At 31.7% G+C, this 144,179-nt stretch overlaps 5 protein-coding genes and 1 long non-coding RNA gene across 12 annotated transcripts in view; 4 read left to right on the top strand and 2 right to left on the bottom strand.

Annotated features, from left to right (window-relative positions):
• LOC139499502 (alpha-tocopherol transfer protein-like) overlaps window positions 1-21,146 on the top strand; it is a 24,047-nt gene extending 2,901 nt beyond the window's left edge. For 4 of the 6 annotated variants that reach the window (XM_071288204.1, XM_071288206.1, XM_071288205.1 and 1 more), the window contains exons 2-8: window positions 2,401-2,595; window positions 3,934-4,167; window positions 9,084-9,160; window positions 10,190-10,306; window positions 11,963-12,073; window positions 17,856-17,957; window positions 18,489-21,146. In XM_071288204.1, coding sequence (XP_071144305.1) covers window positions 2,454-2,595; window positions 3,934-4,167; window positions 9,084-9,160; window positions 10,190-10,306; window positions 11,963-12,073; window positions 17,856-17,957; window positions 18,489-18,635 — 930 coding nt within the window. In that variant the 5' untranslated portion in view covers window positions 2,401-2,453 and the 3' untranslated portion in view covers window positions 18,636-21,146. Of the gene's footprint in view, window positions 27-2,170; window positions 2,238-2,400; window positions 2,596-3,933; window positions 4,168-9,083; window positions 9,161-10,189; window positions 10,307-11,962; window positions 12,074-17,855; window positions 17,958-18,488 lie in introns of those variants that run through there. The other 2 variants (XM_071288209.1, XM_071288210.1) reach the window with 2 other exon arrangements.
• Window positions 21,147-24,173: 3,027 nt separating this feature from the next.
• On the bottom strand, window positions 24,174-41,945 carry LOC139499501 (uncharacterized). Of its 2 annotated transcripts, none has more exons than XM_071288202.1 (14): window positions 41,850-41,945; window positions 40,173-40,235; window positions 39,316-39,398; window positions 39,035-39,106; window positions 38,556-38,688; window positions 36,293-36,375; window positions 35,725-35,796; window positions 34,892-35,018; window positions 33,621-33,743; window positions 33,100-33,225; window positions 30,788-30,907; window positions 29,372-29,491; window positions 27,845-27,958; window positions 24,174-25,996 (listed from the first exon to the last, which is right to left on the bottom strand). In XM_071288202.1, the coding sequence occupies exons 1-14, from the start codon at window positions 41,875-41,877 to the stop codon at window positions 24,711-24,713; spliced, it is 2,550 nt and encodes an 849-aa protein (XP_071144303.1). In that variant the 5' UTR covers window positions 41,878-41,945; the 3' UTR covers window positions 24,174-24,710. The 2 variants fall into 2 exon arrangements, with proteins under 2 accessions (XP_071144303.1, XP_071144304.1); XM_071288203.1 differs by having other exon boundaries at window positions 27,923-27,958.
• A 2,659-nt stretch (window positions 41,946-44,604) lies between these two features.
• On the bottom strand, window positions 44,605-46,296 carry LOC139499499 (uncharacterized). The gene is made up of 3 exons (XR_011658205.1): window positions 46,195-46,296; window positions 45,711-45,942; window positions 44,605-44,785 (listed from the first exon to the last, which is right to left on the bottom strand). It is a non-coding gene; the product is annotated as an uncharacterized lncRNA (long non-coding RNA).
• A 29,229-nt stretch (window positions 46,297-75,525) lies between these two features.
• On the top strand, window positions 75,526-87,472 carry LOC139499496 (fibrinogen-like protein 1). The gene is made up of 5 exons (XM_071288197.1): window positions 75,526-81,051; window positions 82,022-82,173; window positions 83,530-83,626; window positions 86,429-86,593; window positions 87,229-87,472. Exons 1-5 carry the CDS (start codon window positions 80,385-80,387, stop codon window positions 87,432-87,434), a joined length of 1,287 nt encoding a protein of 428 aa, XP_071144298.1. The 5' UTR covers window positions 75,526-80,384; the 3' UTR covers window positions 87,435-87,472.
• A 16,877-nt stretch (window positions 87,473-104,349) lies between these two features.
• LOC139499497 (fibrinogen-like protein A) lies at window positions 104,350-138,791 on the top strand. The gene is made up of 5 exons (XM_071288198.1): window positions 104,350-104,834; window positions 112,522-112,739; window positions 113,414-113,510; window positions 114,337-114,501; window positions 138,552-138,791. The coding sequence occupies exons 1-5, from the start codon at window positions 104,402-104,404 to the stop codon at window positions 138,755-138,757; spliced, it is 1,119 nt and encodes a 372-aa protein (XP_071144299.1). The 5' UTR covers window positions 104,350-104,401; the 3' UTR covers window positions 138,758-138,791.
• Window positions 131,444-136,149, top strand: LOC139499498 (fibrinogen-like protein A). Its single transcript, XM_071288200.1, has 4 exons — window positions 131,444-131,577; window positions 134,253-134,470; window positions 135,123-135,219; window positions 135,849-136,149. The coding sequence occupies exons 1-4, from the start codon at window positions 131,472-131,474 to the stop codon at window positions 136,103-136,105; spliced, it is 678 nt and encodes a 225-aa protein (XP_071144301.1). The 5' UTR covers window positions 131,444-131,471; the 3' UTR covers window positions 136,106-136,149.
• Window positions 138,792-144,179: the final 5,388 nt, after the last annotated feature.

Raw genomic sequence — 144,179 nt, 5'->3', positions numbered from 1 at the left:
TAGCGAGGTTAATACCTGGATGTAAGGTAAATTGTACCTACACTTTATATGTACTATTGTTTGTCTGTTTGTCTTTTTCATTTTTACACAAATGTTTAGCCATGGTGTTGTCCGAGTTTATTTTCGATTTATGAGTTTGACTGTTCCTTTGGTATCTTTCGTCCCTCTTTTATAATGATACATACATGTTCATGTATTTATGTAGCTACTTTGATATTATAATAATCTCAGTATTTAATATGTTTTCAATTCATTGTTGTAATATTATATATGGTAGAATATTGGTGTTGCTTGAAATTACATATATATCATGTACAGGTACATGTATGTCACTTTATTTTGATGAGATTATTAGAGAGGGTTAATACCTGGATTTAAGGTAAATTGTACCTGCACTTTATTGAGTCATTTGTAAAATAAACAACAACCTGGAGGACAGATAGTTCTCGTATTAATCTTAACCATGTTGCTGTAGTAATTTTGCCTTTTATGTGACAATAAATAACTTTCTCATAATGATCGCTTAATAAAGATATATACATGTACATGTATTTATAAAGCTACTTTGATGTTACATGACATTGTACTTAGTAGCAGTAGAAACCTTTTTTGTTAAGGACATTTATCTACTTGAAGGAATATAATTATTATAAGGTAGGAAATAGATAATAATGTATTATACATGTACATGATGTATGTGAAAACAAAATATGAAAACTTTTTAAAACCAATCATGCCAATTATCAGTACTTAAAAGGCATGTTGCATGTATAACGATTGCAAATAGGCATATATGTTAAAAAATAATAATAATGATAATTGCTTATGAAAATATGGATTTAACTATCCTAGCTGTAGCAGATGTTTTCTTATTACAGTTGTAACATTTATTTAAGAATTGAATGCTTCTTTTTGTAAATTAATTGGGGTGCATAATAAAGCGTTTATTAAATCGAAGTACATTTTGTATGCAGCACAGAAGTGCTTCTTAGCCTGGTATCCCGGCCCGATATCTAGCTGCGCGTCGTATACAGGACCCCAGGGTAAAGTGCTTCTCTGCGCTGCAGCTCTAGAAATGTGCGGACTGGCAATGCTTAAACAACCCTATAGAATTACTAAAAGATTGAAGCATTCAATTCATATACTTACTTTTTTTGCTAAAATCATGAATCAAGTTTTTCTTTTATTTACCTGTGCACTTTACTGTGGAAGCTCATATGACATCATGAATGTTACATTTCATTTTGAAATGAAGGTAAATTTCATAATGGCGGAAGATTGCTGGTAGCCAATCAAAATAACATATTATAATGAAGCATACATGTAATGTGATTATAATACTTATAAAAAAAGAAGATGTGGTATGATTTTCAATGAGACAAATCTCTCCAAGAGACCAAAATGACACAGAAATTAACAACTATAGGTTACCGTACAGCCTTCAACAATGAGTAAAGCCAATACCACATAGTCATGATAGTTAAAGCTATAAAAGGCCCTGAAATAACAATGTAAAACAATTCAAAAAGAAAAAAGCAATTAATGTATAAAAAAATGAATGAAAAATAAAAATGTTACACATAAACAAACCACAACCACTGACTTACAGGCTCCTAACTTGGGACAGGCATATACATACAGAATGGGGCAGGGTTAAACATGTAAGCAGAATCCTAACCCTCCCCAAGCTGGGACAGTGGTATAACAGTACAACATAAGAATGATCTATTAAAATCAGTTCAAAAAGGCTTAACGTTAACTCATCAGATGGATAAAAGTACAAGTGGACGGGTACTTAATGTTTAAGGAAATAATTTTGCTTTGTAACAAGTCAGTATGCATGGTTTGTAGGTTTGTCAGGAATCTGATGTTAAGTATTTGTTGTTTGTTGATGTGGTTCATTAGTGTTTCTTGTTTTGTTGTTTTTTATATAGATTAGACTTAAGTCTAGTAATTTTTAGGGGCTCTTTATAGCTTTTTGTTCGGTGTGAGTCATAATAAATAGGCTCCATGTTGAAGACCATACCTGGACTTATAATTGTTTACTTTTATAAATTGTGACTTAGATGAAGAGTTGTTTCATTGGCACTCATACCACATCTTCCTATATCAATTGTTGTGTAAATTTCAATTCTAAAATTAAAAAAAACAGATTTAAATAATATGACAGTAGACGGTGCTTTGCAGTCTTCACCCTCAACAACAGATCCACAAGCCCAGGCTAGTAAAAACCTCAGGCCAGTAAATATCATTTCTTTAAAGGAATAGAATCTTTCTAAAATTTTCGTTAAATTCTGTGGTATACGTGTATGTAGATTTAAAAGTTTATCGAGAAGACTGGCTTTGTGTAACATGCTCAAACAATAATAATGATTAAATTTCTGTTTATTTTTTTTTCAGAACTATGAGACATTAAATTGAATACACAAATAATCAAATTCGACAAAATCAAAATGGCAGAGAATGGAAGTCCTGAATATGTGTGTACACTGAGTCCTGAACTTGTGAAGAAAGCTCAAGAAGAACTAAATGAGAAACCAGAATGGCGAAGTCGTGATATACAAGCTCTGAGGGAAATGGTTCAGAAGGAAAAAGGTATAACATCTTATAGAAAGGAGATTAAAAAGTAAAATCACAAAAATACTGAACTCAGAGGAAAATCAATTTGGAAAGTACGTAATCACATGGCAAAATCAAATAACAAAACAATTTTTATGACCCTGCCTAGCGGAGGGTGCATTTAGCTTTACCCTTGTTTGTCTGTAAGTATGCTGTCCCTACACAAAAAAATAGTTTGCCTCTACCGAATGTTATGAAACTTATACACAATACCTATTACCACAAAACACAGATCAAGTTGGAATTTGGGTGGCTTCTTTATTACCATTCTAAATTATATTAATACCCCTTAACATCTGGAAAATTTGCTGTTTTTTTGGGTTTCCGTTTTTAACTTGAGTTTGCATCAACCAAATGTTATGAAACTTACACACACTGCTTACTGTGGATTTATTAATATTCGTGGGATACCACTTATCATGGATTTCATGGTTTTAAACCTGTAAACCACGAATTTAAATGTAATACGAGGTACAAAACTTATATAGGCTTGTATGCAGACTTTGGAAAAACAAAGAAATCAAATATCAACAAAAATACAATTTTTCCTCAAACCACAAAATTTGATACCAACGAAAAAAGAAATGAATCCACAGTATAAACTCTAAACACAGATAAATAAGTTTTAGTTGTGTCACTTTTACCATTCTCGAGTTATTTCATTACCCCAGGTGCGGATCCAGAGGGGGGGTTCCGGGGGTTGGAACCCCCCCTTTTTTTTAGACGATCAATGCATTTGAATGGGGGCATGTAGTTGGAACCCACCCCTTTGTCCTGGGTTAGGAACCCCCCCCCCCTTTTTAAAATGGCTGGATCCGCCCCTGTTCCCCTTTATAAACACAGGCACTTGTCTCAGAAAATATTTCTTATATATCTTAATATTAACACAAGGTACTTAACTTGCATTTTAGAAATCAATTTAGATTTACGATATAACAATTTTTAGTGGGGTTGACAGCATAGAAAGCGGCATATAATTGAATTTCGTCACCGCCTGACATTTTTCTAAAATGCAAGTTAAGTACCTTGTGTTATATATTAAGGTATATAAGGAAAAAAAAATCTGAGACAAGTGTCTGTGTTTATAAATAGAAAAAATGCTGAACTTTTAATTTCCGTTCTTTAACTTTAGTTTGCTCAACCATGTGTTATGAAACCTTTACGCAATGCTAATCGCCACAAAACACAGATCAAGTTTGACTTTTTGTTGTGTCACTTTTTATATGTTTAGTCAAACCTTAAAAGTGTGGAATTAATTACAAGAGGTATATATGATTAACTATGATATCAATATTTTTATTTTTTATATTTCAGCTTTAAGAATTCGCACAGATGATGCTTTTCTGTTACGTTTCTTACGTGCCAAAAAATTTGACTATGAGAGAGCATTTAATCTGATTATGACACATTTCAAAATGAGAGTAGACAATGCAGAACTATTTGAGGGTCTGCGTCCTGCTGCTGTTAAGCACGTGTTGGAGGCTGGTATAACAGGAGTCCTTCCTCAGAGAGACAAGCTGGGACGAAAAGTCATTATATTTAGGCCAGGTTAGTATTTAATTACAATAATATACAAAAGGGTAGCATAAACAAAATTATAGGGTCAAAAGACAATATCAACCACTAACTCTGGACCCTCACAATTATCATTTTAATTTAAAAATTGCATTGTACTGTCAATATTACATATAGAGGCAAGACATTTCTCTGTGTCAACATTTTAGCCTCAGAAAAAAAACTAAAATATGGTGTCCTTAGGCTGTTGTCTGCTCTATGGTCGGGTTGTTGTCTCTTTGACACATTCCCAATTTCCATTCTCAATTTTATTTTATCAACACATTTTAATTTGAACATTTCTATCATATTATTGAAAGGAGTAGGTCTGGTAAGGACCGATTTTGGCCTCAAATTTCAGGTTCATCTGACGAAAGATTTTGACCACTTTTTAAACACTTATGGCAGATTCCAAAAAAGAAAGTTGAAAAGTTCCCAAAATTATGTTTAACAAAATCAACACCAATGAAGTTCTGTTTTGGAATACATGTTATACTTATATAAGTAAACACTTTTTGACAAAAAATAGATCTATTCACATTATATTTTTTAAATAAAGACCACCTTAAAAAAATGTTGCTATCATAACAAAATTGACAGACATTTTGACGGAAAATTCTTATGTTAGCAACACAAAAAATCTTGATATTTTCAGTATTTTCAAGGTTTGGATGTATATCTTGATTTAATATGAAAGGCAAATTGGAATAAAACATTTCTGAACATCTGCACCAATAAAAAAGGAATTGGAATAACTTTTATAAAGGATTATCTTGGAGTTGCTAACATAAAATTTGACAGACATGAACAATGCTGCTAACATAAGATTTGACAGAAATTAAGTTGTTGCTAACATAAAACTTGACGGACTTTATTGTTGCTAACATAATATTTGACGGACTTTTTTGTTGCTAACATAACATTTGACAGACTTTTTTGTTGCTAACATAATATTTGACGGACTTTTTTGTTGCTAACATAAAATTTGACGGACATTATTGTTGCTAACATAAAATTTGACGGACTAAATAGTGTTGCTAACATAAGATGTTGACGGACTTGTTGCTAACATAAGATTGTGCTAACATAAATAAATTTGACGGACAATATATATTTGAGATTTTTAACCAACATTGGAGATCTTATCCTAGTTGAAAGTCATATTAAGAATTCCTGCAAAATACCGCTGCCTGAAATTTAAAAAGATTTTAACCCAGGACAGATAACTCTAATTTGTAGCAGATCCAAATGTTGCTAACATAAAATGACAAGTTTGACAGAAATTATGTTAGCAACACATTTGATAAAACTATTGATTGAATAAAGTAAATTGAAAGATCCAAAATGTGTATGTATAATGTACATTATGAAATACAATTTTAACAGGCTTATATAAGTACCTACAATGATGTGGCAAGATTTTATGAACCTGTTGCTATCATAAAATTTATTGACAGACGAGCATCTAATAAGTAAGGTATTTGAAATTGAAAAAAATACATATCACAGATGTTTTTAACAAAAGAAAAGCAAAGATTTGGAAACAGAGATGTTTGAATAATCAGACTACACTAATAAAAACCATTATACCAGTGTCAACTTAAAGCCTCATAAAACATGAACCTTGTGTCAAAAAATGGGAAGTAATTTCCGTCAAACATTTCACATTTTTCAACTTGTTGTGATTATTTCTACTTTTAATGGAAACAATAATATCCAATAATTGGTTTGCTTGCTTTATATAACATTACTATTTAATAAAACATTCACATATTATCATTCAAATAACAGTTAGTATTGTTTTTCTTAATTTGTTCTTTTTGACGGAAATTTTCTTTTCTTTTTGGAATCTGCCTTAAGTGTCTATTTCATTTGAATCAATTAGTTTCTGTAAAAGATTTTAATTGATTTAGTCATTAAAAACGATACGATTCAAGCTCAAATATGAAAAATCTACCAAATATGCCAAAAAATGTCACTTTTCAGATGGTTTTTGTCAAAAATAAAAGTGGCCGCATCCGTGTTCATCCTCAACCTTTATATATGTTATGTATTACAGTGAGTTGCTTATAGGTGTTACTGTAAAACTTTACCTACAGCTCAACCTGTTTTTAAAATTGACAACACAATAGGGACATTTAAATTGACCAGTTGGTATTGTTAGATTTAAATCTACCTTGATGCTACCTGTAAAGATTTTTATTCACCTAACCCAAAGTTTCAGCATGCTTTTTTCCTGAACTTTTTCTTACCTAGGATTATTCTATTAAAAAATTGATAGGGAAGAAAATAGTTTTGGTTTTCATTTTTTTAAATCCCTGATATATATAATTTATCTATTTTTTACCTAAAATTCTAAATCAGTAAAAGATTAAATTAAATATGTATTACTATGTTTGAAAATTAAACTGTTTTTACACACTAAATGCTTCTTTAAAATTCTAACCCTTATATATAGTATTGACCAGCTGCCAGTGAAACAAGAAATAGCTGTTCAGGTGTTTACAGTTTAAATTTTCAGATGGATATGTTGTTCATTTCTTCACATGTCCCTTCAAGATTCTCATTTTGGATTATTATTTGCAATGTTTGAAATCTTTTGGTGTCATTGTGCATACAAAATTGGATTTATTTTATTAGATTTTTTATAGCAATTTTGCTTCTTAAAATGTGATGTGTTTTTTTCAAGATTTTATTGTCATGAAGGACATCAAGGAGGAAATAATTCATTCAAACTGTTTTGTGGGGCTTACATGTGATGTTGTACATGTAAATTTCGAAGAATAAGTTTGGAGTATACCTTGCTGTGTTTTTTCTTTGAAATCTATTATAATATTAGTGGGACTTTTGTGCATAAAATGCTGTGTTTGCTCAAGGAAATTCAAATTTTCATACGATGGGATTTAGTTATGTTAAAGATTAAAAAATTTCAAAACTGGAATTCAAGTAGGAGATATAGTGTGAGTTCATCCAACATGTTTCTGTGGCTTTAAATGTGATTTTAAAAACATTCATTATTAATTTGGGATCTATTACAAACTTAAGATGATTTACCATTTAAATTGGATCTTGGAAATGAAATAAAATGTTGAATTAATGCAGTGGATATAGTCTAATCTAGTGATAAAGTGAAAAATGAAAGTAAAATATTCTAAAATATTCCTAACGTGGGGAAATGTTTTAAGTGAATGTGAAATTGGAAATAGTCATTATAAAATTCTGGATCAAATATTGTTTGATTTGGAAATTTATAATAGGAAATGAAATAAAATGTTTACTGTGGATATAGAAAAATCAAGTGATATATAGTAAAAATATAAATAAAATATTACAAAATATTTGTAAAGTGAGGATAACTATTTGGAATATAGTAATGGAAATGATAATTTTTTTTTACAAGATTCTGATTTATGTATAGATTCTGCACCTGTTAAATTAGGATGTATATCATTGGAAGTTAATCAGAATTTATACTATGGATTTAGATAAAAATCTAGTGAAGAAGGGAAAAATGAATAAAATTGGGAATTATTTAAGGTGGCTCGGGACTATTCGACTGCGCATAACTTTACGCATGAATTACAAAAGTATTTGTCGTAAATTCGATATTATTTTTTTTAATATTTTGATTGATTAGAAATGTTAAATCATTGTAGTTATGTGACTTATAGGATATTTTCGTTATTATCCGTATTTTTTAAAGGGTCAAAATGACATTTCACCCATTTTCACCATTTTCCCGCCAAAATTTGGGTTTAAAGGCAAAATATTTTTTTTTCCTTATCGGTGACCTGTGTTTTTTATTGGCTCATTCTTTGAAGCTATATTCCAACTTTTCATATTACAGTTTTGGAGAAATTGTCATAGAACGTTTTTTTGATATTCCGAAAAAAATATGTCAACACCTGTATTTTCCCTATCATTTCATTGAAAAATGGTCCCTTTTACATACCTGTTTAAAAGCAAAATTTTGAGCTTAAATGGTCCGTGACCCCCTATTTTTTTTCGACCAATTTGATTCATTTTCTTTAAAGAATAAAATAACCAAAAATACGGCACTTCTGATAGAAACTTCGAAAAGGCCCGAGCCACCTTAAATACTTTGGAATTCTGGATGAGATGTCAAATATCAGTGTAAAAAAATAAATGAAATTGTTTATTCAAATATGATTTTGATGTTTCATAAAGTGAGTGAAATATTACGACTGGATTATTTAGGGTATTAAACACTGCTAGTAGTGGCTATGCAAACATTAAGATGAAATGTAGTGCATTTTAGGCCATGCAATTTTAAATACATTGCAAGAAAATAACATATATGATATAGTCATTCTTGTTTGGCTTGATAACTCCTAATATTTTGAATGACAGTAAAATAAAAATCTCTCAATAGAATAATCCTAGGTAAGAAAAAGTTCAGGAAAAAAGCATGCTGAAACTTTGGGTTAGGTGAATAAAAAATTTTACAGGTAGCATCAAGGTAGATTTAAATCTAACAATACCAACTGGTCAATTTAAATGTCCCTATTGTATTGTCAATTTTAAAAACAGGTTGAGCTATAGATAAAGTTTTACAGTAACACCTATAAGCAACTCACTGTATCATAAAATACAATTTACATTTCAATATTAAGGATGAACACGAATGCGGCCACTTTCGTTTTACACGAAAACCGTCTAAAATTTACCCTAAATGCTAGAATTGTGAAGATTTCAGTAATTGAGCATGACTTAATGGTGCCAGTACCTGACATATGTGCATTGTATTGTCAAAAAGAGCCCATATTTATGTAGCAGAAGCATTCTACTGTCAAATAAATAATTAAAAGTGGATCAGCCCTATGATTTGATAGAAGAACATTTTTGTGTGAATTTAAATGGTTGATCATTATTTGTGACTTTTTTTTCAGGTAAATGGAATCCTGCAAAGTTTGGTATCAATGATATATTTAGAACCAATTTTCTGACTATGTCCAGATTGATAGAGGTACATTTGTTGCTTAATTGCTACAATAGTTCTTATATATGATTTGCATATATCTGCAAATACTTAAATATGTTTGGTCGGTAAAAATTTAATTCCTTACTTACACTTGGATAACCCATATTGCCCTTAATTCTATTACCTATGTAAGCACAGTGGTATACTTATGCACGAATGGAATCCTGGGGTTCTTAGAAGTGTGAAAATTTGAATTTAAGAATTAACAAATGTTTTGTTTTAGAAATACAAGGATTGAAATCATTATTCTTAAGATTATTGATGCATAACTTTGTTTGATCCTGTCAAAAACTCATTATAAAAGTCCAAAGACTTCCGCCTTTACAACAATAACCTTTAATATATATATATGTTTACATGTTTCAGAGTCAAGTGTAGTGTCCATTTTGAAAACTAGTATACATTATTTTTCAAGGAGGGGTGGCAATAGGGTCCGTTAACATGTTAACAACACCTCGATTTGGGCAAAAACAGTTAACAAAAAATGCAAAAATGCAAAAATGCTGATAACAGTTAACAACACCTTGAAAAGGGCCAAAATAGGTTAACACAAAAAGGTATTGCCCCCCTTTTTAAGGGCCTGCTCAGCTGAAGCCGAATTTCCTTGCTGCATGAAAGACTTAATGTGAAATAACGTGGTCCCATCAAAACAAAGTGTGAATGCTTAAAATAATGATATAGATATATAAAGTTCCTTATGCTTTCTACTGAAAGTTCATAAAAAAGCGATTTGTCAATTTAATAAACAGATCAAACTAATCAAAGAATTCATACATTGAAAAATATTCAACTTGTGACCGAACAACACTAATAATTAATTCATGTGCTACATGCATTACTGAATTAATGTGATGTTCAGTCACTCATTGAATATTTTTTTTCTATTTGAATTCTTTGATTAGTGATTCTATAAATGTTATATTGATGTCAATTAAAAAGTTATGACTGTTTCAGATACTATCAAGTGTTTTATGCCAGTCTATTTTTCTGAGACAAATTATTTTGTTTTTGTAGGATGAAGAAACCCAGATAAACGGTATTATAATGGTTATGGATTTAGACGGATTTGGATGGAATCATGGAAAAAATATTTCACCACTGTATGCTCGTAGAGTCATGGGTTTAATTCAGGTACCATTATCTAGATCCCAAATATTTGGGCGTAATTCATGAAAAATTTATAGCAGTAAAATCTGGATCCAATTCCAACTAAATAATTATGTTCCTTTGAATCTGATCCAGGTTTTTAAAAGTACCCAATGGCAATGTTACAAACTTTTCATAAATTCCTCCATGGATTTCAGGTCGAGATACCTAATGTGAGGTAGAAATATAGAGTTTGACGAGTACATAAACAGTTCTTCTCCTTATTTACTAATTATATCAGGTTAAAAATGAAGGTGTAATGAGATAATTTATTAATTGTAGAATGTTCAACTTCCAACACTAAAAATATATAAAAAAACAGAAGGTGTGGTACGATTGCAAATGAGACAACTAGCCACAAGAGACCAAATGACACAGTAATTAACAACTATAGGTCACTGTATGGCTTTTAACAATGAACAAAGTCCATACCCCATAGTCAGCTATAAAAAGGCCTGAAATGACAAATTCAAAACAATTTAAACAGTGAAAATAACATGTTAAATGAGATATGAATATACCTTACTATATGCTAGACCAACAAGTTAAGTCAGATTTTGATAGATTAATTAATGAATGAGCAGCTATTCTTATATCAATCAATCAATAGAATTGGAACACATGGAATAAGACAATTTTATAAAGTTTAGATAAGGGGTACTGATTTAAATTATTAGATATTGGAAGATGTGGCACAAGTGCCAATGAGACCACTCTCAAACCAAGTCACAATTTGTAAAAGTAAAAAGTAAAATCACAAAATTACTGAACTCAGAGGAAAAATCCAATTGGAAATTCAATAATCAGTTGGCAAAATCAAATGACAAAACACATCAAAAACGAATGGACAAGAACTGTCATATTCCTGATATTGGTACAGGCATTTTCAAATGAGGAAAATGGTGGATTAAACCTTGTTGTATAGCGCTAAACATCTCACTTTGTTGACAATCTCATCAAATTCCATTATATTTCCAATGATCCGTGAACTAAACAGACATAATAAATATTCTAATGTAATTATTTTGTATCAATGGTTCTGTTTGGATGACAGTTAGCGTAAAATTCTCTATCTCCTTGTCTGTAACTAAGGTAGCCGACATTTTGAATTGCTGAATGTATTGACATGTAATTTCTACAATAATAAGCCAAAGAACTAACATGTCGCACCTACAAATCTTCTTTTTATCAAATTTCATTACATTCTGAAGCGGCACAGAAGCCAGAAAACACCCAGTGTTTATGTTTGACGCCGGAAGCATACCTATGACGTCACCTATAGTGTAGGGACAAAAGAAGATAACATCTTTTCGCAGAATTTTCTTTAATGAAGATTTTACACTGAAATAATGATTGAAATTTAATTACGAACTTGTTTTGCATTAGAATAAAGATAACTGTATTGTAGTTGAAGCTTTGCGGACGTCCATCGGTAGTTTTACTGTCGCAAATACCCGTTTACCTGTCTCCGCTACGCGTCGCCAGGTAAACTAATATTTGCGACAGTAAAACTACCGATGGACGTCCGCAAAGATTCAAATACAATACAGTTATCTCTTAAATATAGTCAAAATATGGTAATAAATTAAACCATTGCATGTACATTTAATTGAAATGATAGATAAGTTATTGTCCTTGTAGGATGCCTTTCCAGCCAGATTTAAAGGGATACATTACTTCAATGAACCAGCAATCTTTGACTATGTGTTTGCTATAGTTAAACAGTTCATGAAAGAGAAAACAGTTTCTAGGGTAAGATACGTTATTATTTTTATATATCATTTTCTAGAATTATAATTTTCTTACTATTAGTTGTCAAATAAACAGCCAACTTGACATTTAGAGAGTGGACATCACTAATGTTGTTATAACTTGTATCCAATCCCTTTTGCTACTTTTGCAAATAAAATATGTTTTAAACTAAACTTTCACTTACTTTACAACTTTAGAGTAAATCTGTCCTCCTATTATGAAGTTATTGTCCCTGAAACTTTAACTTGTAATTGTTTGTAAAACTTTTGGAGTTAGATTTGAGTGAAGTGAAGTGTAAATTGTTAAAAGATCAGCAAAACAAAAGGTACCCACCCTGAAAATTGGAGAAATTCTAACTAACATGTTTTGAGTTATTGCCCCTTTTTAGCTCACCTGGCCTGAGTTTTTCTCATCACTTGGCTTCCGGCGTCGTCGTCCGTCATTGTTAACTTTTACAAAAATCTTCTCCTCTGAAACTACTGGGCCAAATCAAACCAAACTTGGCCACAATCATCATTTGGGTATCTAGTTTAAAATATGTGTCCGGTGACCCGGCCAACCAACCAAGATGGCCGCCATGGCTAAAAATAGAACATGGGGTAAAATGCAGTTTTTGGCTTATAACTCAAAAACCAAAGCATTTAGAGCAAATCTGACGGGGTAAAATTGTTTATCAGGTCAAGATTTATCTGCCCTGAAATTTTCAGATGAATCGGACAACCCGTTGTTGGGTTGCTGCCCCTAAATTGGCAATTTTAAGGAAATTTTACTGTTTTTGGTTATTATCTTGAATATTATTATAGATAGAGAAAAACTGTAAACAGCAATAATGTTCAGCAAAGTAAGATTTACAAATAAGTCAACATGACTGAAATGGTCAGTTGACCCCTTTAGGAGTTATTGCCCTTTATAGTCAATTTTTAACCATTTTTCGTAAATCTTAGTTACATGTATCTTTTACAAAAATCTTCTCCTCTGAAACTATTAGGCCAAGTTCATTATAGATATAGATAACTGTAGCAAGAAGAATGTCCAGTAAAGTAAGATCTACAAACACATCATGATCACCAAACCACAATTTTGTCATGAATTTATCTGTGTCCATTGTTTAATATGCACATAGACCAAGGTGAGCGACACAGGCTCTTGAGAGCCTTTAGTTTCAAATTTTTAGCGATTGTGGCAGGGGTTGAATATAGCGCAGGTCCTGTGGTTCAGCAGTCAGGGGACTTACTTAAATGAGTGATTTTCTAAATCACTGGTTAAAGTAACATTATTGCCATAAAAGTAAGAGTTGTCTTTCTTTAATAATCACCTATTTAAGTAGTACAAATTAATCACTAGAAGAAGTGATTTAATCTTATTGTAGCTTTAAATATAGAATACAAATGATCCAGGGACTAATTATGTTTCTAAACTTTTCAGAACCAACATCTGTGTTGTCTAGGATGACCAGGTCATTTCAGGTGATGACCTTGTACTGAATCTAGGATAATGACATTAAAATCACTTGTTTAAGTATCATACCTGAATTTCCTTCCCAAAAATCACTTATTTAAGTATCATTATTTTAATAACCCCACTAATTTCAACACCCCCAAACAGTGAAATTTTTATCGCGAACAGTAGAATTTTATTACATAATCTGAAAGATGAAACCTTGAACTTTACAGGAAAAATACTCCCACTGCTGGGAAAAATCTGTTAAGAAAGTATCAGTTCATTATGTAAAGCCATTATTATAGCATTTTTTCAACTAAAATAGAATTTTCAGCTAAATGATAGCACCAAAGGCATAAACCTTGCTACTTAAGGTGGCTCGTGGGTACAAAAAATTCAGCAAAAAATTGAACCTTATTTTTTCATTACAAAGTTTACTTATTACACTATTTCTTGTTACTTTATGATATGGTAAAAAAATCACCCCCAAAAATCGATTCGGTTTGGCCCCAGATGACTTTTAAAATGTTTATATCATTGAAAAAGCTTCAAATTATCTCCCTTTGGTGCAAAAAATGCCATTTTTTGGCATTAAATTTGAAATATCTTTTTTAACTCATCGGTGACCTATATTTTTTATTATTGTTTTCATATAAGCTGTACATAAACTAAATAATTGTAAAATTTAAGCGATTTCTGTAATTAGGTAATTTTTTTATTCGATATTACCTCTATTTCTCCTATTAGTTCAACAGAAAAAAAGGACATTAACAAAAATGTATGCTTCTTCCAGAGGCAGATTGTGAGCTTAAATGAACGGTGACCCCATTTTTAGCTCACCTGACCTGAAAGGTCAAGTGAGCTTTTCTCATCACTTGGCGTCCGGCGTCCGTCGTCCGTCGTCCGTAAACTTTTACAAAAATCTTCTCCTCTGAAACTACTGGGCCAAATTCTACCAAACTTGGCCACAATCATCCTTGGGGTATCTAGTTTAAAAAATGTGTGGCGTGACCCGTCAAACCAACCAAGATGGCCGCCATGGCTAAAAATAGAACATAGGGGTAAAATGCAGTTTTTGGCTAATAACTCAAAAACCAAAGCATTTAGAGCAAATCTAAATAGGGTAAAATGGTTGATCAGGTCAAGATCTATCTGCCTTGAAATTTTCAGACGAATAGGACAACCTGTTGTTGGGTTGCTGCCTGTGAAATGGTTATTTTAAGGAAATTTTGCAGTTTTTGGTTATTATCTTGAATACTATTATAGATAGAGATAAACTGTAAACAGCAATAATGTTCAGCAAAGTAAGACCTACAAATAAGTCAACATGACCAAAATTGTCAGTTGACCCCTAAAGGAGTTATTGCCCTTTATAGTCAATTTTTAACAACTTTTCGTCATTTTTTGTAACTTTTCTAAAAATCTTCTTCTCCAAAACTACTTTGCCAAATTTAACCAAACTTGGCCACAATTATCATTGTGGTTTATTGTTTAAAAAATGTGTCCGATGACCCAGCCTGCCAAACAAAATGGCCGACATGGCTAAAATTAGAACATAGTGGTAAAATGCAGTTTTTGCTTTATATCTTTGAAACTAAGACATTTAGGGCAAATCTTTTAAGATTTAAATGTCCATCAGAATAAGATATATCCCCTCACAAATTTTGAGTTGAATCAGACAACCTGTTGTTGGGTTGCTGCCCTAAAATTGGTGATTTTAAGGAAATTTTGCAGTTTTTAACCGGATTTTTGTGACAAAAATGTCGGTTATTGATTTGGGGATGTACGGCGGCGGACGGGCGGGCGGACGGGCGGCCGGGCAGTCGGGCGGGCGGCAATCAAATGTTGTCCGTGCATTAACTCATGAACCGTTCAGCCAAAGCTTTTAAAATTTTAATATGTTGTTACTGACAACTAAATGAAGGTCAAGTTCAATAATGGCGATTTTGACTTTTACCGTTCAGGAGTTATGGTTCTTGAAAGATTGAAAAATGGAGTTTTCAGTCGTGTCCGTGCATTTACGCATGAACTGTTCTACCAAAGCTTCCCAAATTTTAATATGTTGTTACTGATGACAAAATGGAGGTCAAGTTCAATAATGATGATTTTGACCTTTTACCGTTCAGGAGTTATGGTTCTTGAAAGATTGAAAAATGGAGTTTCCAGTTGTGTCCGTGCATTTACGCATGAACTGTTCTACCAAAGCTTCCCAAATTTTAATATGTTGTAACTGTTGACAAAATAGAGGTCAAGTTAAATAATGACGATTTTGACTTTTACCGTTCAGGAGTTATGGTTCTTGAAAGATTGAAAAATGGTGTTTCCAGTTGTGTCCGTGCATTTTCTCATGAACCATTCAACCAAAGCTTTTGAAATTTTTATATGTTGTTACTGATGACAAAATAGAGGTCAAGTTCAATAATGACGATTTTGACTTTTACCGTTCAGGCGTTATGGTTCTTGAAAGATTGTAAAATGGCGTTTCCATTCACGTTGTTGCATTTACTCATGAACCATTCAATCTAAGCTTTTCAAATTTTAATATGTTGATACTGATGACAAAATGGAGGTCAAATTTGATATTGACGATTTTCACTTTCACCATTCATCAGTAATGGTTCTTGTGATATTGCCAGGACACAAATAAATATTAATAAATCCGGTTTGCTGTCGTTGTGACAGCCTCTTGTTGGTTATTATCTTGAATACTATTATAGATAGAGATAAACTGTAAACAGCAATAATGTTCAGCAAAGTAAGATCTACAAATAAGTCAGCATGATCAAAATTGTTAGAGGACCCCTTAAGGAGTTATTGCCCTTTATAGTCAATATTGAACAACTTTTCGTCATTTTTGTAACTTGTATAAAAATCTTTTCTAAAACGACTTGGCCAAATTTAACCAAACTTGGCCACAATCATAATACTAGGGTATCTATTTTAAAAAAAAGTGTCTAATGACCCCGCCTACCAACGAAGATGGCCGACATCAGTAAACACATTAACAGGTGAGCGACACAGGCTCTTGAGAGCCTCTAGTTTTATTTCATTTTTCTTTTAAGTATATGATAAAGTTCATTTATTAAAAAAAATAGCAAAATCCTATATTAGAAAAAAAATTTGATTTATACCCAGGAGCCCCCTTAAAAGAAGTAAAAAGTTCATTTTTTTCAGTTTTACTAATAAAAAGATATTATTTAAACCTATGTATCTAAAATTTTGAAAAAAACTACAAAATCCCAATTTGTGACAAAACTTTGAATTTGCTACTCAAATAAGTGATTTAAAAATCACTTATCTCAGTAAGTCCCCTGACTGTTCAGGACCAGTAGAATTTGAGTTGGACCAGTATATTTTGTTACCTGGTGGTCCAGTGGACCAGTAGAAATTTGTCGATAAAATCCCTGATTGAATCGCAATTTCATTTTTTTTACAAAACAATTTACCTGCAAAATCAATTACACAGTATTGGAGGTACTAAGTATTACAATTGATTGAGTTTTTATGAATATCGAGGTTGAGCGTCCTTCACAACAACACAAAATGTGGAAATTTTTGGAATGAGTCAAATCGACGGACCAAAAAATAAAAAAATAAGTGACCTTCAAATGGAAGATCTGAATAAAGTTTATGAAATTGACACAAAGAAACGTTAATATCAAAAATCATGGGTAAAAAAATGTGAATGGTTAAATTATATAGTTGATTGCATTGTAATGGATTGTATTATGTATATCATTTGAACAATTAGCAGTGACAAACCTAGATAAGAAATGTATTTTTGTAACGAGATCTTCAAATTTTAAGTTAGATTCTGTACTTGCTAAAGAACAATCAGAACAGCACTAAAAAACTACAAGAATAAAGGAGAGGAAACAAAGGAAGGGAAAATCGTGAAAATAAATGTAAACATTTCTCATTTATATTAGAGTTTGTCAAATAAATTTCATTTGTGCAGGACCAGTAGCTTTGGAGCCGGACCAGTAGATGTTCAGTCTACTTGTTCAGCTGGCCAGTACACAACAAAAGCTTAAATTTTTCCCCTGGGTTGTGGGCTATTATCCTAAAAGATATAGGAATATGGCAAATAGTGCAAGTTATATTAAAAAATAATTCATAACAGCTAACAGGTGTAGCCTTAGAAAGTAATCTCCATAGAAATCATGAAGTTTACAGTTTTGAGCACTAGTAAACTGTGGAATCATATATTTTTCATGAATTTCAATGTTCTTGGATTGTAAGAAAATTGTAAATAATTTATATCATGGTTTTTCATACAACACCGTACAAAATTTATTTTTTGTTGAATATTCAAATATAAACTTATATTTTTGTATTTTAGCTACATTTTCATGGGAAAAAATTTGAGGAACTGAAAGAATTTATTGATGAAGAGTATATTCCTGAAGACTTTGGAGGAAAAGGTCCAAAATATACCAATAAGGTACATAATGAATATTCAAATATAATTATGTTGCAGACACGAAATAAATCTAGATATTATAGGGTAAAAAAATTGTTGTGTTTTCATTTCGCTTGCCTATTCTAAATAGTCATGTCTACCTCAATACATTTTTATGTATGGATATTTTTGGTTATGCATTGTTTAAATAGACATTTTTGGTTGATCTCTATTAAAGGCCAGAACATTTCCTGATATAGTCATAGCAAAACATCAAAGAGACTGTCAATGCAGTAATATTGTTAAGTATTCCAAAAAGCAACAAATTACTAAAATGCAGAATATTGGTTAATAATGCTATTCTAACACTGCTATTAATTCAATTAAATTTTATGTAAATGTATTGGTTCCTGTAATGAAGGTGTAAACATGCATGTTGATTACTTATTTATTTCATAGATATCATAAGGGGATATGACAAAAATCTGTATTTCTTAAAATAGTAATTCATCAGATTTGCCTAAATAATTTGTTTTAATAATAAATAGATATTGTTGTTGAATTTATTTGAAGGAATGGCTGGATGAATTACTCAAGCTGGATGTACATTTTGATAGTGAAGCCAAATACGGACTTGTGGATGGCACATTGAAGAAACCCACGATGAAGGAAGACGCTATTGACTGTATGGTAGGATCCTACAGGAAGCTTGAAGTTTAATACTGACGATTTTGTAATAAGATATAGTTTGTTTTCTGATATAGAAGTTATCTCCCTTAGAGGATTTTCTTACTACATTGAGTGTGTTAAAAGAAAAACAGTGAAAGGCCTATTGACATATAATTGTTAATTTCTGTGTCATTTGGTCTCCTGTGGAGAGTTGTATCATTAGCAATCATACCCCATCTTCTTTCTTATAATGACGACCATGACGTTCTATAGATCTCATTGTTCAGTTTTTTAAGATCACTTCCCGATTTTTAATTAGAATTGCTTGTGTGTTTTTGGAACTATCTTTTCATTTCTATAATTTTATTAATTAAGCAAAACAAAGTGATGCGTAAAATATGGTTTCCTATATATTAAGGTAAGACTCCAGATAGAATCATAGGATAAGTTAAAAGATAAAGAAATCATCTAGAGAGAAACCAAAATAGTTTTAAAATGAGAAGGGACAATTATAATGGCCCTTGTTTGCCCCAGAAATTGTAAAGTTACCAATATGTCTTCCCAAATGTGTTTTGACTGCAATAAATTACAAATTGAATGTATTTAAAAAAATAGAAATTAAACTAATTTAACATTTGATGAGTTGCCTGGCAACAAACTAATGAAAAGTTTATATTTTGTGTGAAGTTTCTAAATTTTCCTTGAAGTACATCAACTTTTAAGTATATATTAAATTGAAAAATTATGGGGCACCCAAGAAACTACTTTTTATTTGATTAGAATATTTTAATAGTTATCATAAAGTTTCTATTATATTATTTTGTTGTTCCTTGTCTGCACATGTTTCCACAATGAAAATAAAGATGAAAAAATGCTGAGTTTATCCATTTCTTTGTTATAACATCAAAAATCTCATTTAAATAATTTTCATTCCTTGATTTTATGCAATTCAAAACAATATGTGTAATTTTAAAATAATTCTCAAAAACTTAAATTTTTGGGTCACATTTAGTTACAACTACTCCTTTATACATAGACACACAGTATTATGGTATAACAATTGTGCCTTATATAATTTAATATCATCAAATTCAACTCTTTTGTAAACTTTATTATAACATTTTGAGTTAAAAACATGTAAAACATTTTTTTTCTTCTGAACCTTGTAAGGGAGGTAACTTTAAAATGGGAGACAACTTATGTAAATCAATAGATGGGCTGTTCCAAATTGTTAGGTATTTATACATTTTGAATTTGTCAAAATACAATATTGATTGTTTTAAGTTATAAAGACATTTATTTGTATATTTCTTACAACACTGTGAAAGTTTTTGTTAATTAATATATATTGCATGATTTTAATATAATTAAAAACGGTATGTTAATGCAGTGTTTTCATGCATAAATCAGATTCTCTCAAATTATTAAATGTTGTTACTCAGGTCTCTGTAATAACGAAACATACAAGGTATGCATCCAGATGATAGTAATCAGTTATTTAACTGCTTTCTGTTGTTTTTTTAATTTGTTTGAAACATTACTAGCTAGATTTAGTAAGAACTGTCACAAAATGACGCTTTTGAAGATGGTAGAGATTTTTTCAGATAAGTAAAGTGAAATTTATTTGTTGTTATTGTTTTGATATGTTAAGGCCTATTTTTTCTGTATAACAACTAGTTGAAGTTTACATATTTCTGATTTTTTTTTTTTTATATTTGTTAAAATATGTGACATTAAATAAAACATGACATTGTAGCTATATTTTGTCTTTAAGGTTACCAGAAAGCAGCCAGCCTTTTTGGAACTGTACATGTGTATGATCATAGATGTTAGGGGAAACATTTTGTATAAATGATAAGTTACACTATTTTGTGATTTTTTTTTATTTTATTGTAATAATTTTTCATATCAGGCTTTGATTTTTAGTAATTTTTTGCACATTTTTGCAGCTGTTCAATGAATTTAGTATATACCTTATTGAAATGATGTTGTTTGGAATTAACTGAAGCCAAATGTATGTACTAATATATGGAAGCGAGGACATAAATCTTGTTTCATACTAGTAAAATAACTTGTTATTTGAAATATTTGTTTTACGTTTGGATCTGTTTACCGAAAAAGGAAATGATAGAATCTCTTTTTAGTTTTTAACCCTTCAATATTTTTTTTTGTATTCAACTATTTCACTTGAGTTATGTGACTTTGATATATATATCCATCACATTTGCATATTATTTTATCACAGGTGAATCAAAGTTATCTTCATTTTTTTGCTCTTATACATGATCATGATACTAATTTAATTGTGTTTGATAGCTATTTGTATTTAGCAAATTAGCTTGTAAAAATGATAATATAACCAACCAAGCACAGAGGAAAATTTGAATATGGTAGTATTTTTTGTATGTATAGTCATAACATAGGAAATGATTATAAGTGAATGATTGTAAAATATGTAAGACATTAGCTTTTTGGTATGTTATTGAAAGCTAAGCTGATGCAAATGTTTTTGTTAATTTGTTAAATATTTTCATACAAAATAAAAGTTTTTTTTTACTTTAATTTTTGTATTGCTTATTTTAGTTTTTTAATTCCATGATGGCATTTTTGTAATAAGATACCAGCTCAACTTGACTTAATTTTTTGTACACAATTTCTAAAATGAAAAATTTCATACGAAAACAGTTGATGCTATTTGAAGGAGAAGGTATGGTACGGCCATTGTTTGAATCTTTGAATTGAAAACTACTTACGAATTGAATGAAATAGTTGCCACTTGACGTTTAGCTGCAAAAAAAATCAATCAACCAACCTGATATTCTAACAGTATACTATTCATATACTTTTCATTTTAAAGTACAAATGAAATCAGACATCTCAATGTTGGATGATGGGATCTAATAGTTTTGTTATACACACCATCCTAAACTACTAACTTTAGTAAAGGTTCAATATTATGAATATAGAGATGAAATGCTGACAATCTCAATTAATGTGGAAATGATTTTGCATTCTTTGTTTTCCAATATTGCTTTCATCTGCATGATTTGAATTATACAATCAATCAAACAAATCTTCTGATTTTTAAAGCAGCCATATAGATTCACATACTAAAGTGTAAATATGGTCAGTTTTGGTTGATAGGGTCAAATAATGTTGTTATACCAGTCAGCCTGAGGTATTGAAACTACCGAAATTTTGTAACGTATCAATATATCATATACATTGAACAAAAGAAGACATGCTAGCACTCTAAATTTATGTGGACCAAATATTGTAGTTATTGTGTTGCAATATTGCTTTCATTTGTAACATACATTCTATCCTGACATAAAATTATTGCTGATTTACTAAGTTAGAAATGCATATCACTTATATCAAATGCAAAAGAGGGAATAACTCTTATACGCAGTCTCCCTATAGACTCAGTCCAAATGATCATCCTTATCCTGAGGATGTAACGAGCAATTTGGTAAAACGAATTTGTCGTAATCTTTATGGCGAAGGACTAGTGAACGAAAGAAAATTGGAGGTCGGGATGATAGCTCTCACCAGAAAAAGTATTTGGTCAAAAATGTCAGTTTTAAAAGCGTATAAACTGTTCGATGTCATATACCAAAATTCTAATCAACATCTTGTGAATAAAAGAGAAGATGTGGTATGATTGCCAATGAGACAACTGTCCACAAGAGACCAAAATGACACAGACATTAACAACTATAGGTCACTGTACGGTCTTCAACAATGAGCAAAGCCCATACCTCATAGTCAGCTATAAAAGGCCCCGATAAGACAATGTAAAACAATTCAAACGAGAAAACTAACGGCCTTATTTATTTAAAAAAAAAATGAACGAAAAACAAATATGTAAAACAATAATACTTTGGAAGAAAAAATATTAAGTGGAAGAAAAAAAAATACTCAAATCAGAACAAAATCAAAAGGTCTTTCCACTTTTCCGGAATTATTATGCTGCTATATACTTTTACAGGATAAATTGCAAATATGGTAGGTATTTGCTTTTCTACATTGGCTAGAGGTATAGGGGGAGGGTTGAAATCTCATAAACATGTTTATCCCCGCCGCATTTTTGCGCCTGTCCCAAGTCAGGAGCCTCTGGCCTTTGTTTGTCTTGTATAATTTTTCAATTTTAGTTTCTTGTGTACAATTTGGAGTTTAGTATGGTCTTCATTATCACTGAACTAATATATATTTGTTTAGGGCCAGCTGAAGGACGCCTCCGGGTGCGGGAATTTCTCGCTACATTGAAGACCTGTTGGTGACCTTCTGCTGTTGTCTTTTCTATGGTCGGGTTGTTGTCTCTTTGATACATTCCCCATTTCCATTCTCATTTTTATTTGGTTGATGCAGTCAAATAATTTTGCTTCACAAATCAGCCTGGGGTATCAAAACTACTGTTTTTATACGTATCAATATATTGAACAAAAGAAGGGCATGCTGGCACTCTAAATTTAGTAGTCATTGTGTTCCATTATTGCTGGCATTTGTGTGATATATTCTATCCTGACATAAAAATATTGTTGATATTATATGCAGCTATATATATTTAATAACATAAGTAACACGACGGATGCCACATATGGTGCAGGATCTGCTTAACTGCCCGGAGCACCTGAGATCACCCCCAGTTTTAGTCGGGTTCTTGTTGCCCCATCTTTAGTTTCAATGTTGTGTTTTGTGTACTATTATTTGATTGTTTTTTTCTTCTTTTTTTAGTCATGGCGTTGTCAGTTTATTTTCGATCTATGAGTTTGACTGTCCCTTTGTTATCTCTCGCCCCTCTTTTCACTTTTATCTACATAGACATAATCGGAAAAACTCGAATTAAAAAGAACATTTAAAAAAGCTAAATAAGTAAATTTAGCCAAGCACTTGTATTTGTAGCATTTGTATTTGATGAGTCTTTTTCAACAGATTTTTCATATTTTGTTCTTATATTGTACTGTTATACCACTGTCACAGGTTATGGAAGTGTTGGGATCCCACTAACATATTTAAACCCGTCTCATTCTGTATATATGTGCCTGTCCAAAGTCAGCAGTATTTAATTCAGTGGTTGTCGATTGCTTATGTGTAACATTAATTGTTTCTCGTTTATTTTTTGTAAATAATTTATGCCGTTAGTTTTCTCTTTTGAATTGTTTATATTGTCATTTTGGGGCCTTTTATAGCTAACTATGCGGTATGGGCTTTGTTCACTGTTGAAGGCCATACGGTAACCTATAGTTGTTAATATCTGTCTCATTTGGTCTCTTGTGGAGAGTTGTCTTATTGGCAATTATACCACAGCTTTTACTATTAAGATCGGAAAGCACAAGATCATTCATATAAGACTACTGACTGACAGTAATAACATTTAACATACAATATTACTATGTTTGATACTTATACGAAATTGTTATTTTCAGTAATTCCAGATTTTGTCGTTCTGACGTAGTTGATAAACTACAAAGTTATTATTTTCATTTCTGTTCTCACATTTCATTGCTACTCGATTCTGTAAACATTGTAATTCAACTGTATTAACCATCAGGAAATGGAAAGCCTTCCAAAATTATCAAACCCATACTAAATTAAAGTTTTATTATCAAAGAAAATTAAACATGAGACAATTAATTGAACAAACATGCGTACGGTGACCTATAGTTGTTATTGTCTGTGTCATTTTGGTCTTTTGTGGATAGTTGTCTCATTGGCAATCATACCACATCTTCTTTTTTATATACTATCCATTTTATTTGAACTTTGGTTGACAGCTATCTCAATGTCAATCAATCTAAATCTTCTTGTTTTATAATAAAAGTTGATATCTATGTTTTTAACGTTGTTATGGTTTCTTGTTTTTAACGTGTTCAAAATGTAACATTTTTTTTTTATTGTAAATAATATAAAATCTTTGGTTTCACTTGTAAACTAGGAACTGTCATTAGTAAATCATTAACAATATGTTTATTTATATTACATTCCAGCCATGATTATAAGAACGAAAATGTGGTATGATTGTCATTGCGACAACTCTTCACGAGACATCAAATGACACAGAAATTATAGGTCATCGTACGACCTTGACAATGAGCAAAGCCCATACCACATAGTCAGCCCACATTATGTTTTAAAAGCCATTCCGCCTTGGTAACCGTAATTATCACCATATACCCATAGACCGAATCTGGCCTTAGTGGCATGCACTATATAATGTTCACCTTGAGAAATGGGAAGGCTGAAACTGCTGAAGAGGTCTGAATTGTGAGTAATATTAAAAACATCATGAACATTCAGTAGCTGGTCATCGAGAATAAATCCATTAATTTCATCCGAATTCACAGTAATGCTTATGAAGTTTTCATATCTTACATACGGAACGATGAAATCGTATTCATACAAATATTGGTGTATTCCTGTAACAGTCATCATGAATGAACCGATACGTGTATTTTGATCTTCAGGGTAAATTATAACCATTATGTCACTCATGGAACAAACAGAAGAAATATTATCATATTGAAAGTCAATGAAGGCGCTAGACATAATTGTACTTGTTGATATGATAGAGTCGTCCTGTTGTATTGTGACTTCTGTATGATTGACAGCAAGTATTCGTACAGTACTGTTTACACGTAAGGCTAATTTTGGAATCACATATGCATTGTCTAACTGATTCACTGGAAGTATCATTTCCATAAAAGGTTGACAGTAGAAATTTGAATCAGGTTCAAGAGTTGCTACGGTATTACATCGATTGCCGCTGACAATTGCAATAGGCTTAGATGCTGATATTGTAGTTCCGGTAAGGTCAGTGTCATGTGACAGTTGAAAAATTGTGTTCTCGTTTAACACGATAGAAATAGTTTGATTTGTCGTGTAATTTGCTCCGTCATAGGTGATTGATCCGTCGTCAATTTGTAGTGTAATATTTGCAGTTGTATTTGAATACGGAGCTCCTATAGCAAATAAACTATCTTTATGCCTATAAAAAAATGGTTCAGGTTGAACAAAAAACGATGGTATAACGTAGTTCGTTGATAGGAACTGTAATGGAATGACAAGAAAACCTTCCATAAAATTTATATCCTTAAGAAAGGCGTATATTCGGACAGGATCATTCGATCTAATTATCGCACATTGTTTGCTTATGCCCTCCGATGATACAACGCCGGTTAAAGCAACAGTCTGCCCAATCAGAAAATCTGTTTTGTTATCGTGACCGTAAAGATTTATATGTCTGATGTTAAACCATTGATCTATCGACATTTGACTTTTACCAGGCGAATCACACATGGTCAGGTTAGTATCCATAGAATTGTTAGATTTTATTAATACTAATGTAACTGTATGTTTGTCATGCCAGAAGTCATCAGTGACGAAAAATATATAATCTTTTCCTCTGCCATCTTTCAAATAAAAACAAATGTTGTGTACAAAGTTCTTTAAATGCACATAATGACATAACATGCATGTTTCATTATAAAACTTTGTTTTGATTGGCTAACAAATATCAATTCCAAATCAATTGTAATTTTTTTGATGACACGAGCTTCAACAATAAAGTGCACAAGTAAATAAGACAAAAACTTGATATCAATCGTATTTAAACAATCCTAGCAAAAAAGGTTATTAGTAGTATAAGAAATGAATGTTTTTTATAGTAATTTTATATATATATATAAGGTTGCAAAAGCGTTGACCGTGAACAAATTTGTATAATGAAGCGCTTTGACGTTTCATACAAAATGCAATTCCATCAACGCATTCAGACCACAAGATGTTAACAAAATAAAACGATTTCAATTCTTAAATATTAACACTTCAACGACCGTGCATAATGATTATGTCAGTTAAATTGACTACCAAGTGGAGTTTTTGCGTTCCTAATTTAACTATTATATGACGATTATCTTTGTAATTGTGTTGTCCAACGATTGAACATGATTGATGTAAAATTTAGAACTTGAAATTCAGTTGTATTAAAACAATGCATGGACTCGCATAATAATGTGACAGTATGTTTAGTGTTATCAAAGGAATATCTAAATAAACATTTGTGTGTGTGTTGGATCATTCTAAAAGATAAGCTTCATTCTAGTACACTAAGAGCTTGTTTTATTCAGCGCTTTCAGACAATTGCTAAAACTAACAAAAACAGTATTTTTTATCCATGCTGCCATTATTGAATTCAGGAATAATAAAAATTAGGTCCCTGTCTAATATAAATAAATGAAAATGGGAAGTAACTCTACAACTTACTATCATTAAAACTTACTTAAAATTACTGCAACTAAAATCGACAAACGATTTTCTGGGTGCTGACAATATTATATAAAAAGACGTGACATGAGTGCCAAGGAGCAAACACTTCATTCTATTTCCCATGTGTAAAAAAGTTAACAATTATAGGTCAAAGTACAGCCTTATTACACGGAGCCTTGGTTCACACCGAACAGCAATCCATAAAATGAACTTACATGACAAAACAGTTCAAACATGGTAGTTGTCTGATTCATATATATATATATCAATGACAAACGAGAAACACTTATGAACCATATTAACAAACGATAACAATTGAAAAACCTTTTCCTGACAGATATCATATACACTAATGGACGATCCAGTTCGTCACTTGTTTTGAAATTTCAAAGGAACAAATCTCGGATAATCAACAATTTTCTCCTAGATAAATGTTAGAGGTATTTGTTGAGTTACGAAATGAATTATCAATAATATTCATTTAGCCATTTATGTATTGTGATTTACACAAAATAAAATGTTTTTTAGGAGTTTATTCGAGGGGACAAAAACACTCTGTTACTGGCAATATTTGCGGTGATAAATGAAAGTTTGTTTTGGGTTATATGGGATTTGTAACAATGGGTTTCAAAATAAGGTTGTAAAGAGAACACCAGGGGTAATTTATTCGCCTATCAGAAATTGAGTGGCCCCGACCTGTGTTATTTAAATGAAAACTATTTTTGACTCCTTATGACATGCAACGTCAGTGGCTTTTAGGAATTTTGGATCTCAATGCTCTTCAACTTCGTACTTTATTTGGCTTTTTTAAAAACTTTTTTCGAGCGTCACAGATGAGTCTTTTGTAGACGAAACGCGCGTCTGGCGTATATATAAAATTTAGTCCTGGTATCTATGATGAGTTTATTTTGAACCTGTTTGAAGAGTAGAAGCGGAAAACAATTCGCAAATCATTCATTTGTTTTATATTAAAAACAAATTTACATATTTACCTGATAATTGACATTGCCTCCCAAGGTACCCGGGCTTACATATACACGAGTGTGTATTATTAAATAGCTTACACCTACCACCATTTCTGCACATTTGTTTGCTTACACATAAACCTACAATAACATGAAAAGAATACAATTATGGGACGGACTATACAACATCATACATCATGGGTGTTTACATCAACCGTACGTCATACAGAGAAGACAAAAAAGACCGACCAATGGTACCCTTACCAAAAGCCAGGGATAGCGTCAAGTGCTCTAAAATCGTAAATAGATCAAGCTCTACGTAATACACCTGTCATGTTTCTAATGGTAATTTAAAATCGAGGTTAATATAACATCATTAATGCCACATTTGAGACCGAATTGTGGTCACTTTAATGAAATAATATCCATCGTCAGCTGTTAAACAGACAATCAACAACGGCTAACCGACAAATGATGGCACCCATAAAATCTCTTAGCGGACATATTCCTGTAAAGCGGAACCTTATAAAGTAATAACAATCCAAATCCGCACCCCAACGGATTTGTTTCATTCAACTGTAAAATTAGCACCCGTTCAAAAAATAACTTTAAGATGCTCGCGTGTAAATGTAAAAAATGTCAATAAATAATAGCCACGTGCTGATTCTTGAACAAATTTTTACCAACCAAACCTGGAAATATTTATTGAAAAAGTAAAAGTTCTTAATAAGCTAATTGGAGGTTCCTTGGTATATTTCTAGTGCAAATGTGGGAATGTCAAAGCACAGTTTTCGGTTTATTCTTCCTGAAATGGTATATTTACTAAGGACAATCATTTGTACACCTCCAGGCTGCAGTGAGTTGAAAGTGGTGTCATTGTTCAATGATGATGTAGTCAGAATTTATTCGGCCTTCATATTCTGATAGATGGCACAGCATTGTAATCGCAAATATTGGCTTTCTCCGCAAAGGAAGGAGAGGAATGGATTAGATCGGAACACTTTAATGGCGAAGATGACATGTGGACGACTTTTATATAGCTGACTTTATGGTTTTAATAACCGTATAACGTCCTATAAATCATTTGAACTCTAGTGGATAGTTGTCGTATTGGCTTCAAACCATATCTTCATATTTTTTTAAAGACCAAGCATTTCAATCTATTTTTCTGTTTTATTTAGGGAATAAATGTATTCGTAGAAACATCAAATATCATTATATGTTACAAAAGTAAAACCTATGAGATTTAATATATCTTACAAATATTCCCACGACTCCTAGATTATGTAGTTGCACAATAACTATCAACCATGGCTTATGTTACTCATGCCATTGATGTGAAACGTCTAGAAAAAGGTTACATTAAGCACTTTAAAGATCCTGCAGGTCAATCAACATAGAAATCTTCATAAACTTGTCTGCTCAATATGTTCTTGCTACGAGATTCGTGTCCATCTCCCTGATTGAATATATATTACATTGATATTACCTTAAGCAATGTAAAGTATGTATATCTGTATATTTGCCACTTCTTTCTTATACAAAATAACTTACTTTCCTTACAGGTGTTTCCATCCCAATACAAGTTACTTGCACAGCCACAATGGTGTCCATCACATATTAAGTTACTATTACACTCGTCATTTGACGAACATTTTGCGTAAACAGATTTCTCTGAATGAAACAAAGAGGATGTATTCATAGAGTGGAAAGTCAGTATTACTTATTCATAAAACAGTTATCATATTTATCAGCGGGAAATAGTTTACAAGACATCATGTTCAGTGTTACTGTTGTTACGTTGTTTTCCTCTGAAAGTTAAGTTTTTCCCTCTGTTTCATTTTTAACCCGAATTTGATTTCTTTTAAACGATTTATTACCAATGAACAGTGGTAAACTACGGTATCTTTATCTTATACATGTCTATCTATTAATGATTACTTAAACGGCATTTTTTCCATAAACTATTTCGTTTTGTTTAAAACGTGGTTACTGTTTTTTTAAAGCATTGTTAACTTGTAGGTTAATATTTATTTCATATATCTACACAGTTCTAGTTAATTCATGTACATACTTCATACAAAAAAAACCTGCTTCATTATAAAAGCTTCTTTAGACCCCTGATAAGAAGCCTATAAATAGCATGTTAAAAACCTACCACAAGTCATTGGAAGATATAATCAACCATTTGAATAAATATCATATTTACACCTTATATAACAATGTCAGATTTTGATTGGTTGGTAGCCAGTGTATTTTTCGCATATGCTAACCCTTTTTCCTCATTTCAAACAAATTTGCATTTTTTCACAATTTACGGTGAGTCTGTCTGAAAGTCATCTGGTTCCCGTGGTATTTGCCATTTCGAATATTCCTTTTAACCTTCTCGACCCTTTTCTTGAAACATTTTTTTCGGATACTACGTTACATAAAGACAATCTTTATCAAGTGTAATTACAAATTCCCGCGGTACTTTGATAGTCTTTACATATCCTTAAAATTATACATATTGATTACACATGTTAATGGATTTCAGTTTACTGTAAAAAAAACAATTCTTTCGTTATACAGAATTTCAAACAAAATCTATTCGGTGTAATTAAACAGATATATAATGTAATGGTGGGGTGTTTGCAAAAATACCAGTGTTTTACCAAATTTCCTTCGCTTAGCGGCTCGAGAAATTGCACATTCTTTTGACTTGTACTGTTTTCAAGTACACCTCGATAACCTGATATAACTGTTCAATATCATGCGTCTGAATTTTTACTCGACTTTGGTATTTGAAGACATCTTTGTTTATGTAGCTATTTGTTACTTATACAATGTTATATTCATACAAGGCTTTCAAGGATTACAGTTTGTGTAGTTGAATAAATCCAGCATTTTTTTCTATGAAAAACATATATATGAAAACTTCCTAGCCATTATAAAATGATACCAATACAAGTTGATACATGAAATACATACTTATAACGCATAGAGAACCGGTCCAGTAATCATCACGATCGCATTTACACTGATTGTGAGTGCAAAACAGAGACTCAACACATTCTACGGAAGTTATGCATACATCATGGAAACCCTTTTCTTTGGAAAAGACAAAGTATATTTGAAATGAGAAGTTGATGCGACATTTATAGATACATGTCCAATGGTCATTACCTATTTCAGAGACATACTCATACAAAAATGGCATTGCCCTTAAAAACAAAATCAGATAATAACCATATAAAGTCTTATTTATGGTCACTCTTTTTTTGAATTTTGATTTGTACGTACTCTAAATCTGACAGCTAAATACATATTCCACTTATCACCAGTCAGACTAGTAGCACTTTATGTTTGGTATCAATTTTCTAATTTTTATTCTGTTCAAAAAATTGAATACATTTATGAAAAGTGTTTTTGGATTGATTAACACCGAACTCTAAGGAAACCACCGTAATTTTGTGACGTGGTACATACAATCCCTTATGCAGAAAATGATGGATTAAACCTTGTGTTATAACTAATTTAACTTCTCATGTGTATGACAGTTGCATATAATTTCAACGATAGATACCACGAAAATATGTTTCTCTTTCGTTTATATAGTATCAAAAAGTGACGTATAAGTCGTGATAATACTGTTGTCTTGTTTTTACCTTGATTTGTTGTTAAAGATTCAACATTGAACTTTACAATTGTCTTCTGTAGCATAAGTGCTTAATAGGCTTTCTTATTTATGCACCTTTTTTGGTGAATTTTTAAAACCACTCGGTCAATAGGGGGGTGTTATGGTCCTGATGAAATACGACTTATGTCGCTCTAAACACTAAATTATGTCGCGATAAACTATTGTATTATGTATATATATGTAACACTAAAAACGTGTATTTCCCCCCAAACGTGTACACATCGACGTCTCTGATCTGCAAAACATGTCTAGTTGTATAAGGGCGCCAAAGCGTGTCAATTGTATAAAGACCAAAACATGTTCATATTCTATCAACACCCAATTATACCAAACCCCCAAAACACGTCCATGTAAAGCTTAATTGTTTTCTTTAAATGAACGATCATTTGTTTCCATTTTATGAATACGTACGTTATTTGGTAATTGCTATTTACTTAAAAAATAGAAATAAATTACTTTAGGTATTTTTGTAAATAGGCAGAATAACCCGGGTAAACGTGGGGGCGTCTGTTCGGCGATGTTGTATGTAAATGTAAGGAAACATGCTCAGTTAAATTGTAGATGTTCAATCATATCACCCGTGTAGGGAAAATGTCACTTTCTCTGAGCATTAAAACTTTTGTAGCAATTCACTCTATCATGGGGCCATCAATTGTATTTTGGAAGGTAACATTTCTTTTTAATTTCCACAACTTTTATTTAAAACGGCATCTGATACATAATGAGGATTGAAGTTTTTTACTAAACATGCTAAAGTCATAAAAAAGTCGGTCTTTACTGGCTCTTAAACTCTTTAAATTATTATCCTACCTAGTGTTACCCCTAAATAACCTTAAATAATTTAGGCCCAATAAAAAATTCCCGGTATGATAATAAAACCTTTTTATTGTTAACATGATGTTGTACAAATATTGCATGAAATATTTGGCACTGGACGTTCTGTCTTTGGTTTGTGTGTCTTTATTAATGCTCGAAACCTTAAATTGCTAAAACAACCCTGCTAAACACTTTTAAGTTTGAAGAGCTTTTAGAATATCACTACTGTTGAAAAAGAGAAGTCAATTCCTCTGAATGCCCACCGTCGGATTTATATTAAAAGCATAATCGGAGTTTATTACTAATAAACCCCGATTACTAATATAAGTAACAAATTTAAATAGTAAACGATTTATTTAACTGCACTAGACTTTTTTTGTATGTTCGCTCTAAATGAGCACGAAAATATAACTGTACAATACGAAATTTTAATCAAAATTTAATGCATATGTTACAGATTAAATTTGCAATGATGATAATCATTAACAACTGTCATTCAAAACAAACTCATGATAATTAATGACTACCTCATCATAATATTGATTTCATTTAGGACAAACACGTATTAGCGCTAAAAGACATTAGACGTTCTGGCGTTTACTAGTGGGCAGGTTTGACGAATAACAATCATAGGACACGTTTGGGCGTTATAAAATCAGACACGTATGGGGAATATTGGATATTACGGACAACTTTGTGGAGAATGGACACGTATGGGGGAATCGGACACGTTTTGGGGAAAGGACACGTTACGAGTGTTACATATTTACTGATAATAATGTCTTACTTGATACACACGCTGAACGGTTCCAATATGTATGTGACGAGTTCAAGCATTGACATATCTCATTTACACATCCTAACATTGTCTCACATTCGTATGAAGACTTACAGTTTTCTCCTTCTGCTTTCCCTTTAATAAAAAAAAAACATAGAGCGCAATGTTCCTTTATAACTTTTATTTCCAATTTAAATTCTGGTATTTTGTTTTTATTTTAGTGCATCAATTTTTTAAGCAAAATGTTAAGCATTTACAAAGACTTGCTCTCTACAGTGAGATATGGTTAGAAGTAAAAACTAAAATACGAAACTTTGAATCTAATATCATACGAATTTCATAGGAATCGACCATGTGAATATGGCTGTTTAATATATTAGCAACGACCATCTCCACCAAATAAACACTAATTGCAAAAAAAGTAAAAATGTAGTTCAGTACACAGGGTAGCTTTGATATTATCTATCTTTTGCTTTGATACATAAATTACAGGTTGTAATGATGGTCTTTAGCATGTGAGCATTATTTACTCTGACGGCATCTGTTATGTGACCAATACAATTGTTTTGTTGAACACTGACACTGGTTTCCAATGCACATTAGGTTACTCTGACATTCATAAGACGATGAGCAGGAAGAACTGACAGCTTTCTCTTGAAAATATAAAATAATGAACATACAGTTATAATTGAAATTGAGGAAGCAAGTCTTAACCATGTATATAACAAGTCGTGGTTCAGGGTGTGAAATGTGTTATCGAAGTTAAATTACTTAATAATGCTTCTTACGAAGATAACATTTTGTTGAATTGGGAGGACATTTGTACGCCTGTGTAAGTATTACCAATAAAAGTGCAGGTTTTCGGCTTGGGAAAAAAATAAAAAACAATCGTTATCTGCGAAAGATTTTACCCTAAGAAATATAGCGTTTGAATTTTGTCCATCTTGTTTCTTATTTTCGGAGTTTTTCCGTACATTTCTGCTTATTAGAAAATACTGAGAATTCACACTTTGATATTATAATTTGGATGGAAAATTATTAATCAGCTGATTGCATTTGTTAGCTATCTTACAACAATGGTATAATTAATAAATACGTTGATTTTATTGTGTAATGACATGTTGAGGTTACATGGCGGCACATATTACATAAACTATTTATCTACACGTTTGATATAATTAAATCTTTAATGCGTATACTTCACAATCTATTTAACGAAGCATGTGTTTGAAGTAAATTGACTGTTAATCTTATGGATGGTCCTGAAAAAGAAAACTGTTATTATGAAGAAATTTATTCTACAGAAAAAAAGGTCTGCTTCATACTCGCAACTTCGTTTCAAAATAAAAAGCTATTAAAAAAAAGACTTTTATAAATTGATAGTATGGAAATAAAGGAACTAAAAAAGCAGAAAAAAATACAGGAGTCGTGTGCTTGTTTTAAAGATATAAGTCATTGGAAATTTGGGGGGAAATAATTCCCTCTTCACTTTTTATACTCTTAACATTGGTGCCTTTTTTTCAAAAACAATGTATATAAAAAGAACAAGGACTTTATTTTTTCAAAGATGACATCTTAAACTATATGTTATCAAATTATTTAAAGAAAAGTAGGGATTCATGGGCAAAAAGTTTCAATGAAGTTACATGGATAAAACAAGAGGATTTCTAATATCTGGCAAAAAAACCAAAAAAAAACCAAGAGGTTCAAAATGAAATATGTAATGAAGAAACCTACTCAAAAGATAGAAACTTCTCTGCAAATGAATGTTTTTTTTAAACGAAATGATTTATATACATACGACTATGATGCGCACATGTCAAATCCCCGTTGCATAGAGATCGATTGTTGCAACAACTCCCACAAATAATTGCATGTCCATCATACTGTCGTCTTCCAAATATAACTTTATTTAAATTCAAACAAAGCTGTAAAAGATAGGTTTCCAATTTACAGTATGCTGAATCTGTTTTGCATTTGAATGCGCTTAACTTTTGCAGTTAAGAATTTAGTTTATTTACAAAACATCAGTTACAAATATAGAATGTATTACACCATTCAAAAATGAGCAAAATTCATACCGCATAGGCAGCAAGTCTCGCCAGATAGAGTAATTTACCTGCAAATCCATTGTAGTTTGCGATTAAACACAGTTTTGTTTTATTTTATTTGTTGGCGTTGCTATGTATGTCAAGGCTTTCGCATACAGGATATGTTCCTGATTGATATTTAGCGTGTTCATAGCTTAACTATTTGCTTGTTTGCGTGTCGCAGGTTTTGTAGCATATCATATTCATTTCGTTCCTAGTCTGTCGTAGAATCATTTCTATTGAAACGACGAGCTACGTGCTTTTTGACCTCACTATTGCAATCTTATCTCCGCCTATCAATTAAATGTCTAGTTTGCGGTACTATTTTCAATGCTTATATCATTTTACTCATCCTTTACTTTCAAATAATCTTCTTTGAGATTTCCTGATGAAGTTAAATATATATGCGCTTTGGACGCATGAAATCTATAACGTGTTGTTTTTATTTTTAGCCAACAATTTCATCAGCCACCAGATGTAGTGCATTAAATAAAAGGAACGACTTTGTTTCAGCTTCTCTCAACTATATGTCGTAACTACTTACATTAGCATGTTTACATCCTAAGTCGAAGTATTCGTGATGTGTGTGCGTACTGTATTTGTGCAAGTAACACACCTATTCATAAAAGAATGTAAACAAATAATTTTGAAGTTTTCCCTGAAGATATTTCTAAAAATTGCAGTGTGATAAGTCATGTATTTTGATAGTTTTTTTTAAAGGCAATAAGTTTTGTCAATACTTTGGACTCTATTCAAATCAACAGTAAAATAGTACATTTATTAGATGGATTATTGTTGTGTGTTTTAATTCGTGTTTATTGTATTGCTCCAGAACTGTCCCAAGTTCTTCGAGACATAAACAAATGTCTTCCCGGCTGGTTTTTCTGATTTTTAAGCATTGAGTGTATACATGTAAGTAATGTAAAATTTATTCATTCTGTTTATAAGTTACATATTACTATGACTGTGTAGATAACTCTATTGGCTTCTATTACAAACATACCGCGCCTCGCCAATATTACTGAAAGTGACATTAAAACACCAATTGCGTTCAATAAATTAAACAATCATTGTTGCTTTATGATATAAATTATTATTTTATGCAAAGTTACCTCGTTTTTATCACACAATATTTCTTTGTTGCATGTCGCTGGATCGGTTACACCACTACACGACAGACATTGCTGAATGGGGACTGAAATGAAATAATACGTTTTCTCTGAGGCTAAAGATTGAATGTTCACATACCATTATAGCTAGTTAATACAATTAATAAACTAATTACTAACTCAATTCTATATTTTTGAAATTTTAATTGTTATATCATACATCAAATACCATAACTACAAAGCAGATTTTGAATAATATCAAAATTTTGGAAATTACCTGTGACGACACTTGTGTAGCAATATCATCGTGTGACACTGAAGGTTTTTGTTTGTGCTGTTTTATATGTTGTCCTAGGTTTTTATTACGTTTTCATTTTAATTCTGTGGTTAGTCCGTACTTCGGTGTTGACATGAACATCAATTATATAGTCTTTTTTTTATATAAATTTACTCTTTGCAAGGGTAAGAATTATTCGAATACTATGGATTTTCTTGTCCCAAGTATATATAAATTCAGTAATGTTCTTGCATCTATTTGTACTGTAGTCCTCTACCTTTTTAGTGTTATATTTAATAATGCCATAAAAGCGGGAGGATTGGCTAGCCAAAAAAAAAACCCAGGTTCAACCAACTATTTGTTATCAGAATGTCCTGTACCAAATCAGAAAATGGCAGTTGTTATCTAATAGTTAGTTTCTTTGTGTGTGGTGCATTCTTGTTTTATTTTTGTGTTGCCCTTCGGTGTTTCTGTTGTTCCGTTGTTTATCTCTTATAGTTGATGTCTTTACTTCAGTTTTAGTTTGTAACCCGGATGTGTTTTCTCTCAATCGATTAATGACTTTGAACAGCGGTATACTACTGTTCTTTACTTACATAAATTCCACAAAAATCTACATACATAGTGAAAAATTAGTGAAAAGACTATGCGTGATTGGAATACATCATAATACCTATAAACTGTATAAGTATTGATGTCCCATGTCTATCGCTTTATATATATATATATAAGCTTCATTTTTATGAAGGCCAGGTGGTGGTGTGGTCTAGCGGGACGGCTACAGTGCAGGCGATTTGGTGTCACGATATCTCAGTAGCATGGGTTTGAATCCCGCCGAGGGAAGAACAACAAATTTGCGAAAGCAAATTTACAGATCTAACACTGTTGGGTTGATGTTTAGACGAGTTGTATATATATATATATATTTCTGTGACTGTATCTTGCATTAGTTTGTAAGATCCTTTACTAAAGATAATTGAGCTGATCTGTAACAATAACATCTCCATGTCTTATATATCATGTACTGTATTACGACGCTAGATTAAAACTGACGAGGAAAGGTAACACCCGGCCACTGAAAGCTTTATTATTGTGAAGCCAAGGCGGTCGTGTGGTCTAGCACACTGGATACAGTGCAGGCGTATTGGTGTCACGATATCTCAGTAGCATGGGTTCGAATCCCGGCAAGGGAAGAACAAATAATTTGCGAAAGCAAATTTACAGATCTTATATTGTTGGGTTGATGTTTAGACGAGTTGTATATACGTAATGTACACAGCCATGTATCACCATCATTGCTGGTGATCCGATGGATAAATCTGTTATATATATATATATATATACAACTCGTCTAAACATCAACCCAACAATGTTAGATCTGTAAATTTGCTTTCGCAAATTTTTGGTTCTTCCCTCGCCGGGATTCGAACCCATGCTACTGTGATATCGTGACACCAAATCGCCTGCACTGCAGCCGTCCCGCTAGACCACACGACCACCTGGGCTCTATGTATGTATATATATATATATATATATTTAGTACGTCTGAGACAGTGGCAACTCTATATTAAGTACGTCTGAGACAGTGGCAACTCTACAACAAATTTATCCATCGGATCACCAGCAGTGATGGTGATACATGGCTATGTACATTATGTATATACAATTCGTCTAAGCATTAACCCAACAATGTTAGACCTGTAAATTTGCTTAGCAAATTTTTTGTATATATTTTAGAAGATGTGGTATGAGTGCCAATGAGTCAACTCTCTACCCAAATGTTAATTTGTAAAAGAATACCAATATAGTTCAAAGCACGGCCTTCAACACAGAGACAGGCTCTTATACATATCATTATAATTGACTGATATCATAACCGGTGACAATTGAATACACTAAATACAGTTGTATTTTGACACAGCGCATAGGCGCCTACAAATAAGAATAAGTAGTACACTTGTTAGGGTGAAAACAAAACAATACCCTTACCTGCAGAAGCATCACAAAGTGTATCACCATTACAAAGACGGGTATCATTACAGCACCTTTGACATACAATATGGCTTCTTCCTATGTCTCTTTTACCAAAAATGACACCAGTTGAGGTTGTTTTACTACAAAACTTGAATGAAAACATACAACAATCAATAAAGTTATAGACAAATTAGATAATTATGTAAGTCTATGTTAACAATTAAAGCGGGAAATACAAAACTGTTGCAAAATGTTAGTAGCTCGAATTACTTACACTTAAAAGGAGATACAGATTGGACTTTTATTAGGCATACGATAAAACAAAACAAAACCGGAAAGACAAAGGTGAAAATACTACTGACGTATATCTGCCTTCAATTCAAATGAGTAAAAACAAAGTAACACCTGATGTTTAACATCTTAAAAGAAAATTGAGTTAACAGATTTCCGTAATGAATAATATTATGACCTTTTCAAAACTAGAATATGATTACCTCAGGGAATGTGCAACCTGCATCGTATTTTGTTTGACCATCGTCTGTTCTGAATCTGTGCAAGTAACAAACCTTTGAGAGAAAAAAAATCATTAAAAGGCAAAGAGGTAGAACAAGAATATTTAGTTGTTATCAATAATTGCACTAAGTGGATATATTCTAATTGTTTTAATTTACCTTCGATTACCGCGTTATATAAACATTTATCGTCAATGTCGATTCTTCAAAATATAGATTTTTCGGTCTGAAACAAATTTACTCCATATAGGTTTATAAGTTACCTTATCGTTGTCACATTTTTCAAAGTTACCACAATTGTTTATATCGTTTATACCACTACAGGAAAGACAACTCTGACCACAATCTGAAAACATGGATAATAACTTTCACATTTGAAAATGACATTTATCGTTTGAAACTTGACAATAAGATTCCTTTCTTAATCATCTCATCCCCTGCTGCAGGTCATAAATATGCAATACGATTGACGAAAGGGATCTTTTGGTTTTGTTTTTGCTTAGGAACTTTTCTGATAGATGTTTCTTCGGAGTTTGGTATGTTTTTTATGTTAATTTTTTCATACCATATTTTCTGAATATTGACCTTTTCTTTAAACAACAAAGGACAAGAAATATATAGAAAATTTTGCATGTAGAAGTTTAAAACATCCCTCATTACTTTGATGTTCCTGATAAAGATAAATGTAGAAAACTCTTCGGATGCATCGATTTATAAATTGTAACATTTATGTCTTACTGTTGCTGTTTCACAAAGTACATGTATGTTGTATTAAATTTATCAACAGTTGGTGTAATTTAATATTTATTGTATCTCGTTATTTTGTAAAACTGTATGATAATGTCAGATCTTTGTTTGTTATATCTATTAGTCAGGACGACGGAGAGTTCGGCATGTTGTATAGAAACCTATATATTGTTAAATCCAGTAAAATCTACATGTGTTATATATTTACGCAGTTGATACACGAGTTGCTGGTAATTTGCCGTGTTACCATTATTACGTTTTATCCACATGTGAAAAAAAGTTTTATATATGTGAACTTGTGGATTCTTATATATAAGAAATTCCTAGCCTTCTGAGTTTTATATCGATGCATGAGTTCATCAGTCATACTTACAGACAACTGTTACTGCTGTTGTTAATATCAGAAGATAAAAAAGGAAAGGCTCGAATACAGCATCTGAAACACAAATTCCATATGTATAAACATTTTGTTTGAAGAAGCGTAAAAATCAAACAGAACATCATAGCAAAGACTGTATGTGCATCTGTTATTATTTTTACACTACTGTGCACGTTTACAATAGAAATGGATTTCAATTTAACGTACGGTATGTTTACGGGGTCTTTTTCTCGATACTTTCATGGTTATATTTTCTAATGGCAAAATTATACACTATTGATTTGCACTATCGTAGAAGGTTATCGATATATCCGAGATTTGTACGTTTTTGATACTCGTACATCATTTTCTTTACATGAGTCGATGAGTTAAAACTAGGATACGCTGATTGAAGAAACATATGATACGTTCGGCAGTATGAAAGTTTGGGCAGGACTATTGAGTCTCAACTAGGATGGTTTCGTATAATGGGTTGTAAATGTCACCTTGGCACAGTATGCCTTGTTTTAATCTATATTATGTGTTTTCGTCTTGTTTATATTGAAAGTAAATTAGCACGGAAAACATGTTCAATGCATCTCCTGTAAATTGAAACCAGGTTCAATCCACCATTTTCTACATTTGAAAATGCCAGTACGAAGTTATTGGTGACTTTCCGATTTAACTTTCCTCGATGTTCAGTATTTTTGTGATTTTACTTCACACTCCATCAAAACAACGGCGGTCACATATATGTTATGATTGCCAATGAGACAAATCTCCACAGCAGACGGAATTAAAAAGGGACGAAAAATACCAGAGGGACAGTAAAACCCAAATACTGAAAACAAACTGACAACGCCATGGCTACAAATGAAAAAGACAAACAGACACACAATAGTACATATGACATGACATAGAACAAACCAAAGAAAAAGCAACACGAACCCCACCAAAATATAGGGGTGATTTCAGGTGCTCCAGAATGGTAAGCAGATCCTGCTCCACGTGTGTCACCCGTCATGTTGCTTATGTGATAACAAATCCAGTCAATACTCTTACTCGGTAGGTCACATTCATGAAAGGGAAGGGTATTGTAGTTACGGGAATATCGTATCAATTGGGAGATATATACCCCGTATGATGTAGACGTAAGCAGCTATTTGTCACAGCATTTCTTTATTTATCTGTACGCTATGTCTTTAACACATCGTAATATGTCATTGATAATCATATCACACCATTCTATACTTTGTCAAAACTATTTGGAAACTGTACATTTGTCAAGAAACATCCGCTGTACTTACCGTTTAGTTTTTCTCTAATTCCATAGAACAAAATGAAAACAACATATTCTAATTTCGTACGTTTAAACGCCTTTCTTGATAATTGTCACCAGAAATGCTCCAAAACAAATACAGGACGGCGAGGATGATTGAGAACGAACAAAGTTGACAAGAGATATAACCAAAAAGGGACTCATAATTATTGCCAGGTTATATAGTAAAAAGCATGCAGCACTCGGTGTATCTGTATGGTTTCGTATTATGGGTTGTTAATGTCACCTTGACACAGTATGCCTTGTTTGAATCCGTATTACGTGTTTTCGTCTTGTTTATATGAAAGTAAATTAGCAGGGGAAAACATGTTCAAAGCATCTCCTATATGTAGTTAAAAGTAAAGAAGTCTTACGAAATCTGCGACGTGCAACACAATTCATTTTCTGCTGTCCAGCTGCGGTAAATCCTACCTGTTAAATGTTTGTAAGGTATACCTAATAACCTTAACCTCTCCACATGCATGTAACCTTTGAAAGATAATAACACAAGTTTAACATGGTCGGGATACACTGGCCTACTAATTCAATTGTAAGAATAGATTAACAATCAAGTGTAATTAATGATTTTTTAAAAGTTACTTAGACTAAGTAATATCAAATAAATTAAAATAGAAACAAATCATTTTCATTTTTTCAATTCACCACATATTAAGCATATATTTTCATATCTTGCCATTATATTGATAGTTAAGATATCTTATTTTAAAAATGTGGATCAAAGTAAAGGATATCTATCATCTTTACAGTAAAAGAGTAGCAAAAAAGGTTCAATTTATGATGGCGCGTCAACAAAAAATAAACCAGACAAAGACAACAAGAAGACAGAAGAGAAAAAAAAAAAAAAAACATTAGTCGATAAAACACTACGAGGACAATAACAAAATGGACAAATCAAATCTAGCCAAAAACACACACGACGAGTTCTACATCAATGTAACTTTTAGTGTATATGCTTACTAGTCTATTTGGAAATCGATTATTGAGTTGTTTGTAATAAAATTAATAGAGAAAACAAACTAGTCGTGGATATCATAATTAAAAACAAGTGAAATAATATAAAGAATATCAACAAAAAAAAACCGGACGGTCTGATATATGTACACATCAATAAACGAAAAACAAAAATCATTTACGGCACCAAACGACAGACACAGAATTTCACGTATTTTATATAACTCAGTGGGCTCAAATCGTTAAAAAATGTTATAAGCCTATGCTTGTCCTATCTGAATGTATTATACCCAGTCACCTTTATATGAAACGACACATATTAACTCTTTTTTTTTGTTTCTTTTTACTTGTGATTTGATCTCTTGATCTCAAATTTTATGTTGATAAGATAGTTCTATTAATGTCTTTGAGAGTATTGGTCGTGATGCATTTGGAGTGTCATTAAATCAAATGAGGAGTACTTATTTGATAGTTTTATACATTAGTACTGAATGTTACATTCGTACATGTAAAAGGCAACAGTATTTTTTAGAGTTTGGTTGTACAACCTGTTGCTTTATAAACTTATTATTATTGTATTGGCTTCTGGTAAGTTTTTGGTCAATTATATGAATTTCTGATGTATTGAGAGTTGGATCAAATGATAATAAGGTAATTGTCTCCGCGATACTTTTATATAATTTAGGAAATTTATCATATACCAGAGGGACAGTCAAACTCATAAACCGAAAACAAACTGATAACGCCATGGCTACAAATGAAAAAGACAAACATATAAACAATAGTACAAATGATACAACATAGAAAACTAAAGAATAAGCAACACGAACCCCACCAAAAGTTAGGGGTGATTTCAGATGCTCTCGAAGGGTAAGCAGATTCTGCTCCACATGTGGCACCCGTCATGTTGCTTAGGTGATAACAAATCCGGTAAACAGTCTAACTCGGTAGGTTACATTCATGAAAAGGAAGGGGATTGTAGTTAATACGTAAGGAACATATCCGATATTATTTGTGAAACGGTTATTCCATAACGGTCAACCAACTCGTGTTGACGTCCGTAAAATTTACAAAGGGATGATTTCAACTTCACGATTTGGAACTCGGCGTTTAATGGCGTCCTTGTGAGCAGCAACTCTCTCAAGAAAATCATGATACGAAATACAAGCACGGGAATATCGTATGGGTAGACTTTACATAGATAAATTCAGCCGTATTTGACGTGAAACTGTACTTATGTGTCCCGTCATACTTTGAACCACACCATTATTTTATTTATTATTTTTACTGTAAGTCTGTTTTTTGTTATATCTACTTTACGTGAGTCTGCATTTATGTATGCTGTCATACGACAAAATTATTTTTATGTCTACCTGTGCGAATTTCAAACGCGCAATTTTACACCAATAATGAAAACCTTCTTTCATTTATGGATAGACTTTACATAGATAAATTCAGCCGTATAAGAAAAGCAAAATGAGAATGTTAAATTTGATGTATGCCTTTTTGTGCTACTTTGTTACAGTTGTTGTTTATGTAGTGATATTAAGATGATAACAAAATATTGACTGTTGTACCCCTATTTTTGACATTTTTACTCTTTGAGTATGTTTGTTTTGTTCATGCATCGTTTACAATGTAATGGAATTTGATGCGACTGTCATACAAGTGAGAGGTTTAGCTAGCTATAAAACCAGGTTCAATCCACAATTTTCTACATTAGAAAATGCCTGTACCAAGTCAGGAATATGACAGTTGTTATCCATTCGTTTGATGTGTTTGGACTTTTGATTTTGCCTTTTGATTTTTGATTTTACTTTTTGAATTTTCCTCGGAGTTCAGTATTTTTGTGTTTTTACTTTTAACTTATCGTTAAGTGTCATTTGAAATCATATCACATCATCCTGTACTTAGTGAAAACTATTTGGAAACTGTACGTTTGTCAAGAAACATCCGCTATACTTACCGTTTAGTTTTTCTCTAATTCCATAGAACAAAATGAAAACAACATTTTATAATTCGTTCTTTGAAGCGCATTTATTGATAATTGTCATCAAGACGGAGAGGATGGTTGAGAACCAAAAAAGTTGAGAAGAGATATGACCGAAAAAGGACTCATAATTATAGTCAAATCATATAGTAAAAAGCATGCAGCACTCGGTGTATCTGTATAGTTTTATTATAAACACAATTCAACAAATATCACTTTTTTATTACACGAGTTACATTAGGTATCATTATTACATTCAAATAAAATATTCTGCTTTCAACATTAATATCAAAACATTGAAATCATATTCATTTATGTTGTTGCATGGCTTAGTAACACATCTATCCACTGCAAGAAAAAAAAAGGACAGTTTCAAAGTTATTCTACTCACAATTATAATATTCTATTTAATACAACTAATTACATTGATAATGGATCCACTAATCTAAAAATAAACATGTATAATATTTCTACTTATAACATCAGTCTTATTCTGTGTTATCAAAACGAATTAAAATATTTGACAGCAGTAACGTCACTCAATATTTGTTGTTCTACCGGCGACGAAAAGTTGTGAAAATCCTATCGATGTTTGGTTGTTTAAAATATATCTGATGATTAACTTTTCAAGTTTGGTAAAACTTTTAATCATACAGGATTAGTATCTATGTGGCTGCAATGTTATCAAGATTTGTTTTTATAAATGCCTATTATTGATACATGTGATATTCGTTTCTAAAATTTTGCATGTGAGGAACATGTCCTGTCCGGCTTACTCAACCTGTTTTTATAAATGCCTATTATTGATACATGTGATATTCGTTTCTAAAATTCTGCATGTGAGGAACATGTCTTGTCCGGCTAACTCAACCTGAACTAATTTAGTGTGTGTACATAATAAAAAAAAAGCAGTCTGAGAGTATTGCATGGACGATTAAATATTCTATGTACAGGAACAAAATGATAACTGTATTGATAAGATGTCAAAGTGTCATGGAGAACGTGTCAATGAATTAGAATGTAAACAACAGCCGTGTCCAAAATGATATGCTAATTGAAACGGTATTTTACAAAGTGTATGAGTAAAGTTGCCCTTCGTTCGTCAAATTTTATATCATTGACAATACTATGATAGTAACATGACCTAATACAAACATTCATTAAATAGCCATACAATTATTATGAACCATACGATTTCAGATATAGAATGATTTTTAAAAATTTGATAATTGATATTTCATACTGCAGAGACATAAAATGATTATTATCATACTTTCTACTTCCTAATTCATCTTACAAACAACAATCCGGGTAACAGCACGAGGGTTCAGTTGAAGATGGATCACAGCAACAGTAGCATTGTTCACCACGGCCGTCACCTCCACCAGCACCGGGAGCACCGGGACCACCAGGCGGGGCACCAGGATTCCCGCCTTGTCCGTGAACAGTCAGTAAATAAGTAGTCGCAATTATCAACGACAGAAACAGCAGACGTTTCATACTTTCTGAAAATAGTGGACGTTTCATGACTTATAATCATTTTGACAAACATTTAAAAATAAATGTTGGGTATCGAAATGTAAAGCAACCAAAAAAAAAACACAACTCCAGGGGAAATTAAAAACGGGAAGTCCCTTATCAAATTACAAAATCGATAGCTGAGGAATGTAAAACAACAGTCATATTCAAACGTATAAACAAATAACAAAAACAAAAAAATGTAATGATTATTATTAGTTTGAAATAACAAAACATACCTCTTCAATTTTAAAATTACAAACAATCCCTATGTAAATTATGATGAAAGTTCTTACATTTCCTGAATTAAATACTTTACAAAACAGAAAGAAATGTACTTGTCAACAAGATTATTAATTATTGTCGTGAATTGTACCGTAGTCAACATTCATCTTCACAGTGTAAATTGAAATAATTCAAGTCATAAAACATGTAAGAGGAAAAACATAGTTGTAAAACAACGTAATGCATCACATTTATTTATTGTTTAATTGTTTTTCTACATACATATGTACATGAGGGTCCTAATAGGGCATACATTAATGGTAACAATATTCAAAAAGAGCAGAATAATTGACATAAAGTGATCCGCATAGGGAACATTGGGGTATTTTATAAATAATAGAGAGTGTGGAGGAACATTAATAATCACTAATGGTTAACCTAATTTGTCTACAGATAAAATTGTATCCGGAAATTTGTCAAATTATGTAAAACAGTGTGTATAATCAACATAAAAAATGTTATATTACAAAACTAAATGTATCTAATGCAAATTTACTTACAAAAGTAATGAAAATTAAAACATATGAATTTGTTTTGCTGAAATTATATATTTATTCGAAATAAATATCGTTCGTCTAGCTATTATCATGTTATGAATCATTTCGAACAAATAGTGTCTTTGGCTGGTTTTGGAAAGTTTTATAAACTTTGCAGCTGATTATTGTTTATAGATTAAATTCGATTATTTTATTCTTATTCCAGCAATCAGACAGGTCTTGTTCAATTGTCAATATAAGCAGTCTAACTGGTCTTCGAGTCTGAGAAAAAAGGTTAAGAAGACAAATCAAAGTTAATAAAAACCTCAAAATTAAATTTGAAGTCTGTATAGTATAGAAGACCTTCAACACTTAAAAGTCAGAAACATATAAAGTATTCTACATTATTGAAATATTTGTAGAAAAAAATATATCAACATTGCAATAGAAAATCAAAAGGGATCGAACAGAACACATCTGCATGCAATATCAATGCTATGCATATCTTTGGGAATTATTTGGAAACAAATCATTGCTATTCATCTCCGGATTTTTTGTTAGAAAAACAAAAGGAGGTAAACATGCATGTAGTTGTAGACATTTAAGTTGATCCATGTCTCTACGAAGAAACGGAGAAAGACGAATATTCCTCATAAAATACAGTGTTAAAGTAACAAATCATTGTGCCGATGTAGAATACAAATTATTTATAAAGCTTTGTCACAGTATGGAAAACAATAAGCATTTCATCTGCTATTTTTGGCTTTAAGTTGACCTTGTGTACACAATGCAGGTAAAGGTTGTAAACATTGGAAACCTGTAATTCGATATAAGGGTACAATACATTTTTATCAAATATTTATAAATAACTGCAGTGTGTATATCACATCTAACAACTTTGTCTATGTTCATTTTTTGAAAGTGGTAAGTTTCGACAATGTATGTATTGTCGCATGTCGAGCAAAACATACTACTGTGTTGTTCAAAGAACGTTAACGATCCAACAGCCGGATCATAATTTCGTATTCGCAAAAAAAATTGTTGCATTTAAAATTTTTGAAAGTCTTGACTCGTTTGATAAAAGTAATTAATACAAAAAAGTCTTCATGGAGGATTATTGTCTATCAAGTAACAGCTGAATCATGACCGTCCCGATATTTTTTAGGATATATTGCATTAAGATGGTGGGAGTCTTGGCTGGTTTGGTTTGGTTTAATTGAAAATTGTCATTGAACTTACAGCCGAATCTTAATCGTGCATATCTTTTTTTGGAAAACGGTTATATTTACATTATGAAAATATTTCAAGGCTTTTCATCGATAATTAGCGGCCCAATACGATCATTTCAATACACAAAACATGAACATCAGGTTTTTTTTTGTACACAGTACGTTGAATGTACCAAAGAAAAAACGCTGTGTATAAGTGTTAACAGATAGTTGATAACACCAAATCATTAACCAAGTCTTATTCCAAAAAGCTATTTCACTCACATAAACATCTTATGAAACATTAGAACATCGTGTTCTTTAAATATGCCAAAGTCTTAATTTGTATCACAGTATAAAAGACAAATTTTAAAATTAAGGCTAGTTAAGTAGTTTCTGTTATTTTTCTTTAAAACAAAACAGTTTGGAGACCAAGTGCGTAAAATATCGATTTGCCGAGACGGACTGATAGTTTGCCGATCTAAAGTAAAGAATTATACGTTAATTTTATAAATTGTGCATTGGCATTTATACCACATCTTCCTAATCTATTTGGTCTGTGGTGGAAAGTTGTCTTATTGGAATCCTACAACATCTTCATTTTATATACATATGTTTCTGTATGCGTAAACAATATACGTTCTTAGACGGACTGACTTTGCCGAGTTATAATTAGGAAGTATGTGTAAAATATTGAGGTGTCGAGATGGACTGACAGCTTGCCGATCTAGTGGAAGGAAAGATACGTAAACTATCGATGTTTCCAGACACATAGACATGTTGCTATTCCAATTTTATTTATCAACTATATGGATTGAATAACAGAAGACAACTACAATTTTACAGCAATCCGAACTGACACGAAACAAGAAAGATATGTAAGCAGCTTTCTTTAACTTTACACACATATATTATATATATTTTTGAGTTAGAAATGACACGGTTTTTACTGTAAAGATAAATATTAAAAAATCAATAACGCGTGGACAGAATACAGGATAAGCGACCTCGAATGATAACTCTGAGTATAAATTGTTACGAATATATCAATCTTCTCCGGGATATCATTGTGGAAAAGGATATACTTTTACTTCTTTGACACTTGAGATCCTGCCAATTTTTTATTTGTCTAGGTTACGTTAGTGTGCTATGTCTTTTCGTCTTTATTTGTTCTATTGCTATTGCATTTTCAATTCGAGATCCGCTTATATGTTAGAGTTTAAATATAAGTGTAAATACATTTTCAAGTTGAATAACTATTTAAATTGTTTAACCTTATATTGATAGGTTATATCAGAGTTTCTTCGCTTCATTCATATAAATCACTTGATATATATTGTAGACCTAAGGAATGATCGTGAGTCTTCGGAAGATGATATAAAAATTGAGAACATAATGACTACTCTACTAGGTATGTTAATTTATATTTAATTATTAAAGTATACGTATAATCATGACTCTCTACTAGGTTCGTAGTTTTATGTTTGCATGTAACGGTATATCAAAATATGAAGCCTCAATCAAGAACATTAAGAATCTTTATGTTGAAAACTATCTATGCATCCAGGTAAATTTCAATTTGTTGACTTGATTTTGACAGATAATTTACACTGAAACAAAAGTTTGCTACACACACCAGAATAAGCACCACTCATCGAAGAATAACTTTATCGTAGTACACTATAGAACAAATCTTTCAGCACAAAACTTAAATTAATTTCAAATATTTGCAAATGAAAAAATAAAACAACTTTAAAAGAAAGTAATCTCAATCTATTCATCAGATAAGATAACTCAGTATGTTGTTGATATATAACTTGTTGGGTGGTTTTTAATAGTGTTGTAAGAACGCAAATAGTCAGTAACAAAAGGGTGAATTTTTTAATGAAAACATGAAACAATTCCTTGAAAAGATACTTTGTTGAACTCGTAATCCGACTTGACAGTCCTAAACATGAACATAAATATAGAAAAAAACTCACAGCGGAAAGTCCTTAATCAAAGAGAAACACCAAATGATCAACCAAATCGAATGGACAGCATAAATATAAGACATCGTGCTAATCGATTTTTCTATGTCTGTTTGATTTCAATTTTAAGGTTAGAATAATTCACTCATCATCCATATTTCTTTATAGCTTATTTTGAAAAAAATGAACAATACTGGCTGCTAATCGTAAATTGTATTTCACTATTTCACTTTCATTAATAATCAAACAAAAAAACATCATATTTTTATTTTTTATACATCTCGTAGCTAGTGCCCATTTAGCGAAGGACATATATATGACAAATGCCGTAATTCTGTGTTGCTAAATTACTTATTCCTTTCGATTTTTTCCCCTTTTTACGAAGTTGCTAACTATTTTTCTGATTACATAATCGTGTCATCCTAAGAACGCTAAAGGTACTTGAAAATCAGAAGAACTGTTTTTGTAAGGTACAGAACATCATTTGTTTTAATAACAATTGTGTTTGATTCTGATAAAACACAAATAATATTTAAAAAACAACCGGACCAAACATTTGTCCGATAACATGAAACTAACTGTAAACAGGTAAAGAGTATGAAACATCTAGTGTGACACAGCCTTCAGTTTGTTTAGGCATTTTAAAAATCTGACAATTAAAAAAAATAGAATAAAGCCTTTGCAATGGTATGACTCTTTGTGTTGTTTCCACATCGTTGTCAATGAAATGTAATTTGATGCGACTGATATACAGGTGAGAGGTTTTGCTAGTGTTAAAACCAGGTTTAATTCACCACGTTCTACAAATATTGATACAATATTCAATATTCAAAAGTAAACAACAAAATTCCAAACTCTAAATAAATTTCAAAACGGCTAATTCCTTATAATAAGACAAAATAAAAAAATCAAACGACTGGAAAACGACTAGAAAAGAACTGACATGGTACAGAGATGTAGACTGAAATGGTTGGTTAAATCTTGTTTCTAGATACATGCACTTCTCACTTGTACTTGTTCGACAGTATAAATGAGAAATAGTTAGAGATGTATTTTATTGATATCAGCGGCCATTTTTTATTTAGTTTTAATCAAGTCGGAGGCCTTAATTTGTCAACGTAACGAATCATTCAAATATCAATCCTTATATTTATAAGGAATTGTAAGGCATCTGTTTAGATGATATATCATGGTTTTTTTTTTATTAAAATAAACAGTGATATTTTTTTTCGTTTTTTGTTTTGCGTGTTGTAATTATATTTTTTTTAATTGTCGTACAATTTTATTGTTTTAAGGCATCTGTATTCATGACAATCCTGATAAAACAATTAAACAACTGCGAAAAGACACACAGACAATTCTGAAAAGTAAGGTTTTTTTGGGTTTTTTTCATGAATGAAATGAGATATTGGCAACCCGTCGATGACAAATGAACACATTAGGACAAGCACCAATACAATGTTATATCTAAGACAAACGTATGATAAATTCATAGACGCATGTTGATTTGAAATCGTAATCGTATAGATAGTTTTCACATAGATGGTTACTTTTTCAAGACGATTTTATTTTACCGTTTTAAAATCACATTATTTAAGTGGTGCAACAATATATTTTTCATATCGCCGATTAAGGAAACACATTTTTAGATACGACAACAATAAGTAAATGAACTCCAATTATTTTCATTTGTGCGAAACTGAATGCATGCCATAATGTGTACAATTCCTTTATTTAATAATTTTGTTAAATATTCGTATCTACAAGGAGGTAGTTAAATTGAATAAACAGCTAAGAAATGAAGTAGCATGGATAATTGACGATACGTATCTATTTTAAAAAACACACATTAACACTTTTATTTAAACAACGAATGATAAATTATAACCAAGTCTCTTTTAAGAGAAGTTTAAATCTATGCTTTATTTGAAAGTTGACACAGTCATTTATAAAAAGGGAATCTAGGAATAGGAACAATAACAAAAAATACAAAACTCTAATGGAAATTTTAAACGGAAAGTCCTTTATAAGCTCATGTGCTAAAACGCTTTTACCTCTATCAAACTGGTGAACGATCTGAAAATACCACCTAAAATATCCTGAATGCATTAATATGATTACTAAAACCGCATTTGAATGGCGGTAATTCTTCCATTAAAACTACAAATTGATATTTCATATCATTTTATTTTACGTTAAAATGTTGTTTTTTTTGTTGTTGTTTTATACAAGGGTAATATTTAAACAGAAATTTTGTTCACATTGATACATTTTAAAACGGATTTGAATGTAAATCAATAAAAACTAACAAAGAGAGTTCCACTATTACAAGACAGTAACAAGAGAACATTATCTTGAACTAAAATCAAAAGAACCCCAAAGAAACTTGCATGGAATTAGTAACAAAGAACACAATCAAACCAAAAATAGAAAACAGGTTTTTTAAATTATTTCTTACAGGTATATCCTCCTTGGATTTTTCATTTCAAGGCCTGCTAAAATCTGAACTAATGTACGAAAATTAATATTATTTCAGAAAATGACAGGACTTTAATAATCATTTTAATTTTCAGAATCTAAAGGACATAGAGAAAGGAAACGAATAATTGATCTCCTAAACCAAGATGTAAAAGGTTTATCATGATGAAGTAGTAAAATTAAACAGAATGTGAATGGTAAAGTTTTCATTTGAAATACTTATACATATTAGGGCATGTATTAGGTAAGTAGTCAGTGTTTGGGTGCCCATATTTAACTCCTGTAAAGTAACTGTACTAAGAAGAGCTCGCTTTGAGTTAATTCTTGTATCTTAAGGGTGTCAAAATATAAAGAAGAGAAATTGGATTTAATGTTTCTGTAAGTTTTACTTAAATATTGTTCAAAGAACAATTTAAACCTAAATACTTGTTTGCTTGTTATGACATATTGTTATCACATCAAATGAATTCTGTATATACAGGCACATGTGCTGCAGAAAAGTATAAAGACTGAACGGAGATGAAAATAAAAAGTTTCGCAAGAAAAAAAGTGGTGTGTACAAAATATATCAAGACGGCAGAAATTCCGTTCAGTCCTATTGTGATATGACTACAGACGGCGGAGGATTGACAGTAGTTTCATTTGTTCCCGCACGTATTGTAGGAAACTGGGCATCTTGAAAAATAATTCTCAGTTCATGATCTCGCATGTTAGATTTCAAATAGAATTTCATATCAAAACAATACATTGTGGAAATTTTGAGAATGTGTTCCTTGACGTTTTTACTATTTTAACTGCAGAAGACATAAACCGCTACGTCCTTGGTTTTATACACACCTTCTAATGTGTGTTTTTCAATTCTTCGAGAATGAGGTTAAAACGTCGTACAGTTAGTTATATATATATTAAAATCCTTATTGCGGTTTTCATTTCGAGCAACTTCTTTAATGAAGACACCGGTGTAGCGAGTAATCATTCATGCCCAGTACACAACATTTATTCAATATTGTCAACATTGCGATACCAACAACGTTAACACGATATCGTCTCAACTTCGTTTATATTGTCTGAACCGTTATATGTGTTTACATCGTTCACATCGTTAACGCGCTGTATATATTGTTGAAAACATATCGTGTTAGCATCGTTCACATCGCGATGATAACAATTTTAACTCGATGTCGTGTGAACATCTTTTATATCGTTTAAACTATATATTGTTTACATCGTTGGCATCGTTAACATTGCGATGAATACAATGTTGAAAAGATATCGTGTTAACATCGTTCACATAACGATGTTTACAATGTTAAAACAATGTTGTGCCAATATCGTTTACATTGTTTGAACTTTTTTATATTATTTACATCGTTGATATCGCGATGTTTACAATGTTGAGAAGATATCGTGCTTACATTGGTTATATTGCCATATTTACAATGTTTAAAACACTATTAGTGTCAAGTTAGTGTTATAACATCACATGTTTGTTTGTTTTGTTAAAAATAATAAGGAAAGATTATTACTCAAAAACAAAAACACAATGTAGACACGATATTTTCAACATTACGATGCATACGATGTGAACGATGTTAACCCAAAGGAAAAGGCTTGGTTCACAACATTTATGCGATGTTGGAAATGTCAATGATGTAAACACGATATTGTCAACATCACTATTTCTACGATGTTTACGATGTAAACAGATAGGTGGAGAGTCGATATACATTTTAAACACGACGTTGACACGATATTGTTAACATTGCGATGTATACAATGTGAACGATGTAAACAGAAAGGTAAAGACTCTAAATTAAACATAAAAACGATGTTGACACGATTTATTCGACATTATGATATATACGATGTGAACGGTGTCAACACAAAGGTATAGAACATATCGATAGGATACAATGTAAACACAATAACGACATTATAAAGTTGACATTGCGATGTTGACACTATCAACAATGTAGCTTTAAGAGAACTGATATTTGATATAAAGTACTGAAAATTTCAAAACGGACGTTCTTTAATTAAATGGCAAAATCAAAAGCTCAAACAAATCAAACGAATGGAAAACAACTGTTATAGTCCTGCCTTTGTACAGGCGTTTTCTTATGTAGAAAAGACATCGCTCCAAAACGTTCAGTCTATTAGAAAAGTCCACAAAATAAACAAATAAATGTACATTGTCAAAGCATGTGTTTTATCTCTATCGCAGACTGTATGTGGTATCCTTATATATTAACATAAACTATTACTTTGAATTAAAGGTCAGATTTACACACACTTTGTGTTATTTGGGTCAATAATAAAATGTTTTTGCATTAACTTTAATTGTTTCATTTCGTTACAGATGATAGGTTAAAACATCATAATGGATCTAAGTTTAGTTCTAAAGATCAGGACAATGACTCAAGAGGTAGTCAACATTGTGCCTCGGTTCACCAAGGACCATGGTGGTATCATAGTGGGTGTAATCACGCGAATCTTAACATATCGTTTGGAAAGATGTATTGGTATGGTACACTATTAAGAACTGTCATGATGATCATGTTCGACGACGACGATTAAACACGGAGACGTCGACGCTATTTGTTGAGAAAAACTTACTTCGCCCTTTGAGCCAGGATATCTAAAAAGTAAATGTCAGCTCCTCAATTGAAATGATTCAGTTTCTTTGGAGTAACATTCCACAAGCATCTGCAAATAGAATATATTCCCTGAATTACTAAGATATTCTACAGTTTGTATTTCTTTTTATGATTTATTTGATGTTTATGTATAGTTTCTTATTTCAAAGAAGCAATTTAAACCAAAGGTTTCAAATGATAAAATTGACGTCATGGATTTCGAAAATACTACGGATTTTTTCACGAGTTGGTTGACCTTCATGGGTATATCATTTAAGGGATTCATTCTAATTGTCAATACCACATTCCCTTCATCTTTTCTTCGATTGTAGCATCACTAAATATGACTTTTTACTGGCATTGTAATAACCAAGAACATGACAAATGTCCGTGACATTATACGAAGTTTTTTTTATAAGGAGTTTATGGTCTTTTCGCAAATTTCACTGTTCACTGTTGTTGTTTCTACTTTTCAATATCCGTGTTGTCAATCTTAATCAACCATGCCTTTAAAAATATATGTAATTGAAAACTTCACATTTGGTCAAGTTTGTGGAGTAAAAATATTAATTAACCGGTGGTTTATAATTTTGTTAATGTCTTATGAGTTACTAAACAATAGAATTAAACTGCTATTGCGTTTATGCTATACACTGTCTTTTTTTAGTTGAACAACAAAAATCACATACCGGTGCATCTTAATCTCAAAATCATTCCAATACATCCGAAAACAACCTGTAGTTTTACTTTTATTTTTTATTTTTTTTCTTGATGTTTTTTTATGTACATTTGCGTTGCGAATGGATTAATTTGATTTTGTTGGCAATAAATACGTCAATTCTTTAACTGCGAGTGGAAAGTACGAACTGAGAATAGATATGTTTGACAAAAGCAACAACAAGACATAAATGCTGTTTACACAAATTTCAGTGAGATGCTGCTTCAAAGTACAGGTTAACAGTTGGTAATCATTCAGGTAGTTAATCAAGTTAAAGCATTCTCCAGCAGGAGGAAAACTTATCAAAATGACCCGCTACATAAAGACTATAATAAAATATATGTCTTAATAAGTTATATATTACCATGATTATATAATATTTATATAAAACTAAGACGAATGTGAAAGAATTACTAGCTAGACAACTGACTGTCAATGCCTATGAGATAGGATTGGTTTAATTGAACATATCACATCGCTATTATTGATTGATATATTGATTGATTGATATATTGATTGGTTGATTGTGTTTGTTAGCCAGTGTAAACTTTTAAAAAAAAAATATGACTTTTCGCGAAAAAATAATAAAAGTTCACTTTTTGATATTGACAGAAAAACTGCTGTTTAATAAGTCGATAAGGCCGTGTTCACACCAAACGTCATGTACAGTAAACATGTTTACAATTAGGTTAGTGTAATGTACACTGGTTCCACATTAAATTTGTTCACATCTATACACCTTGTTTAATTACCTGTACATCAGATTTGATCACACTTGTAAACTATATGTCATGTAAATGTTCATTACGTAGAACCGAATGCAATCTTTTCTGACAACTTTTCTTTAAGTAAGAGAACGACAATTTGACTCCTTGAAAATAATCTGATCCACAATTTCATAAAAAAAATCTGGTCATACAGATGTTCAAAAAAATATTCTGAATCCAGTTTTCCCATACATTATAGTGTTTTATATTGAAAAAAAAATTACGTGATTGCTAGCATCGAATAAAAGCGGAATAAAACGTTCTCGCTAAAAAATCTGACTCAGAAAAAAACCACCATACCATACACCTTTTTGAAGGGGGTACATAACACCTAAGATAAGATAACTCTTACTCATAGTCCGATTCTTTGCTACGTTTTAAAATCATGTGCAATATGCAAGCTTTTAAAAGATCATGATCAGAATGTTTACATTATTGCTAAGATCAGCTGTACACCTATTGTTATTCATTTAATCTTTTAATCCATTCAAAGTTACTCATTTTCAATAAATGAATCTTCAAAGAGACATAAAAGGGAAATTTCAGAGTGAAAAAAATTACTAAAAGAAAACCAGGATGTTGGAAAAAGGGGGAATTGCACCAGGATATTTTTTTTAAGCTCGGGATTTCGGGATAAGGGATAAGGGAATTCTTTTTTCAAACTTCGGAATAGCGGGATTTAAATTTATTTAAACTTAGGATTTCGTGTTTTTAGCCCGGAATTTCGGGACCCCTTCTACCTACCCGGCTCCCCCATCTGACATCATTTCTTGAATTTTAATTTTTCATTCTTTAGGGACCTGCAATTTTCATTAGTTTATCCTGAAATTGTTTACATAGATTGTAATCGGATTGCTATGCCAAATTACTGTTGCTGTTTTTGTTTGCTCAAATCCGTGTCTTGCCTTTTCTCAAATTTCATCCAACCTCCGACAATAAAATGTTAACTAAATAAATAAATAAACCATGGACAATTATACAATGCTTCTGTTCGTAAGTCTTCGTACAAAATTGATTAAAATCAAAACTAAATGGACTCCACAATACTTTTTTTTAAACCATACATGTAGTTTTTAATGAAATATGAGCTTAGTTATTAATATACGTAGTAATGTTAAATAGGTTATGAATACTTTAAAATAATTTCTGGCATATATTTTTGAAGTGCAATTGAATATTTTATTACATGATTTATATTCATGTAAAAAGTAAGAAAATACCGAGGGGGATAATCAACCGTCTACCAGTGCATCATTAACATGTCATGGAACAAAGACAACAAGAAGAAAAAAACATCCTATTCAGTTCACAAGACAATACACACATGTATGTGCTTAAATATTCATATGAATAAAAAAATATTACATCTTTCTAGTATCTTTTTTCAATCTTTATCCTGAAAATAAACGCGTGTCTTCTATTCCGTCTGCAATTTTAGGGAAATAAAAATCTATATTTAGAATCGTGGTTGAAACTGAAACTACACATGTATGATATAAATAGAACATGGTTTTTTTGCATTATCAATGCATTTCGAAGGGACAGCAAAATTTGTTATTTTCCTTTTATTGTGCTTTTGTCATGTTTGTGTATCTTTCCGATTTTTTTTTTATCAAATGCAATTTTGAAATAAATATAAAAAAGAAAGTGTGGTGTTATACTGCAAGTGACATGTGATTTTTTTTCTTCTCTAGTCTCAATTCAAGATTATTACTGAATGGAGTAATCGTTCTCTATAATAACCAGGGGCCCAAAAAATAATGTGAAACTTTTAACTGCCGTGCTTTTAACTACAAACCAGTTGTATCTTATTTTCATAACCTCTGCAGAAATACTAAAAAAGTTCTATGTTTAACGAGCTTGATTTCACAGTATAAGGATTTTGCAGAGTCAGCTCTATTTCATCTCTCATGAGCCGTCATTCTTTGCACGAATAGTTTTGTTCTTAAGTTTTGAATTGGATATTTTTGTATTTTTGAATCTGTAGACCAATAAATTGAAAATCTTGCTCATGTAAAGCATCTGCCAACTTTAAAACTTTTCCCTATGTATCATAGGTTTTTTGACGTGTCAAATCAAAAATCAGTTACATCCTTTTTTTACCCCTGCAACTGAATGTCAAGGAGGGTGGTATTGTTTTACCCCTGTCCGTCTGTCCTTCCGTCCGTCCCATTATTGGTATATATTTGGCATATATATAACTCCTCCTACTGTTTGATTACTAGGAAATTTTCACCTTGCTGTCTGTTGAGTAGTTAAGTACGTACAGTGAGCGCTTCAATAGAAACTATTCCTTTTTCAAACAATTTTATGAGACTACATGTTCATTATGTATTCCGTGTTCGTGGAATTGATTGACATGTCATAAAATGTGTCTATATTGTTGTATGGTCGATTAAAGCTTGTGTAATATGATTTTTCTTAAATAAATATGAATTCATAACTACATAAATGTCATGGCCCGTACAAGTGTTTCTTACAAAAAAACAATTATCATCATCGTGATCAATCTTCAAGGTCACATGAAGGTCACAATTTTAAGAAGGCACACTACCTCATGATGATACATCCACATGCCAAAGATGTAAGACCTAGGTCAATAGCGAAGAAGTTATGGCCTACATGGTTGTGTTTTTCATGAAAAAAACAATATAAAGTTGACCTTGAGGTCACATTTGAAGGTCACAATAAGGTCATCATAATGCAAGACACTTAACCCCGTTATGATATATCCACATGCCAAATATCTAAGGCCTAGTTCAAAAGACGAAAAAAAATATGGCCATTATGTACTTTTTGAATAGATTTTGCCCTTATTTAATGAACCAATTTGAGGGTTGGGGATACTTTAACTTAAATACCAAAAAATCTAACGATTAAGTTTTTAAAAAAATTTGCAAGAACAACCGACTAGTATAGCACTCCAAATGCTTAGTTTTTTGAAAAAATTAAACGACACAATTTCTTTCCAAAACAAAATTCTTCTTCAAATACTAGAAGCACAGCATTCACTTTTCGGGGCTGATTTTGACACCCCCTATTAAATTGCAGGCAAAAGTTTAAATCTAGAATAAAAGACTTACAAGAAAAGGGTATCAGTGAACTAATATTTACCTCAGCTATCATTAATAGCTATGCTATTGTCAATTTAGGATTAAGTTTTAAAATTTTTAACTTATTTAACCCCATACCCATATTTCAGAAACTTCCAATTTTGGCTGATTCAAGTATGTAAAAGATGCTATATTTGAGTTGCCAAATTTTTTAAACCTATGGTTCAAATCTTTTTTACAAGATGTTTAGGTTGGCCTAGTTTATCAATGAAAAAAAATTAAGAAAAATTAAACGACAGGAATTTTTTGGGGTATAGTGTTGGGTACCCCCTTAAGTGTTTGCTCCTTTATTAAAAACCAATTTGATGATTTGCAGTAGTTTTAAGATACTAAACATGTCTCCGTTACGCATAAGATCACGCTGGCTGCAACAGAGTGCTTAAATACGAAACAAAAGGATTGAGATGTCAAGGACAACTACATTTCTATCTTTTCAGTTTCATTCAAATGTTATTTCTTCTCAAATAAATATTTGGCAAATGGAGGGAGTAATGTTGTTGTTTTTTGGTTTTTTTTTCAAAGTGTATTTTAACGGACCTGAGATACAATTTACCTCACACATTTTTTTAGTTATGCATTTATGAGTGAATCGTTGTTTGAGTAAAGACCAGTGGCAAATATTTCTGTGTACGTCCAGTCGATTCGGGAAGACCTTTTCAAATGAATTATGTGTTCAGCAATGATGATGCTTTGAGTCTTAATAAGAGGTAAATATGGCTACGTACAGTTTTTTTATAACAAATAAATATATCAAGTTAGGACAAATATTTATGTAAAGAACGTTATTAATAATTGTTATGAATATCAATTTTATTCAAAAATCGTTTCTTTCTTAAATATACATGGCAAAATAAATATTCTAAATGCCTAGTTTTCCGTATACTTAACCTACACAAGGCCTACATTGACTATCGACTGCATGTACACGGCCGACACTCGGCTAACCGAGAGATTGGTCGGTTAATCTATATTGAGTATGTGGCTATATCGGCGGTGGGTCTGTTAATCGGGTTGGCTAAAGTCTGTTAATCAGGTGTTATCGAGGAAATCATTGGAAATTCTGCATGTTTCATTGTATAACTTTTTAAATATATGTTTATCATAAAAATTATTCATGTCTAACAAAACATTTCAAGGTACTGAATCCAGTGGTGTAATTATTATTTTTCTAGCTTCGATGTACGATCTATAAAATGAAAAGGCGTGTTACTCATCAATAAATTTATACACATTTTTTACACACAAAATGTACACAAAAAGACACGTTGGTTGAATTTACTTGCATGCGATATTTTGAACATCAAAGAAAGACAGGCAATATGTTTGTCAACCAAATTGATATCATTGTGTGAAAAATCTACACAAAAATCTGTATTTTGGTGACATAAATCAATCTTTATTTAAAACCTGGTCTGTTAATGGGTCGGATGTATAAAACCCGGTCTGTTCATTTGTCTGTTAAGAGTTATGAATGGCAATAAAAGTATAATTTTATTGCTGTATGGGGTGTTATCGGATCAAATGGGTAGGCTCAAGACGAGTGGCTAAAATATACGGAAACAACACATGAGCAATGAAACATAATATATACGGAAACACTGACATGAACAATGAATTTAGGCCATGAATATTGAAAACTGATATAAAAAAGTGTAATATTAAAGTATTATTATACATCATGTTAAAATGCCATATTTTGATTGCCTAATACGAAGGTGTTAATTTACTCTATCACATGGCTGAGCGGGTGACAATTTTTTGGAATGTCACCCGCTCGGCTAGACCAATCAAAAATCGGCAGTTTTAAACGACAATGAATTGAATCTACATCAAGTTATTTTATAGACAATGCTTAAAGCTCTGATTTACTATACAACGAAGCGTGGAACGACTCAAACTTATTTCTTTTACAATTGTTGGAAAAACGTATTTCACTTGTTAATATTTTTAGTTTAAAACCTATAAATCATTGTGTGTTATGCTTATTGTTGATATTAAACGCATTCGTTCACCATCGATGGGTTTCAACTGGTGATGTACATTTCATCATGTTCATTGTGATGTATATTTCTCAGCCAGATATGAGGCCTTTTGAAAGGGGTATTTACCCAAAATTTAAATAAAATAAATAACAATAACAAAATAACAACAATTGAAAATCTTTTTTTTCTTGATAGCAGAGCTTTTTTTCCGTTTCGGGCCTAATCCTTGTATCGTTTATATGTCAAGTCAATGCACTACTATTGTCTATTTACTTCACTTCTGATGATTTTTCAAATACCCGTTACGCTGTCAAGTACGTGACTACATAGAAAATCCTTTATAACAAAACTCATCTGTTAAAGAAAATGATGATAGGACATTCATTATAATAAATCAAATATCACATAGCTGAGAGGGTGATAGAGCAGATCGGTATCCCTCGAAAAAACATTGTCAACCTTGGCTTCGCCGCGGTTGAAAATGTTTTCTCGGGACCCAATCTGCTCTATCACCCTCTCAGCTATGTGTTATTTATATCTTATCACATATTTGTTACGGATACGGATAATGTTTTAAGATTTACCTGTTATGTTTCATTAAATTGTTATAATTGAACTTTTTTTCCCTCTTTTCTGCGTCACTTAAATATGTGATAAATAGCTTATAGATTATAACATGTTTTTCCATATTTGCCCTGGTATCATCCCTCGACCCATATCGGCCCTCGGCTAAAGCCTCGAAGCCGATATGGGAGTCTCGGGATGATACCAGGGCTAATATAGAAAAGGGCATGTTATAATCTATACATACTGATTTCATCCAAGAATGGTCGCATATATCATGTGGATTCTGTTTAGGTTGTCATGAATGACACTAATTTGTATCTAAATTGGTATTAACCAGTATATAAATCAGAGATAAACGTCGTAATGTAACTAAACATCAGTAAGTAAAATATATTGGGATGCTAGAATATATAAAGAATAAAGAAATAATAATGAGTAAGATAAAATAAACTGTAGAGAAAAGTAACAGACAATTTAAAGAATATAGAAATAAACAACACCCCCAATCCGGACCCTCATTGTATACACGAGAATCTGGATGGAAACACAGAATATATAGAATAATAGATAAGGACAGTAGGAAGTGATGCATTAATAAAAAAAAGATAGAAAAAAATAATAACTGTTTGAGAATAAAGACATGAAACACCCCTGGGTGTTGAAACAGTAACGGATTGCTAGGTACTCATATTGGTAATAAATGCTAAAAGTTTACATGCGGACAACTGCAGTTCTCCTCTGCACTTATGTAGAAAGGAACTAAACGGAATAAAATGAATTAAAACTTAAGATAACCAAATGTAGCTGCATTCGCTCCTTTCCATTTACTTCTTTAGACTGATTTGTAAACAACAGATGATTCAGTAATAGAAGAAAAGAACCAATCGGATGATGTTGACGATTTAGAGTTTAACGTCCAGTGACAAATATCATGTGAATATGAGAACGACAACACGTTATATGTACCCTGTGTTGTATTAGAAAGACACTTTCGGACGGATTTGAGAACGTGCTACTTTGAACAGACACAAAAATTAAGGCTGAAGAAAACGTTAATAATAGATTCATGCATATTCCAGCAGGCAATCCATATCCATATATTGAAGTGACACACCCCTTAATAAAATGCAAAGGAAGTCAAAATAAAAATGTTCTTACTAGAAAGATACTGTTGCAGCGTATTGTCATTTTTTTTTACTCAAGAGCATCTCATTCTTAACTTTTTCAAAGGGAAAATATAAAGGTGCCATAACTATTGTCGTGGCTAAATAACTCTTAACTGACACAATTTCAATTGTCCAACCCATTAACAGACTTTATTCCCATAATGTTCACTAAAACGTGGTATTACTCACGTTATATTACAATTATGAAATATTTACTAATTTCAATTTATATTTTAGAACCAAAGTACGATTGTGTGTCCTTTAAATGATATCTAAAATTGTTTTTTTCGCCTTTCATTACAAAAATTGCTATGCGTATAAGCATAAATACTACATACTTGCGCGACGCCTTTTAGTTTTACTGAAAACTGCGCAGACTATGAAATGTTTTTACAGTTGGAAAATGTTCTATGATATATATCATTTTGTCAGACACTTTTCTTTTTTTGATTTGATTCTTATAATGTACCTAAAATCTGTATATTTAATAGATTTTAATATTAAAATTGTGCGTTTTACTCTAAACAGACGTATAACCAACCCGATTAACAGACCAACTGCCGATATAGCCGCATACTCAATATAGATTAACCGACCTATCTCTCGGTTAGCCGAGTGTCGACCGTGATGTAGACAAAACATGTTTTAAACTACATGTAAACATTCAGTTTTATCAATGGGAACGTAAATGTGTTAAGTTTACGTGTGAGTTACACTTACACAACACCGAGTTTAAGTCAATGTGAACACGGCCTGAGTGTTCTATATTGATCTAGTATATGTGTCACCTATATTGTATACACGCACAAATGTCCACGTACAGACTTTAACAGTATCACAAAGCGTCGGAGTCGTATATGGAAGTTGACCAATATGAGGAATGATTTCTTGAGATCTTACGTTTAAATTTTTAGTAAGAAATGAAAAAATGTTAAAGAAAAAAAAACTAACGGCCTAATTCATGTACAAAAAATGAACAAAAAACAACTATGCAACACAATAACAAACGACAACCACCTAATTACAGGCTCCTGACTCAGATTTGCAATATGACATTACGACAGAGAGGATAAAACCATGTATTGACCATTTAAGCAAACTTATAGCATTTAAGAGACTCGTTTGACAAATTACAAACAATAACCGTTACTGATTATACGTGTATATGTTTGTTGTTTCATGTAAAGATAAATACATTGCATGTCTGATTCCTTATAAACTATAGTAGTTATCATTAACTGACAATAATCACAAGGCACTCTCATGTCAAATCACAGTTATTTATAAGATACAGATATGATGCAGATATGACTGCACCATCTATCAATGCAATAAATCATAGCATACTAATGTATTTAATCATATTACCAATACGATCTGTTTATTCAAATATGAATGTTGATCAAACCACACTCGTGTGCATGATTATACAGGAGCCTGTAAGTCAGTGGTTGTCATTTGTTTGTGTGTAACATACTAGTTTTTCGTTATTTTTTTGTACATAAATATTAGGCCGTTAGTTTTCTCGTTTGAATTGTTTTACATTGTCATTTTATAGCAGACTATGCGGTTTGGGCTTTGCTCCTTGTTGAAGTCGTACGGTGACCTATACTTGTTATTTCCTGTGTCATTTTGGTTTCTTGCGGAGATTTGTCTCATTGTCAATCGTACCACGTCTTCTTTTTTTTATATTTATCTAGATTGTAATGTTCTTTGATATAATGAAAAGGTAGCTATACAAATTTCAAATACATACGACAGATTATAAAGATAATATTTTCATGCAACAAAAAAAGATCAACATCTGTGTTATCTGAAGGTTGATATTAATGACAGTCGGTGTTGTTGCAAAGGCAGATAATAACGCATCAATAACAATCATATATAACTCACGGAAAGTCGAATGAAGTATAATTTAACATTGGAAATCTGCTGTCAACAATGATGATGTATTAAGAATTCAATGTAACGTTGTGTTGTGCCAACAAGAGAAACTGGACCCGACACTTCTTTTTCTATCTCTATCGCTCCTATTTGTTTGTCTTTTCTTTTGGCAATCCAATATGTGCTATTTTGAGCATGTTATTTTGAAGCTGCAAAACAGAAATGTGTTATCCGTTTGTTGCTAGCGATAACTATATGATTTTAACGCATGAAACCGCTGTTTTAACGACTGTTTGAAAGTTCAGTTAGTTAAGGATTACTTAGCGAAAACAGGTGACAATATGTGTTTCTGTTTATAATCATGTTGTTTTTGGAAAAGAATAGAACAAATAGTTTTTACCTGAAAAATGAAAAAAAATCTCTGGCGTAAATTATAATGGTTAACACTCTGCTCATTAATTCAAATATTTTTTTCTGTTACAATCTTTAAAAAAATTCAACAAGGAATATTTTCTGTATCATATGTCTTAATATTGGATTGTAAAAACGTTGCACTAGGTCACATATTTTGGTATGAAGAGCTTTCACGCTTTAAACAAAATGTCTTCGGTCAACTATTTTTCACTAAGATATACACGCATAAAGTTCTTTAATGAATATCCAGAATGGTCCACAGGACGATAGTATAAACAACTATAGTCATCATATGGCCTTTACTAATGAGAATAGTCCTTAAAATAAAAAAGGCCTTCAGTCTGGAGATGTATGTAAAACATTCGGCGGGGTTACAATGATTGTGAATGCTTAAATATTTCCCTACAGAAGACAGTGTAACAGTCAACAAAAGAACAAACCATAAATATCAATTGCAAAGGCCTGATTCATCAGATCGACACAAAAAACATTAAACAAAATATGGATCTGAGAGAACTATCTGATACTGAAAGCCAGTTAAGACCAGTTTCCGTTTTTTCTCAGACTAAAGTATAAGTCAGTGCCTATTAAACGAATTAGAAGTTCAACGACGGTGATGGTTAGGTTTTATAATCATGTATCGTTATATCTACACCATCTGTTCAAATCATCATATTACTTGCATCACTCTTATCCTCATAAATGTCATAAATGCCAAAATAAATAAATATATCAGCTTTAGATTTTCTTATTTTACCTACTTTTACATACCTAACATACATTTTGTAAACAATTTCACTAAAACCGTTGCTATTGCACGATTTTCTTTGACCTACAGTTAGTTGAGAGTTGAGAGAATCCGTAACTCACTCCATCATGTCCATATCATAGAGTTATTAATTCGTTGATCGTGTGCACATTTTAATATGAAAAATGTGCTTAGGTCAACACTTTAAGACTCAAAATAAATATGTAAAGATGCATTCAATTTGTACTTTAAATGCGACATTAAGAATTGCACATGCTGAAGTTTAATAAATGTTGCTGTTAATTACAATGACAAAAAAATAATTAGAAAAAAATGTCTAAACATAACAATAACAGACTGTATAAAACTAAAATGATATGACAATTAACCGGCGAAACCAAGTATATAGAAATAGGAAGTTGCTTTGCAATGAGATATTTATTAAAAGCGGATAAGTACAAGGTTATTAACCAAGGTAGGAAATATTATGAGTCTATTCGAAAGGCACCCCCTCCCCCCCACCCCCCAAAAACATCAATCAACTGAGTTACATGATTGTAATCTGGATAGACAGATTGTAGAATAGGACGATGTAAAACAATGATTGTGATATTTAAACGGTTTCTAACCTGAAACTAAAGAAAGTCCTCGAAGTGACAACAAAAACAACGAATAAACAAAAATAGGATGACATAACATTTGGAAAAGAGTTCTGACTTATACAACAATCTAGTTAGAAAATAAACAAAAAATGCCATAAATTTTCTCAGACACAAATCGCAATCAGTTATGTCTAAATACAACAATAACAGAGAGTATATAACTAATGTGATATGACAATAAAACGGCAAAACCAAGTATATTAAAATTTGAAGTTGATTTACAATAAATTTTTTTTATTAAAAGACGATAAGGACAAGATTATTAACCAAGGTATGAAATATTATTTGAAAGGCTAACCACCCAAAAACAAAATTCAATAAACTGATTGTAGAATAGGACGATGTTAAACAATGATTGTGATATTTAAACGGTTTCTAACCTGAAACTAAAGAAAGTCCTCGAAGTGACAACAAACACAACGAATAAACAAAAAGAGGATGACATAACATTTTGAAAAGAATTATGACTTATACAACAATCTCGTTAGAAAATAAACAAATAAATGCCATAAATTTTCGCAGACATAAATAGCAATCTGTACTCATTCAAAAACGTAAGTGCAAAGACGTAATGTCTAGTTGCTGAAAAGCACGATCATGAGATGTTTACACTTAATGATCGTCTTAAAATAGCGTACATCGTTATATCTTCAAAGCATCATAATTGCATCACAATAATCTTCAAAACTGCCAACAGTGCCAAAAGTGTCAAAAGTAAAAAGTGTCTCGGTGAAACATTGTCTGCTTGCGTCATACATGTCGTACTGTCAGAATCTAGTTAATTTACCAAAGATAAGTATTATTATAGAAGTTTTTTATGACATAAGCAGAACATACATATTAAATTCTATATACATTGTGAAGTTTTTCCATTTTTTTAGCAGAACACTTTTATGTTATGATGTACCCCCCATACTTGATATTCACAGAAAGGATATAACTCATTTACAATAAAGGTAACGGGACAATTAATTAGGTTTGTATTGATAATAATATTGTTGATGACAGTCAATATTATTGAAGGCAAATCATGTACCAAGTCCGGTTCCGAATGCAAACAAGTAAGAATGCCATTGATATCAAATAACATACAAGCCCCTTGTAGCTTAACTTGACATAACATCAATAAACGAACAATTAAAAGCTTACATTGATGATGCTATCCAATCTAAATGTTCTGAGGAGGTTAGGGACATGGTGAAAAATTAGCAAGAACAATTGAAGACATCCATGTTAGAAGATTACTCTTCCAAACTGAACGATTCAAAGGAAACATATGACAAAAAGATGTTAAATATAATACATAAGCTTAGAAACAAACAAGAGAATATACAGCTGGAAATAACTAAAGGTTACACAAATTTAAGTGAAAGTGAATCCAATTTGAATACGGTAATTACAAATTTGCTGAGTGGGTTTGAACACAGACAACATATCTTCTTGTTATATTGTCGTTATTTTCAGAATATAAAAGGTATAAATCAGACCTTATACTTTCTCTGGCTGCATTTGTAGTTTAGTAGCATAATATAGTAGCAACATGACAATTAGTCAGTCACAAACAATGATTGATATAACGGGTCTTTAAGATAAGTGAGAGAACTGTGTCTTTTCAGGTTTTTCAACTTGTTGTTTTATAATTTTATGCACATATGAGTCTGTTTAATGAACGCTTATATTGTGTTTCTAAGAGTCAACCATTTTTTTAGATGAGTAATTTATTTGAGTTTTAAGCTGTTTTTCTTAATAATTGATTTATTAGTTGATGTATGCGTTTAAAAGAGTGAGGTTTGGCATGCCACAAAACCGGGTTCAACCCACCATTTTTTTCTTTAAAATATGTCCCTTACCAAGTCAGGAATATGGTGTTTTTTATACTATACTTTGTTTCTGTGTGTGTTACATTTTAACGTTGTGTTTTTTTTTGTGTTGTTTGTTTCCTCTTATATTTGGGTGTGAATTCATATTATTATAAGACATGTGACGGTACTTTTCTATCCCAAATTCATGTATTTAGTTTTGATGTTATATTTGTTATTCTCATCGGATTTTGTCTTATGCTTAGTTCGTTTCTGTGTGTGTTACATGTAAATGTTGTGTCGTCATTCTCTTATATTTAATGCGTTTCCCTCGGTTTTGGTTTGTGACCCGGATTTGTTTTTTTTCTTCTATCGATTTATGAGTTTTGATCATCGGTATACTACTGTTGCCTTATTTGTCTAATATCGACGGCTGGCATCCCTTTTGTTGATACCTAAACAGAAAATACAAGATGCATTATATATACTGGTTACAAGAGAAAAAACTTTACATTGAAATCGAAGGTTAATAAAAAAAAGAAATATCCAGTAATTTATTTAACATAAGTTACAATAGATAGTCAATACGATAAATAATACTGATAGCGATTCTGTGTACCGAACTGTTAATATATACTACTAAGTAGTCGACTTGCCGTTCTACGTTTGTAACACTAACAGAATACAGCTATACACAACATAATGTTTACCTACAGATCATTTGGGTTCACACCAGATCTTTCTGAGAATTATGTTACTAAAATTAAAACAAACAATTACAAAGGTGTTCGCCAATTCTATAAAGTTAAAGTTTTACTCCTTTGATTTAAAAAAAACCCAAACTGTTAACATATGTAGGACTCAAAAATATAGTGGAGTTTTATTAATTTTCAAATAACAAGTCCAATCATTTTCAATGATACAGCCTACAGATTATGATAAAACGATATTTAGGAATATCATAGAGATAAATAAAAATATTAAGAAAAACAACATAACAAAAAAATGTGAAAGGAATGGAAAAAGTTAACAAAAATCATAGCAAAAAATAAGAAGTAAATGGGAATCTCAAATACAAAACACATATGTGCTATGGTCATTTTTTATGTGTTGTCTTTCATTTTTGATTATGTGATGTGTCAATATGCTTTTTTGTTGACACATTTGTTCGTTTATAGTGATAAATAGTGTAGAAAAATATTGCCTGCTTTACCCCTATGTTGACATTTGCATCTTTTTTTTCACACACTGTTGTCAATATAATGTGATCTGATGCGACACTCATACAAGTTAGAATTTTGCAATTGTATAAGGGAATTCCATTGAAAAAATGTCCTTTGAATTTTTGTTGTTGTTTTTTTTTGGTTTTGTATTTACTTGGTATTTGTGCGTCTTTGTTTACTCCTTGGTTTTGATTGTTATTGTCTTTGTTGTTATTCAGCTATATGACAGATTCGTCTTTGATTATTCTGTTGATCTCAACCTCAATCTTTTCTCATTTTGCCTCGTCTTTTGCATAACCCTCAACGGAATCCATTAGTAGTTTGAAGTTCTGCTTCCAATTGATTGGCTGTGGCTCTCTGTATTTCGGACCCTTGGACAAAAGTTGTCTCCACTTGTAGATGTTGACTATGTTTAGATCTCCAAAAATTACATGGCCAGCAGGATTATACACGAAAAGGGAATGTGAACAGGCACAATCAGGTGGTTTAGCTTTTAGGTCATCAATATTTAGATTCTGCAACACTTTTTTGTGATTAAAATATTTAGATGCAACAGGGTTTGATGAGGAATAGGATATTATAGGAGAAGATTGATCCTTAAAGTAAGAAGGAATGTTGCTTTTTACTCTTTTATGGTGAAGAATATTACTTATATTTATAGCATCAATACCATTGTTTGTGAAGTTCAAATTAAAGAATGAACGTTTTTGCAGTTCCTCTGAATGTTCAAAAACGGGTCTGAATAATCTATTGTTATCAATATACATCATCATGGCAACTATTTTATACTTCGTAGATCGACTATCTGTAGTGTGGCATTCTTCACACGCTTTCAATAGAGAGTTCAGTCTAGAAAGCGGAAGTGAGTACAGTTTAGAGCGAATGTGATGAATTCCAAGAGGTTTATTGATATGTTCGGCAAGTCCATCTATAACAACATTATGCATATCAGGTGGATTATAGCGACGATGTCCATGGCTCCTCGGCCGACGAAGAGACCTATTGAATAAATTCTTCACATTCACTGAGCTACAAAAAGGGCTACTCAAGTTACCTACAGTATCTATTTTATCGTTAAATCCATAAGGTGTTGCAGTACCTAATTCTCTAATCCAGTACTAAAAATTGAGGGGGACAGTAATATGTTAGGTAAGATGTACAAAAGTTTAAATATTCATTTTCATTCGAAAATGATTTTTTGTGTTATATTTACATAATTTTTATCAAGTTATTGTTTAATTTACAGAATCATATGAAGAGAAAAGAAGATACAAAGACTGCACAGGGATGAAAAGGAATTACTTTCAAACACTGGAAAGTGGTGTGTACGAAATATATCCAGATGACAAAAAGTCTGTTCAGGCCTATTGTGATATGTCTACAGACGGCGGAGGATAGCCTTAGGTTATACTTTTATTTTTAATCTTGAAGTTGAAACGAAACGTTAAAAGGATTGATTTTTAAATAGGAAAAAGATATACTCTCTCATTCAATTTGTACGGGAAACTCGGATTTTTGAAAACAATTGATACTTTACAATCTCAAAAAGTATATTTCTGAGCATATCCAATTTTATACCAAGACACACATTGTATTGCATACTCTGATACAATTCATTGGTCGCCGTTTTGACCAATTCAACTGCGAAAACCCTTATTTTTGCATATAACACGTTGTCCTGCATTATAAACATCCTTCGTCTCGGAGTAGTTTTTCTAATCCTTCAAGAAGATAGTTAACATTCACTTCAAATATTATATAAATTGTTATTGCGGTTCATATTTCAAAGAACTCTATCAATCTCCTTTCGTATGATGCAAGTTTAAATACAATACGTGAACATGATTGATTTACGCTTATCATCACATTCCGTAAACTCTTTACTATCTAGGTTATTCAGAAAAGATTTGATGGATCAGTTGACTTTAACCGGAAATGGTCAGAATGTGAAAACGGATTCGGCATCGTGAAAGGAGAATTCTGGTTTGGTATGTACATTAACTTGTAAAAATTTTGTTTTGTTTCATTAAAAAAAAAGATGGGTAATTGTTCAACAAACGTATATGTTTTATGAAAAAAAAGTATCATTGTTTCTAAATTGAACACAAAATAGCAGGAATTGAGATACCATCAGAAAGTTTGTGTGTGTGTTGCCTTCAGTTGTTTCCTCAACCCAGAGTTCTAAATTTACTATTGTTATCACTTGTCTCTTTTGTCTGTGTATAAATTAACAACTACTTTCTGTGTATTGTGGGAAACCATTACGTGCATACCCTGACAGCCATTGAAAAATACGAACTGAGAAAAGATATGGTTGACACATTCAAGTAATAACAAGAAATATGCTGTATACAAAATTTTCAGTATTGGAGACGCTGCTTCTAAGTACAAGTTAACAGTCTGTGATTATTTAGGAAACGTAGGTAGAATAGTATTTACATCAATATTTTATAATACATAACACGCAATGTCTTCAACCAACAAGCAAACCGATACAATTAATCCGTTACAAAATCATTAAAGTGTAAAAGATTGATCAATTATATGAAAAATTTGTAAGTGGTATTAAATGGAGGTTAAATTTCCGTTGGGTTCCTAATTTCGTGGATATATTCTTTCCACGAAATAAACAAAATTCAATCGTACAAGTAAACTTCTGCTTTTACAGTATGAAGATGTCACATCAGTGGTATAATTGTATATGAGACAATTACCAAAAATGTGTACATGATATTTAGATTAAAGAGATCTGTGATTCGTTCGAAGACATGGCACGTTCTCATTAATTGTGTGATTGTTGTTGCTATTTTGCGTAGCGTTTAGTTTTTTATTATTTTTTGGGACAACACACATATTCATTTGGAAAAGTCAACTAAAAAGTTGAACACCAGAAATAGATGGGACCTTTTTTCTACGTATGCGTAGCTAAGCAGCAGGTCGACCATTGCTTTAACATTTTCATAATATCTTTAGTATTACAAAGAACAGTACGTAAGTGGCAGTCTTTTCATAAAAATATAATGTTGAATTAATGATTGTAACTGTAACACAGACCGTCAATGTCGTTTCTATATATATAATCAGGAATTATTACCTCGAAATAAAAAAGTTTGAATTAAATCATTCCTTATGTTTTATGGTATAAACGTTGTTGTTTTTAATCACAATTGTGTCATTATCTTACAGGAGATAAATTGAAATATTATAATGGAGATAAGTTCAGCGCAAAAGATCAGGACACTGACCCACACAGCAGACATTGTTCCTCTTCTTATCAAGGACCATGGTAGTATTATAGTCAATGTTAGCATGTATACCTTAACAGGTCTTTTAGAAAGATGACATGGAACGGGTGCATGTATATTTCAAGATCTGTAATGATGATTAGGAAAATATAAATTGTGATTCTTCAAAATAAATGATTTAATAAAGATTAAAATTCTGTTTCTGTTAACTTACTGAAAAAGTTAATATTAGTTAAACATAAATGAGACAGCATGTAACAACAAAAAATATCAACAAGATACATACACTTAATCATCATTTATTAAATTTCATGATATACATATCTTTTGTAGATGTAACATTTTATTAATTTATTAATTTTGCCATTTATTTGTTTTTACATTTAGAATTATTTAGTTTGTTTCTCTGTAAGATTTAAGATATGAGTAGGAACAATGAATTTTAAGAAATACTTATATGCAGACAGATAATGAAATACTGATAAGGAATGGGGAACTTGCCAAAGAGACAAAAATTCGACCAAATAGCGGAAAACAGACTAATGCCACTAATGGTATTCAGTGCATCGAGGATTTATGCATCCGGATGCAGCCTTCAGTTGGCTCATATATCTTTATTCATACTTGTTTAGCGAAAATGAACATAACAAAAAACTTTGAAACGTGCAATATAAGATAAAGCATAAACATAAATATAGAACTATCGACATGTATTTTTGTCTTTTTTTTCTCTGTCTATGATGCTTACCACGTCAAAATACAATAGTTTTTTTTTAATTCTATTTATCTTCTCAATCCGTTGATGAGATATTTCCATCGTTATGCTACTGATGCGTATATGTCGCCAAGTGTTTATGATAAATTAGGGTTTCCTACCTTCGTTTCCTTCATAGTGGGGTGTGGCTTATGATGACTTTTATGATCTAAAGTGTCTTCAACTTGAAGGTTCCAACCCCTCCGGCAAAGGTGACCTTAGATACATTTTGCTTTCAGTTTTTGTTGTATCATTTGCTCTGACATAAATAATATTCTAGTAGCTACTGTTAAAGTTAAACAAATTCTATTATTTAAACACATGTACAAGTATGGTCACAATTAAACAAGAGCATAAACAAAAGTCAATCTGAAATATAACTAACATGCAATCAGCAATATTCGCATAACCAATCAAACAAGGGCGAAAGCTGTCAGATGAATGTAAGAGTGCATAACTATGTGATGTGTTTTGTGGACTGAATCTTATTTCTTTTCTCCTTGTTTTTGTGTTTGTTCCTTGACATTTAAAAAAGTATTAAAGTGCACTTTAAAAAATTAAGCCAGCGATTTTAAAATTATAAATTATTCGTAACCTATTTTACATTACTACATGTATTACTAAGCCTATAGAGTATTTCATTAAAAACTACATTAAATTTTATGGTTTTCAAACAGAAGCATCATATAATTGCCCATGGTTTATTTATTTATTTGGTTAACACTTTATTGTCTGAGGGAGCTACCATTTGAGAGGGGGCATGGCCTTTTTCGGGACGTCCGGATCGGGAGATTCTAAGCTCGTGATTTCCGGATTGAACCTTTCGGGATACGGGAATTTTTTTTTCGAATTTCGGGATATCGGCATTTAATTTGTTTTAATTCTGGACCTCGGGATATCATGTTTTTAAAGCCTGGGATTTCGGGATCAAGACCCCTCCGACCCCCCTCCTCATTTGAGGAGAGGGGCTTGGATAAAATTTAAAAAAAGGCAAGACAGTCTTTTGAGTGAAAAAAAACCGCAGGATCAATAATTTGGCATAAAAAGCAGTATTCATGTAAACAATTTCAAGTTAAACAAATAAAAAAGTCAGGTCCGAAAAAAAAATGAAAAATAAAAATGCTGGACAATGACTAAAACCAAAACAAAATATTTAACCTAACCCCCCCCCCCCCCCCCCCTTTCCCTCTTAAAATCAAATTGAAGCATCCTTAGACTTTTTTATTTTTTTACTGAATTTCTTTTTATGTAAGGCTTAGGAACTAAGTAATAAACGAAAACAGTGGTCCTCTCTGTTTCCCTTCTTTTCTAACTTCCTGGTTTTCTTTGGTAAAATTATTTTGAAATTTCCCTGTAATGTCTATTTGAAGATTCATTTATGGAAAATGATTAATTTTAAATGAACAACAATAGATGTACTGCTGCTCTTAGCAATAATGTAAACATTTAAATCATAATCTTTAAAAGCTTGCATATTGCACATGATTTTAAAATGCAGCAATGAATAAGACTATGAGGAAGAGGTATCTTTTCTTAAGTGTTCTATACCCCATTCCCTAACCCTAAACCTAACCCTAACCATGATTTACATATAGCTTTACAAGTATCTTAGTTATATCAATTAAATCAGTTGGATATTATTTTGAGAGAATAACTTTCAGTATATTGAAGAAGTATTGATAGCCACTAATTTATTCATTATATTGTCGAGAAGGTAGACAAGTTTAAACTTCCAATAAAAGGTTTGAAAATATAAATAAAAGCAGGAAATAATTTCAAATATTTTTAGATTTTATTAGTTACTTGTTTGATAATAGATATATTGGTTGATCGGATAATTCGACCCCTCGTTGAAGATACTGATGCTACATTAACAACACCAATCATCAAATAGAATGTATCATTAATATGTTTCTGTCTGAAATATGCATATAATATATATATATATTTGTCACTGGACGTCTACTTATTATGAATATATGAATTTAAAACTTCAGGACATAAACAGGACGCAAACCATGATGGCTTAGATATTAGCATTACATCAGATAATTTCACTGACAGTCTCATAATCTAAAGATTATTATTTGAACTTTATATATTTTACGTTTTACATATTTATAGAAAACAGAACAAAATCTTACAGGTTAAGTTAAGTTCTGTTATTCTATATAAATGTATCAATACGGATTAAAAACAGACAAAAATACCAACACAACAAAAGTTTACGGATCTAAGAGTACATATTGATACCGAAAGTCAGTTAAAAACAAATTCAAACTTTTACATAAACATTGTTTTCTAACATATAATAACACGCAATAAACGCAGTAATTGCGCAGACGGCATTTGTATTCATTGAAAAGCACGATCTTGTGATTTTTTACATTTTATGATTGTGTTGAAATATCATTTATCGTTATATCTCACCGTCTGTTCCAGTAGTAAAACTCGCACTAAAAGAAACTTATAAAGTGACAAAAGTGTAAACATAAAATTAATATATTTGCTTTCGATTTACTCATAACATAAATCCTGAATTTCCCCCTAGATTAATAATGTTGCTCAAGTCTACGGAATATAATCTTAATTTAAATTGGGTTGTCTAAGAATAAAGTATTGTTTAGAGTAAGTTTAAAGCTCTTATGTTACTGCATTTAATGTTTTGATAACTTGTTGTGTATGACTTTTGTATCAATTTAAAAGGAAAATGTAAAGCGATGTATTAATTTTTTGTTTAATTCGTTCATTTTTTGCTAGACATATGAAGAGGAACCACCAACTGCATTAATTTAGTACAGGTTTATGATCATCTTGAAGCCTTAAATAAATTCAATGATGATGGGTGTAGATGGCCTGTTAGTTTTTCTTTATATCAACAGCGTTCAAATATTCTAATTAACTTTCTTTATCAGATCAAAGCACTTTTTTTCAGCAAATCATATCTAACCACAAAACAAATATTTTATTATTATAATACGACCAGTTTGAGACACCATGTTTATCATCCTAGTTGCAGTGTTTAAGATAATGAATTTAAGTTTTGAGGCATTTGGTATACATGTATACACAACACACCTTTTATCTACCAAAACCTAGAGATGTCTTAAATTGTTGCTTAAGTTCCCGTCAGTGTTATGCATCAATGTCGGTTGATTCAAATCAGTAGGCGTATAACGTACATATGTCTGCATGTTTATGATAAATCGTGTGTACAATCAATTTTTAAAACTTAAATCTGAGAGTGATTAGTTATAAAGTCAATATCTTTTGTTTATTCATTATATAACTTTACAAGTATTTAATTTTTTTTTAAATCAAATTAGCCGAATATTATTTTGAATAACTTCATGTTTATGCGTTGCTGAAAATTCTGATTACCACCAAACATACTGATACAACTTTTATGACACATATTATCAAATTGAATGTGTTACTATTATGTTTCCGTCTGGAATATGCTTATAATATTTGCCACTGGACGTCTTCTAATAATGAAAACATCAATTCCAAACTTCATGACATTAATGTTATAAAAATGTACAAAGTATTAACAAAAAAAAATACGGATCTAAAGGTGCTTAAGGATACCGAAAGTCATTTGCAAGCCAATTTAAACTAATAACATCAACATGATAAACTACCACGAATGTAATGAAGGAGTGCAAAACCGTTATCTGCAGTCATTGAAAAGAATGATTTTGTGATGGTTAACATTTTACAAGTAATAGTTTTTCTAAAAAGCTTGCCGTATTTTAGCTGATTATATTGAGATCAGAGGTTTGTGAGTATAGGTTAATTTATTTTGGAATAATGCACTCCAAGCAATATGAATGCATAGCACTTTTTTTTCTACCAATTTGTGATTTTAGTTGTATTATTGGTGGACCAGGGTTATAATGGAAGGAGACTTAATAATAAAATTGAGAATGGAAATGGGGAATAATATAATAAAATGAATACTGTGTCTATAATCAACTTGATAAAAAAAAGCATATAACCTTCATGTACTTTTGAGGATTACTACTTGACAAAATGGACTACTACAGAAGGCCTTTCAAATTTGAGAATGTTACATCTTATATTTACATGTATAGAAGTAATTGATATCTTATCTGACTTTTGTCTTAGAAGATGCAATTTGTTTTGATGGTACAAGTTAAGTTTTGTTATTACTGATATCCAGATGTAATAATACTTGAAAAAGATGGGATTTGGAATGAAATATTAATTGCAAATAATGTTTTGCATATATTTTTTAAAATATCACGTTGTGGTTTGTAATCTTGACAATTTTTATTTTTTGAAGTTCCAGTGGCGGATTCAGGGGTGGGGTCCGGGGTTGGAACCCCCTTTTTTACAACAGATCAATGCATTTGAATGGGGACATATAGTTGGAACCCCCCTTTGTCCTGGGTTGGAACCTTCCCTTTTTAAATTGGCTGAATCCGCCCCTGAGTTCTGTAGATGAGAGCTTCATATTAGTATTCAATTAGCCTTTTATAGTGCTTTATATTTGTTTCCACGTGTAATCAAGCTTTTGTTACTTTGAATATTTATGTTTTCATTTCTAATGGCAAACATTTCATGTAATACATATTGTCAGGATTATTAGTTAGTTTTACTTGTTAATGTTATTGTCATGATCGGAAAGTAGTGAGTGGCGGATCCAGAAATTTTCATAAGTGGGGGCCGGCTGACTGCCTTAGAGAGGCCACTTCCGTCACGCTTCAGTGATTCCCTATATAACCAACAAAAATTTTCCAAGAAGAGGGGGTCCGGGCCTCCTTGCCCCACCCCCTGCTAAATCTGCCTCTGGTGATTGATATGTTCTAAATATAGAATTGCTGTTTGGTGTGAACCAGGCTTTGCGTTGAAGACCATACTACAACCTATAATGGTTTACTTTTATAAATTGTGACTTGGATAGACTTTGTCTTTGGTACTTATATGAGATCCAGTTATCATGGTTATATCTACATGTATCTACAAGATTGAGAACATTTTTTTGTAATAAATTTAAAACATATTTAATTCTGTAATACCTGATAATATTTATCAGTTATTTTTGCTTTTTTTCATTTCATGTGTTTTCTCTGAAAATGTCTGTATAAGTTGATTGGTTGTGATAAAAAATTGGGTAAGTTTGCAATTGTCATGTGCGGGTACAACACGTGTGGATCTTCTTTCCCCTTTCATTTATAAAATTGTGCATGATATTTATCACAAAAATGCACCAGTATTTTGGTGAATGAAACACTTGTCATATTGTTTTAAAGTCAGAGGCTAAGTTAGAGTGTTTTTCAGGAGGGCCTGGTCGTTTATTTGGGGAATCACTGGAGCGTCACTGGAGCGGACCCCTACTTAAGCAGTCAGTGAACTCCTGCTTATGAAAAATTATGGATCCACCACTGAAAGTTTCAGTAAAGTTAGATTAGTATTTTTGACAAATTTAATATGTAGAAATTTGAACAAAAAATGTATGAAAAACCTAATAAATTAAAAAAAATGCACTATTATTAAAAGCTTTCCTTGCTTATTCACAAGGACTTAACATATCCTCCATGCTATTCCGATCTCAGTTTTTTTTTCATACATACATATAGTCTGGTGCTGTTCCAAGTAGTCTTCTTTTTCTGTTTCTTGAGAAGTATTTGTTTTACGTGTTCAGTCACTATAAAGTGTTACAATTAATATTTAAACGCAACACATAAATAGTGACCAAAAAGGTACCGCTATCACACGAGAGAAGCTAGGAAAAAGTACAAACTACAGAACGTTATAAAGGGCTTTACGTCTAAATATTGACACGAATCTCAATCAAACGCTGAATAGACAAAACAGATAAAAAACGATAATAAGGAACTGAATATACTTTAGGATACGGAAAGCCAATTACATGCCAATTACAAGCCAAGAATAAACCTTGTGTTTTCTATACTAAAATAGCCATCAGTATGCAGAACACGAATTTAGTGTAAAGACGTCATCATAATGAGAAAACACGATGTTGTGATCTTCTCATTTAATGAGGGTTATTGTAAAGCGTTTATATTTATATCTTCAAAGAATCATACTTGCATTATAAGAATCTTCAAAAGTGCCAAACTTACCGGTGCCAAAAGAACAAAAGTATATCGTCTAAACATTGTCTGCCTGCGTCATATTGTAAGGACTTTGTTAATATACAAAACATGAACATTATTGTCGAAGTATTTCATGACGTAAGCAGTAAATATATAAATACTTGATGAATTGCGATTTCTTCAGCAGAACAGTTAATATCAGCACGTACACCACATAGATATTCAAAGAGAGGATATAAAAATTTACAATGAAGGTGACGGGAAAGTTAATGTCATTTGTATTTATGATAAAATTGTTGACTATCAATATTATTGAAGGTAAACCATGTACGGAGACCGGTTCCAAATGCAAACAAGTGAGAATGCCATTGATATCAAATAACCTACAAGCCCCTCTTGTAGCCGAACTTGACATAACGTCGATGAACAATCAATTAAAATCTTACATTGATGACATGGTAAAAAATGAGCAAGAACAATTGAAGACATCCATGTTAGAAGATTACTCTTCTAAACTGAACGATTCAAAAGAAGAATATGACAAAAAGATGTCAAACATAGTTAATAATCTTGAGGACAAACAAGAAAATATACAGCATGACGTATTTAATGTTTACAAAAATTTAAGTGAAAGTGAATCAAATTTTAATACGGAAATAACAGATTTGTTGAGTGGTTTTGGACACCGACAGAAAAGCTTGAAATTGGCAATGCTTTCAGAATATACATCCAAGCTTGACAAATCACAAGAAGATAACAATAACAAAATACTCGATCTTGCTACTGACCTTAAATCTCAATTTGCGAAGTTATTAAAAGATATCCAAGAGGAAGTAACAAAAGTCAATACTGATTCGAAAACTCAAAGAAAGGAATTAGAAGAATGGAAGACAAATTTGGCAAACGAATTAAATGGTAAGGCTGTTCTTAAAACTTTCTTTTCTTTATTATGACTGTTTTTTTACGAATGTCAATGTAGAAAGAAGACCTACTCAAATTTGATAAGTACCATACCTATGTAAATGAAAACTTGTCAGAGACGGAGAATTATTGATACAAAGGATTGTGAACATACATTTGTGAGGGAAACTATATTTCCTTTCTTGTCTTTCTCATTTGTGGCTTCGAGACCAATGATGAGTCAATTACATTAGAAACGCGCGTGTAGGAATCATCAGCCTTGTATTAATTATAAGCTAAAAAAATTTTTATTGTAAAGACATTTTGGTATGATTAATTTTTTGATTGAAATTTACCTTATATTCAGTGTCATACAGTCATGCATATTATTTACAAAAATAAGTTGTGCAATAAATCATATGAGAAGATTCTGCAGTGTTTCTTTACTACAAAAAATCAACAATTTATTTGATTACTGCTAGACAAACATTCTTCGCTAACTAAAAAGAAATAGGTGAAGTCCATTTGTTGTATCCAAGCAACTGGAAACGGACTTTTTGGATTACAGTGGTCAGTATTTGTGATATGCTGATTTTTACGAGATGGTTAGTAAAAATCACTGAAATTGCAACATAATGATATGAAGATTAATCGAAAATATTAAAACTACGGGATAAAAGTTTAAAGTAATTGCACCTGTATCATGTGTATGTTTTACTTAGTTTACTCAAAAAAAGATATGAATTGCTGTAAACCAACTTATTTTCGCGAGCGATTTATTTTCGCGATTTTCGCGAGTAGAAAAATAACACGAATATAAATCGTCGCGAATATGTTAAAAATTTGATCTTTCCTTATTTAACTTCATCAAGTAATCAGAAAATCGCGAAATTAAATAGCCGTGAAGTGGTCAAGAAATATAATTATAATTATACTTTATGTGATTTTCTTACAACTTTACTTACAATGTCTTGTTTATAAACAGACGCATATGTAGAGAAAAGGTTCAAAGACTGTTCAGAGATGCACAAGAAAAGCTTTTCGAAGAAAGAAAGTGGTGTGTACAAAATATACCCAGACGGCGAAAAGGAGGTTCAGGCCTACTGTGATATGTCTACTGACGGCGGGGGATGGACAGTAGGTTCATTTGTTTTATTCTATAAATATTGCAAGTAATACTCTTTAAACTTCAATAGTAATTCCAAAAAGCAGTAAATATATATTCTATCAACTTGCATCAGGAAACTTGGCATCTTCGATTTACAATCTTTCATGTCAAAGTTCTCAAAATATTGATTTACATATCAAGATAATGAAAATTTTGAGAATTTGGACCTTGAAGTTTTATTATTGTAACCTCAGTATAAACCATCCTCTGACACGCAACAGATCACTCTTTGTTTTATACACTCCTTCCATCGAATATTTTCTAATTCTTCGAAAAAAGAAAATCATGCTGTACAGTTATATCTTAAATATCCTTCTTGCGGTTTTTATTTCGAGGAACTTTGTCAATAAAGATACCGGTTTGGGGACTAATGATATAATACGTGAAAAGGATTGCATCATGCTTATAAATTATGATATAAATCATGGCAGCCGTAGATTTGTGTTCCTTTAACCATGGATTGGATATTTGTAATCGATTATTTTACCCTGAGCGTTGTTTGTTTTTTTTGCTGTAGAATATAGATAAAAATATTGAATCGGAATCTGGGTCTACATAAACCGGGGCCAATTTTTATGTCGAAAATTGAAAATATCCGGTTGTATAGATAAGTTTGTCGTAACGCGGAACATTTGTTTTTGTGTATTTCTGCGTTTGCGCTAGTACAGAGCTATGAAGGTAGATATATTGCGATTATACCGGTTGACGATATTAGGTCGTCATATGTATATGTATATTATTCCACTGCATGTTGATTTTGATAGCGAAATCAACATTTGTTAAGTTGAAACGTTCACACGTGACGTCGAACAAAATTTCATAGTCACCTCTGAATATCATATTCCACTCTGACATGTCGGGACTAAATCGTGCGACGTTACGCGCGGTTTTTGTACATAACGTCTTGAACTTCTTATTTCTAAATAGCTTGAGCAAATATCATTATCCTGTTCAAATTTATTTCAGACGTTAAAACAAAACAACTGATTAAATAATTAATGTTTATCCGTACTATTTATCAATATATATATATCTATGTCGTGTTTAGTAATAAAAACTAGCGGATAAGTCGGAACAAATGCCTGTATGCAAACTAATATTTGAAGTTCAGATAGTATACAGAGCTTAGGCAGTGGAATAAATCATTCATTTCTCTTGGCATCGGGAGATATAAAGATTTGTTCACACTCGTGAAATATGAATATTTGCGGGTGAATAAATCTTCATATCTCCCTAACGCACGGGAAATAAATGTATTATATTTTTAGATTTCGTGAAATTGATCAGTTAATACTAATATTGTTGCCTTTATTTATGCTATTTAGGTTATTCAGAAAAGATTTGATGGATCAGTTGACTTTAACCGGAAATGGTTGGAATGTGAAAATGGATTCGGTAACGTTAATGGCGAATTCTGGTTTGGTATGTACATTTAATTGTTCATAGTTTCACCTTGTTACCGTATTTCTTTTTGAATTATGTGATTGTAAAAAATAATTGAAGTATTGTATATATTCACAATAGTAGTTTTTCAACTAAAATATTATATGATACCAGCTTCATAATTTTATGCTTTATTTACTTACTTCTCTATCTTATATCTATTCACTGCATGAAACGCTTACACTGAAAATAATACCATATGAATGATTGATACGTAACATATGTTGATCGTTTTGTTGTCCTATCTATTATGAACATTCAATTGTGAACAAAACATTCATATTTTTCTCTTGCAAAAATGTGTTTAAAGCGTACAGAAAGCTACACAAAAACCCATCTAATGTCAACACAATTATGGGTTTTATGAAAGACTATTCATAATACAGTAAGCGAACTTTCGAGTGAAGCCAAGCTTGCGAAATCGAAACTATGTTACTAGGACAAACATCTGAATTGTATTTTTCAGTTATGAGTAAACTGATAACTGATAAATCCGGAATTAGGTAAAGACGTTTTTAGGAGTACTGCCATTAAGTTCAATTTAAATTTCTTTTCATGGTTAAAAGCCGAAAATTAAGTATCTATGTATTGCTTCGCATCACGGTGCGGAGCTATTAGTTTAAATCGACATGCACCTCAATTTAAAATAATAACTTACCACAATCAAATTCTGATTGGTTTCTTATTGATGCGAATGAGCTATAGCAATAGCTATTGGCCTAAATGAGATAAAGAGTTATAGATTTTTCCCGTCTCAGGATAAGACATCAAATACAAGAAAATTAACTTTGTGTATAACACTTCTGATGAAAGGTCACTATGCATGTTCGATTTACTGTGCATATATTGCACACTGAAATTCAGTATTGAAATACAATTAATAATGCATGTTTGCTTTGTTACTCTGCAATATACACCATGTGTTTGGTTAAACAATGTTCCTATACAGTTTTACAAAAATGCATTATCTTTATTTTATAAATTCCTCCAATCTAGGCACACCTCAAGAGAAGCAGAATGGTGTCTATTTGTATTTTTTCAACAAGTAAAATGAACATTTTTTTTAAAGCATAGATGTATAACGCATAAACATGATAAAGTAAATCTAATTTATATCAATCAGTATCAATCAATATATAAAAGAACCATATTTCCAATACTAGATCAACAACCACATGAACACATATAATAATGAATTAGAATATAGCAAAGAAGTCCTCAACTTTCTAGAATGCTCAAACTTGTTTCTCTTAATCTTACTCGACTTTTGCTTTTCCAGAATTGTTTGCCATTTTGCAAAAATTCCATTATTTTGTATGTAGATATAAAAACAAAACCAGTAAAAACATACCATCATGGAACTCAAACAATGATCACCTCGACTTGAAAAAAGAAAAACTAATTTCAAAGTAAAATTCTAATTCAAAAACCGATGCCGGTTGTGTTTTTTTATGTTTCGTCATGTGTACTATTGTGTGTCTGGTTTTTTTCTTCATTTTTAGCCATGGCGTTATTAGTTTGTTTTCGATTTATGATTTTTACTGTCCCTCTGGTGTCATTCGTCCCTTTTTTAATACATTCAAATTGCAAAGCAAATACTTGTAATATCAAGTTAATACTAGATCTTATTATAGTTTATCGAATAATAGCCGAATGATGCGACTGCCGATCAAAACATACATGTGTTACGTAATAATTTCAAGAAGGCGTGAACATATAATAACACTAAAAGATTCGTATCGCATTAGAATGCAAAACAATCAAAAAAAAGAGTTCAACAACACGAGTTATTACTCTCTATGAAACCTATAGTTATCCAATTCATGAAAGATTTTTGCTTAAAAGAATAAAATATTTTTCAGAAAAAAAGTAACAGCGAACGGTTTTAATATCTAACACAAACATGGTTTTTCCAGTGTTTGTTTTAAATTTAATGGCATTCAGATGCCGATAGTAAATATCACTGATCATGGATTGTTGTTCAAACGTCAAGTCAGACATTGAATTCCGACGCTGGACAAAAATCTGCAAATGTAAGATTAATCATGTTGTTTCCTGAGTCTTAGAAAATTTACGTCAATATCTAAGTGTAGGCAAGTTACGTCAATATCTAAGGGTAGGCAAGCTACGTCAATATCTAAGGGTAGGCAAGTTACGTCAATATCTAAGTGTAGGCAAGTTACGTCAATATCTAAGGCTAGGCAAGTTACGTCAATATCTAAGGGTAGGCAAGTTACGTCAATATCTAAGGCTAGGCAAGTTACGTCAATATCTAAGGGTAGGCAAGTTAACGTTACGTCAATATCTAAGGGTAGGCAAGTTACGTCAATATCTATGGGTAGGCAAGTTAACGTTACGTCAATATCTAAGGGTAGGCAAGTTAACGTTACGTCAGTATCTAAGGGTAGGCAAGACTTTTTTTGCCTGATGGTTTACTAGTTTGAAAGTCGAATGCCTACATAACAAAATCAAACACATTTGTCATTTCGTTTATACTACTAGACGAAAATGATAGACGCAAGGGAATAATTGATTTCAAATGACAGTGCAGCAGGATCTACTTCCCTTTCCGGACCCTCCGATATGATCCTGATTGCATGAGTATTGTTGTTGTTATTATCAATTTTTCTATGAAGTGTTAACTGGGCCTGGTCATTTTATCGTTTGTTTTTGTTTTGTCTTTGGTTGTCATGTTTCGTTGAAAAAAAGTTCTGAATGTTCTCTTGGTATCGTCTGTGTATTTTTCCTATTAATGAACACTATCTTTCTTGGTAAATGCAGGAAACAATTACGTGCATACCTTGACAGCCACTGGAAAATACGAACTGAGAATAGATATGGTTGACAACAGTAACAACACTAGATATGCTGTATACAAACGTTTCAGTATTGGAGGCGCTCCTTCTAAGTACAGGTTAACAGTCGATGACTATTCAGGAAACGCAGGTAGAACAGTATATACATCATTATTATACATAACATTAAATTCAATACCTTCTATCAACAAGTAAACAGATAAAATGAATTCCCTACAGAATTATAAAAGTGTTAACGTTTTATCAAGTTTATGTAAAATTAGATATAAAAAGATGTCACAACATTGGTATAATTGCCAACGAGAAAACTTTCCAACAATGTGTATATGATATATAGATTAAGGAGATATGTGATTCGTTCGAAGACATGCACCGTTCTCATTAATCGCGTGATTGTTTGTTGTTTGGTGTTTTTTTTTTTTTTTTTTGCTTAGCGTTTAGCTTTTTGTTACAAATCAAATAAACAAAAGTTAACTAACAACAGAAATAGATGGTGATTTTTTCTTCAGATACGTGGCTACTGATCAGGTCAACCATTGTTCTGACATTTTAAAATATGCCCAGTCTTACAATTAACAGTATTCAGTGGCAGTCATTTCATAAACGTACTTTGTCGACGTATAGTTTTAAACTGCATTACACACTGTCCATGTCGTCTCTATATATTATCGAAATTATTACTTGGGATCAAAAGTTACACACTCCTTGTGTTTTGTGTTATTAAGGTTTTTGTATTTTAATCACATTTGTTTCATTTACTTTCAGGGGATATGTTGACATATTATAATGGAGCTAAGTTTAGTGCTAAAGATCGGGACAATGATTCATTGGACAACGGACATTGTGCCTCTTCTTTCCAAGGACCTTGGTGGTATTATGATTGTTTTTTTGCAAACCTGAACAAACCTTTTGGAAAGATGTTTTGGGATGGTTGGATTCTAAGATCTGTCATGATGATCAGGAAAATATAAATTGTGATTCTCTTACAATAAATGATTAAATAAAGTTGTATTCTGTTTATGTTATCATTATGACGTCAGCGATATGGATTATACATACATGACACAGCATGTAATTACAAGAATAACCATAACACATACGTTTTATCATCGTTAAATGAATTTCCTAAACACATATCTTTTTTAAGGTGTAACATCTTATCTGTCATTTGTTAGTTTTTACTTTTGAAACTATATCGTTTCTACTTCTGTAAGATTTAAACATGAAAATATCATTTTGAGAAATGCTTATTCACATGTTTGATTTAAACTAATCACACCAGACAAGATAAAAGACGCGATAAGTGCCCATATGAAAACACACAATGTATCGATAGTTCATATTGCCAAAATTTACACAGATATTCATGATATTGTCGAGGAGTAAAATTGACAACTTTAATCATCTTATCAAAGTTTGATTCATTATAAATGACGTTAATATTCATCGTTTTTCACTAAAAAGAGAAGGATTTCGGGGCCATGAACAGCTGCCTATGTAGTACGGGATTTACTTTTTGTTGAAGGCCTTAATGTGACCTTTATTTGATATTGTCTTTGTTGTTTGGTTTCTTGTGGAAGTTGTCTCATTGGAAATCATTCTAATTCCTCTTATATTTATTCATGTTATCATAATTTGCACAATGAAATAAAATTATCTAAAACAAATTCAATTATCTGAAACATTAAAAGAGTTTGGTATGATCATATTGTAGAGTTTAGTATGATCATATTGTAGAGTTTGGTATGATCATATTGTAGAGTTTGGTATGATCATATTGTAGAGATTGGTATGATCATACTGTAGAGTTTGGTATGATCATACTGTAGAGTTTGGTATGATCATATTGTAGAGTTTGGTATGATCATATTGTAGAGTTTGGTATGATCATATTGTAGAGTTTGGTATGATCATATTGTAGAGTTTGGTATGATCATATTGTAGAGATTGGTATGATCATATTGTAGAGTTTGGTATGATCATATTGTATAGTTTGGTATGATCATATTGTAGAGTTTGGTATGATCATATTGTAGAGTTTGGTATGATCATATTGTAGAGTTTGGTATGATCATATTGTAGAGATTGGTATGATCATATTGTAGAGATTGGTATGATCATACTGTAGAGTTTGGTATGATCATACTGTAGAGTTTGGTATGATCATATTGTAGAGTTTGGTATGATCATATTGTAGGGTTTGGTATGATCATATTGTAGGGTTTGGTATGATCATATTGTAGAGTTTGGTATGATCATATTGTAGAGATTGGTATGATCATATTGTAGAGTTTGGTATGATCATATTGTAGAGTTTGGTGTGATCATATTGTAGAGTTAGGTGTGATCATATTGTAGAGTTTGGTGTGATCATATTGTAGAGTTTGGTATGATCATATTGTAGAGTTTGGTATGATCATATTGTAGAGTTTGGTATGATCATATTGTAGAGTTTGGTATGATCATATTGTAGAGTTTGGTATGATCATATTGTAGAGTTTGGTATGATCATATTGTAGTGTTTGGTATGATCATATTGTAGAGTTTGGTATGATCATATTGTAGAGTTTGGTATGATCATACTATAGAGGTTGGTATGATCATATTGTAGAGTTTGGTATGATCATATTGTAGTGTTTGGTATGATCATACTATAGAGGTTGGTATGATCATATTGTAGAGTTTGGTATGATCATATTGTAGAGTTTGGTATGATCATATTGTAGAGTTTGGTATGATCATACTATAGCGGTTGGTATGATCATATTGTAGAGTTTGGTATGATCATATTGTAGAGTTTGGTATGATCATATTGTAGAGTTTGGTATGATCATATTGTAGAGTTTGGTATGATTATATTGTAGAGTTTGGTGTGATCATATTGTAGATTTTGGTATGATCATATTGTAGAGTTTGGTATGATCATATTGTAGAGTTTGGTATGATCATATTGTAGAGTTTGGTATGATCATATTGTAGAGTTTGGTATGATCATATTGTAGAGTTTGGTATGATCATATTGTAGAGTTTGGTATGATCATATTGTGGAGTTTGGTATAATCATATTGTAGAGTTTGGTGGATTGCTATTTCAACGATCAGTTGGTATTAGGATTGCTTCTTACAATTCAGCTTCGGACTATTTTGTTTCAATGGTCTTGACACCATATTGTTTTTTTCATTTTTTCATTTTTTTTTTCTCAATTTGAACGATATGCAGACTGACCGTGTGATAGAGAATGAAAACCGTAATGTCTCTAAGAGACAACATCCGACCTAATTGCATAAAACAGCTTTATGCCAACAATGGGTCTTCAATGTATCGGGAAAGTATGCATTCAGAGCTAGGCATCAGCTGGCTTACAAACAACAATAATGTATACTAGTTCAGCGAAAATAAACGCAAAAACTCCGAAACATACAAAATAAACCATTCTCATTCGCAATGTTGTCAAAATTACAAAACTACACAACACTGACAAACTATATTGTAAGATAAAGCATAATACTAGCTGCAAGGATAATTCGACCTGAAAGAAGTATATCGACTGATGACGAAGTCCGAAGTCGATATTCTTCTTTAGGTGATATATCCTGTATCGACCTCATTCAAAGTCTACAATTGTTATATTTTTGATTGGCAAATATTGTCAGTGCATAAGAATCCGTATTTTTTAAGATTTTATCTTGATCATATTGTAGAGTTTGGTATGATCATATTGTAGAGTTTGGTATGATCATATTGTAGAGTTTGGTATGATCATATTGTAGAGTTTGGTATGATCATATTGTAGAGTTTGGTATGATCATATCATATTGTAGAGTTTGGTATGATCATATTGTAGAGTTTGGTATGATCATATTGTAGAGTTTGGTGTGATCATATTGTAGAGTTTGGTATGATCATATTGTAGAGTTTGGTATGATCATATTGTAGAGTTTGGTATGATCATATTGTAGAGTTTGGTATGATCATATTGTAGAGTTTGGTATGATCATATTGTAGAGTTTGGTGTGATCATATTGTAGAGTTAGGTGTGATCATATTGTAGAGTTAGGTGTGATCATATTGTAGAGTTAGGTGTGATCATATTGTAGAGTTTGGTGTGATCATATTGTAGAGTTAGGTGTGATCATATTGTAGAGTTTGGTATGATCATATTGTAGAGTTTGGTATGATCATATTGTAGAGTTTGGTATGATCATATTGTAGAGTTTGGTATGATCATATTGTAGAGTTTGGTATGATCATATTGTAGAGTTTGGTATGATCATATTGTAGAGTTTGGTATGATCATATTGTAGAGTTAGGTATGATCATATTGTAGAGTTTGGTATGATCATATTGTAGAGTTTGGTATGATCATATTGTAGAGTTTGTTATGATCATATTGTAGAGTTTGGTATGATCATATTGTAGAGTTTGGTATGATCATACTGTAGAGTTTGGTATGATCATTTTGTAGAGTTTGTTATGATCATATTGTAGAGTTTGGTGGATTTTCAACGATCAGTTGGTATTAGGATTGCTTCTTACAATTCAGCGTCGGAATTTTTTGTTTCAATGTGATTTTTGTTTGTGTTTAGCGACTTCGTTTTATGTTTTGATACTGGCCTATAGGTCTTGAAAGGATATTGTTTTTTCATTTTTTCATTTTTGTTTTTAATTTGAATGATATGCAGACTAACCGGGTAATAGAGAATGGTAATGTGTCTAAGAGACAACATCAGACCTAATTACATAAAACAGCTTTATGCCAACAATGGGTCTTCAATGTATCGGGAAAGTATGCATTCAGAGTTAGGCATCAGCTGGCTTACAAACAACAATAATGTATACTAGTTCAGCGAAAATAAACGAAAAAACTCCGAAACATACAAAATAAACCATTCTCATTCGCAATGTTGTCAAAATTACAAAACTACACAACACTGACAAACTATATTGTAAGATAAAGCATAAACATTGCTGCAAGGATATTTCGACCTGAAAGAAGTGTATCGACTGAGGATATATCCTGTATCGATGGTAGTATTTTAATTGTTTCTTTGACTTGTTGACCAAATATGTTCTTTTCTAAATATTTAAAAATTCCTTTAAGATGTACAATGTAATATTTGTTTTGGTCATATTGAACGAAATATGTGATTATTACTTATTCCAACAGAAAAAATATCATTAAACTGAAAAGTTTTTCATAAATATTATGCCAGCAATTCAAATTCAATTGAAACATTTAACTAGTGTTCTTTGTAGACTTAACAATTTAACCATGAATAAATTTCTGATACACTTTGTTTTACATTTATTCTTCTGAATAAAATTGTAATTGACAGTAAAATTTGATCATTTATTGAATACTGGAACTAGCATAGCTTTCTGGTTAATACTAGCAGCATTAACTGAGATTGGCTCTTTTGGTATACATCTTGGAACTTAATGGGATTTCAATAAATCATCCATACCATCATCAACATCATGCTGTCCTTTCAGGAATGATATCATTTATAAGGTTTAGAGTTTAGGAGTCAGACAATGGCTGTTAATTGAAAGAGCCAAATGAGGTGGTTGATATCGGCTCAGTTCCCACTGTCATACTAGTTTGTGAAAGACACAACTAATCAATATTTGGAGACAAAGTGGCTGGTTTTGTAACTTTTGATGTTTTGCATAGTGTTTTTTCACTTGATGCATCTGGCATAATTTTTTTTACGCATTTAACCATTATATGTCCTTAAAGATGCCTCTGATTTATAAAGATTATTGTATATCCAACGTCGTGTACTTATGACATTATCTTGTACTTTAGTCATCAATACAAATTCATACAGTTTAGACGTCTTTTTATTACATATGCAGTTTTAGTAAAACCACTTTACGATAAAAACCTTGAATTTTTATGCATACTGCATATTGAGAAATAATTGCGAGATTTTCATTAATGCAAATTATGCGACTAGATGAGTATCGCAATAATAAGAACTCGCATTTTGAGAACAGAAAGATACATCTTTATGTAGATTTTTTTTATAATCGCAATAATTAAACTCGTAATATTGTCGAAGGGAAACACATCAACTATAAGCGAAAAGGAACAACAGGAACGCTGAAGTGCAACGAAAAACAAACGCAAACAAACATAGACACAACCTATTATAAAACAACAGCCGTATTCCTGACTTGGTACAGGATTTTTAAAAAAGATCCAACCGTAATAACATTCATCACAGAGAAACGCACACACAATTAATATTATAGTCGACACAATATGCAAACTCCAACACAACAACGAACATACACCAAACATGACAAACACCACAGGATAGAAAACCCAATGACGCATATATAATACAACACTACATTATATATAGTTACGTAATCGATGCTCAAATGTATTAATAAAAACCTATGAATATGCAGTAGTAGCCTATTACTGAATGCATGATAAACAAATTACCAGCACGATTGTTGGTCAAACAAATAAATGCAGTTGCATGCTATATTGCATATTTTTGGAAACAAAAACCAGTTATAAATAGAGACTCATATGGGTGTCTCGAAAGAATAATTATCAGCATAAAATAGTACTCTATTTTTTATAAATTGAACGCATGCAGTCTCGAGGATTATCGAGTAATGGTGATTATTCATAGATTAAAATGTTAAATGAATCATCTTTAAGTCTTCTTAGATTAAACTTTTACTAAATCTTGAAATTTATACAATAAAAAAGGCAAACCGAACATCAGTTAAGACGCTTGCACCATTCTAAAAATTTGTTGAATATGACATAGGTTATATGACTAATTAGATCAGAGAGTTCAAATATATGCTTTACATAAAAATAATAATGTGCGATGTGCTATTTAAGACTTAAAGAAGATTCATTTAACATCAGAATCTGACTGACGAAGGATATCTGTTATCCGAAATATTTATAAATAATTACATTTATAGTTCCTTTTTATATCATTGGTGTTGTTATGTACACTTTTTAGGCGTTTATATAATTTATTTTATTGTGTACATGTATCGTTACTTGTAACGATCAAGCTCCCACGTGGGAAAAATCGTTGACTATTATTCAGACGTTTGATATATATTTTTATTCTTAGTCTGTATCGAGTGATTTATCTCGCGATCCGATTTTTCTTACAGCCTTACCATCAGGCAAACTATGTCTTTTTTTAAAAAGCTTAGAGCTTTGAGTCTTAAAATAGTTAAAACCGAACATCATATATCAAATTTAAAAACTTATCTATCTCAGGGTATCGTTCCGATTGGGCTTATTTTGAAAGCCTCACCCATTACCACCGGTGAAAAATCTATCAGATTTATGGATAGATGGAATAATATTCTCCACAGTAGTTCCGTGAAATTGAAGGATCTATTACACGCTGAGGCGTCTCATAAACTTTTAAATTTACAAACTAGTTATAACCATCTTTACAAAAAATCATGCCAAGAACTTTCCGGTCCTGAATTGCTCACCATCAACGAGCGCCTCCATGACATCTTGCGCATTGAATCCCGGAAATTACACAAAAAACAAGTTAATAAATTTAAACGAGACGCATGAACTCTACAAACACTGTAGTCAATTTGTCTTCAGTAGCTTTTTCAGTCCCGATTTTGTTTTTTGTCCATGGATTTATGAGTTTTGAACAGCGGTATACTACTGTTGCCTTTATTTGTCGGAGACCGAAACTAAGGTACTGTCAAAAGGTCTTAATTTTTGTCCCATGCCGGGCAAAATAGATTCTATACTTTTGGAAGATGACCTAGACAAGTTAGCAAGATCCCTCAGAATCAAGGAATATTTTTCTAAGGACACCACAAAAAGTTCCACTGATAGTGACACAAGTGATGTCCACTCAGATGACGACCAAGAAGATGTCGATATTCCTAGATTCAGGAAAAAAAGTTCATGGATTCCTAAACCCAGTAAATGTGCTACTTTAGAAAATATTATTGACAAAATTAAATCCGACGTAACACATCTGTCCACTGCTACTTCCCAAACATTCAACAATTTATCTTCTGAAGAAAACGAAGCTGTGCGGTTACTTAAAACAGAGACGACATTATAATTAAACCAGCAGATAAAGGTAGCGCTGTTGTCGTCATGGACAGATGTGACTACATTCAAGAGGCGGAACGTCAACTCTCTGATGAGAGATTCTATATTAGACTCTGACCCCACCCCTCAATTTAACAAAGAGATCACCACAAACCTGAAAAACATGTGTGAACAGGGACATATTGATGAAACCACATTTAAATATCTAAAACCGGAAAAATCAAAGCCGGGGCGTTTCTATCTTCTGCCCAAAATACATAAAGTCAACAATCCAGGTAGACCAATTGTTTCCGCCAATGACCACCCTACAGAGAAAATATCAGAATTTATTGACTTTCATCTCAAACAACACGTAGAAAATTTACCATCATATATACAAGACACAACACATTATCTTATAAAAATGGAATCTTTGAACCCTCTCCCACCTGAAACGATCCTTGTCTCGCTTGATGTTACCTCCCTCTATACTAATATCCCCCATGACGATGGTATTGAAGCCTGTAGGGAAGTCTGGAACTCTCGTAACACCTTACATCCACCAACTGAATGTCTCATCCAGATTCTAACTTTGGTATTAAAATGCAATAACTTCACATTCAATGGTGAACACTTTCTCCAAGTTAATGGAACAGCAATGGGAAAAAAGATGGCCCAGTCTTATGCCAATATTTTTATGGGAAAATTAGAACAGAGAATTCTCAATTCTTTTCTTTATCAACCCCTCTCTTGGTTCCGATTTATTTACGATATTGACATGAAGTTGGACAATACTGAACAAGAACTAGATTTGTTTATTCAACATGCCAACGATGCCCATCCCTCAATAAAATTCACATATGAAATATCTGACTCTAAGATCACATTTCTTGACACTACAACGCAAGTGAGGGATGGAAACATGTTTACAGATCTGTATTGCAAGCCCACAGACAAACATCAATATCTGTCTCCTTCAAGTTGTCACCCTAAACATTGCACCAAGAGCATTCCCTACAGCCAGGCCATACGAATAAAAAGGATTTGCTCCACCAACGATGTTGCCAAAAAACGACTACAAGAACTTCGCGGTCACCTAAAACATCGAGGCTACAAAAGGAAATACATTGATAAAGGTTTTTCTCGTGCTAGCAACATCAGCCGAGATGAACTTTACAATATAAAGTCAAAAAGGTCAACAGGAGGGTGCCTTTTGTGTTGACTTACCATCCAAAATTTGACAACTTGTCTCACCTTATCCGCGAAAGTTGGAAAGATATCGAAAAACATCCTAAACTATCCAAGATCTTTCCCGAGCCACCTGTACTGGCTTTCCGCAGGCCCAAAAGCCTTAAAGACTTGCTGGTGAGAGCTGAGTTAACCTCTCAAGCAGGCTCTTTGTCAGTGGGCTCTTGTAAGGGTTGTGGAAACAAACGATGTCTGACTTGCAAACAAATACTGGATACCCAGACTTTTAACAGTCACTCCACTGGTACAGAATACACCATATTTTGCAATGTTAATTGCAAGACTACAAATGTTGTGTATCTCCTACAGTGTAAATGTGGTAAACAGTATGTAGGCGAGTCAGAACAGCCGTTTCACAAACGAATGAACGGTCATCGTAGCGACTACCAATGCAAGCCAGACCTCCCTCTTAGTCGACATTTGAGATCCCCTGGCCACAATAAGGCAGATCTCAATCGACTGACCATTACTATCATTGACCACAACTCTGCTTGGTCTAGGAAGGATAGACTTACTCGGGAAAGATTTTGGATAAGAAAATTAACAACTTTGGCACCAAATGGGATAAATGAAAAGATGTAGTTCGACACCATGCAGTGCTTCACATCTGGGTTATATTACTTATTATTACAGTCTCCGTTTCTATTTCTTTACCTTACTCATCTCTAAAATAAATCTGTTGAATACAACAATTTAAATTGCTTAATTTTTTGAGGGATGTATAAGTACCAAGCCACGTCCAATTATTTTACTTTAGTCAAAATTTGTTATTATATTTTAACGGCCGTTTGTTTTAAACATCGCAGACTCTTATGTAACTACACTACATTTGTCAAATCTTAAATATTTAGAAATTTAGTCCGTTCAGTGCTGTTTATTTGGAATTCTTATTGACGCAATCTTTCTTGTAACATCATAATATCGACACCGTTAAAGCTTTAAAATTGTGCTAGTTCACATCGCACATTATTATTTTTATTTAAAGCATATATTTGAACTCTCTGATGTAATTAGTCATATAACCTATGTCATATTCAACAAATTTTTAGAATGGTGCAAGCGTCTTAACTGATGTTCGGTTTGCCTTTTTTATTGTATAAATTTCAAGATTTAGTAAAAGTTTAATCTAAGAAGACTTAAAGATGATTCATTTAACATCAGAATCTGACTGACGAAGGATATCTGTTATCCGAAATATTTATAAATAATTACATTTATAGTTCCTTTTTATATCATTGGTGTTGTTATGTACACTTTTTATGCGTTTATATAATTTATTTTATTGTGTACATGTATCGTTACTTGTAACGATCCAGCTACCACGTGGGAAAAATCGCTGACTATTATTCAGACGTTTGATATATATATATATAAGTACGTCTGAGTCAGTGACAACTCTACAACAGATGTATCCATCGGATCGCCATCAATGATGGTGATGCATGGCTGTGTACATAATGTATATACAACTCGTCTAAACATCAACCCAACAATGTTAGATCTGTAAATTTGCTTTCGCAAATTTTTGGTTCAGCCCAGGTGGTCGTGTGGTCTAGCGGGACGGCTGCAGTGCAGGTTATTTGGTGTCACGATATCACATCAGCATGGGTTCGAATCCCGGCGAGGGAAGAACCAAAAATTTGCGAAAGCAAATTTACAGATCTAACATTGTTGGGTTGATGTTTAGACGAGTTGTATATATATATATATATATATATGCATACTGGACAAGAATAAAAGTCATTCTTTTACGCTGGATTCATCATTTTATATATGATTATGCTGGAGTCAACAAACCACATTCAAAACAAGACTAAGTGAAGGAACACTATCAATAATCAATCATGCGGAATTAAAAGTACACTCGACCCCTACTCGCCCGCCTGTAACAATATGTTAAATACAATTAAATAAATATCTCATTTTCAATATATGCAAAATGTTGATATACAAGATATTGTTACGTTACATTAGGAAGATACATTGTGCAGGAAAATGAAAACCCTTTACACCTCGAAAAAGACAGGAGACCAGAAAAAATCTAAACAATAGTATATATAAATGTTTCACAATTAAGTTGTCAATATCTTGAACCCTACAACATATGAACATGTATAAGTGTAAGTCCAGTAATCATTCAGACGTCGATTAGAGAAGTTAAAAATGGACTTTGATTTGATGATGTGACATCATATTTGGACGTCGATGTAATGAAAGGACGTCGATACAGAGATTACGTTCATTAAAATCAAAAACGTCGCAACAAACACCGGCCTAGAGATTGAGTATTAATAGATAAACACCGTTTAACGAAAAAATATCATGAAGATAAAGATATCGATAATTGTTGTTGGATATATCAATGAAATGCATTTTAAACGGGTCTTTACTGAATTTGGACATACACTGTGATTCCTACGAGTACAAAAACAATTTGTGGTTTGTCATTACGTCGTCTAATCTTTTAAATACCGAACGTGACTTATTCCCGATTGTGACTGTTTTGCTGAGTGTGAATTCGCATTACTATAAGACATGTTACGGTACTTATGTATCCTAAATTCATGTATTTAATTTGATGTTATATTTGTAATTCTCATCGGATTTTGTCAAATGTGTTGACGTCTTTTCTATCATATTCATGTGTTACGGTAAAGAAAATTAATCACCGTCTTCATCTATTAGATTTGATTTTGTTCAACGTTATCTGTACGATGTTTTACGTTTGAAGTTAGATTCAAAACTTTCGAGCTTTTATATCTGGGAGTCACTGGTGGGTCTTGTGTGATCGAGGCGCGTTTCTGACGTATTGAATTTTAAACCGAATGCCTTTTGTTAGCTATTATTCATGTGTTTTTATGTCTGGCTAATATGTTCTCCTATTAATTTGTATTGTAGTGCTGTAATATCATGTTGTCATTTTAATGATATAGTTAACATTGCCATTAAAGTTCGAGGTTTGGCTTGCCACAAAACCAGGTTCAACATATCATTTTTTCTTTAAAAATACCTTGTACCAAGACAGGAATATGGCCATTGTTATACTATAGTTCGTTTCTGTGTGTGTTACATTTTAACGTTGTGTTTCCGTTGTGTCGTTTGTTTTCTCTTATATCTAAGTGTGAATTCACATCACTATGACGTGTCACAGTACTTTACTATCCCAAATTCATGTATTTGGTTTTGATGTTAAATTTGTTATTCTCATCGGATTTTGTCTAATGCTTAGTCCATTTCTTTACGTGTTACATTTTAATGTTGTGTAGTTGTTCTCCTCTTATATTTAATGCGATTCCCTTAGTTTTAGTTTGTTTCCCCGATATTGTTTTTTGTCCATGTAGTTACGAGTTTTGAAGAGTTGTATACCACTGTTGCCTTTATTTACTGGTAAATTAGTGATGCAGTTACCACATTTTATTTAAACCTTTACTTAAAGACCAAACAGCCTATTGTTTATGCGCATCAACTAACGCAACTTGGTAGTGACATAAAAGCTCTATCACGTTGTTTCTATTAATAAAAAAAACGTCAAATTATCACGTCCTTTTTAGCGTTTTTAAGGGATTCCAACATGGTGTACGCTTAAAAATACGTTTCCCAAGACAGGAGGAATTAAACCTCGCGTTGATATCTAGTGGAAATTTAAAACAAAAGGACACAAAAGATACTACACTATATTTAACCTTCGTTCTAATAAAAGTAAAAAAAAGATAAATTTTGATCTCGACTGTTTGCATTTGCGCCGATTTGCACATTTTTTTATTCTTTCACATGCGTAGATTATGTCTTAATCTTGCGGCGATCTGCATTTCATTTTTTTTTATTCTTTCACTTTCGTAGATTTTGTCTCCAATTTTTCGCCGATTGTGTACAGGTTAATTAGATAGGTGAAAGTTATGTTTATGTTTTCTTGTCTGTGCGTCCGTTCGTTCGTCCGCCTGTCCAGCTTTATGTTAAAGTTTTTGGTTAAAGTTTTTGGTGTCGGTAGTTTTTGATGATGTTGAATTCTTATCAATTTAAAAACTTAATCCTTCTAATTTTAATGCCAATTTTTCAAAATTTTCAAAAATTGAGTATTCAGAAGGTTAGGCCGATAAACAATTATTCCAAGAAGTTTTGACATACTGACAACGTATGCATGTAACTGATGTCTGAATGATTCTCGTAAAAAAATGTCCGATCTTGCAAATAAGTTAAAAATTATTTATTTATTCTGCTTATTTGACAAAATCTTACAGTAAAAATAAAATTATGACAAAGGCTCATTGTCATTTGTCATTTGTTTCATTTCAAATTATCTTAAGGAGAAATGATAAAATTTTCTCCTGATCTCACTGAAGCTTACAGCTAATTTCCTAATGTGGTTAGAGCAACACTTTGTCACAAAGTGGAAAAGGATTAATATAAGTTGCAAAACTTGTTTCCCGATCCACTATAAATAAATATGTTTAAACTAACACTTTGGTTAGCTTGCTTGCTTTGTTTGTTTATTTTGTATAATTCTATATTTTGATAACTTCAAACAGAATTTAAATATCATGAATACAGGTTTACATACCTATATATGAAGATTTCAATCTTAATTACAAAGCATGAATAAACATTGATTATACAAACAAAACAAGGAAGCCAATCAAAGCTTTAGCTTACATGCATTAGGAAATTAGCTGTAAGACAAAACCTATTAATACAATTAATACTCAGCGAATGTGAATTAAAATCAAAATTTTCTCTGTTTAAAACTTTATTGTTTTGAATTTATATTTATATTATATAAGAATAATATACAACATAAAAATTGCTCCCTTTCATTAAGCTACAACTATGACCGGAAAGATTGCGAACAAATTTCAGATTTTCAATGCCGGCAACAACCTTGTCTTTGTTTTTATTTCGAAAATGAGCAATTTAGATTCATAATATTTTATCCTGTTGGGGAAATTTTACTTTGTAGTTTTTAACGGAAAATTATTTGTAAATTACTTTTTGAATTTAAAACTTTTTGTATTTTATATTCACTAGTTATAGTTTAAACATATTTTATTGTTCAAAATGACAAAAGGATCAGACACAAGTTTTACAACTTAGCAACGTCTTCTCCAATATATTCACTGTCTGGTTTATTCAAAAACACGTGAGGTAGGAACAACAATAACATCTGAAATTGACGCGAAAAAAACCCACACATCTAATTTGATATAGTCAAATACTCTGTAAGTTAGCCAGTGCCATCTTTCATTTCTATTTTCAAGAGTTTTGCTAATGAGGGGCAGATGACAAAAACAGATTTCCCTAACAAAAGTGGCGTGAAAGGTTATTTCAAACAATTTTGCATTCCGACGAATGGTGTTTCTGAAGGTTAATATTGTGCGGCAACAATATAATAAAATTCGATACTAGTACATGCATTTAAGCTCCAAGTAATACCGGATAATAAAGTAGGTGAATATAGTTGTTATTCTTGGAAATTTAAATGTGGGTTTCAAAGGTCCAATTTGCGATTTTTTTTTCAAATAGTCCGCCAGCAAGGAAAGTTTGTACTATGACGTCAGATTCAATGTTCCGAAGAAAGACAACTCTTTTCTTCAAAACGAACGAGAAAAAAACATGAAAATTACTCATAACTTTTTTGTAAGGTCGGTGACATACAGTTTTTTGTTGCTTGAATTTGAAGAGTACATGAGGCACTTTCCTTCTTTAATTTTGATGAAGAAATCACTGGTCGATGATTTTAAATACTGGAAACGTTTTTCATATTTAAGTTTTATTTTTGGCGGGAATGAAATAAATCATATTTTTAAAGATCAAAACAATACGAGTCTTAAAATCTTGAACCTGTATTTGAAAGATACAAATCTACTGTTTAACGTGAAACAGAATTACGCTTGTAGGTTTGATATAAAGGATTATTTTGAGAGTTAAGATACCAATTAAATATTATGTTAATATTCTGGAAAACACGTAACTGATGTTGTTATAGTGACAAAACTAAGTCGGTGACCCCAATTTTTGTTCATCATATTTTTTTCCACAAATCATGAAATACCTTCACACAAAATTTGAAGGAGGAAAAATCACTGGTAGAAATGAATAAGCTGTTTGGTCTTTAATTCTCCCGTAGATATAAAGATTTGGTTTTCTAGTTTGGTTGTGTATGTAGAAAATTTATTTTAAACGGGATAGAAAATCTTCCTTTTAATTCATTTAAAAAAAAATGGCTATAGTGGTGACATGAGGACAATAATAGCACACACACGACTGCGGGGAGAAAAATCGCTCGAACATATAGTCTCATTCCAATTGTTGAAAGAAGACTGTCACCAATAGATAAACATTTTTTTATTAAGGTGAGTTTCAATTTATAACAAACTTTTTCATTACCATTTGTCCTATGTTGATTGATGTTCTACTTTGATAGATTTTTTTAATTTCAACGAAGATGCAAAACAATTGCTCTCCCTCTTAAATCAAATTTCAACGATATTTTATCTGAATAAACACATGAAACATAAGTTAATGTAATTATATTATTGTGTCATATTCCCAATTTCATCATCTTCACTGATGGAGGATTCGCATGGCTGGTAATTCAGGCATAACAGGAAAGCTAACAATGGACACGTACCCAATCTCACTTCTAATAGAGTTCAAGTGGTCATCTTAAATTGTGTATCATCTTTCTTTTTCTACGTAATCAATAAATGTTACTTAAAAATTAGTTATATACGGTTGCTTGTACTTTACTCCATCTTCAAAAGTTGGTCAACATTCGATTGTTAGTAACTGTTTAACATACCTTATTCTCAGTATGGTATCACGTGGTCTATTTTACAGTCGATTGACACGTGTGTATCCTTATGGCAGATATTAGTGGCGACGACGTAACTTTAATTTTATTGATTAGTAATCAGAAAATTGACATATAATTTAATTTCTTAACATGGTTTCTCGCTACATTGAAGACCTGTTGGTGACCTTCTGCTGTTGTTTTTTATGATCGGGTTGTTGTATCTTTCACACATCCCCCATTTCCATTCTCAATTTTATTTATTGTCTCCTTAGTCATTTCAACTTTTCCTTTAACATGACGGAGGGGTCAAATATATGCAATTACACTAACCGCTTTTCTCAAACAACACATACTAAACGTCATGATGTGCATGCTACCTTTCACGAATATAAAATCTTTATTGCACTGGAGATTTACAACTTAATTTTTTGTGCACGTAATGATCATGTCCGAATGCATCACTTTCAATGTATTCAGATACTTGTATTCTTAACTTTGATCACAATAAGGAAGTAGGAAAACCTATAAGTCAAAAGGAATAACTTACAGGGGGAAAACACCGAATTATTATGAAGTGTTTGAAATACAATCTGCCATTTATTCTTTTATTTCTTATTAACCTCTTAATAGGTCCTTGAAACTGATTTCAAACACCTCGCTCTAATTGCGTTAAAAAGATGAGTAAGACAGGCCTAGTTCTAGTTCGACATGTTTAAATGTTACAACTACAGGATATTATGATATCAATACTGCTTCGTTCAATATTCAAGATTTCTCTAAAAATTCTGCTAAAATTAATACAAAGAAATTTCTTTTAAATGAATCAGATATCAACAACAATACATGTCTTTTTATTAGATTTAGTTATACCAGCTTCAAACCGGAAACACTACTAAAAAAGGCAGGACTGTTGTTCCCTTTGAATTTGTTTTACATCGACGTTCCTTTAGCCCAATCTTACGGTGTTACCATACATACCAACTAGTTCACTATGTCCAGGTTGCTCATGTCTAGTGAGGATTATTATTTTTTTTGATAAACGTAACATACATTGTATGTGTCACTGGCTAATCCCTACGTCAAGGATTTATATGTCATTAAGCTGCAAATCAATTAGCCTTTTTATATATTATAATTATTCCATTTTTTGTTTTCCATTTTGAAACAGAGGCGAGAGATATCAAATCGATTATTAAACTCTAAGTCGAAAGAACTGACAAATGCAATTATACAAAAAATAAAGAAAAACGTCAACAAGACAAACAATACTTAATGAAAAAATACTATGTTGGAAAAAGAAATAAACTGAGCATATCTTAAAATCAACGAAAAACAGGAGTAAATCACCGATGCTTCAGAAGGGTAAATGTTAATGTCCGTCAATCATTATCCTTGAAATTCACAAGTAATCAAATAAAATAGTAGATTGTTGAAAATTACAGCATTTTACAAACTGCTAAGTGAATTTAGTGTAACAACGGTTAACATAAATGTATAAATGTATAATTTACTTTAAAAAGCTACTTTTTGAAACAAACCATTTCAAGCTATTTTGTAAATAACACCAAAATAACTTTATTAATACTTTAAAGTGTTCTCAGTGTAAAATTTTCAAGGACGCCCTTCAAACAAAGGAAATTTCTTACAAAAAGCATTGTGTAAGTTCAGCTTCTCAAATATTTATATGAGGAAAAAATATAATACAATGCATTAATTGTAATATAATATTGTCCCTCCCCTTAAGTCATTACACTATCGTTGGTTCATTTTGACACAAACAGATAAGTTGTCTACGTGTTCTTGAAATCTTGAATACATTTTTACAAGAAGAAGTTTTTGAAATGGAGTTCATGGTAGTAGTGATATTATCTTTTCTGTTATGTATCTGCAACGGTGATGTGTTTGGTCCTAGTACACAAAGTGCTGTGGAAGCGGTCAAAAAGGAGAAGAGGAACATCCAATCGGACATTAATGTGTTGAAAGACAATATGCATGAGCTACTGAAAAGAGTTATTAAAAACGAAAACGAAATTTTTTCACTTAAAAGTGAAAATCAGTTTCTGACAAATAAAATTGAAAACGAAAGGCGTCAATTGTCATGTGATATCAACGTGTTACATGAAAACACTAACGAACAGAAACGAGCACTGACTGATACTAACGCGGAGATTAATCATCTTAATGAAACTATAGACCATCTGAGGAATGATGTCGACAAGTTAGAAGAGTTACAAAGGTCCGAGGACAACATTACAGACTGTATTGACAAACCAGGTATGCTTCGTGATAAATTTGTAAGCAAGCATAATACAAAGGAGAACTCTAAATAATCATTCATTTATTGTTTTTATACTGTTATGAATCATAGTTTAAATGTATGCCCAACCGCAACAACGACCAGTTTGATTGATACATTCAACAACACTTACCGTTATCTTGATGATATTTTTTTGTTAAATAATCAATAATATTTTAAAATAAACTGCTAAAATTTACCCAAAGAAACTTACTTTAAATTAAAAACCAATTGTTCAGAGAACCATTGATGGTCTTTCCACCACTTACAACATATTTTGATGTGAAAATATTAAAAATTCAGTTGATATGTCAGTTCCTATGACTTGATGATGTCTAAATATGAATTTGGAGCAAAGGTCAAAATCTAGAACGTCCAATTAACCTATGACCTTGACCTCAATTCCAAGGTCATAGACTAAGGATCTCAATCTAAAGATACTAGTTCCTTAATATGTATGGTTCATGAGTAATATCACTTTACGCATAATTCTAAACATAAGAGGGGCGAAAACTCCCATTTATTGTCTACGTACCCTTTCAACCAAAATTTATAAGTTACGACATGTCGCAACTAACAATTTAGTAAAAATAATTTGTCGATAAGTTATACGGCTTTTGAAAATAAGTGAAAATAAGCCAAAATCAAAATTTATAATATGACCTTGACCTTTGACCTTGACCTTATTTTCATTTTTTTGGACCAAGGATCTCAAATCAAAAGACCCTAGGTCTCTATCACTTATGGTTTACCATTTAGAAATGCATATTCTTATATCAAACATAAAAGGGGGGATAACTCTCATATGGAATCTATATACGGCTTCGGTCAAAATAAAACAGAACATCCTGAGGATATAACGAGCAATTTGGAAAAATAAATTTGTCGGTTTCTTATACGGTTGCGAAGCCTTAGAGATAACAAGGAAAACAGTGTTTGGGGAGATAACTCTTATTTGGGAAAGTATTCGGTTAAGCAGAGTTGGTTTCAAAAGCGTATAAACTGTTCGATATCATGTTCCAAAAATCTAAGCGACATCTTGCGAAACAAAAAAACAGGGAAGGAAAAAAATTAGGCGGAAGAAAAAAAAAAAAAAAAATAATAATAATCAGAAGAAATCCAATAGGTCTTTCCACGGAAAAGTGGAAAGACCTAATAAATCAAAATTAGACGGTAATAACGGTGATGTCCTAGGTTAAGATATTTAAGTTCTACTCGGGAAACTCCACTTTAATATTTACAACGGGATGATTTATCGTTCCCTATTGTTATTTTTCTCTTTTTTTATGGTGATGATTCTTTGGCAACATCTTACTCAATTGCTATGCCTGTGTCTGTTGTGACGATTTTGATTTGAATGAACGTAATCTATGTATTTCTAGTAAATTAATCAGTCAGGGATTTAGTACCCACAACTTACTTAAAACCTCTACTAAATTCTTTCATAAATATAAATATTTGGTTTTAAAGTTCGGTTGTACTTATTTCAATTTTTTTTTGTTTTTTTTTTCAAATATCAGCTTTAACTGTGACAGGTGGACAATATTAACAAACAACGACTGCGGGAAAAAATTCACTCGATCATATATTCTCATTCATTTTTTTCTTTTAAATGATTGTCACCAGATGAACTAATTTTTTTATATAGATAAGTTTCATTTTTTCAACCAACTTTTTCAGTAACGTTTGTCATATTTTGATTGGTTTTCAACTTTGATAGAATAAATTATGCTTAACTTTATAATGCTAAGGTAACTGTCAATCAATCCTGTAAATATTACTTTGTTATTTTCTTTAATTTCAACAAGGATGCTAAAAAGATGATCTCTCTCGATAACTTACTTTCAAAGGTTTGTTTTACATGTATAAACATGAGAAGATGTATTTATATTCTCATTCGTAATGTCTTAACTCAATAGCGACATGTGTTAGCAGTTAGAACTTTATGTACTAGACATTCAATGTTATGTTTTACATTCGTGCATGCTACTTTTAACAAATATAAAAACGTAAATGCACTGGAGATCTACATATAATTTTTCTGTGCACGCAAGGATCATATCCAAATGCATTACTTTCGATTGATGCAGAAGCTTGTATTCTTAACTTTCATCACAATAAGGAAGCAGAAACATGAGGAAAGTAGTCAAAAGATAACTTACAGGGGGAAAACACCGAATTATTATGGAGTGTGATATACAATCTTCCACTTATTCTCTTATTTCTTCTTAACTCCTGAATAGGCCCTTGGAATTAGTTTCAATAAAATCATCGACATCTCGCCTAAATGTGTTAAAAAGATGAGTAAGACAGAACTAGTTCTAGTTCGACATATTGGAAACTACAGGATATTATACTATCAATACCGCTTCGTTAAATAACGAGTTCTCTAAATATTCTTTCAAAATGAGTAGGTCCAGTAAGAATCCTTTTTGGTCCCAAAATATATCAGTTTTACAAAATTGTTAAAATGTAAACTTTTAACTATTTATTAAAAAGAAGAATACGTCTGCCACATAAATATCGGCTGTTTTTGACAATAAAATGCACATATACCGGGAACTAGCATCATTAAGTCATTTCGATTACTGAAATCTTCGACATTTTAGCATTTAAAATCGAAAGGAGCCGCATATGCATTTTTCTTTATGTTTAAAAAAAAAGTTGTATTTGATGATAATTCATAACATATATAAAGGTTTATAGTCAACACGGATGCGGCCATTTTCATTTTTGATCAACAAAAAAAGAATCATCTGAAAAGTAACACTTTATGGAATATTTGTTATAATTTTCATATTTAAGCTTGAGCATATTTCGTGATAAAATGAGTTCAAATATCTCACATAACCTAATTGAATCGACTGAAGTAGACACTTAGGTGTTTAAAATGTTTCAAAATCTTTCATCAGATCAACCTGAAATTTGAGACCAAATCAGCCCTTACCGGACAAACTCCTTTACAGAAACCTAAATCTAGATATTCAGATATCAACTGCAATATATGTCCTCTATTGGATTTTTATATACCCGTTTCAAATTTGAAACACTGATAAAAAAGCAGAACTTTTTTCCCGTTTGGTTAATTGATTTTTTGTATAACATTGACGTCCCTCGGGTCCCATCTTACGGTGTTATTATATAAACATCTAGTTTGCTATGCCCATGTTGTCGGTGTCTATAGTGAGGATGGTTTTATAAAAGAGAACTCACGAGAGATAGCAAGCTTACCATGTTGTATGCCAACCACGTGTGCCTGCCTCGAGAGATACCAAGCTAAACATGTTGTATGCCAGACACGTGTGTCTGCCACGAGACAAACAAAGCTAAACATGTTATATGCCAGACACGTGTGTCTGCCTCGAGAGATACCAAGCTAAACATGTTGTATGCCAGACACGTGTGTATGCCACTAGACATACAAAGCTAAACATGTTATATGCAAGACACGTGTGTCTGCCTCGAGATATACCAAGCTAAACATGTTGTATGCCAGACACGTGTGTCTGCCACGAGAGATACCAAGCTAAACATGTTGTATGCCAAACATGTGTGTCTGCCATGAGAGATACCAGGCTTACCATATTGAATGCCAGACGCGTGGTTCCGCTACCCAGCTGTGACGCTTTAATTAAAAACGTTTAAAGGTTTAAATCAAGTATAAAGTTGTAGATTATTGAAGACGTAAAATTCTGAGACTTAATAGACATAATCACCATAAGCCGATACCGAAACCGAAACCAAAAATAGTAGTGAGATAAATCGTAAATATATAATGTTTAGTTAGTTCAACCCTTTTACTGCTTTATACTGTTTGAAATTTGAATATTTATACACTAGATGGAGTATGACTTCCATTCAACAACTTGCACGAATCTATCCAAAAAAATAAATTCAACGAGTATTAAATATACTAATCCAAGTAGTATACAATTAAAATGTAGATACAAATTTATGTATGGTATGCATTAATTACGAAACAAGTTTCGTCGAAAGTAAGAACCAAAATTTTAGAATAGGTGCAATATTTTACAATTGCCAGTGTACTTCAGGAAAGAAAAAGAAGAAACTAAACAAAAACGAGATCAGCAAGATTGACAGATAAAAAATTACGAAAGTATTAAGATTATTTGCAATAGGAATTAATTTATAATTAACCTTCGAGGTCATTTTGAACGATTTATACATGTTAACAAATTCGTGTTGAAATATAAATTCAACCTGGTGCGCTCGATATATAACATATTAAAAGGTCTGCATGAATTTTTGCATCCAAACAAAATCTTATTGATTCCATAAGTGTTGGATATATTCCATTAAATGCTTTATCGGAAATATCTAAAATATGATGAACAATAACGCTTATATTTATTTGATATAATTATATTCGATTTTCAAAATAATATTGAGACTTTACAACCATAGTTTTTTTTTAACAAAAAAAAAGAGGTCAAATTGAAATGAATAGAGACATGTTATAATTTTTAAATAGTTTCTCAATTCATTGGATGTAGAAAAGACTTTCGAGCCCAATCCATTTTAATATGGATGTAATCGTTCCACGCGAGATATTACCTTTTCCTCGTGATTTTTAATTTCTTGGCGATACCATATATCCATCTGAACATCCTAATGCAACACCACATAATGTAAGGCAGCTACGCAATCAAAATGCTATAATCGTCGATCAACGCAAATTTGTCTACGAGAAGATTTTATTTAGAACATTCTATAAGATAAGAAATATTTATAAATAAAAGGCTCTTTTTATAGAAATAGTCAGAATGATATTGCACCTATTGTAGAACTATGTGCAGCTCTTCCCTGCGACGAACCCTCCTAAAGTTTATGATTAATGTACATCATAAATAAATTGTATCAGGATCTTAAATTTTAGATTTCTTGAATTAGTGTATTTAATAATGGTTGAATGTTACTTTGCTTTTTATGGATTCATGAGAATTATTCATTGATTTAATGCTTTATATAATGTATTCAAATTTCAAACAATATAAAGGATTTAAAGGGTTGATAGTTACTAGTCGAAAGTACCAGGATCATAAATTTATACGCCAGACGCGCGTTTCGTCTACATAAGACTCATCAGTGACGCTCAGATCAAAATAGTTAAAAAGCCAAACAAATACAAAGTTGAAGAGCATTGAGGACCCAAAACTCCAAAAAGTTGTACCAAATACGGCTAAGGTAATCTACTCCTGGGTTAATCAAAATTAGAAACGTTTTCCATTTTCCTCACTATTAGTTTTGGTTTCGGTATCGGTTTCAGTTTCAGTTTCGTTATCGGCTTATGGTGAACATTTCTAATACAGAATGTGTCATGGTTAAACTAGTTTGTTGGCGTCAAACCCTACCCTGTATACATCGGAGTTGTTGAGTGATATATACAATGCATTCATTTGAATGGTTGAAATGTTTGTCTTACACATTTGCACATACAAGAGTAGCTTTATGATTATATAGTGCTTTTAATACTGTGACTTTATTTAAGAATTGTAAATGCAAGTAGCAAGTTATAATTATGCCAATTGCATAGAAGTATTTTTCTATTTCCTCTAACCTCAAAATCAACATATGTTCGAGAAGATACTTACACCATAACCACTGTCTAGGTAGTCACATTTCATAACAACATATGGCCGAGAAGATACTTACGTCATGTCCACTGTCTATGTATGCCCTTTCATAACAATATGTGCAAACTATATTTCAAATTCTGGAAAAATAAACTTCAGTATCAAATTTATTCTACAAGAATCATAATATGTCATCTTGTTTGAATTAATTCCAAGCAACAACATCTTGTTAATGTTATAGCAGTTTGGTATTCAAATTTTTTTTGCATACCATCTTTTCCGCAAATTTATTGTGTTCTGTTTAGTATTAAATTAATAATCTAAAAGATCGATTTTGTTATATCTGAAGATCAGTTTAATTGGCAAACTGCAATGGCCATCGGTTGTGTTTAAAACATCTGTTCACCGTTCCTGGCGAACGGAACCCAGGGGTCTCGATGGTCAACACTGATGTTGTTAGTTTTAATCCTGCATGTGGCAGGTACACTTGAACGCAAATTTAATTGATAGGGATTGACAGTTGCTTTTTTATCCAATCAAAAATGCAGGTTACAAGTGACGTTACATATAATGTGTTACCATTGACTAAAATCTCAACGACAAATTAAAATAACATAATTCTAAAAAAATGAAAAAAAAATATAGCTATCAAAAGCGAATGTCTGAATGGAGAGAATAATTGTTATGGCTTAAATGATGCTTAACTTATAGTCTCGTCCTAAACATGCATTACATTTGTTGTCTCATGACTCGACGCAAAATGTATATTAATCATTCAACAGGATATGTGTGCACATTAAAAAAGATCATGAATAAACTCATCATATATACCAGGATTGAAATTTTATATTTACGCCAGACGTGCGTTTCGTTGCAAAAGACTCATCAGTGACGCTCGAATAGAAAATTTGAAAAGGGCCATGTATTAAATTTGCATGAAGGGAAGCATAATTCGAGCGTCACTGGTAAGTCTTTTGCTGATGGAGATCTATTTCCCCGAGGGTATCACAAACCCAGTAGTAAGCACTTCTGTTTTTACTTGAGCATTCATTGATATGTTCATAATTATAAATTTAACTGATAACAAAACTTAGAATTTTTGAAATACTAAGGACTTTCTTCCTCAATAGGAATAGATTACCTTGCTGTATTTGACAAAACTTTTAGGAATTTTTGGGTCCACAATGCTCTTCAACTTCGTACTTTATTTGGCCTTTTTGATATTTTTGATCGAGCGTCACTGATGAGTCTTTTTTGGACGAAACGCGTGTCTGTCGTAAATATAAAATTTCAATCCTGGTATCTATGATAAGTTCATTTACAACCACTGGGTCGATGCCACTGCTGTTGGAGATTTATTTCCCCAAGGGTATCACCAACCCAGTAGTCAGCACTTCTGTGTTGACTTGAGTTGTCATCGACATGTTCATAATTATAAATAAACTGACAACAAAACTTAGAATTTTTGAAATACTAAGGATTTTCTACCTGAGTCTTTTGTAGACGATACGCCCATCTTGCGTAAATATAAAATTCCAATCCTGGTATATATGATGAGTTTATTTGAATGATTGAACAAATGTATTATGAATGTGCAGATATTGACAGCAATACTAGATATTACAGATAACGAAGAGATGACAGAAATACGAAATATGAAATTAAAAAGTAAAATCACAAAAATACTGAACTTAGAGGAAAATCAATTCGGAAAGTCCATAATCACATGTCAAAATCAAATAACAAAACACATCAAATCGACTGGACAAGAACTGTCATATTCCTGACTTGGTACAGGCTTTTTCAAATGTAGAAAATGGTGGATTAAACATGGTTTTATAGCGCTAACCGTCTCACTTTGATGACAGTCTCATTCCGTATATTTACATTGATGCGTTAACTAAACAGACATAATAAATAAAATAGTTAAAATATGGGTACAGCAGTCATCATCGTGTAACAATTTTAAAAGCGTGTGTATTTTATTCATATTTATTTTTATTACAAAAATACTACATTTTGTTTTAACAAATTACCAATCGTGATGCCATCGTGTGGTTTATTTTTTAAGATACAGAATCAAATCAAGAGAGAAAGAATAGAGACTGCACAGATATACAAAAGAACAGCAATCAGGCGCTGGAAAGTGGTGTGTACAATAGAGACTGCACAGATATACAAAAGAACAGCAATCAGGCGCTGGAAAGTGGTGTGTACACAATATATCCTGACGGTGGACAATCTGTCCAGGCTTATTGTGATATGTCTACAGACGGCGGAGGATGGACAGTACGTCAAACTTTGTTTCTAGTTTAGTATTGTAATTAACACGATTTATATGCTGACAATGTCAGTTTAAAAAAATAGAGACATGTATATTCTCACAATTTGTGCCAGGAAACTCAGCATGTCGACTACATTTTTAGTTTATAATCACAAATAATCAATTTCTCTAGATATTTTAGAAATTTATTCAAAATCACTTCCACATGTATTTTATTGCATATTTTGATAACTACCGCGATTTAGATTGGAGCTTTTAAAAAAATTAAAAATTCCATACTAAGCTACAATTCATATTGAACAGTTTGTGAAAAATCGTAAGTCGACGTTTTTACTAGTTCAACCGCAGTATAATCCTTCCTTTAACAATGAGCTTGTCGTCCTTCATTATAAACATTCCCCTTCTATGAGTGTTTTTTTTTCTAATCCTTTAAGATGAACAGTAGACACGTAGTACATGTAGTAAACACTGGCATATTATGAAATCCTTATTGCGGTTCGCATTTTAAAGAACTATAATGCTCAGTATACCAATAGTAATTACCGTATCTATGCAAATGTGTTTGAACGTAACAATTTAAAACAAACATATGCATGTGTTAACACAATAAGTGAAAATGATTGATGTTTACCTAGTATTATATAATATTTCACAGTTCATATTTATTCATACTATTTAGGTTATTCAGAAAAGATTTGATGGATCAGTTGACTTTAATCAGAACTGGTTGGAATGTGAAAATGGGTTTGGTAACATAAATGGAGAATTCTGGTTTGGTCTGTACATTTAAATTTTCATAGTTTGGCCTTGTTACAATAGTTCTTTTTCTAATACGTGATTGTAAAAAAAAATACATATTTCGCAGGGGAAAAAAATGTCGTATTGCATGTTTTCAAAATAGTAGTTTTTCAACTAAAATATTATATGATTTCTTATTTGAAAAAAAAACAACTTTTATGGTAGACTATCAGATCAAATATTCATTATCAGTAACAAGATTAAGATACCAGTTTCATAATTTTATGCTTTTTTTACTTACGTTAGTGATTTCCTTTAATCTATTTAATGCATTAAAAGATCATACCGAAAATAATGCAATATGAATGATTTATACGTACAATATATTGATCATTTTGTTGATCTATCAAGGTTTTATAAACCTGTTAACTTTTTTAATTGTGTACAAAACACTCACATGTTTCTCTACAAAAAATAATAACTGTTATTTTTGTTTATGTAATCAATCGTTTTATCTCAGTTTGTCATTTGTCGAAATCAATTATGACGTCCTAGTTTCTATCTTTCCTCTGAAATTGTTATTGTGACGACATGTAAAAATGTGACCGTTATAAAAAACAGAACACATTTGTTTGCCGAGCATTTATAAAGAAGGATTACGGTGTTCTGAATAGCGTATAAAATAATGAGAGAAACAGTTTCCAACGCCACATCTTCTGTGTTTACTGGACCTGGTCATTTGATCGTTTGTTTTTGTTTTGTCTTTGGTTGTCATGTTTCGTTGACAAAAAGTTCTGAATGTCCTATTGGTATCGTCTGTGTATTTTTCCTATTAATGAACACTGTCTTTCTTGGTAAATGTAGGAAACAATTACGTGCATACCCTGACAGCCAGTGGAAAAAACGAACTCAGGATAGATTTGGTTGATACAAGTAATAACAAGAAATATGCTGTTTACAGAATTTTCAGTATTGGAGACGCTGCTTCAAAGTACAAGTTAACAGTCGATAATTATTCAGGAAACGCAGGTAAACAAGTATTAACGTCAATATTTTATATAACATTAATTCCCATATCCTCCATCAACCAGCAACCCGATAAGAGTAATCCGCTACATAATTTAAAGGTTAAATGAACTCTATTTAAAGTATATCATGTATCAAAAATATAGGAATAAAAAGTTCAATCAGTGGTATAGTTGCCAATGCGACAACTTTTCAACAATATTAATATTAATATTACATGTACTTTTTAATTATGGAATTCACTATATCAAACAAGTTAGTTTATATATTAAAAACAGTTTTTGGAAAGATGTATTCAGAGCATTGGAAATGATTACTGATAAAGAAAGAAATAGGGACTACAAATATTGTTTATCAAGTCCTATTTGATTTAACAAAATGATCAGAATTGGTAATCAACCTGTTCTTTTTATCAACATTGGTTTAATCATAGTTTACAATATCTTAATGAAGTAATAGATGAAAATGGATGTTTTATTTCATACAGCAATGTTATGATATCAACGTAATATTTTTTTTGGAATACATGAGTGTTATTTAAGGTATTAAAAAACAGGAAATTATTAAAAAAAAACATATAAGTTATGTTGTGCTTACAAGTCTTTTTTAAAAATAGAAAAAGTTATGTACAAAATACTCATTAGTAACAATGTGACTCCAACAGGACATTTGCAGTACAGTTAAATATTAGATGAAGATCTCATTTGGAAAGACATTTTCAAACTACTTTGACCTGTCAATACTAAACTACAGTGACTTCAATACATAATCAACCATAGAATTCTTGCCACACATAAATTGTTATGTAAAATCAAACTTAACGATAACCCGCTATGTACTTTTTGTAAATTAAAAGATGAAATTATTAAACATATTCTGTGGAATTGTGAGATTATCCAAACTTTTAAAAAAAGATATTGTTTATCAATATTGGTTCTTATCTGGTGGGGTAAGCCTACCATTGAATAAGTTGAATTTCATTTTAGGGGATATATCAAAAGCTCGAAACGGTGACCCATATAATATGATATTTCTATACATGAAACAATATATATATAACAGTAGATGCTTTTTCAAAAGATCTTTCACTGATCAGTGCCATTAAAGAAAAGCTAGAATGTACAAGTTAGAAAAAAATTGCAGTCAAAAATAAGAGACAAAAGCAATTTGATACAACGTGGAATGCCTTTAAAGATTTATTTTTATAATTCAATTTGTCATTTGTTTTTTTACAGATACTTATTGTCAAAACTAACATAAAATATTATTGTATCTGATAGCAAAATTTAGTATGTACTGCAAATCTTACCGGATATTATTACCTCTTTCTTTTTTATAAAATTCTTTACAATTCTCAAGGGCCACACAGTGATACATAAACATTTAACTCTAAATATAGTTTCTTCCGTATTTTTGTTTCTCTTCTATTCATGTTAATATAACAAATAAATATACAACAATGTTTATTGTTATAAATAAATATATATATTCAAATGTATCAGTGGCGGATCCAGGGGGGGTTCCGGGGGTGCTCACCCCCCCTTTATTTTTGCCGATCAATGCATTTGTATCGGGACATATGTTTTGCACCCCCCTTTGCCCTGGGTGCCCTGGGTTAGCACCCCCCCCCCTTTCGAAAATTCCTGCATCCGCCCCTGTGTATTGCTAATATTACTGTATGTATGTTGATCTGTTGTATTTGTTGTAAATCCTAACGCAGAAACTGCTCCAACAAAGTTATGAGGTGGACAGATTAAAAATGACACTCCGTAAATTTTATGAACACCATCCGAATTGGTTGATCCATACGATGTATCTTTGTCCAAACATAACATTAAATTCAATATCTTCTATCAACAAGTAAACCGATAGAATTAATCCCCTACAGAATTATAGGGTGTTAACGGTTTATCAAGTTTATGTAAAATTAGATATAAGAAGATGTCACATCAGTGGTATAGTTATGAAATGTACCAGGATTATAATTTAATACGCCAGACGCGCGTTTCGTCTACATGTCTATAATTGCCAACGAGAAAACTTTCCAATAATGTGTATATGGCATGTAGCTTAAAGAGATCTGTGATTTGTTCGAAGACATGCAACGTTCTCATTAATCGCGTGATTGTTTGTCGTTTGGTTTTGTTTTTTTGCTTAGCATTTAGCTTTTTGTTACAAATCAAATAAAAAAAAGTTAACTAACAACAGAAATAGATGGTGATTTTTTCTTCAGATACGTGGCTACTCACCAGGTCAACCATTATTCTGACATTTTAAAATATGCGCAGTCTTACAATGTACAGTATTCAGTGGCAGTCTTTTCATAAACGTATTTTGTCGACGTATAGTTTTTAACTGCATTACACACTGTCCATGTCGTCTCTATATATCATCGACATTATTACTTGGGATCAAAAGTTACATAATACACACTCCTTGTGTTTTGTGTTATTAAGGTTTTTGTATTTTAATCACATTTGTTTCATTTACTTTCAGGGGATAAGTTGCAATATCATAATGGAGATAAGTTTAGTGCCAAAGATAAGGACAATGACAGTGACGTATTTGACAGACATTGTGCCTCTTTTTATCAAGGACCATGGTGGTATCATAGTTTGTGTTATCATGCAAACCTTAATAGACCTTTTGGAAAGATGGATTGGGGTGATAAAATATTAAGATCTGTCATGATGATCAGGAAAATATAAATTTTGATTTTCTTACAATAAATGATTCAATAAAGTTGTATTCTGTTTATGTTATCATTATGACGTAAGCGATATGGATTATACATACATGAAACAGCATGTAATAACAAGAATATCAATAACACATACGTTTTATCATCGTTAAATGAATTTCCTAAACACATATCTTTTTTAACATGTAACATCTTATCTGTCATTTATTAGTTTTTACTTTTGAAACTATATCGTTTCTACTTCTGTCAGATTTAAACATGAATACATCTTTTTGAGAAATGCTTATTCACATGTTTGATTTAAACTAATCACACCAGACAAGGTAAAAGACGCGATAATTGCCCATATGAAAACACACAATGTATCGATAGTTGATATTGCCAAAATTTACACAGATATTCATGATATTGTCGAGGAGAAAAATTAACAACTTTAATCAACTCAACAAAGTTTCATTCATTATATAAGACGTTATTATTCATCGTTTTTCACTAAAAAGAGAAGGGTTTCGGGGCCATGAACAGCTGCCTATGTAGTACGGGATTTACTTTTTGTTGAAGGCCTTAATGTGACCTTTATTTGATATTGTCTTTGTTGTTTGGTTTCTTGTGGAAGTTGTTTCATTGGAAATCATTCTAATTCCTTTGATATTTATTCATGTTTCCTCTTATATTGCACCATGAAATAAAATTATCTAAAACAAATCCAATTATCTGAAGTATCAAAAGAGTTTGGTATGATCAACTTGATCATATTGTAGAGTTTGGTATGATCATATTGTAGAGTTTGGTATGATCATATTGTAGAGTTTGGTATGATCATATTGTAGAGTTTGGTGGATCATATTGTAGAGTTTGGTATGATCATATTGTAGAGTTTGGTATGATCACATTGTAGAGTTTGGTATGATCATATTGTAGAGTTTGGTGTGATCATATTGTAGAGTTTGGTATGATCATATTGTAGAGTTTGGTATGATCATATTGAAGAGTTTGGTAGGATCATATTGTAGAGTTTGGTATGATCATATTGTTGAGTTTGGTATGATCATATTGTAGAGTTTGGTATGATCATATTGTAGAGTTTGGTAGGATCATATTGTAGAGGTTGGTAGGATCATATTGTAGAGGTTGGTATGATCATATTGTAGAGTTTGGTGTGATCATATTGTAGAGTTTGGTATGATCATATTGTAGAGTTTGGTATGATCATATTGAAGAGTTTGGTAGGATCATATTGTAGAGTTTGGTATGATCATATTGTTGAGTTTGGTATGATCATATTGTAGAGTATGGTATGATCATATTGTAGAGTTTGGTAGGATCATATTGTAGAGGTTGGTATGATTATATTGAAGAGTTTGGTGTGATCATATTGTAGAGTTTGGTATGATCATATTGTAGAGGTTGGTATGATCATATTGTAGAGTTTAGTATGATCATATTGTAGAGTTTGGTATGATCATATTGTAGAGTTTGGTATGATCATATTGTAGAGTTTGGTATGATCATATTGTAGAGGTTGGTATGATCATATTGTAGAGTTTGGTGTGATCATATTGTAGAGTTTAGTATGATCATATTGTAGAGTTTGGTATGATCATATTGTTGAGTTTGGTATGATCATATTGTAGAGTTTGGTGTGATCATATTGTAGAGTTTAGTATGATCATATTGTAGAGTTTGGTATGATCATATTGTAGAGGTTGGTATGATCATATTGTAGAGTTTGGTGTGATCATATTGTAGAGTTTAGTATGATCATATTGTAGAGTTTGGTATGATCATATTGTAGAGTTTGGTATGATCATATTGTTGAGTTTGGTATGATCATATTGTAGAGGTTGGTATGATCATATTGTAGAGTTTAGTATGATCATATTGTAGAGTTTGGTAGGATCATATTGTAGAGGTTGGTATGATCATATTGTAGAGTTTGGTGTGATCATATTGTAGAGTTTGGTATGATCATATTGTAGAGTTTGGTATGATCATATTGAAGAGTTTGGTAGGATCATATTGTAGAGTTTGGTATGATCATATTGTTGAGTTTGGTATGATCATATTGTAGAGTTTGGTATGATCATATTGTAGAGTTTGGTAGGATCATATTGTAGAGGTTGGTAGGATCATATTGTAGAGGTTGGTATGATCATATTGTAGAGTTTGGTGTGATCATATTGTAGAGTTTGGTATGATCATATTGTAGAGTTTGGTATGATCATATTGAAGAGTTTGGTAGGATCATATTGTAGAGGTTGGTATGATCATATTGTAGAGTTTGGTGTGATCATATTGTAGAGTTTAGTATGATCATATTGTAGAGTTTGGTAGGATCATATTGTAGAGTTTGGTAGGATCATATTGTAGAGGTTGGTATGATCATATTGTAGAGTTTGGTATGATCATATTGTAGAGTTTGGTATGATCATATTGTAGAGTTTGGTATGATCATATAGTAGAGTTTGGTATGATCATATTGTAGAGTTTGGTGTGATCATATTGTAGAGGTTGGTATGATCATATTGTAGAGGTTGGTATGATCATATTGTAGAGTTTGGTATGATCATATTGTAGAGTTTGGTATGATCATATTGTAGAGTTTGGTATGATCATATTGTAGAGTTTGGTATGATCATATTGTAAAGTTTGGTATGATCTTATTGTCGAGTTTAGTATGATCATATTGTAGAGTATGGTATGATCATATTGTAGAGTATGGTATGATCATATTGTAGAGGTTGGTATGATCATATTGTAGAGGTTGGTATGATCATATTGTAGAGTTTGGTGTGATCATATTGTAGAGTTTGGTATGATCATATTGTAGAGTTTGGTATGATCATATTGAAGAGTTTGGTAGGATCATATTGTAGAGGTTGGTATGATCATATTGTAGAGTTTGGTGTGATCATATTGTAGAGTTTAGTATGATCATATTGTAGAGTTTGGTAGGATCATATTGTAGAGTTTGGTAGGATCATATTGTAGAGGTTGGTATGATCATATTGTAGAGTTTGGTATGATCATATTGTAGAGTTTGGTATGATCATATTGTAGAGTTTGGTATGATCATATAGTAGAGTTTGGTATGATCATATTGTAGAGTTTGGTGTGATCATATTGTAGAGGTTGGTATGATCATATTGTAGAGGTTGGTATGATCATATTGTAGAGTTTGGTATGATCATATTGTAGAGTTTGGTATGATCATATTGTAGAGTTTGGTATGATCATATTGTAGAGTTTGGTATGATCATATTGTAAAGTTTGGTATGATCTTATTGTCGAGTTTAGTATGATCATATTGTAGAGTATGGTATGATCATATTGTAGAGTATGGTATGATCATATTGTAGAGGTTGGTATGATCATATTGTAGAGTTTGGTATGATCATATTGTAGAGGTTGGTATGATCATATTGTAGAGTTTAGTGTGTTCATATTGTAGAGTTTGGTATGATCATATTGTAGAGGTTGGTATGATCATATTGTAGAGTTTGGTATGATCATATTGTAGAGTTTGGTATGATCATATTGTAGAGTTTGGTATGATCATATTGTAGAGTTTGGTATGATCATATTGTAGAGTTTGGTATGATCATATTGTAGAGGTTGGTGTGATCATATTGTAGAGTTTGGTATGATCATATTGTAGAGTTTGGTGTGATCATATTGTAGAGTTTGGTATGATCATATTGTAGAGTTTGGTATGATCATATTGTAGAGTTTGGTATGATCATATTGGAGAGTTTGGTATGATCATATTGTAGAGTTTGGTATGATCATATTGTAGAGTTTGGTAGGATCATATTGTAGAGGTTGGTATGATCATATTGTAGAGTTTGGTGTGATCATATTGTAGAGTTTGGTATGATCATATTGTAGAGTTTGGTATGATCATATTGTAGAGTTTGGTATGATCATATTGTAGAGTTTGGTATGATCATATTGTAGAGTTTGGTAGGATCATATTGTAGAGGTTGGTATGATCATATTGTAGAGTTTGGTGTGTTCATATTGTAGAGTTTGGTATGATCATATTGTAGAGGTTGGTATGATCATATTGTACAGTTTGGTATGATCATATTGTAGAGTTTGGTATGATCATATTGTAGAGTTTGGTATGATCATATTGTAGAGTTTGGTAGGATCATATTGTAGAGTTTGGTAGGATCATATTGTAGAGGTTGGTAGGATCATATTGTAGAGGTTGGTATGATCATATTGTAGAGTTTGGTATGATCATATTGTAGAGTTTAGTGTGTTCATATTGTAGAGGTTGGTATGATCATATTGTAGAGGTTGGTATGATCATATTGTAGAGTTTGGTATGATCATATTGTAGAGTTTAGTATGATCATATTGTAGAGTTTGGTATGATCATATTGTAGAGTTTGGTATGATCATATTGTAGAGTTTGGTATGATCATATTGTAGAGTTTGGTAGGATCATATTGTAGAGGTTGGTATGATCATATTGTAGAGTTTGGTATGATCATATTGTAGAGTTTAGTATGATCATATTGTAGAGTTTGGTATGATCACATTGTAGAGTTTGGTATGATCATATTGTAGAGTTTGGTATGATCATATTGTAGAGTTTGGTATGATCATATTGTAGAGTTTGGTATGATCATATTGTAGAGTTTGTTATGATCACATTGTAGAGTTTGGTATGATCATATTGTAGAGTTTGGTATGATCATATTGTAGAGTTTGGTAGGATCATATTGTAGAGTTTGGTAGGATCATATTGTAGAGTTTGGTGGATTTTCAACGATCAGTTGGTATTCGGATTGCTTCTTACATTTCAGTTTCTGACTATTTTGGTTCAATGTGATTTTTGTTTGTGTTTAGCGACTTCTTTTTATGTTTTGATACTGGCCAATAGGTCTTGAAACCATATTGTTTTTTTCAATTTTCGTTTTGTTTTTTAATTAGAACAATATGCAGACTACCCGTGTAATAAAGAATGACAACGGTAATGTGCCTAAGACAGAACATCCGACCTAATTGCATAAAACAGCTTTATGCCAACAATGGGTCTTCAATGCATCGAGAAAGTATGCATTCAGATCTAGGCATCAGCTGGCTTACAAACAACAATTATGTATACTTGTTCAGCGAAAATACACGCAAAAACTCCGCAACGTACAAAATAAACCATTCTCATTCGCATGTTGTCAAAATTACAAAACTACACAACACTGACAAACTATATTGTAAGATAACGCATAAACATAGCTGCAAGAATAATTCGACCTGAAAGAAGTATATCCACTGAGGACGAAGTCCGAAGTCGATATGCTTCTTTAGGTAACATATCCTGTATCGACCTCATACAAAGGATACATAAAGGCAACAGTAGTATACCGCTGTTCAAAACTCATAAATCAATGGACAAAAAAACTAAATCGGGGTAACAAACTAAAACTGAGGGAAACGCATTAAATATAAGAGGAGAATAAGGACACAACATTAAAATGTTACACACACAGAAACGGACTAAGCATTAAACAAAATCCCATGTGAATAACAAATATAACTTCAAACCAAATACATGAATTTTGGATAGATAAGTTCCGTGACACGTCTTATAGCAATGTGAATTCACACTCAAAAATAAGAGAAAACAAACGACACAACGAAAACACAACTTTAAAATGTAACACACACAGAAACGAACTATAATATAGCAATGGCCATATTCCTGCCTTGGTACAGGAAATTTTGAAAGGAAAAAATGATGGGTTGAACCTGGCTTTGTGGCATGCCAAACCTCCCTCTTTTATGGCCATGTGAAATATAACATTACAATGACAACACAACATTACAGGACTACAATATAAATAAATAGGAGAACATAATTGACAAAGAAACACACGAATAATAGCTTACAAAAGGCAACAAGTTTAAAATTTTAATACGCCAGAAGTGCATTTTGTCCACACAAGACATACTAGTGACGCCCAGATACAAAAGTTTGAAAGCCGAAACAAGTACAAAGTTGAACAGCATCGAGGACCAAAAGTTCAAAAAGTTGTGCCAAGAACGGCCAGGGTATTCTGTTAGGTACCAGAAGTTCCCTATTATTTAGAATAATGTGATACTTTTGCAAACAGTAAATTTTATAAAATGACTATACAAAAGATATATGATAAAACTGAAGTATTAACTAATTACAGGAAACAACCATAATACACTACATAACCCGACGAAATTCAGCACAGCCGAATAAGTTTAAACCTCAACGCCAAGTGACGTCATGTTTGAAATTGTAAAAAATGACAAAAAAATTACGTCACATTTGAATTTGTAAATCAGATCATCAAAAATGAAAAATGACGTCACATTTGAATGAATAAGATAGACTTAGGATTGATTTAAGATTATATTTGAACTAAATACTGATATTACATTTAATGACAATGCACATTTCAATACTTATTAATAGCAAACTAAGGTAGCAATTAACTATATTATATGTCCGGTTTGTTTTGAATCTAACTTTAAACGTAAACCATCGTACAGATTACGTGGAACAACATGAAATCTAATTAATGAAGCCGGTGATTAATTTTCTTCACCATAACACATGAATATAATAGAAAAGACGTCAACACATTTGACAAAATCCGATGAGAATTAAAAACATAACATTAAACATTTAAACTAAATACATGAATTTGGGATAGATAAGTACCGTAACACGTATTATAGTAATGCGAATTCACACTCAACAAAACAGTCACAATCGGTTATAAGTCATGTTTGGTAATTAAGAGATTAGACGACGAAATGACAAACCACAATATATAATAGAAAAGACGTCAACACATTTGACAAAATCCGATGAGAATTAAAAATATAACATTAAACATTTAAACTAAATACATGAATTTGGGATAGATAAGTACCGTAACACGTCTTATAGTAATGCGAATTCACACTCAGCAAAACAGTCACAATCGGTTATAAGTCACGTTTGGTAATTAAAAGATTAAACGACGTAATGACAAACCACAATCTACCATGTGGTAAAAATTTCCTTAGCTAGTTTGGTCAAAGTCACATCGTATGGATCCACCAAATTGTGATGGTGTCCATAAAATTTACGGAGTGTCAATTTTAATCTGTCCTCCTCATAACTTTGTTGGAGCAATTCTGCGTAAGGAGCACAATCCTGTATATGAAGTCCGTATAGTGTGAACAAGCACGAGAATAACGTATCAATTGTGATATGTAAACACCATACGAAGGGGCAGAGGGTATGTTACTGCTGAGAAATGGAAAATTGATAATTGGGAAGTTGAAATCGTCCCGTTTATCATAGATTTTCGTGTGAAGTCGTCCGTCTGCGTCAATATTGAGGAAAAGATCAAGGTATAAAGCAGTCCTTCTAGTATCAGTAGTATCCTTAATTTCAAGTTCACCGGGATATATGAGATGTAAGTATTGACTGAAATATGGGTTATTTAATGATAGAACATCATCAATATATCGGAAAGTAAAATTAAAGAGTTTCGCAAGGTGCTTTTTCTTTTTGTCTTTTAGAAGGTTTTGAATGAATTCTGCTTCATACGAGTACAAAATACAAATCGGCCAGCAGGGTTGCACAATTAGTACCCATTGGAATACCGACTGTCTGTTGAAATATGAATCCTCCAAACTCAACAAATATATTGTCGATCAAAAAGTCCAGCACAATTGTTATATTATTAATTCGCAAATATTGTCAGTGCATAAGAATCCGTATTTTTTAAGAGTTTATCTTGATGGTAGTATATCAATTGTTTCTTTGACTTGTTCACCAAATATGATCTTTTCTAAATATTTGAAAATTCTTTACAGATGTTCAATGTAATTTGTATCCCAAATTCATGTATTTAGTGTGATGTTATATTTGTAATTCTCATGGGATTTTGTCAAATGTGTTGACGTCTTTTCTATCATATTCATGTGTTATGGGCAAAGAAAATTAATCACCGCCTTCATCCATTAGATTTGATTTTGTTCAACGTTATCTGTACGATGTTTTACGTTTGAAGTTAGATTCAAAACACACCGGACATAGCTACATAATATAGTTAATTGCTACTTTAGTTTGCTATTAATTAGTATTGCAAAGTGCATTGTTATTAAATGTAATATCAGTATTTAGTTCTAGTATAATCTTAAAGCAATCATAATTCTATCTTATTTTTGAGATATAGATTTAGTCATTCAAAGGTGACGTCATTTTTTTGCATTTCACCACTTCATATACTGACGTCACCTTTTTTTCCTTTTTGCGTTAAGGCCTTGACTAAGTCAGATTTGCTATTTTGTATGTTGGTTTATTTAATATCCGGGATTTTGTTTTCTGTAATGAGTTAATATATTTCAGTTTTATCATGTATATCTTGTATATTCATTTGATAAAATTTACTGTTTGCTATAGCATAAATTGTTTTAAATAATAAGGATGTTCTTACCCCAAGCAGAAAACCTTAGCCGTATTTGGCACAACCTTTTTGAACTTTTGATCCTCAGGGTTGAACAACATTGTTTTTGTTTTGACTTTCGAACTTTTATATCTGGGAGTCACTGGTGGGTCTTGTGTGTGCTATTATTCATGTGTTTTTATGTCTAATATGTTCTCCTATTTCTTTGTATTGTAGTGCTGTAATATTATGTTGTCATTTTAATGATATAGTTAACATTGCCATTAAACTGCGAGGTTTGGCATGACACAAAACCAGGTTCAACCCACATCACCATGACGTGTCACGGTACTTTTCGATCCTAAATTCATGTATTTGGTTTTGATGTTAAATTTGTTATTCTCATCGGATTTTGTCTAATGCTTATTCCGTTTCTTTGCGTGTTACATTTTAATGTTGTGTCGTTGTTCTCCTCTTATATTTAATGCGTTTCCCTCAGTTTTAGTTTGTTTCCACGATTTTGTTTTTTGTCCATGAATTTACGAGTTTTGAAGAGCGGTATACTACCGTTGCCTTCATTTACTGGTAAATTAATGATGTATTTACCACATTTTACTTAAACCTTTACTTAAAGACCAAACAGCCTATTGTTTATGCGCATCAACTAACGCAACTTTGTAGTGACATAAAAGTTCTATGACCTTGTTTCTAGCTATGAAAAAACGTCAAATTATAACGTCCTTTTTAGCGTTTTTTCAGGGATTCCAACTTGGTGTACGCTTAAAAATATGTCTTCAAATACAGGAAAAATTAAGGGTCGCGTTGATATCTAGTGGAAATTGAACATAAATGGACACAAAAGATACTACACTATATTTAACCTTCGTTCTAATAAAAGTAATAAAAATTATTATCTCGACTGTTTGCATTTGCGCCGATTTGCATTTGTTTTTCTTTCACATGAGTAGATTGTGTCTTAAACTTGCGCCGATCTGCATTTCATTTTTTTTTATTCTTTCACTTTCGTAGATTTTGTTTCCAATTTTTCGCCGATTGTGTACAGGTTAATTAGATGGGTAAAAGTTATGTTTATGTTTTCTGGTCTGTGCGTCAGTTCGTTCGTCCGTCTGTCCCGCTTTAGGTTAAAGTTTTTGGTCGCAGTGGTTTTTGATGATGTTGAAGTCCTATCAACTTACAAACTTAGTACACATATACTTTATAATATCAGCCTTCTAACTTTAATGTCAATTTTTCAAAATTTTCAAAAATTGAGTATTCAGACGGTTAGGCCGAGAAACAATTATTCCTAGAAGTTTTGACATACTTGCAACGTATACATGTAACTAATGTCTGAATGATTCTCGTAAAATAATGTCCGATCTTGCAATGAAGTTAAAATTTATTTATTGTGTTTATTTGACAAAATCTTACAGTAAAAATAAAATTATGACAAAGGCTCATTGTCATTTGTCATTTGTTTCATTTCAAATTATCTTAAGGAGAAATGATAAAAAAGGATTAATATAAGTTGCAAAACTTGTTTCCCGATCTACTATAAATAAATATGTTTAAACTAACACTTTGGTTAGTTTGCTTGCTTTGTTTGTTTATTTTGTATAATTATATATTTTGATAACGTCAAACCGTATTTAAATATCATAAATACAGGTTTACATACCTATATATGAAGATTTCAATCTTAATTACAAAGCATGAATAAACATTTATTATACAAACAAAACAAGGAAGTCAACCAAAGTTTTGGCTTACATGCATTAGGAAATTAGCTGTAAGACAAAACATATTAATAAAATTAAATACTCAGCGAATGTGAATTAAAATCAAAACTTTCTGTGTTTAAAACTTTATTGTTGTGAATTTAACTTATGGCAAAAACAATTGCTCCAAGAATAATATCCAACATAAAATTTCTCCCTTTCATTAAGCTACAACTATGACCGGAAAGATTGAAAACAAATTTCAGATTTTAAATGCCGGCAACAACCTTGTCTTTGTTTTAATTTCGAAAATGAGCAATTTAAATTCATAATATTATATCCTGTTGGGGAAATTTTACTTTGTAGTTCTCAACGGAAAATTATTTGTAAATTACTTTTTGAATTAAAAACTTTTTGTATTTTATATTCACTGTCTCGTTTATTCAAATCACGTGAGGTAGAAATAACAGGGATTGTATTTTATGATAGATGTATAACGTTTTAGAGTAAAAAAAAAACTTTAATTCATATATTAAACCTATCATTCTAATTTCCTTATATCTTAAATATTCAGAAATAATGATAGAAACTAGATGGAATAATTTCTATTCGTTCGTTTTAGTCGGGAAAAATAATGGTATAAGAAGTCCGTCCATGCTTTTGTATGTCCGTCTGTCAACAGTAGTGAATAAGTTCGTAACGGCAAACTTCTGAAATTGACGCGAAAAAAAACCCACACATCTAGTCTGATATAGTCAAATACTCTGTAAGTTAGCCAGTGCCATGTTTCATTTCTATTTTCAAGAGTTTTGCTAATGAGGGGCAGATGACAAAAACAGACTTTCCTAACAAAAGTGGCGTGAAAGGTTATTTCAAACAATTTTCCATTCCGACGAATGGTGTCTCTGAAGGTTAATATTGTGCGGCAACAATATAATAAAATTTGATACTGGTACATGCATTTAAGCTCCATGTAATACCGGATAATAAATTAAGTGAATATAGTTGTTATTCTTAGAAATTTAAATGTGGGTTTCAAACGTCCAATTTGCGATTTTTTCATATAGTCCGCCAGCAAGGAAAGTTTGTACTATGACATCAGATTCAATGTTCCGAAGAAAGACAACTCTTTTCTTAAAAACGAATGAGAAAAAACATGAAAATTACTCATAACTGTTTTGAAAGGTCGGTGACATACAGTTTTTTTGCTTGAATTTGAAGGGTACATGTGGCACTTTCCTTCTTGAAATTTTTATGAAGAAACCACTGGTAGATAATTTTAAATACTGGAAACGTTTTTCATATTTACGTTTTATTTTTGGCGGGAATGAAATAAATCATATTTTAAAGATCAAAACAATACGAGTCTTAAAATCTTGAACCTGTATTTAAAAGATACAAATCTACTGTTTAACGTGAAACAAGAATTACGCTTATAGGTTTGATATAAAGGATTATTTTGAGAGTTAAGATAACAAGCAAATATTATGTTAATATTCTGGAAAACACGAAACTGAGGTTGCTATAGCGACAAAACTAAGTCGGTGACCCCAAATTTTTTTCATCATATTTTTTTCCACAAATCATGAAATACCTTCACACAAAATTTTAAGGAAAATCACTTGTAGAAATGAATAGGCTGTTTGGTCTTTAATTCTCTCCGTAGATATAAAGATTTGGTTTTCAAGTTTGGTTGTACCTGTAGAAGATGTATTTCAAACGGGATAGAACATCTTCCTTTTATTTTTTTTTAAACTGGTTATAGTAGTGACCTGAGGACGATAATAGCACAGAAACGACTGCGGGAAGAATAATCGCTCGAACATATAGTCTCATTCCAATTGTTGAAAGAAGACTGTCACCAATAGATCAACATTTTTTATTAGGGTGAGTTTTAATTTATAACAAACTTTTTCATTAACATTTGTTCTATGTTGATTGATGTTCTACTTTGATAGATTTCTTTAATTTCAACGAAGATGCAAAACAATTGCTCTCCCTCTTAAATCAAATTTCAACGATATTTTATCTGAATAAACACATGAAACATAAGTGGATGTAATTATATTCTCAATTGTGTCATATTCCCGATTTCATCGTCTTCACTGATGAAGGATTCACATGGCTGGTAATTCAGGCATAACAGGAAAGCTAACAATGCACACGTACCCAATCTTACTTCTAACAGAGTTCAAGTGATCCCCTTAAATTATGTGTCATATTTCTTTTTATACTTAATCAATATATGTTACTTAAACATAGTTATATACTGTTGCTTGTATTTTACTCCATCTTCAAAAGTTGGTCAACATTCGATTGTTAGTAAATGTTTAACATACCTTTTCTCAGTATGGTATCACGTGGTCTATTTTACAGTCGATTGACACGTGTGAATCCTTATGTCGGGAGTTAGTGGCGACGACGCAACTTTAATCTTATTGATTTGTAATCAGAAAATTGATATATAATCTAATTCTAAACATGGTTTCTCGCTACACTGAAGACCTGTTGGTGACCTTCTGCTGATGTTTTTTCTATAGTCGGGTTGTTGTCTCTTTGACACCTTCCCCATTTCATTCTCAATTTTATGTTTTGTCTCCTTAGGCATTTCTACTTTTCCTTTAACATGACGGAGGGGTCAAATAAATGCCATTACACTAGCCGTTTTTTCTCAAACAACACATACATTTGACATACTAAACGTCATGATGTGCATGATACCTTTCACGAATATAAAATCGTTAATGCACTGAAAATTTACATCTTAATTTTTTTTGCACGTAATGACCATGTCCGAGTGTATCATTTTCAATGTATTCAGATACTTGTATTCTTAACTTTGATCACAATAAGGAAGTAGGAAAACATATAAGTCAAAAGGAATAACTTACGGGGGGAAAACACCGAATTATTATGAAGTGTTTGAAATACAATCTGCCATTTATTCTTTTATTTCTGATTAACCTCTTGATAGGTCCTTGAAACTGATTTGAAATATCTCGCTCTAATTGCGTTAAAAAGACGAGTAAGACAGGCCTAGGCCTAGTTCGACATATTGGAATGTTACAACTACAGGATATTATGATATCAATATTGCTTCTTTCAATATTCAAGATTTCTCTAAATATTCTGCTAAAATAATACAAAGAAATTAACTTTAAATAAATCAGATATCAACAGCAATACATGTCTTTTTATTAGATTTAGTTATACCAGCTTCAAACCGGAAACACTACTAAACAAGAACTATCTTTTAGTTATAGTTATATATAGATTTAGTTATACCAGCTTCAAACCGGAAACACTATTAAAAAGGCAGGACTATTGTTCCCTTTGGATTTGTTTACATTGATGTTCCTTTAGTCCAGTCTTATGGTGTTACCATACATACCAACTAGTTCACTATGTCCAGTTGCCCATGTCTGGTGAGGATTATTTTATTTTGATAAACGTAACATATGTGTAACTGGCAAAGCATTACGTCAAGGATTTATATATCATTGAGCTGCTGATCAATTAGTCTTTTTATATATTATAATTATTCCATTTTTTGTTTTCCATTTTGAAACAGAGGCGAGAGATATCAAATCGATTATCAAACTCTAAGTCGAAAGAACTGACAAATGCAATTACACAAAAAAAAAAAGAAAAACGTCAACAAGACAAACAATACTTAATGAAAAATACTATGTTGAAAATGAAATAAACTGAGCATATCTTAAAATAAACGAAAAACAGGAGTAAATCACCGATGCTTCAGAAGGGTAAATGTTAATGTCCGTCAATCATTATCCATGAAGTTCACAAGTAATCAAATAAAATAGTAGATTGTTGAAAATTGTAGCATTTTACAAACTGCTAAGTAAATTTAGTGTAACCACGGTTAACACAAATGTATAATTTACTTTAAAAAAAGCTACTTTTTGAAACAAACCAATTCAAGCTATTTTGTAAATAACACCAACATAACTTTATTAATACTTTAAAGTGTTCTCAGTGTAAGATTTTCAAGGACGCCCTTCAAACAAAGGAAATTTCTTGCAAAAAGCATTGTGTAAGTTAAGCTTCTCAAATATTTATGAAAATACTAACGAACAGCAACGAGCACTGACTGATACTAACGCGGAGATGAATCATCTTAATGAAACTATAGACCATCTGAGGAATGATGTCGACAAGTTAGAAGAGTTACAAAGGTCCGAGGACAACATTACAGACTGTATTGACAAACCAGGTATGCTTCGTGATAAATTTGTAAGCAAGCATAATACAAAGGGGAACTCTAAATAATCATTCATTTATTGTTTTTATACTGTTATGAATCATAGTTTAAATGTATGCCCAACCGCAACAACGACCAGTTTGATTAATACATTCAACAACACTTACCGTTATCTTGATCATATTTTTTTGTTAAATAATCAATAATATTTTAAAATAAACTGCTAAAATTTACTCAAAGAAACTTACTTTAAATAAATCAAAATTAGACGGTAATAACGGTGATGTCCTAGGTTAAGATATTTAAATTCTACTCGGGAAACTCCACTTTAATATTTACGACAAACGGGATGATTTATCGTTCCCTATTGTTATTTTTCTCTTTTTTATGGTGATGATTCTTTGGCAACATCTTACTCAATTGCTATGCCCGTGTCTGTTGTGACGATTTTTATTTCAATGAACGTAATCTATGTATTTCTAGTTAATTAATTAGTCAGGGATTTAATACCCACAACTTACTTTTAAAAAACCTCTACTAAATTCTTTCATAAATATAAAGATTTGGTTTTGAAGTTCGGTTGAGCTTATTTCAATTTTTCATTTTTACTTTTTTTTCAATATCAGCTATACTGTGACAGGTGGACAATAATAGCACACAAACGACTGCGGGAAAAAATTCATTCGATCATATATTCTAATTCATTTTTTTTCTTTTAAATGATTGTCACCAAAATAACGAATATTTTTATATAGATGAGTTTCATGTTTTCAACCAACTTTTTCATTAACGTTTGTCATATTTTGATTGTTTTTCAACTTTGATAGAATACATTATGCTGAACTTTATAATGCTAAGGTAACTGTCAATCAATCCTGTAAATATTACTTTGTTATTTTCTCTAATTTAAACAAGGATGCTAAAAAGATGATCTCTCTCGATAACTAACTTTCAAAGGTTTGTTTTATATGTATAAACATGAGAAGATGTAACTATATTCTCATTCGTAATGTCTTAACTCAATAGCGACATGTGTTAGCAGTTAGAACTTTATGTACTAGTCATTCAATGTTTTACATTCGCGCATGCTACTTTTGACACATATAAAAACGTAAATGCACTGGAGATCTACATAAATTTTTTCTGTGCACGCAAGGATCATATCCAAATGCTTTACTTTCGATTGATGCAGAAACTTGTATTCTTAACTTTCATCACAACAAGGAAGTAGAAAAGTAGTCAAAAGATAAATTACAAGGGGAAAACACCGAATTATTATGAAGTGTGATTTACAATCTTCCACTTATTCTCTTAGTTCTTCTTAACTTCTTAATAGGCCCTTGAAATTAGTTTCGATAAAATCATCGACATCTCGCCCAAAAAGATGAGTAAGACAGAACTAGTTCTAGTTCTACATATTAGAAACTACAGGATATTATACTACCAATACCGCTTCGTTAAATAACAAAGAGTTCTCTTAATATTTTTTCAAAAGGAGTAGTAGGTCCAGTAGGAACCCTTTTTGGTCCTAAAATATATCAGTTTTACAAAATTGTTAAAATGTAAACTTTTAGCTATTTATTAAAAAGAAGAATACTTCTGCTACATAAATATCGGCTGTTTTTGACAATACAATGCACATATACCAGGAACTAGCATCATTAAGTCATTCCGATTACTGAAATCTTTGCATTTTGGTTAATGTTTAAACAGTTTCCGTCTAAAATCGCAGGGGCCGCATATGCGTTTTTCTTTATGTTTAAATGTAAGTTGTATTTGATGATAATTCATAACATATATAAAGGTTTATAGTCAACACGGATGCGGCAACTTTCATGTTTGATCAACAACAAAAAAAATCATCTGAAAAGTTACATATTATGGCATATTTGTCTTTTGCTTATGGATATCTATTTCCCCGAGGGTATCACCAACCCAGTAGTCAGCACTTCTGTGTTGACTTGAGTATTCATTGATATGTTCATAATTATAAATTAACTGATAACAAAACTTAGAGTTTTTGAAATACTAAGGACTTTCTACCTCAGGAATAGATTACCTTAGCTGTATTTGGCAACATTTTTGGTCATCAATGCTCTTCAAATTCATAATTTATTTAGCCTTTTTAATATTTTTGATGAAGCGTGACTGATCAGTCTTTTTTAGACGAAACGCGCGTCTTTCGTAAATATAAAATTTCAATCCTGGTATCTATCATAAGTTTATTTACAACCACTGGGTCGATGCCACTGCTGGTGGAGATTTATTTCCCCGTGGGTATCACCAACCCATTAGTCAGCACTTCTGTGTTGACTTGAGTCGTTGATATGTTCATAATTATAAATTAACTGATAACAAAACACATTAAATCGACTGGACAAGAACTGTCATATTCCTGACTTGGTACAGGCATTTTCAAATGTAGAAAATGTTGGATTAAACCTTGTTTTATAGCGTTAGCCCTCTCACTTTGATAAGAGTCTCATCCAAAGCCGTATATTTAAAATGATGTGTTAACTAAAGAGACACAATTAATAAAATAGCCAAAATATGGGTTCAGCAGTCATCATCGTGTAACAATTTTAAAAGTGTACGTTTTTTATTCATATTTATTTTATTACAAAAATACTACATTTTGTTTTAACAAATTACCAATCGTGATGCCATCGTGTGGTTTATTTTTTAAGATACAGAATCAAATCAAGAGAGAAAGAATAGAGACTGCACAGATATACAAAAGAACAGCAATCAGGCGCTGGAAAGTGGTGTGTACAATAGAGACTGCACAGATATACAAAAGAACAGCAATCAGGCGCTGGAAAGTGGTGTGTACAGAATATATCCCAACGGCGGAAAGTCTGTCCAGGCTTATTGTGATATGTCTACAGACGGCGGAGGATGGACAGTACGTCAAACTTTGTTTCTAGTTTTGTATTGTAATTAACACGATTTATATGCTTACAATGTCAGTTTAAAAAAATTGAGACATGTATATTCTCACAATTTGTGCCAGGAAACTCAGCATGACGACTACTTTTTTAGTTTATAATCACAAATAATCAATTTCTCTAGATATTTTAGAAATTTATTCAAAATCACTTCCGCATGTATTTTATTGCATATTTTGATAACTACCGTGATTGTGATTGGAGCTTTTAAGCTTTCAAGCTACAAATCATATTGAACAGTTTGTGAAAAATCGTAAGTCGACGTTTTTACTAGTTCAACCGCATTATAATCCTTCCTTTCACAATGAGCTTGTCGTCCTTTATTATAAACATTCCCCTTCTATGAGTGTTTTTTTTTCTAATCCTTCAAGACAAACAGTAGAAACGTAGTAAACACTGACATAGTATGAAATCCTTATTACGGTTCGCATTTTAAAGAACTATAATGCTTAGTATACCAATAGTGATAACCTTATCTATGCAAATGTGTTTCAACGTAACAATTTAAAACAAACATGTATGCATGTGTTAACACAATAAGTGAAAATGATTGATGTATACCTATTATAATATAATATTTCACATTTCATATATATTCATACTATTTAGGTTATTCAGAAAAGATTTGATGGATCAGTTGACTTTAATCAGAACTGGTTGGAATGTGAAAATGGGTTTGGTAACATAAATGGAGAATTCTGGTTTGGTATGTACATTTAAATTTTCATAGTTTGGCCTTGTTACAATAGTTTTTTTTCTAATACGTGATTGTAAAAAAAAATACATATTTTGCAGGGAAAAAATGTAGTATTGCATGTTTTCAAAATAATGCAATATGAATGATTTATACGTACAATATATTGATCATTTTGTTGACCTATCAAGGTTTTATAAACATTTTAACTTTTTTAATTGTGTACAAAACACTCACATGTTTCTCTACAAAAAATAATAACTGTTATTTTTTTCATGTAATCAATCGTTTTATCTCAGTTTGTCATTTGTCGAAATCAATTATGACATCCTAGTTTCTATCTTTCCTCTGAAATTGTTATTGTGACGACATGTACAAATGTGACTGTTATAAAAAACAGAAGACATTTGTTTGCCGAGCATTTATAAAGAAGGATTACGGTGTTCTGAATAGCGTATAAAATAATGAGAGAAACAGTTTCCAACGCCACATCTTTTGTGTTTACTGGACCTGGTCATTTTATCGTTTGTTTTTGATTTGTCTTTAGTTGTCATGGTTCGTTGACAAAAAGTTCTGAATGTCCTATTGGTATCGTCTTTGTATTTCCTATTAATGAACACTGTCTTTCTTTGTAAATGTAGGAAACAAGTACGTGCATAACCTGACAGCCAGTGGAAAATACGAACTGAGGATAGATATGGTTGATACAAGTAATAACAAGAAATATGCTGTTTACAGAATTTTCAGTATTGGAGACGCTGCTTCAAAGTACAAGTTAACAGTCGGTGGTTATTCAGGAAACATAGGTAACCAAGTATTAACGTCAATATTTTATATAACATTAACTCTCATATCCTCCACCAGCAACCCGATAAGAGTTATCCGCTACATAATTTAAAGTTTAAATCAACTCTATTTAAAGTATATCATGTATCAAAAATATAGGAATAAAAAAGTTCAATCAGTGGTATAGTTGCCAATGCGACAACTTTTCACCATTATTATATTACATGTACTTTTTAATTGTGGAATTCAGTATGTCAAACAAGTTAGTTTATATATTAAAAACAGTTTTTGGAAAGATGTATTCAGAGCATTGAAAATTATTACTGATAAAGAAAAAAATAGGGACTATAAATATTGTTTATCAAGTCCTATTTGATTTAACAAAATAATCAGAATTGGTAATAAACCTGTTTTTTTATCAATCATAGTTTACAATATCTATATCTACAATATAATGCATGTTTTATTTCATACAGCAATGTTATGATATCAACGTAATTTTTTTTGGAATACATGAGTGTTATTTAAGCTATTTAAAAACAGCAAATTATTTTTTAAAAAAAACATATAAGTTATGTTGTTTATTTATTCCAGCTTGCTTACAAGTCTTTTTTATAAATAGAAAAAGTTATAAAGATATGTACAAAATACTCATTAGTAACAATGTGACTCCAACAGGACATTTTCAGTGGAGTTAAATATTAGGTGAATATCTCATTTGGAACACATTTTCAAACTACTTAGACCGTCACTGTCAATACTAAATACAGTGACTTCAATACATAATCAACCAGAGAATTCTTGCCACAAATAAATTGTTTTGTAAAATCAAACTTATCGATAACCCTCTATATTAGAAGATGAAATTATTAAACATATTCTGTTGAATTGTGAGAGTATCCAAACTTTTAAAAAAAATGATTATTGGTTCTTATCTGGTGGGGGTAAGTCTACCATTGAATAAGTTGAATTTTATATTTGGGGATATATCAAAAGTTCGACAATATATATATAACAGTAGATGTTTTTCGAAAGATCTTTCACTGATCAGTGCCATTATAGAAAAGCTAGAATGTACAATTTAGAAGGAAAAAAATGGCAGTCAAAAATAAGAGACAAAAGCACTTTGATACCATGTTGAATGCCTTTAAAGATCTATTTTTATAATTCAATTTGTCATTTGTTTTTATACAGATACTTATTGTCAAAACTAACATAAAATATTATTGTATCTGATAGCACAATTTATTATGTACTGCAAATCTTACCGGATATTATTACCTCTTCCATTTTTTATAAAATTCTCAAGGGCCACTCAGTGATACATAAACATTTAACTCTATATATATTTTCCTCCGTATTTTTTGTTTCTTTTCTATTCATATTAATATTAAAAATAAATATACAAATAAAAGCAACAGTAGTATACCGCTGTTCAAAATGCATAAATCTATGGACAAAAAACAAAATCGGGGAAACAAACTAAAACTGAGGGAAACGCATTAAATATAAGAGGAGAACAACGACACAACATTAAAATGTAACACACACAGCAACGGACCAAGCATTAGACAAAATCCGATGAGAATAACCAATATAACATCAAAACCAAATACATGAATTTGGGAAAGAAAAGTACCGTGACACGTCTTATAGTAATGTGAATTCACACTCAAAAATAGGAGAAAACAAACGACACAACGGAAACACAACGTAAAAATGCTACACACACAGAAACGAACTATGATACAACAATGTTTATTGTTATAAATAAATATATATATATTCAAATGTATTGCTAATATAACTGTATGTATGTTGATCTGTTGCATTTGTTGTAAATCCTAACGCAGAAACTGCTCAAACAAAGTTATGAGGAGGACAGATTAAAAATGACACTCCGTAAATTTTATGAACACCATCACGAATTGGTTGATCCATACGATGTATCTTTGTCCAAACATAACATTAAATTGAATATCTTCTATCAACAAGTAAACCGATAAAATTATTCCCCTACAGAATTATAAAAGTGTTAACGTTTTATCAAGTTTATGTAAAATTAGATATAAGAAGATGTCACATCATTGATATAATTGCCAACGAGAAAACTTTTCAACAATGTGTATATGACATGTACATTAAGGAGATCTGTGATTCGTTAGAAGACATGCAACGTTCTCATTAATCGCGTGATTGTTTGTTATTTGGTTATTTTTTGTTTAGCGTTTAGCTTTTTGTTACAAATCAAATAAACAAAAGTTTAACTAACAACAAAAATAGATGGTGATTTTTTCTTCAGATACGTGACTACGCACTAGGTCAACCATTGTTCTGACATTTTCAAATATGTCCAGTCTTTCAATGAACAATGGCAGCCATTTCATAGACGTACTTTGTCGACGTATAGTTTTTAACTGCATTACACACTGTCCATGTCGTCTCTATATATCATCGACAGTATTACTTGGGATCAAAAGTTACATAATACACACTCCTTGTGTTTTGTGTTCTTAAGCTTTTTGTATTTTAATCACAATTGTTTCATTTACTTTCAGGGGATAGGTTGAGATATCATAATGGAAATAAGTTTAGTGCTAAAGATCAGGACAATGACATATCGGGCAGCAACCATTGTGCCTCTGTTTATCAAGGACCGTGGTGGTATCGTAATTGTTATTATGCAAACCTTAACAGACCTTTCGGAAAGATGGATTGGAATGGTACAATATTAAGATCTGTCATGATGATCAGGAAAATATAAATTGTGATTCTCTTCCAATAAATGATTAAATAAAGTTGTATTCTGTTTATGTTATCATTATGACGTAAGCGATGTGGATTATATATACATGACACATCATGTAATAACAAGAATAACCAGAACACATACGTTTTATCATCGTTAAATGAATTTCCTAAACACATATCTTTTTTAAGATGTAACATCTTATCTGTCATTTATTAATTTTTGCGTTTTAAACTATATCGTTTCTACTTCTGTAAGATTTGAACATGAAAATATATTTTTGAGAAATGCGTATTCACATGTTTGATTTAAACTAATCACACCAGACAAGGTAAAAGACCCTGAAATTAAACACACCATCAGAAATGAACAGGAACATCGCCTTACAAAAAAACCATACACATTACTTACAACATCAAAGTACAGATAAAAGCGTGATAAGTGGCCAGATGAAAACACACAATGTATCGATAGTTTATATTGCAAAAATTTACACAGATATTCATGATATTGTCGAGGAGTAAAATTGACAACTTTAATCATCTTATCAAAGTTTGATTCATTATACATGACGTTAATATTCATCGTTTTTCACTAAAAAGAGAAGGGTTTCGGAGCCATAAACAGCTGCCTATGTAGTACGAGATTTACTTTTTGTTGAAGGCCTTTATTTGATATTGTCTTCTTTTTTGTTTGGTTTCTTGTGGAAGTTGTCTCACTAGAAATCATTATAATTCCTCTTATATTTATTCATGTTATCATAATTTGCTCCATGAAATAAAATTATCTAAAACAAATCCAATTATCTGAAACATCAAAAGAGTTTGGTATGATCATATTGTAGAGTTTGGTAAGATCATATTGTAGAGTTTAGTATGATCATATTGTAGAGTTTGGTATGATCATATTGTAGAGTTTGGTATGATCATATTGTAGAGTTTGGTATGATCATATTGTAGAGTTTGGTATGATCATATTGTAGAGTTTGGTATGATCATATTGTAGAGTTTGGTATGATCATATTGTAGAGGTTGGTATGATCATATTGTAGAGTTTGGTATGATCATATTGTAGAGTTTGGTATGATCATATTGTAGAGTTTGATATGATCATATTGTAGACTTTGGTATGATCATATTGTAGAGTTTGGTATGATCATATTGTAGAGTTTGGTATGATCATATTGTAGAGTTTGGTATGATCATATTGTAGAGTTTGGTATGATCATATTGTAGTGTTTGGTATGATCATATTGTAGAGTTTGGTATTATCATATTGTAGAGTTTGGTATGATCATATTGTAGAGTTTGGTGTGATCATATTGTAGAGTTTGGTATTATCATATTGTAGAGTTTGGTGTGATCATATTGTAGAGTTTGGTATGATCATATTGTAGAGTTTGGTATGATCATATTGTAGAGTTTGGTATGATTATATTGTAGAGTTTAGTATGATCATATTGTAGAGTTTGGTATGATCATATTGTAGAGTTTGATGTGATCATATTGTAGTGTTTGGTATGATCATATTGTAGAGTTTGGTATGATCATATTGTAGTGTTTGGTATGATCATATTGTAGAGTTTGGTACGATCATATTGTAGAGTTTGGTATGATCATATTGTAGAGTTTGGTATGATCATATTGTAGAGTTTGGTATGATCATATTGTAGAGTTTGGTATGATCATATTGTAGAGTTTGGTATGATCATATTGTAGAGTTTGGTATGATCATATTGTAGAGTTTGGTGTGATCATATTGTAAAGTTTGGTATGATCATATTGTAGAGTTTGGTATGATCATATTGTAGAGTTTGGTATGATCATATTGTAGAGTTTGGTATGATCATATTGTAGAGGTTGGTATGATCATATTGTAGAGGTTGGTATGATCATATTGTAGAATTTGGTATGATCATATTGTAGAGTTTGGTATGATCATATTGTAGAGTTTGGTATGATCATATTGTAGAGTTTGGTATGATCATATTGTAGAGTTTGGTATGATCATATTGTAGAGTTTGGTTTGGTATGATCATATTGTAGAATTTGGTATGATCATATTGTAGAGTTTGGTATGATCATATTGTAGAGTTTGGTATGATCATATTGTAGAGTTTGGTATGATCATATTGTAGAGTTTGGTATGATCATATTGTAGAATTTGGTATGATCATATTGTAGAATTTGGTATGATCATATTGTAGAGTTTGGTATGATCATATCCGACCTAATTGCATAAAACAGCTTTATGCCAACAATGGGTCTTCAATGTATCGAGAAAGTATGCATTCAGAGCTAGGCATCAGCTTGCTTACAAACAACAATAATGTATACTAGTTCAGCGAAAATAAACGCAAAAACTCCGAAACGAACAAAATAAACCATTCTCATTCGCAATGTTGTCAAAATTACAAAACTACACAACACTGACAAACAATATTGTAAGAGAAAGCATAAACATAGCTGCAAGGATAATTCGACCTGAAAGAAGTATATCGACTGAGGACGAAGTCCGAAGTCGATCTTCTTCTTTAGGTGATATATCCTGTATCGACCTCATAAAAAGGCTACAATTGATATATTATTAATTCGTAAATATTGTCAGTGCATAAGAATCCGTATTTTTTAAGATTTTATCTTGATGGTAGTATATTAATTGTTTCTTTGACTTGTTCACCAACTATGTTCTTTTCTAAATATTTGAAGTTTCTTTTAAGATGTACAATGTAATATTTGTTTTGGCAATATTGAACGAAATATGTGATGATTATTTATTCCAACATAAAAAATATCATGAAACTTAAAAGTTATTTCATAAATAATATGCCAACAATTCAAATTCAATTGCAACATTTAACTATTGTTTTTTGTAGACTTAACAATTTAACCATGAATAAATTTCTGATACACTTTGTTTTTCATTTATTCTTCTGAATAAAATTGTAGTTGACAGTAAAATTGGATCAGTTATTGAATACTAAAACTAGCATAGCTTTCTGGTTAATACTAGCAGCATTAACTGAGATTGACTGTTTTGGTATACATTTTGGAACTTCAAGGGATTTCAATAGATCATCCATACCATCATCATCAGCATCATCAGATGTCATTTTAGGAAAGATATCATTAATGAGGTTTTGAGTTTGGGAGTCAAACAATGGCTGTTAATTGAAAGCGCCAAATGAGGTAGTTGATATCGTCTCAGTTTCAACGGTCACACTAGTTTGTGAAAGACACAACTTATCAATATTTGAAGACAAAGTGGCTGGTTTTGTAACTTTTGATGTTTTGCATAGTGCTTTTTTCACTTTCTGCATCTGGCATCAAAATTGTTTACAGGTTTAACCACTATATGTCCTATAGGATGCCTCTGATTTATGAACGTTAACGTAACGCGACAGTATTGTATATCCAACGTCGTGTACTTATGACGTTATCTTGTACTTTAGTCATCAATGTAAATTCATACAGTTTAGACGGTTTTTTTTTTATTTGATATACAATAAAAAACCACTTTACGATATAAGTACCGTGACCAGATGAAGATGATTACAAAGTTTAAATCTATTCGAACGGGACACAGAAGTACAGGTTCTCGGATTTAAGAAGTTTTGAGAAGAGAAGTGACACAGAAGAAAAACCGGAAGAGGACGAGTTGGAAACACTTATTGATACGTTGAAGGAAAGTCAAGATATTCTTAAAAATTTAAATAGAAACATTTTAGAAAGTGTGCAGGAGGAGGATATTGAGCAAAAATTTTTTGACACAGATGAGTATAAATTTAACTTAGAGACGAAAATACCCAAATTCGTAAATTTATTCACATTCAAACATCTAATTTGAATGCAGCGGCTATAAGTTTTTTTCCGCACAATGAGACACTGCAACCCATTCAAAATGTTGGCGCCGCATATAGCTTAAAAGATGACTCACAAAATACTGGCTACAATTTCACGTCTTTACGTTCAAATTCAAGCGTCAATAGCAGCAACTTTCACAAACTACCGAAATTGAATTTACCTACAATTGATGGAAACGTACTTGAATAATAATCCTTTTGGGATTCTTTTAAATCCGCAATTCACAACAATAACACACTAACCGACGTTCAAACGTTCAACTACTTAAATTACTAGAAGGAGAAGTGTCATACACTATTGTCGGATTTGTTCTTACGCACACAAAATACAACAAAGCTATTGAACTCATACATGAAAGATTCGGACAAAAGCATAAGATCATTCAATCGTACATGCAAGCACTACTAGACATACCCGCTCCAAAGAATACGCTTGCACAACTTAGAAGTTACTATGACAGGACAGAAACATACATACGTGGACTAGAATCTTTTGGAAAAGCTCAAGACTCGTACGGCTCGTTATTAGTACCAGTCATTCTCAACAAAATGCTTAATGAAATACAAAAAACTTGACACGTGAGCATGGTTCATCAGATTGGTTTCTCGATGATCTTAGGAGATCTATTTTCAAGGATCTGGCAATTTCAAAGTCTGGTAGAAGAACAAAAACATTTGAAATCCTATTGCTATAGCTACCTTCTACAAAAACACAAAATCTCGCGAAAACTGGCCAAAGCCTAATTCACCACAGACATCTTTTCAAGTCTGCTGCGCATATTGCAAAGAATCCCACTTTTCGTCTGAATGTACCAAATTTACAGACCACAACGACCGCATGAAGATTGTAAAAGAAGATATATTGTGCTTTAATTGCCAAGGGCGATACCGCGTAATAGATTGCAAATCTAAATCAAACTGCAAGAAATGTGATAGACGTCACCACACAAGCCTATGCAACAACGACCGTAATAAAGAAACTACAAGTACAAGTAGTACAAGTACATTACAAAAAACATAACGTGGAGGAATCTGAGACCTCTGTTTTATATTCATCTTTACATTGTGATCGTCTAAATGTTTTATTAAAGACCGCAATAGCACCACTAAGCTTCAAAGAACAAACGATTCATGCAAAGATCCTTTTTGACGAAGGGGCCACAAGGTCATTTATTACAAGAAATTGGAGTTGAAAACCACAGAAAGTGAAGCAATTACGCTATCTAGATTTGGAGACGATGATAAGATCAACTCTATTGAAAAGCTAAACACAGCAACAGTGAAGATACAAACTATCTATAGCCAAGAAATACCAGTCGATGTTTTGATTGTATCTAAAATCGCCGCACCATTTAAGACACACATCGAAACTGCAAAAAAGTTGCCGTATTTGCAAAATGTAAAATTAGCACACACCGTAACGGAGGATACATCATTTGAGATTGGACTGCTTGTTGGAGCTAAATAATACTGGGATATTGTCGAGGATGAGATCATAAGGGGCGAGGGACCAATAGCAGTAAAGTCCAAGCTAGGATACCTGTTTCAGGACCACTCAAAAGAACCGGTTCAATT

The sequence above is a fragment of the Mytilus edulis genome, chromosome 12 (genome assembly GCF_963676685.1).
Source record: "Mytilus edulis chromosome 12, xbMytEdul2.2, whole genome shotgun sequence".
Lineage (NCBI taxonomy): Eukaryota > Metazoa > Mollusca > Bivalvia > Mytilida > Mytilidae > Mytilus > Mytilus edulis.
Note: the sequence above shows the minus strand (reverse complement) of the source record. Positions and strands in the feature narration are given on the sequence as shown.

Coding starts and splice junctions, on each gene's coding strand:
- LOC139499501 (XM_071288202.1), bottom strand. CDS start 41,877: ATGAATTGTGTTGCACGTCGCAGATTTC. Junction 35,797..36,292: donor TATTGTGTGATAAAAACGAG/GTAACTTTGCAT, acceptor TTTTATGAATAG/GTGTGTTACTTGCACAAATA. Junction 27,959..29,371: donor TGGAAACACCTGTAAGGAAA/GTAAGTTATTTT, acceptor ATGTTATTGTAG/GTTTATGTGTAAGCAAACAA.
- LOC139499496 (XM_071288197.1), top strand. CDS start 80,385: ATGAAGGTGACGGGAAAGTTAATGTCATTTGTATTTATGATAAAATTG. Junction 81,052..82,021: donor TTTGGCAAACGAATTAAATG/GTAAGGCTGTTC, acceptor GTTTATAAACAG/ACGCATATGTAGAGAAAAGG. Junction 83,627..86,428: donor TAATGGCGAATTCTGGTTTG/GTATGTACATTT, acceptor TGGTAAATGCAG/GAAACAATTACGTGCATACC.
- LOC139499497 (XM_071288198.1), top strand. CDS start 104,402: ATGGAGTTCATGGTAGTAGTGATATTATCTTTTCTGTTATGTATCTGC. Junction 104,835..112,521: donor AGACTGTATTGACAAACCAG/GTATGCTTCGTG, acceptor TTATTTTTTAAG/ATACAGAATCAAATCAAGAG. Junction 114,502..138,551: donor TAATTATTCAGGAAACGCAG/GTAAACAAGTAT, acceptor ATTTACTTTCAG/GGGATAGGTTGAGATATCAT.
- LOC139499498 (XM_071288200.1), top strand. CDS start 131,472: ATGAATCATCTTAATGAAACTATAGACCATCTGAGGAATGATGTCGAC. Junction 134,471..135,122: donor CAGACGGCGGAGGATGGACA/GTACGTCAAACT, acceptor CATACTATTTAG/GTTATTCAGAAAAGATTTGA. Junction 135,220..135,848: donor AAATGGAGAATTCTGGTTTG/GTATGTACATTT, acceptor TTGTAAATGTAG/GAAACAAGTACGTGCATAAC.